Source organism: Glycine max, chromosome 20 (assembly GCF_000004515.6).
Source record: "Glycine max cultivar Williams 82 chromosome 20, Glycine_max_v4.0, whole genome shotgun sequence".
Classification (NCBI taxonomy): domain Eukaryota; kingdom Viridiplantae; phylum Streptophyta; class Magnoliopsida; order Fabales; family Fabaceae; genus Glycine; species Glycine max.
The window spans coordinates 46,515,396-46,637,291 of NC_038256.2; the positions used below are offsets into that span (position 1 = coordinate 46,515,396).

Here is a 121,896-nt window from a genome sequence, read left to right on the forward strand (position 1 = left end):
GTTCTTGAAATTGAACGTACCTCAGGATTGGTATGCTAAATGCCAAAGCTCTCCAATTTAGATTGCACACGGTCGAGGGATCTAACACAGGGAATTGTAAAGAATAACATAACGTATACTATATAATGGAGGAGGGATACCTCTATCAATGTGCCATGTGTCTTTCCTCTCAATTGTCATTAATGGAGGTCTTTCATTATAATTATCATGCATTTTAGGCTGCCATTTGTGCCAACTCCCAGAGTTGATAGTTATATATTTATGTCACTTGGGTCAGTGGGTCGCTACTCGCTAGACCAATAAGGCAATAACTAGTACTATCAGAGTCATGCGGGTGATGAGTTAGCTGACAGTCAGGTATTTATTAGGTTGTTCTTATTTGTAGGTGTATGATCAATAATGCATCAAATTCTTAAATCAAATAGTTCTTTTTTGATTTTCAAAATAACAAAGATGTTATTCACTCATGAAAATATATTTTAAGTTCAATCATATGCGTGTTATTTAAGATATAGTAAAATCTACAACTTAAAGAAGAGTTTCTATGTGTCCATGTCAGTGGCAGCGCCCCTAATTAAAGGATCAATAGGCAAAATCTGAAGTGGAAAGCTTTTGTGTAGCGAATCTTCTATTCCTTTCATAATACAAGTTGGTCACAAGGTGTTCAATTCAACAATGGGAAGGAATTGTCCATTAGCTATTTGGCCACGAAAAGAACACAAAGTACAGTCCATATAAATATAATTGTACAGCACAACAGAAACAAAGATTGATTAGCATATGCATATACACTAGTTTTTTTAATTGATTTGTAGCATATATATTAGTTGAATAGTCAAGTAGTCGCAAAAAAAAAGGGGAAAAGAAAGAAAGGATAAACGGAAAGTGGTGGTGGAAATTATATAACTAAACCAACCCCACATCCTACAAAAATAAAAGCATTTTGATAAACTTTGGAGTTTTTTCTGAAGGTGTTTCCCATGGTGGTGGGGTTACAGAAATCTTTTACGGCAATTTTTAAAAATTTGAAAGGATAAAAGAAAAAAAAGTTGTTACGGGGACAGCAAATTTCCACCAGGTTGGACTTTTAATGAAGACAAACAATGATTTTGGTTGCAAAAGCAGGGTCCAAACTCGCAGAAGATCATTGTTCAGTGTTCTCCTACTTTAAAAAAATTGTGCATTATTTTAGAGTTTAGTCATTGGCTTTATTATATGTCAGTACCATCGGGATGGGTTTTGAGAGGTCCCTGTGTTCCTTGCTTTTACACACAAACCCAAATCTCGTCTTTAAATTTCGGAATGACTATTTAACCTTGACTGACAAGTCTTTGGTCCTTGCTGTCTTGCTTCCATTGTGAGTCTCCAAAGCATGTTCTTATTGCACAGTTTTATTTATATCGATAAACAACACACTACTAACTTGTATGAACAGCTATACGTTACAAAAAAGTAATAATTTAATAATCATTACAAGGTAAACAAACAAAAAGAGAAACAAAACATTTTTGAATAACATGCCAGACACCCCACAGCCATAATAACATGATCCAAGTTTCACATGAAAATTGAATGCAATTGTGTGACCTCATAAAGAATTTGATTCCACTTACAAATTATAACGTAATATACAGCCCAAATTGTCCCTTTGAAGAATTGAATTCCTCAAGTAGTCCATACATATTGACAATCTTTCTAAATGAGCCAGCCAGTGAAGTTGATTGGGACTTAAGAGTGTTCATTCTGCCTTCACGCAAGGTCACATGCACGCTACACAAGTTATTACAGCTCTATTTTTTAAGTCGTTTTCTTTTGATCAATTTTGTAATTATTTCATTAAACAATTGATTTGAAGGCATGAATAGCTTATGACTTATGAGCTTATTTTTTGAGAATTTAAATATTACTATTTTTTGAAAAAAAAATTACTTCATTTACTATATACATGAAGTTGTTTATAGGCCCAATGGAACAGGGCCGACCCCGAAGGTGATGGGCTGAATAAGTTAAAATATAGGGGTGTCAAAGTAAGTCATGCTGTCATTTTTAGAAAAAGAAAACAGATATTAAAAAAGATAGTTGCTCCTAATTATTTAGGTGCAACAATGGCAGTATTAAGCTGTCAGTGAGACCACTTTGAAAGCTTCACGAGTTTCTTTTATATATATAAACCATAAAACATAAAGCCAACTCTAAGTGTCATAGAGAAGAAGCTATCCTAGTTCCAAGCTGTTTATTACCTTGCATCTTCCGCAATCACCTTCTCTCTTCACTCTTATCTCTTTCTCTCTAAAAATGTGACTTTGTTGTACGTGTGAGACTGAGCCTAAAACAGTACGGATACTTGAGCAAAGGAACAAATATTGAAGTGTCCAATGCGTACCAACAATACCCTTTAGTTTACTCTCTCTAAAAAAACAAACAATTCTCTATCCTCTACACTCTAGTCTCTCGCTGTTTGTTCTCTACTTAACTCACATCTCTAAGCTGTGTGCGTGAACCAGCGGATAGCAAGGATGAGTAAACAAGACATGATGAAAAGTCAGGTGCACACTTGTTACTGCTAATTTCAGTCTTGTGTTCATAAGTTAATTAAATTAGTTAATAAAGACAAATCTGGTTTCTACTTTTGCTACTCTGTTTATGGGGGCACTGTTCCGAACTTATGCTAACCGATCTGTGTTGTGTTTTTATTTTTCATGTAGAATTGCCTTCTCAAGGTCAATATCCACTGCGATGGCTGTGAACAGAAAGTAAAGAAAATCCTGCAGAAAATTGATGGTACGTACATCTCTACCCACCACCCTCCCTTTTGCTTTTTTTTTTTCTTTTTAAAAATTCCCATTTGATGTTAATTTGCTTCATATATCTCAACTTTACCATGTCACTTAAATTATCCCCATGGTTTTCATTTATTTTGATGTTTATTTGCATTATATATTGCAAGAATCTAACTTGACTGGTACAAAGCTTCCAACTTTACCTTGTTGTATGATATTTTAGTATTGTTTCTGTTTTTGTAAGCAAAGATCAGGAGAATTAGATTTAAGATTTGACAGATTAGTAGTTTTTTTGTGGTTAAGCATAATGGGAGTAATTGTTGTGCAGGGGTGTATTCTGTGAACATAGATGCGGAGCGAGGGAAGGTGATGGTGTCAGGGCATGTAGATCCAGCTAAACTGATAAAAAAGCTGAAGAGGTCAGGGAAGCATGCCGAACTTTGGGGTGGCCAGAGAGGCATGATGTACAACCAAAACTACCCCACCTACCCTCAGTTCAAGAACTTGCACATAGATAACACCAAAGGGGGTAGCAAGGACAATAAGTCTCAGAATCACAAGGGTGGTGCTCAGAAAGGTGGTGGTCAACTAGCACACTTCCAAAGTGCTAATGGAGGGTCAAAAGTACCCCCCAAGAATCAGAAATCTGTCGACTTCAACTTATCTGAAGATGAACTTGATGAGAGTGATTTTGATGAATTTGATGATGACTATGATGAGTTTGAAGATGATTTTGATGAAGAGGATGAAGAGGAAGAGTATGGTCATGGTCATGGTCATGGTCATGGTCATGGCCATGGGCAGCAGGGGCATCCTATGCAACATAACAAGATGATGGCTATGATGGCCCAGATGGGGAACGGGCGTGGGCCACATGGGCCTGGTGGAATGATGAATGGGCCTTCCATGAACGGCCATAAAGGGAATGGGGGTGTCAAGAAGGGTGAGGTCATTGATCTGCCTATACAAATGAAGGGCAAAGGTGGAAACTTCAGCTTCAGCGAGGGTAAAAATGAAATAAAGGGCAATGGAGATGGTGGTCAAAAGAACAAAGGTGGAAAGCAAAAGGGTGGAGATAATAATCATAACAATGGTAACAAGAAAAAGAACTCCAAAGGCAAAAATGGTGGTGGCTTCCTAGTTCGGTTCCTAGGCTTAGGAAAAAAGAACAAGAAGGGAGGCGGAGGTGGAGGTTCAGCCGACACAACAACAAGCAAGAATAAAAACAACAACAAAGGAAAGAAAGATGGAGGTAAATTCGACAAAATTGACTTTGACTTCCAAGATTTTGATATCCCTCCTACCAAAGGTAAAAATGGCAAGGGTGGCAGTAATGGTAAAAACAATAATGACAAGGGTCATGGTAGCAATAATGGTAATGTGGGTCACCACATGGGTCAGATGGGCCCAATGGGTCAGAGAGGTCCAATGAATCAGATGGGCCCAATGGACCATATGAGGAATATGAACATCAATATGCCGGCGGTGCAAGGATTACCGGCAGCCACGGCCGCCGCGATGAACGGTGGTTACTACCAAGGCATGCAGATGCAAATGCAACAACCCAACCCTTACAACATGCAGCAGCAGCAACAACAGCAACTAATGGCCATGATGATGAAACAACAACAACAACAACAAATGCAAGCAAACATGAACGTGTACCCACCACACATGATGTATGGAAGGCCACACCCACACCAAGACCCATCTATGAACTACTTTCCACCCCCACCAATGCCTTCACACCCAATGGCGGATCCTATCACGCACGTTTTCAGTGATGAGAACACTGAGAGCTGCAGTATCATGTAAATTATTTATTAGTGGTGACTAGTTTGTTTTAATTAGGTTTTTCTACTATTTGTTTGTAGTCTTCTTTCTTTTATTTGGGGGGTTCATTAAATTTTGTCCTAGTGCTAGAAAAATGTGCAACATTTTAGGACTATTAGGGATATCATGTGCTGTTTGTTTTATTTTGGTCCGGTCCTGCTTGAAAACAACCCGATGAGTAGGACATGCTGCTGCCAGTGCAAGGCGATGACAGACTCTTTCACATGGCCTTTAATTTGCTCAAATTAAATGGAGCCATGCTCCCTGTAAAATTCAATGCTCTAGATTCTGTTGGCTTTACTATTGGCCAAATATGTTCTTTTCACACATGTTGGTCACAATATTCAATACTTAAGTTCAACTTCAATTGTGTGCTCTGTAAACTATTTTTTTTTTCTTCTAACTTCTAATTACTAGAATATAATACTCTAAATTACTAGGACTATGTTTTAGGCATCTCTATTCAAACAATTAGTTGTTGCCCAATATAGCTTTTTTGTTGCATTATGCTTCAGTCATTCACATTCCTCAATAAAATATAAGATGTTGCCAAATGCTTTGAGCAGGAAAAAAATCACACACTCCACTTAAAAGTTAGTTCCAACTTCCACACACGCTCCTTACTTACCTCTTTACCTGCTGTTTCTTCTTTTTTTTTCCTCCCCTCTTTTTTTGGGGGTTGGGAACAGAACTACAGAAGTGCCAACTACACCTCTTAAACTTTTATACCTCCATCGATCTATGGCAGAGCAAGGGATTTGTGGGACCACGGCCCACGAGGTGAAAACTTTTTTTGTTTATGCATTCTTTGAAATGTTTTATATTTTGTTTTTTAAATCAGCATTTGTGTTTTCAAACAAATGAAAATAAGAATAAATGTATTTTTAACAAACACTTTTAATTAACTTTTTGATTTTTTTTAAAACTGAAAATTGCATTTGGCTTTTTTTCTTTTTGATTAATAATTGTATTTTGGCTTTATCTGCGAGCTACTATATGCCAACGAATTAACAAATATTCTATAGTTGTCTTCGACGGCTTGTACTTGTACCATTAACTTTCAATCAAAGTTTAATTCAGGATATTGTGTACAGTATTAATGGTTTCTCAGATTGATAGCAAAGCATCTACTAGTGTGGGATATCAATGATACATAGTGCGTAAAGTATTAACTTTCTGGTTAAACCAAGAAAACAAAGTAAAAGAATGAAAGAGCTGAGGATCCATGAAAGGAGAGGAAAGAAAAATAATTATAATAAAAGGATGCAGATAGTGGTAGAGATTTTTTATATAAACCAGTAATCTGGTTAAAATAGTGTATGAGTAAATAAGAGATAATTTTTACCTCATAATTTAGTTTTTAGAATTAAGTTAAGCCTAAATTCAAAATTTTAAAACGATATTAATCTTAACAATTGTAATTAGACCTATTTAGCTATCTGTTTTTGGATGGAAAATGTTGTTAAGTGCGAATAGAAATTTGTACTAAACACACGAATTGACGTGGAGTACTCATTTCTCCTTTCATTTCAATTCTAAACGAAACTATTTGCTTTAGACCCTGCGTATCTGTACTCCTCCTCTCTTATTGCCCACTTCAAAAATCTCATCCTCAATTGTTAATAAGGAAACATTGAGGTGCCACCATCAAAATCGTTATGTTTAGTGATTGGTGAAGCCTTTTTGTTTAACACGTAAGTACCTGCAGCAACCCTCAAATTAATTATTGTTGATAACAAATCCCTGCGCAATAGCAACGTGTAAGCCTTTTGTTGAACTTAGAATTTTCCAGGAGCAATTGATATTCGGATTGTTTATTTCAGTTTTGGTGGGATGATTTCCGGGATCAGCAGGATTTGTTATAAACGATTAATCCGTTTCAGTTCTATTTACTTTTTAATTAACATTTTCATCAAAGGGAACTACTATTCCCAATACCAATCCTTGCTATTAGCAATATCAACCTTGGGAAATTTCTCTTTTGCCCACTCACCAAATCCTCACACCCCCTTGCCTTCTCCATAGATCCAAAACTATCTCCTCCATCCCAGTCCAGATATAGAACACAAGTGTTGGCACCCTCCCTCGCATCACCCCCAAACCGTGTCGCCACCCCTCCCCTGTGACCCCCACCCAACCCAAATCCAAAAACAAATATGAGTGTGTTGTGTGTCTGGTTCCAAATTTTTGTTCTAGGATAACAAGCTAGTTAGGTATCCTTTATTTTATTTCAACCTAATCGCTCTTTAGGGGTAGGGGAAAGGGAAGGGTGTGGGAATTTTCATGAAACAGAATTACATTTTTGTTTCATAAAAAAACAAAAAAAAATGGAATAACAAAAATACGATTCCATTTTGAAAAGTTTCAAGCATGCAACAAAAATGTGTTTCTATTACATATATGGGGTAAAAAAATCAAAAACATAACGGAAACACAATTTTGTTGTGCAAGTGTTTTCATCGTGTTTTGATTTTTTTCACCCCCATTTATGTAATGGAAACACATTTCTGTGATGTTTCCATCCAAGGGGCAATTTGGGAATATAGCTAAAAGACACCCACGTGGGTAGTGCTAACAGCAAAAGTGTAATGCTAATAGCAATTCCCTTCATCCAATACCTGGCCGAAACCACCCGACCTAGTGGGCTTTCTGATCCGATACAGGGAAAATATCAACCGGTTAGCCCATATATTAACAGCTGATGCTGAACATATTCTTCTATTCTGCTTTACAACTTTACAAGCCTAGCAATGTATTAACTATTAAAGTAATGCTGGAAATAATACACGTATATTAGATAAAAAAGTTTAACATAATATTTAAATAGCTTCAACATAGATTTTAAAATAAACGCTAATATTATTAATTATTTTGCTATATTTTAAACTTTTATACAAAAAATTACACATCTGAGGACTGTGTTCATGCAAAATTGTATACAAAAGAAGTCTATGTGTTATATTTAAAAAGCAAATTACCTTTTAAAAAATAATAAAATTAGGTTCCTACAATCATGCCTTTGTAATTAAGGACTTATCAAACATTGAATACATTTGGTTAAATATTTTTATTTACTTGAAAATAGGCATTAAGTATTTTTAATTTTATATATAACATACTATTTGGCTAAAAAAATGTTTTTAATTTTCTTAGTTAGTATTTTTATGTCCCTGATAGTATTAGCCAAGAAATTAAAGACACTACTTATAAGAATAATTTTAAGTCAAAACACTCTTTATTTTTTGTCAACCTAACATTGATATATAAATTTTATCCAACTGATGGTTCTTTTTTGTCAATATGACACACATATATTAAAAAAAAACTAAAAAAAACATGTCTATATATATATATATATATATATATATAAATTACTTTTTAGAATTTAAAATAAAATTTCCGAAATTATTATAATTTTCGTTTAGCATGACATTAGTATAAAATATTATGTTTAAAATAGGAACTTTGTTTGGAATCAACAATTGTTTTTATGATTTTCTTTTGATCCTTAGGAATCAAACAGGGATTAGAAGTCATGCGGTTGTATTAATTGAGTTAGACGGTTGAATTTTATAATTTAATGTGAATAAATAAGTTTTGTACAATTAATTTTTAATTTGTTAAAATTTAGCGAAGAAGAGTGGACGTGTGGGAGGGAGAGAGTACTAGAGTTGCTTCTGCTTCTGGATAGTAGCAGCCAGAGAGAGCTAATGCTTTGTTAACCTTCGCCATAACCCTTCTGGCCGCCATGGCTTCTCTCTCCGACAACCTCAATTCCCCCACTCCCTTTCTGCATGTTCAGATCTGTAATCCTCTCATTCCTTAACCTAACATCATTTCATCTTGTCTCTGTATTGGTTTCATAAACACCCCAACGGCGACGACGAGGTCTTTCTAATTATTTCTTTTTCTTTTTTTCTTTTTTCAAATTCTAATATTATTTGTTTTTTTTTTCTTTCTTTTCTGCTGCTTTTAATGCAATCTCTTTGGGATTCATGATTGGGCTCTGTCTGAGATAGAATAGAATGTGGGATAATTTTATTTTTTTAAGAAAATGCAGTATGACCATGGAATGGCATTATCGCAAAATCACATGGAAATGCTTGGTTTGATTGATAATCTCTTCTTTTCTTATAGGGGAAAAAAACTTTTATGATTTTTTTGTTGCAACAACACATGGTTAAAAGGGAAACTATTGGAAATGTATGTCATACACTGAAGATTCTGTTTGCGTATTTGGCATTTCTGTTTATGTGACTGTCAACTTTACTTGTAAACAGTCATTTGACAGATTCTGCTTGGGTTGTTTAGGGCATTTAAGGGATTATAATTTGAATGTGATGGCAGCTAAAGAATGGGTATATAGCATCTTCAAAGTTTGACATATTTGTAAATGGGTATTTTTTCACAAGATTTGCATTCATTGTCTTTCAGTAGTGGAATTGCTCATGAAAACAATGACACAAATAGAGTTTCAGTGTTGTTAATGTGTCATAGACCACCTGACTTTAATGCTTTAATTCATTAACTTTTTTAACCAAAATATCCATTCAAATTTAAAACTGGTAAAGAGCTTGCATTAAAGTCTCCAAAATCCCTTTTAGGTATTTTATTTGGATACCTGATGAATATCCATATTTTGCATACAATGTACAAGTGATTCTCTTGAATACTTGAACGGAAACTATTCAAGAACACTGCCAAGATAATTTTAAGCATTGGATGGTTCTGGCCATTGAAAATTAATTTTTCAGTGGCCAGGCATGACAAAATAATTAATCATTGATGTGCTATTTTCCATTGAAAAGATCTAGTGCTTACCATGTAACCTATACACATGTCTCATGCGTATATGTTTATCTGCATGTGCTACGAATTTCATACTGCGTATGATCTTTTATCATATTGTGCCATAGACCACCTGTTTTTTATGTCTTTCTGATATTCAAAACCATCTAAATTCCTATTTCAATCTATTAGGAAAAGCTTTTCTATTATTTCAGGTCAGCATGACAATGAATATATCAGCAAATTTGCAGTCTCTTTTCACATGGAACACAAAACAGGTTCTTGACTTGAATTTCCATGATTCATTGTGATCAATACTAGTTTTTTGTTTATATCCCTCTTTGCGTCCTGAAAGTGTGGATGCTGTAGGAACTAAATTGGGAAGATTGGATGCAGGATGAATGAGATTTAAAATATTTTACTAGAGTTATGAAGCATGTCTTAATGTACTGTTAATTTTGTGTTCTCTTCCTTTGATCTTCCCCATCTTAATAACTTCCTTCATTCTTTATGTTCATGGTACCTTGCCTACAGTTATATCTTGCTTCATATCCTAAAATTTATAACCTTGCTATTATTTTCATTTTTTCATTTTTTATGCTTTATACAGTAGTATACATTTCAATAAAACCACTGGAACTGCTTGATGTGATACTTGCATGTGACTTACAGGAATCCTGTTTTCAGATCACTTATTCTAAAAAATTATGAAGTTCAGGGCCGCCTTGGGACTTAGTTTAATATCTTTTTATATGCTTGCAGGTTTTTGTATTTTTAGCTGCTGAGTATGAAACCCCTAAGAAACCCTTGAATCAGGTTTGATTTGATCTGTTTGTTTGCATCTTAGCTTTGATATTTAAATAATTTGAGGTCCATTTCAAAAGGGGGAGAACAAAAGGAAGCCATGGTCCTTTGCGCTTCATTATTGCATGTTGTGTTGCATCTTTCTCCTACATTTCAAGCTTTGCTATATGGTATCTCGTAGCTGTTGCTTATGCTTTTAGGATGCCAATTTATAGATATCGCTGTGGGATGGTATAATTCCTTCAAAAGATCATGCTAAGTTTTGGATTCATACATCCAATAAGTACCGCTTCATTGATCAGGTACAAAACTCTTCAAGGATGCAATTGCTAGCATAAATGCTTCAGATTTCTTTATGCCTTAGTTTTCCCTTCTTTTTTTTTTTCCGTGTCTATGGAAGCAATTTGCGCGGTAAAGAATTTAATTTGACAATGCACTGGCATGTTATGCCCAAGACTGGCAAAATGTTCGCTGACAAAATAGTCATGCCAGGGTATCGATTGCCCGAGGAATACAGACGAAGCTTGCATTTGTTAATGTATTGATATTGATGTAACTTTAACCTTTTCTATGATTAGTTGGAGTATTATGTTGGGAAAAGGTTAGCCAAAAAATTGCAATTTGGGAAAAGTTTGGCAAAAGTTAAAATGAAAATAGTTGGAGTATTATGAAAAATTTCAGCGTGTTATTGTGTTCTCTTGCGTTGGACCGAACATTTTCTTTATTTTTTTTAAGGAATGTTAGTGATATTATCTTTCTATGATTAGTTGGAATTAATTGGAAACCACCAATCACAGGGAGATTATGCTTCTCATTTAATTATTTTCTTTCCAATTTTAGAAGTGAAACTCACATAAAATTAAAATTTTTCAATAAATTTTAACAATTCATATATAGAGTCATACAGTGTTAGAAAGAAAGTGTCCAGAGGAATGTCACTAACAGTCATTTTAATTCTTTTACCGTTATACACCTAAGTGATCCTTTAATAGTTGAAATTCTTTGGCTATTGCATATTTTTTTGGTGACAGGCTATTGAATATATTTTTTTATATATAGTCTATTGAATATTTTGATTCTATGAAAATATTTTTTATTTATGGCGTATTTTCTTGGCCGTAAACAAAGGCACCCCCTTCTTCGTAATCATTCGTAGAAAATTCAAAAATCATATTTGCCCATATAATTTTTTCACAAAACCAGTGCAAATCATTTACCTGTTCTAAAACGTTTAGATGATGAGAAATTTTTGAATGATGATATTGGTGCAAAATATTTATCGATTTTATCTATGACTAATTTTTATAGGGAATTAGGTTAATTACTTTTAGTAAGATTTTATTTTTAAGCCATGTTATTTTTATCATAAGGCTTGAACACAATATTTGTTTCATTTAGACAAATAACTTGTTGATATATTATCTTTTTACTTTTATATTTGTCGTTTAAAGCTGATATATAATAATTAAAATGGTCAAGAAATAATTAAAATTTAAGCAAATAATTACACTTGACTGAATATTTATTACTGGATACTTGAAAAAAAATATTATTTTTAACTACTTATGAAGTAAAATTAACTACAATTAAGTATGTAATCAATCACAAATTTAGGAGAACACTGAGTAGACAAACTCGACGAGAATCATTACTCATAGAAGTGAAAAGGAAAATTATGCATGATATTATTGACATTTTGGGAGAGAACAAGAAAAAAAAAAAGAGAAAGAAGTTTAAGATACATGATATAGTGTGACAGGAGGTAAAAGATATAGAAAAATTATATATGTTAACAAAATGTTTATAATGTTAAAGTGTACATATATAATTACATTAAAAATATAACTTTTTTTAAACCAAAAATATAAATTTTTTATAGGCTTAAATTTTTTAAAGTGTCCAAATTATTTTAAATGATTCAATTTGACCTCAAATTTTTAAAAAGTTCAATTTAATTTTCAAGTTTTTATAAACGAATCAATTTGATTTTTAATTTTTTTTAAAAAATTCAATTTGATCTTCAAATTTTTAAAAATGAATTAATTTAGTTCTTAAATTCTTAAAAATTTGAGAATCAAACTAATCCATTTTTAAGAATTTGAGAATCAAATTGAAATTTTTAAAAATTTAGAGATCAAGTTAATTTATTTTTAAGAATTTAAGATTAAATTGATAATTAAGTCTGAGAAAATTTTATATAACACAAAATGAGAAATATATTTGATTTAAGAAGAATGCTACTGACATTTTCTCTAATATTCTTTTTCTAACAAATTCTTTATAATTAGTTAAAATTTATTAAAAATTATTAACTTTTGTGGGTTTTACTTCTAAATTAAGAGAAATTGGAAAACAAATTGTTAACTAAGAAATGACACATAACAAAATTGATTGTTTTTAATATTTCTAGTCAATCATAGAAATAGAAAGAGTGTTAGGAAGAGAGAATATTAACGTGAGTGACACTAACATTTCTTTTATTAATTTAACTTAGTAATGAACCAAATCCGATTTCTTATATAGTATAAACGAAAAAAAATAACTGTTGGGGCAAATGAATAAAGAGTTAGTTATTGCAATAAAAGTCCAAACAGATCGCACTCATCTTTTTTGGTACTTGCCCGTTCGTTCCAAGAAAACATCATCAATCGTTACGAAAGCTCTGTTTTTTCATATATTCTTATGAAACCCTAATTTTTTTGTCCCCTATAAAAAGATTTGGATCTGTCACCGTACGGAAAAATTCCAAAATGTGTTTCTGGTGTACTAAAACTCGTGCATAATAAATAGATCTGTGAAACACTAATAGAGAATTTCTGATCATTTTGTCTTTCTCCTTTCCCTTTTATTTTCATTTTTCAATCCTTTACAGATTCTTAATATTTGCATAACAAAGCATCACCTCTTAGAGAAGGTAGCAACTCTAGCTATAGGAATAGGCATTTCTACGTAATTTTTTTTAATGCATCTAGGTGTAGTGAAACTGTGTCGTTATCTATCTTGTTACGATCAAAATCCAAACCCGGGAATTGGGATGAGTACTTGTGGCCATGAAATATATATAGCATTGTCCTGTGATGGATGTTATGCGCCCCGTAAACTTGTGAACAGATATACTTCTAAATATGTAGTTGAATTGTGTTAAGATCAAGATCTACTGATGAATTTGATATATAGTTGTTTACTTGTTGTGTTTAATGCATAAAGAGAAAAGGGTGTGCCTTCTTTTCTTACCTCCAGCTCTAGTATCCCCCTCCCTCCCTAAAGAATCTGGTTTTGTGTGTATTGTCATTTCACCTTTGATAGCATGTACATTGTTGCGCATGTTTGAAAAATCGCGCGTTCTGGACGTTCAATATACTCTTGGAGAATGATACTCTTTCAATCTCTTATTTTGAACGTAGTTTTAGAAGGTTGGAATGGTTATCCAAACATGCATTTTGTTTGCATGTGTATGTTATTGTTTTGGTGACATGTGAAGTGTAGGCATTGATTTGTTTGATTTTTTGACATGAAGCAGGGATGGATAATCAAGGGCATGGACATGGGCAGAATCCATCTATGGGGATTGTTGGAAATGGACCTCAACTTCCTTATGGTTCTAATCCATACCAGGCAAGCCATATAACAGGTTCACCTGGAATGGTTGTTGCATCACCTGGAACCATTCAATCCACTGGTCAACCAGCCGCAACTCAGCTAGGACAACATCAACTTGCTTATCAGCAACAACAGCAGCAGCTGCAGCAGCGGCTCCAAGCCTTTTGGGCAAACCAATATCAAGAAATTAAGAAGGTGACCGATTTCAAGAACCACAGCCTCCCCTTGGCGAGGATCAAGAAGATTATGAAGGCTGATGAGGATGTCAGAATGATATCAGCCGAGGCGCCGGTCATATTTGCGAGGGCATGTGAAATGTTCATACTGGAGTTAACCTTGCGGTCTTGGAATCACACTGAAGAGAACAAAAGGAGAACACTTCAAAAGAATGATATTGCAGCAGCCATCACAAGAACTGATATCTTTGATTTCTTGGTTGACATTGTGCCTAGGGAGGACTTGAAAGATGAAGTGCTTGCATCAATGCCAAGAGGAACTGTGCCTGTTACTGGGCCTGCTGAGGCACTTCCATATTGCTATATTCCACCTCAACATGCACAGCAAGTTGGAGCTGCTGGTGTCATGATGGGTAATAAGCCTGTGATGGACCCGTATGCTCAACAGTCTCATCCCTACAACATGGCACCACAAATGTGGCCACAACTACTACCACCACCACCACCAGAGCAACAACAGTCATCTCCAGATCAGTAGCTACTTACTATTTGAAGGATCTTTGGCACTATTTTAGTACATCATAGTAAAATTTAATTCTGCAGTTTTTGAAATTTTATTTCCATCATTTTCTTTATGGAATTTCGTATTTTCTGTTATAGAGATTCTTAATGTATCGCAAGTATACAAATTAATTACCAATAATGGTTTATGATTTATTAACTATTAGCTCTAGATGTTACAGTTGCGGCCGGTGCTGGTCTCATATTGCATTATAATTTTGCTTCAGTTATTCCAACCTCACTTTGCATTATTAGAGAGGGTAAATAATATTGGCACCGATCTATAAAAAAGTTAACAGTAAAAATTTACAATTTTACACTGAAAATACATAGGAATTAAACTCTATTAGAAATATGATATTTTTGTACGTTGGGCGGAAGCATCAGCATTTAGCTTTGTTATTAACAACTGTACTGTCTTGTGTTGAACACTTGAACACGAATAAGTGGAGTTATGATTGAACATTTTCTTTCTCCCTCGTGTCCTTTTGTGATAATGCAATGAAATGGACTTAATTAGTGTAGTGTTTTCCCCTTGGTCCTTTTTTTTATTATTATTGTGATTCTTACCCGTTAGTCGAGAATACTCGAGAATTATGCTTAAGCTTAGGCAGTCCTTTCATCATTTTCTGTCTTTTCTTTTATATATGAGCCGTGGTGACTTTTCCTCTACTGTCATTATAACTGCAGTTCTATGACTCCCCTTTTCTGTGTGAACTCGTATAAAAACTTACACTAGAAAGCACCCTAAAAAGCACGAACATGACATGAGACATAGTAAATGTTACAAGTTTTAATAGTTATGACATGATACAATTATAATATAAGGTATAAAACTAGGAAGAAAAAAAAACTTGATTGAAAGAGACAATTCATTTTAGTGTTTTTTCATACCCTGAAAGAGATTAATTTGATTGATGGTTAGAGAAGACCTTAACATGCATGCGCGACACACACACACACAAGGGCATAAAATTAACATAAAAGTAACAAAAAATAAAGGTTTAATTACTCATGTTCTCTATAGTTTCACAATTTGTATCTTTTTAGTTCTTATAATTTACATTTTAATTCTTTTTTAGTTCCTATAGTTTATATTTTAATTCTCTTTTAATTTCTCTAGTTTACATTTTAATTCTCTTCTATAAATTGAAAGTAATTTTTTTAGTTCTTATAATTTGTATTTTAATTTTCTTTTAATCCCTATAGAAAGTGATTTTTTTAGTTCATATACTTTATATTTTAATTTCCTTTTAGTCCTCACTATCAAAATATCAGTAATATTATCAATTACAATTAACTACAAAAAATATTAATAAGTAATTTGCAATTAATTTATCGCAAGATAATTTATAATAAAAAATAATTATAATTTATAACTAATTTGTAACTAATTATTTTTATATTTTTTTATAATAAGGACTAAAAGATAATTAAAATACAAATTATAGGGACTAAAAAATAATTAAAATACAAACTATAAAGACTATAAAGATCATTTTTAAAATATAAGGACTAGAGAATTAAAATATAAACTATAGAGACTAAAAAAATTACTTTCAAACTATAGAAACTAAAAAAGTATGAATCGTAAAACTAATGAGTAATTTAACTAAAAATAAATTTCAACTCAGATATTTGATGTCTAAAAAATGAATGAGTCAAAATTTTAAAACTCGTCTAACTATTCTGATTGTATTGATATTATAAAGTTTAAAAATAAAAGTAAAAAAACATGACTTCTATTTTAACCTGTCCATTAAAAACATCATGGTATTAGATATGGAGAACAACTTACAAGTTCTCTTCCATCTTCAACCGCAAATCAATCTTATGTATATGAACAGATTTAAAACATCCATCTAGGGATCATATGGAAAAAAAAACACTATGTATAGGTTCAAATAAAAAATGAATGTCACACATAACGACAAAAATGAAAATTTAACCATATAAGTCTATCATTTCAGCTTCCATTATACATGTATAACAAGTACATCAAGTTGGCATCATGTTTGCAACCAATTTGAAAACTTTTTATGTAAGGATCAGAATGGAAATGAGCGTTAGGAATAAAGACTAAAAAGTTCACTTAAAAAAATCTGAAGATATTATAACTTATAAGTAGCTCATGGTATGTTATACTGATTAAAATTTTAAATAAATACGTATCCACTCCTTTTTCTATGGTAAATAGGGACAGGGGACCCAAAGAAAGCAAGACAGAACTACAAAAGGAGTATTGGATGGTCATTGATGACCCAAAGAGAGCAACACACTCGAGTTTTACCATTACCCAATTCATCTTAGGAGTCACACACACCTACCCAAAATGCTTTACAAGGATCGTTGGATGGTCGTTAATGACCCATCTCAATGGAGACTTCTAAATTGAACAAAAGAGAAGTAGAAAGACTCCTACATGAATAGGTAAATAGACAACGATAATTGCGGATGAAAGGATTGTGCATGTATGTGGGGCATACAAGCCACCTGCAACAATGTATAACACATTTAAAGTTGGATGAAAATGATGACAAAAATAAATGGAGAAAAGTTGTGTTAAAGTAGCAGGGTCAGTCAGCCCAAGGTTAAAATCATCCTACTGATTTTTCAAAAGAATTGAATATATTCATCTGCGAAGCACTCCCACATATGTCCATAAAATGGATTAATTAATACTGGCATGATCACTTTAACACGAAGAGAATGTCAGAGTCATCTGAGCATGTGCATCACTAAATTTCAAAATAAATAAGAAAAAGGTAGACACTATACAGGATATTATCACTCAAAACAAAACCACATCCATTTGACATTTTGCATCAATTTATAGTAACCTTCGTCGGTGCCTGGTGTGGTGGAATAAATGGAAGGACTCTAATTGGACAGAACTTTGCCATCATGTACATTTCCCTTTCATGACAATTCCTTCAAGAATCCCATCAGTGCCAAAATTACCTGAAAATTGATGTGGATCAACAGGGCCAGGCAGCTGGAATGAGATGGAGAATCGGCCCGGTGGACAAAGGTTCTGAGTTTGCATTTCAAATACCTGAGAGTACCGGGATACAGTATTCTCTCCGGTTGTAGTTACTCCAGATATCAACACTTTACCATCAGTGCCAACCTCACAGCTGAATTCCCCTGCAGTCATAAATTCAAGCAGTACTTTAGTAATCACTCAGTAGTGAGATCTCTGAGGCACCATGTGCAGAAACAATTAAAAGAGTTGTTACTCCCAGTCCTCCCCCCCCAAACAACAGTAGGATTAGCAACAAAAAATATATTTTTAGGGCCAAGTTGGCATACATAAGCATTGGTTACCACATTTAAAAGTGTCATTGACCATAGCCAAAAACATACAATTACAAAAAATGAATATAATAAGCTTCCAAAAGTGTAGATTCCTTCTAAAGAAAAAAACAAGTGGACCCCTTTATATATATAGATTCCTTTTCAGCCGGCATGGAACTTTGAATAACTTTATTTCATCAATCATAATCTTTTAGCAGAAAAATTTACAACATAAACACCAATGAGACATTCCTAAAACGCAGGCAGCAGGTACATATGGCATAAAACCTCAGAATCTGAGTTAAATGAATGGCAATTATATTATAGATGAATCCTTTGCAATTGACACTGATTCACTGAACAAGAAACTTACTTTCATCCCTCTTCACTCCTGGAAGAGACAAGCGAAACAGGTACGCATCTTCACACTCTCCAATGTCCACAAGCCCCATGGTTGGCCCAATCCCCCCCATAGCCACAGTTCCGGTCAATGCAAAACCATTCTTGGTAGCAGCCACAATATCAGACCATTCCTTCTTAGAAGGCCGCGAAGGAAGGAACAACATAGCCGGCCCAACCTTATCAGGATCACTCTCATCATCTTCAGTATCCATGAAATCATACATCACATTAGTACCGCCACCACGACACGTGGTGCCGTCACTCGTGGATGCAACAACATTCACACGATCCTGAAGCTCAGAAGAACCAGCACCACCACAGGACTCAACATTACCATCAGGCTCAACCTTCCCCTCTGAAATGGTACTGTTACTCGGAACACGATTGTTGTTATCAAAACAAGTACCCAATTGCAACCTGGCAACATCTCTGTCCACATGCAACTCCTGCACACCACTCAGCCTCTTGAACCTCTCAACATCCTCAGACCTAATATAGAAGCTATCAGGGTTATTAATAAACACAACATTATCAATAACTTTGTGCTTGTTTTTTAAGCGGTACTGAGGATGAAACCCAGGAGGGAACAACTCAGGAAATTGAGGGTAATTGTTGTTTCCATTTCCATCTCCACCCTGTGCTTGGCCATGGAAGAAACGGCGCAAAGAGGTTAAGTTGAGGATGAGTGATTTATCAGTGTTCCTGAGAATGTAATAGTAGACACGCTCCAATTCCACCACTTCGATGCAAGAATGAGTTAGTTGCTCCAATGTGTAAGGAGGAAGCCCCTCCGCAACTCTTTGCAAGATTGATTTTTTGGTGGCTTCGCCTTTGATGTCGGGGCCCAAGTAGGTTCCCATGATGAAGTACAGTAAAAAACATCGATCGTCGTTTTCTAGGTCAGCCTCAGAAACCATCGAACAAAATACAACAACACTCGGTTTTTCTCTCTCTCTCTCTCTCTCTCTCTCTTTTGTTTTTTTACAATGGCAGCAACCAACGAAGCTCGAACCTAGGAGCTCACGATTTTTAAGTGATTTGGTTGATGTCACCAAAAATGGAGCTGCAATTTGTAATGCAACAAAATTTGAGTCGTGCACGATTATTTAGAGTATTTATACATTGACCCTGACCGGGGTCATTGCGTAAATAACGTAAAAATGGACCTGCAATTTGTTTTGAAGAGTGAAATTGTAATGCAACAAAAATTTTGAAGATTAAAATAGAAAGGGAAGGAGAGTTAAGAGACACTCAGATTCACCTGAAGACGCAATCCAATGGCGCTGGTAGTGACACTCAGATTCACAGAGTGACATGGATAGGCATAGCATAGAGAAGGAACGAAGGAGTTAAGAGACACAGAGCGTGCAACGTTGCTGCTATTGCAATTGGGGCTGCCTCAACTCAATTTGGGCTTGGGCACGGTGCAACTTGCATGCACCCCACTCTTGGAGGGTTACTCACCCTTTTCATTAATTAATACAAACTACTAATTTTTTTGTTTTTTGTTTTTAACAAAATAATAATTTTTACAAATTTCTCTCAAATTATATTTATACTGCTGAGTAATAGTTATCCATATAATTACTTTCACTTCAACCGATATAGGATAGGTTCTTATATTTGATTGAGTTTAGAGAGGATATTTTGTGAGATAAGTAACTTTTTCATATCAATAATATTAATCATTAGTATTCTTATTTTGTTAGTTGAGGACTCAAACTTGTAATATTTTTTTTTTTATCATTAGACCAACGTTATATCTTATGTGAGATAAGTAACTTATATGATAGTTTTACAAAGATTATACAGGAATATATTTTTTCAATTTGAATAAAAAAAGAATTATAATAAGTTATATCAACAATTTGTATGATAATTTTACATACTATTATATAAAAAAAATATTACATTGGGAGATCCTTGTATTATAAACTTTGCATTTCATTTGTGTTATCTAGCAGATGGATGGCAAATAAATTTGGAGTAAATAGATACAAAAATATCTTCGATAAATAAAAATTACGTAGTAAATACTACTAAATGAAGTAGGTTTAAATCTAAGTATAAACATTCACCTATAAGTTTTCATGGATAGCAGTTATAACTTCCAAATATATTAGTACAATTTACAACTCATCCCTTCCTCGACATGTTACTTTAGTATATTAAATTTGAAGTTAATGTAAATTGATATAAGCAATTAATGATATGAAGTTAACTCTCATCTTTTTTTTTTATGAATATGAATTTAATTTTCTTTTTCATCTTTGTTTAGTGGGTATCTTTTTTTAGAAAAATTTAATACGCTTAAAGGCAAGTTAGGTCTTTAATAATAATCTTAGGGTAAATAATCACTTTTATTTTTAAATGTGTAATTCGTTGATAAATGCATCCTTGAAGGATGAAAATACAAAAATCTAATCCTCGAAAGTGTAAAAAGTGCGACAAATATATGTAGTCGTTAACTTCGGTCCGTCACCGTTAATAAAACAGCCTACGAGGTACAGAGGAATAAATTTATCAGTAAAATGATTGTCAACGTGGTTATATCTAACTGTCAGCATAAAGACATATTTTTAATATAAATTTTTTTTATTTTTCGTCTTCACACTCCGCTGACAAATGTGTCCTGAAAAATGAAAATACAAAATTTAGTCCCTGAAAGTGTAAAAAGTACAACAAATATATCCAAACGTTAATAGTAGATTGTGACTAATTATTATAATTTGAAAAAATTTATAATAATTGCGACAATTTTTTTTCAACAAACTTGTAAATTAAATTGAGTATAAAAGAAAAAAGAATACTCATTTTATAAACTATAAATAATTTTTTTACACTTTCATGCTTGATGAAAGGTTCAAGTAAAAAATGTTTATTGTCTAACATTATAGTTAAATTAAATTCATGAATAATTTTTAGGGAAAATTATAATTGCAATGACACTTTTAATTTATAAAAAAACTCCCACCTCCTTTGAAATGATTTTTTAAATGATCAATTAATAAAAAATAATTGTGTATGATTTAAAAAAAATAAAAATCAACAAATTTTTATTATAATTTGTATTTTGATATCATTGCATATACTAACCAACATTCATATTTTATTATGAAAATTTATAAATAAATAAATAAATAGTGTTTGACTAAACAAAAACAATGGTTTTCTTATCGTTTTACAGTAAAATTTCTTTTTTTTTTGTGTTGATAGCATTTATTCAAGAGTTAACAACCAAATGATTATTTTTTTTATAGTTGAAGAAAAGTAAGAAGAATTCACCACAACAATAAAAATTCACTTCCATTGATAATATTTTATGTATGTTTCAACCGTTGATGAAACTTAAAAATTACATTACAGAAACATACACTTACTGGTGTGGTATAGCTCTCTCAACTTTTTTTCACAATAATTATAATTTTTTAAAAATTATAATAATTAGTCACAATCTATTATTAACGTCCGAATATATTTGTCACACTTTTTACATTTTCGGAGACTAAATTTTGTATTTTAATCTTTTAGGGACGCATTTGTCAACGGAGTGAAAAGACGAAAAGTAAAAAAATATTATATGACAAATATGTCCTTATGCTGACAATTAGAGATGACCACGTTGACAATTATTTCAGTAGTGACAAATTCGTCCCTCTGTGTCACGCAACCTATTTTATTAATGGTGGCGGACGAGTTTTAACGATTGGATATATTTGTCGCACTTTTTACACTTTTGAAGACTAAATTTTATATTTTCATCTTTCAAAAACGTATTTATCAGCGAATTACACATCTAGAGACAAAAATATTATTTAACCATAATCTTAATATCATGTCTTACTCGATAGTACTAAGAATACTTTCCCGTTTTATCATTATTTAATATAAAAAAGTATGTTTTTTTACTGCACTATAAAAAGTATGTTTAATTTAAAATAAAAAAAAAAAAGTTACGGTCTATCATTCATACTTTGCAAGTAATCACAACTCACAATTCCTATTAGTATATTCTCATGTCAAAATTTAACACCCTAAGTACTAATTATCTTGTCTGGCATCTTTTGATTTTTCAAGGCTATCTACGTATATTATTGTGGCTTCATCTGTGTCTAGTCGAGGAGCAATTATTCACCAAGGGTTTATATAATTTTATTATATCATATTTTAATTTAGTTAAATTAGTGCGTGTTTGTAATGAATTCCTCACACATCAAACAATCAAAACATGTGAAAACCATTTTTTTTTTTCAAAAATACATGGTATGGGTATGATTTTTTTTTGTCAAATGTCTTTTTTAAATTAGTGCTTGTTTCTACACAAATGAAATTTATTTTGTAATAATTTAACATTAACATAAAAGTTAAAATATGTTAGACTTTATAAGAATTGAATTTAACTTGTTTATACAATAAAAATATATTTTTAAGATTTAATATAACATTCATAACTAAATTAAAATATATTTTGTAATAAGACTTTTAAACAAGACATAATTTTATTTGTCAATAAAGTTAATTATAGGCATAGTTATTAAAACTAAACTGATCCGACCAATTAGATTGGAACTTGGTGTCTAGGATGGTTTGGTTAAGACCGAAAAGGCAAGGCAAGTAACATGGTTTGACTTGGTCAGGTAGTCCGGACCGAGTTGACTTAGTTTGACTTGGTCAATAAGTTTTTCTTTCCCATTCTTATAACATGTTAAATTGTTAATAATTAATTATTGAATGACATGTAATATGCTCCTATAATATTATTATTATTATTTCTTTTGATAACAATATATAATAGCTAATTATTATCATATAAATTATGATATAATGTAATATTTATACGCTTTATACATCTTTACCGGGTTTATTTATGGTTATCTAATAACTTTTATATTTAGTCATGGATAATAAGAATTTTTTTAGTTATTTAATGATAATACCCATAAAATAATTTATAATAATGATTATATAATATTTATAGTTTGATTATGATAATGAATTTAGTTTTGAAGTATAAAAATATGAATTGATCATGTTTTGTTAGATATATTATATTTTTTTAATTAACATATATACTAGGTCAGTAAATGACCCACTGAACCTCTGATCTAGTATTTTCGATTAAATCGACTTTCATAACACTGATCATAAGTTTTCGCCTTTTAGGTTGACTTTTTATGTAGATCAACAAATTTTAAATTTAAAAAGATAATAGATGCAAGGTTTAATGAAATATAACAAATTTATAATAATAATAATATAATAAATATTTATTTATCTTTTTAAATAAGTTAACCTGTTCGGTAAAAAAAAAAACCTTTTTAAACTAAATAGATTTTAATAAAAATCTTAGATTAATTTATTTTCTGAAAAATCTTGATCTGATCTATGTCTGATGTAAGTTAAATGATCTAACTTTATTTTTACTCCTAACCATGTCATATTGCCATATTAGATAAGAAGAGGACCGTCTAAGGCCAACTTTAGCGGCACTTCACTTTCTGTCCTGATTGTTTAAAAAAACAATGTATCCATGTAGCATTCACCGATGATAGAAGCAACTCAAAGGCATTCTGTTGAACGCAAGGGTGTGGTGGCAGACAATTTGGTGCGTGGTTCTGTTTTCGGTCAAGAAGTTGCGCAACGCTATATTTCCTTTTTAATGATACAGTGTTGGATTGGTTCATGAATCATGATGTTGTCTTTATATCTTGGTCGTGGCTGTCCCAAAAAGATCCAGCTTTTCATGTCAGTTTTGTGCAGTGGGTGAGCAATATAAGAGCTTGCTTGAATGGTCGAAGCCTTTGACTCGGTTGGTGCTTGGTGGGGGACATGATTCACGTGTGCCCATGCAGCTTTGGAGAACTGGAATTTACACTTCGTTGACTAGTATTGGGATGGGTATTTTGTGCTAGTTTTACTCTCCTCAGAATTAGGGTTGATTAGTATTTATATTATTTGTGATATATAAATATCACTTAACCCTGTTCTTTGATCATCTTCTATGTATTCCGTTTTTAATATATAAATGGACAGATTATATTATATAAGTGTAATTTTAATAATTATATTATTATTTTACAACTTTTAATTAAATAATATTTTCTTAAAAATCACTTATGAATTAAAAGCTTCTTTTACATAAATTATGTAGGTAAAATTTTATATTAATTTAAAATAATTTATTATCTCATTCTTATAGATTAAAATTAATATAATATAAATGTTTTAAAATATACTTAAAATATAAATTATTTGATTATATTATTGTTGTTATTCAATTTTAATAAAATTTGATGGACAATCTTAATAATAAGCAAATATAATTTAACAATTAAATCAATAAAAATTATAAGTTATATAAATAATCAAAATTATACCGATTTTGATATATATAAAATATGTTAGAACGCAACTATAGAAGTGCTCTCAGGCTATGACTCACCTGGCAATGGCATGATAGATGTTGACATAATAAAGGGATCGCAACATAGATTTCCTACTGCTTTTTATATCTCCACTTCCAGCATAGCAGTGGAAACAAACATTCAGCACTATAAGTTGATTGGGCTCATTGCCTCTACTCCCCAATGGTTATCAAATTAAGATACATATGCCTGAGCCAGACCATTATTTACATACCCAACAATCCAAGGAAGATTCAATTTTAAACAGCATCATGATAAGTACTACAATTAGTTTGGTTCAACTTCTTGAGAGCAGCAGTTAGCATTGTTACATTAAGTTCAAGCATCATTTAGTAATTCAGAGTATGGTGTAATCAGTGAGCAAACAACAGAATGAAGAAACAACACGGCATGTCATTAAAATATTCTACTACTTCTATTTCTATTTCTATTTATTTTGGTCGTTACAATCTGCGTAACCGGAGAAGATGCGAGTTTTTGAACCCAAAATTTGACGTCCTCTTTCCCCAACCTGGAACTCAAAATCAAAACAATCCCAAAGAAAAACCCTAAAAGCCATTCCCTGACGGCTTTCTTCCCCAACCACAACCGAAGCAACGAAATCCCCGCGAGACAAAACGACAAGGCCCTCAGAAACAGGTCAAACTCTCGAATCCTCCACGACCACAAGCCACCCGCAACGCAGACCAACACGAATGCAAACCACGCCGATTTCTTCTTCGTCAGCCTCCTGTTGGCGGTTATTTTCCCTCTCCGGCCACCGACGAGAAGGCTCAGAGTCTGGCAATCGCCGCGCGCGATTTCGCCGGCGAGGGAGTTGAAGGGCTCCGGCAGGATCTTGAGATTGAACGCGACGGTGGAAGCCAGTTGAAGAATTTTCCGATTGGATGGTTGGGACCAGCCGCCGCGCCTCTTAGCGCAGAGGATTGTGGGAGTTGGATGAGATTGCGAAAGGCGAAGAGAAATAGGATTGAGGAAGCGAGAATAGATGTGGATTACGGAGATTGGGAATGGAAGGGGGTGATCTGAAATTGAGAAGGGGTATTGGGTTGTGCAAATGTAGGGTTTCACTTTCAACATTGTGGGGAGTGGTGAGTGGTGACCGTTACAACAGAAGCAAGTTATATTTGGAATGCATTTGAGCGGATGGGCCTGCTTCTTCAATCACACCACCCTCAATTACTATTCTAATTTACTCCTTCCTACCCCATAAACGGATTCTCTTCAAAAAAATTTATTATTTAAAAGACTTAACTATATTTTTTTTACTATATTTTCAAACTTTTATTTTTGATATATGTCGTTAGTTTGTTATATCATCTTTTATCTGAAAAGTTATAAAAATGTCATATAGTAAAATCAAAAAACTATTTCTTAGATAATAAATTGAAAAAAATATAGTACAGATATTAAAATCAAAAAAATATTTCTTAGATAATAAATTGAAAAAAAAATATATTACAGATATTAAAAAATATATTTAAGTTTATTTAAAATATTAAATATGTACTTTTTAGTTTTAAAGTTGTAAAAGTAAAAGTCATTTTTTTCATCAAGTGCTTGCAATTTTTTTTAACAATAACGTTATAATAAGTGAATAGTGATCGTTGTTTCTAGGATGCTCCCTCCTCTTGATTGAGCTTGGTTGAGTTTTTTTGCGTTTGATCTCATTATTTTTTTTTGAATAATTTTAAATATTCCTAATAATCTTTGTATTTGTTAAATAAAAATCAAATGCTTTATATGATTTTAAAATTTTAAATACAAGTAGTATTTTTATTTAAAATTTTCTGTATTTAAAATAAATATTAGGAAAACTTGTAAAACAAATATAACATTTTTCTGTCTTTCTCACAAACCTACAACACATAGAGCATTAAAAAAGGTGACAAGCTAGAACAAGTATCCTGACCGCACAATCTTGAGGCTAGAATGAGTTTGAGTTTTGTAGGTTGGGAATTGGGATGCGTTATTAATTTGATACAAGCCGCAGGAAACACCTTCTTAATTGATGATGAAGAAGTGTGGTTTTGTATTTCTCAATAAGTGGATGAGATACAATGTTGACTATCTGCTAACCACATTCCCTCCTTATCTGTCGTCTACTCTCAAACTCCCCAATATTCCAATTGTTAAATGATCTAAAGTGACACCAGATTGCAAGAGGCCAACAAATTCACTTCAATGTCATAAACACTGCAATTACAAATGCACAAACAGCATTGATCACATTATTAATTAAGGAACGATGACACCTTCTACTCTTAATCTAATACAGTAAGTAATAAATGAAAAGCAGGACATGTATGTACACTTTTTGTCTATATATTCTCCACAATCCATACTGAACCTCTTCATATAATTTCCACCACTAGTACTGAATCTCTTTAAGCTAGCTAGGAAATATGAAGAAGGGGTTTCAGTTTGCAGGGTATGATAAAGCCACCATAGGAACTATAACTCTTGACTGTCAAAGTCCCTATGGAGAGAAGCGTAACCGATGTGCCCTTCTACCACCTAATGTTCCTATTCTTGCTCATTCCTTAGAACGTACACAACGAAACTGGTAAATATATGGCTCCTTATTTTTTTCTTGCATCAGGATTTTCGATCTTTTTGTCTTGGGAAAGCCTACGGGATTTTTAGATTAATAGATTTGGTTCCATCAAGTGATAGATTTATACTACTGTTCTGAAAGTTAAAGTATACTACTTATAATAATCATTCATCAGAAAATTAATTATTAAAATTATACACACTTGCTTTTGTTCATATTATACACTTACTTTTGTTCATATTATTATTATAAGATTCAATTAACTAAAGAAATTGATTAATTTTATTAAGAGCATTTAATTTGTTCTAAATTAGTATTTTTTTTAAATTATCCTTGTAAACAAAATTAATAAGAGTAAATTACACCTATATCTATCTTTCTGTATTTTTTTAATTACACTCTAACACTCTTCATTTTTTTACACCGTACATAAAATTTCTTAATTGTTTATCTTACATTACATTAGAACTCCTCTCTTCTAAATATCATTTAATAATTGAATAGAAAGTAGACACGTACTAGTCACGTGACTTACTTTTAGTAAAAATTTGTCTAAAATATTATCATTTTCTTTCTAAAATGCTGGTTGACTTTCTCAATTATGCATGTGAGTTGACTCGTTTATTTGATGCAGGATTGCTAGGTCAAATTCCCCTACTGATATAATTATACAAGTTGGTGATTCTAGCTTTCACTTGCACAAGGTGGGCCAATCACTCCTTTAATTCTATGGGAAAATTGTATATTTACTCTTGATCCTCTTGTTCCTATAGCTGCAAATCATGCTACTATTCTAAAGTAAAAAATGTTTCATTAAATATTCTTAAAATTCTAACTGCGTAAGATGTGGTTGATTTCCAGCTTGCAATTGCCTCAAGAAGCGAATATTTGAACCGGCTTGTATTTCAGAGGGGAAGCAACAGAGAAAAAGCTGGTGACAGCCTCATCATCCAAATGAAAAATCTTCCAGGTGGTAAAAAAACTTTTGAATTAGTAGTCAAATTCTGTTATGGAAGAAAAATTGATATTACCGCAGCCAACATTGTTCCATTGTATTGTGCTGCACATTTCTTGGAAATGAGTGAAGATGTTGAAGAAGGAAATCTCATATCCAAAACAGAATCATTTCTAACCTTTCTAATACTATCTTCATGGAAAGACACATTTCGAATACTTAAAAGCAGTGAATCCATTTCCCCTTGGGCCAAGGACTTACATATAGTGAAACGCTGCTCAGAAGCAATAGCCTGGAAACTGTGCACAAATCCAAATGCATCTAGTTTCACTTGTGAAAGTGAAACACCCTTAAGTAATAATAGTGTTGATAATTGGTGGTTCGAAGATGTATCATGTCTACGTATAGATCATTTTATTGAAGTGATTCAATCAATTAGAAAACGAGGAACCAAACCTGAGCTTGTAGGTTCTTGCATAGAACATTGGACAAGAAAATGGTTTTCCCAAGTCACATTTGGACTTGATAAGGAGACTCCTATACCCATAACTCTCCAGTTGCATAGAATTTCAACTGAGTGCTTGATTAGCATACTTCCTAGTGAAGAAAATTCAGTTACTTGCAATTTTTTGCTTCACCTAATAAAGGCAGGGGTGATGCTGAAGATAAATTCTGAGTTGTTGTGTGTGCTAGAAAGAAGGGTTGCTTTAATGTTGGAGAAATGTCGTGTTCCTGATCTCTTGGTTAAAAATCAAGGAGATAAAGATTCTTTGTATGATGTTAGTGTGGTACTTAGGGTGTTACGGTTTTATGTCTGTGGCATGTCAAGTAATCAATCAGCAAAACCCCACAGTGTTGGAAGGTTAGTTGATGGGTATCTCACACAAGTTGCACGGGATGAGAATCTCACAATGGAGAGTTTCAAATCACTTGTTGAAGCATTGCCTCAAAAAGCCAGACACTGTGATGACAACCTCTATAGAGCCATTGACATGTACCTTAAGGTAATAGTGATGTTATATCATTTCTAATTCTAAATCTAACTCTAAATATTAACTTTAATAGATTGGTCATCTTGTTTTGCATAACTCTTAGACTTAATCCAATTTTGCAGGCACATCCAAATTTGGCAGAAGAAGATAGAACAGATGCTTGTAGAGTCCTAGAATACCATAGATTGTCGCACGAAGCACGTCAGCATGTGATGCAAAACGATAGGTTGCCATTGAAATTAACTACAGAGTTTGTCCTTTTAGAGCAAGTGAACATGGCAACCTCAATGACAAGTAATGGATCAAACTACCGAAGGACAAATGCTCAGACAATCATCAGAGTGAACAAGGATATGGAAAAAAGACAAATAACAAATGCCCAGGAGATAAGCATGATGAAAAAAGACGTTGAAATGATAAAGTCACAACTATTGGAAGTATATAGCTGCAAAATGAAGCTCCAAAACCAACTGAAGAGATGTATTCGTTGAAAGAGAGTTAGTTCATTATGTAAAAACTCTTGTGTAGTAGGATCTTCCCTCCTTACTGTGATAGTAATGTAAGAAATTTGAACGAAATAGCTATCTGCCTCCTATCCTATTGAAACAGAATTGTTTAAAATATGTCATATGTCTCATTTAACTAGTCCTCCTCCGGTTAAACTACTTACCACTGCATTTCAACCCCATCCCTTTATCATGTACCGGGTAATAAGTCTCAACTCTTAAGTCAAACTAATGAAACTATGGACATTTAAATGGCAATATTTAAATTTGAGGAAACGATTTACATTTATAGTTGTAAATGAGTTTTCATTCAATATAACCTTTTTAATTAAATGAATGGGTAAAATTATTTTATATTACCAATACAAATATATTATACTAACATGAACTGAATATTATTCAACATAAGTAAAACAACTGAGTATGTTGTAAGTATGCTAAAAGTTTTAACTTCTAATTAAGTGTTTCATTTTAATTTTTCATAAGGATAATTAGATGGAATAACATAAATGAAAAATAAAAAATCATATACAAGTTTTAAAATAATGATTAAAAATCAATTATCATTAGATAATACTCCAATAATTAAGTATTCGTACCTGTTATAAAACCTGAAGTGCATGTATATATATAAATCTGAAGGGTGACGCAGCAGAGGGAAAATAAGCCTGGAAACGATGGAAGATGATGACGCAGCGATTGAGGTGAGGAACCATGTTTCCCCAGAGCCAGAGGTGGAGGATTCCAGTTGCTGTTGCCCAATTTGCTTGGGACCATTCCTTCAACTTTCCTACCTCGACAAATGTTTTCGTATGCCCTCACCCTATTTTCTGTGTTTCTTAATCGTAAAGTTTATAAGTTTGTTGCATATGCTATAGACCCTTTATTGGGTTTCATTCATGATTTGGGTTGGATGCTCTAAGTTGTAGTCTTGGGAAACCTTTTAGTTTGAAAGTAACTTTCGGTAATTATATATCAAGACAAGATTTGTTTTATTAGGATCATTACTTGAGAGTTCAGATTTAAGCAGCAACTAGAGGTAGGTAAATGTACCATATCATTCATGCTGCTATATGTTTTTCCTAGTAACCGTTAAGCTTGTTCTTCTGTTGCAGATAAGTTTTGCTTCAATTGCATTTTACGCTGGACCAAGGTGGTTGCTAGCAAGCACCGTTCTCCACCTTCTTCTGTAAAATGCCCCCTCTGTAAGGTTTGGTTAACACCATGACTTTTTCTTTTTTTTCGCATTGTTAATTTTTTAATTGTTATTATTATTGTTGTTGTTGTTTTGCCACATGGACTTTGTTGAAATATAAAATTTCCCCTCAATGATACACCCCTTTAAAACAATTTCAATTATGACTCTCTTAAGTTCTCTCAATTTACTGCTCCCATCTGAATGTTTCTTATGGATGTCAATATTTGCAAAACAGTAAGGGTGATGATGATTTATGATAAATCAACTGGGGGAATGGCAGTAGAAATTAGTATCAAGCTGGATAAATGAGCTACTGACTTCGTAGTTTATGTCTAATTTGCAGACCGAAAATTTTTCTATCATATATGTAGTTGATGGGAGTTGTTTTCAACGTCATTATGTAAATCAAGATTTTGAGAATAGGTTTGTCTCAGTTTTATTTAAGTTAAAATTTTCAGTAGAATTATCTTTTTATACTTTGCTCTTTTGTTTGTGTGTGCAGTTTTATCTTATCAAGAGCTCACAGATATAGAGTACAATGCTATTACACTGAACAAGGTGTTCTACTGCCTTCCGTTTAACAAATTTCTTGCTTTATAGTGGCGTCTGCCTGTCCTGTCCTTTGCTTTGTGTCAAATATTTGTTATTGGTATTTTATTTACTTTACTTTTTTCTTTTAACTTTGTGTGAGCAGGTTTTGTAGATGACATATTCAATATATCACAATATTGGAGATCTCAAAAGTACTATCAGCCAAACTGCTGGCTTCAAAGTTGGTTAAGAAGAGAAATTCAAGCTCTTATCCAGGTTAGTGAATTTATCAGGTTAGTTGCTGTTTGGTGCATTATCTCTCAGGTTTTGCAACTGGAAAAATATCCAATAACATAATGTGCTTTATCTGTTACTGTATATTGATTCACATTTTCTTTAGTGCTACTGTATGTATGTATGTGTGTGCCTAATTATAGGTGGAATTTCTGATTATTCCATCTCCTGCTCTCTCTCTCTCTTAATTAGTATATCTTTTGCTGAATCTGTAGGAGGAGGATGTTGACATCATTGTGCACCATATCCTTGCTGTGGTCAAAGCAGCATTATGGACTAGGTAAGTTTCTTCATGCATTTCAAGTTGCCTTAACATAATGAGTATGAAAAGGATGGTTACTATTAACTCTCAAACTTGCAGGAGAGAGCAGAAGTCACACATGAATGCACCTGAAAAGAAACAGGAGGAGTTCAAGATGCCAGTCTCTGAAGCCGCAAGGCCTTTTCTGGCAGCAAGAACGGACAGATTTATATATGAGATTCAACTATTTCTTGCTTCAGGAATGAATATTGAAGCTTATGATGCTGTTTACATACAACGGTTAGGTTGGAGCTCACCTGGGGTAAACACTGAGGTTTCTCAAAGTGAATTAGTTGATCGTGCAACTGTGATTCCATACCTGTACCTATTTGATGGTGACTTTGATGAAAATGAGTAAATTCTTTGTGCTGGTTTTCTCATGTATTTGCTTTAATTGCTACCCGAGTAGCATTGGAGAAATTTCTTCACACATCAATGAGTGCTATTGATCCTTTCCGGTTACTGCAGAAGGTGCAAATTCTCCACCCAAGGGTGTAAAGTTGTTTAACATATGTTTGTTTGTTTTTAAAATAATTTCATGGTCTAGATTTTATGCAATTGTGACAACACGGCAGAGGATCCTTTTCAACGTTAATAGCCTGATTATTTAAGCTCTTATACATTTGCCCACTTTCAAAAATAAATAAATAAACAAAGCATTTTCTCATTTTTTTTTTTAATTTGATTTAATGTATCACATATTGTGTGATCCAATAGAGTTTCAAACTTGTAATCGTATTTGTCTCCACGACACAGCATAAATAAATAAAACAAAAAAGAAGAAAAGCTGACTGCTGGAAACACCGGAAAACAACAGCAAATGATACTCCGGATAGGAGTAAATAAATTAATAAATGACGAATGAAGGATGCGAGAAATTTAAAATGAAGTGAATAAAATCCGTTGGTTGGAGAGAAAACTCACTGTTGGAAAAACTAAGAAAAAGGGTGGACGATAGAAGAGAAGTAAAACATGCGAAAAATGAAAAATAAAATAAAATGGTTGAAGATAAGACAATAAGATTGTCGGACAAGCTTAAAAGCAGCAAAAGTAGAAAAGGAGTAAAAAAAAAAAATGAATGAAAGAATGTTATGAAAATTGAAAAATAAAATATAATATATAGTTGGTTCGTAGAAGTGTAGAACACAAATTTGACAGGGTGTTGTGTGAGTGATATTTGGATTGGCCAATCAAAGTTTGAAGTTAGCCTTATCTTTTTCTTTTAAGTATCTTATGGGTAAAATAAATTACTGTGAAATTTATACTGAAATGAGTTACTCTTCAATCATTGATATTTCTATTAGCATCATCATCCATTAGTGGTTTGAAAACGTTAGACAGGAGCTTTACAACAGGCATGGAGACAGCCTCAGACTATGGAGCATTCATGGAGAAATTCACTTTACCACCAAATTCTGCACCCTCTCTTCCTCTTAATTCACTCACCTTTGCAGTCAAAGAGATGTATGTACTTTTCTTTTTGCACCACAATATTCTGATTGTTTCAAAATTCTCCTTTGCTGACCTCAAAGTCAGTTAGACTTTGAATCCATGCTTATGCACCTTGAACTTGAAGGAAGTGTTTGTGTCAAACAGTTTTGACGTGGAAGGATATGTGACCGGTTTCGGTAATCCTGACTGGGCAAGGACTCATACAGTGGCTACCTCTACTGCTCCAACAGTTTTGGCTCTCCTCAGAGCAGGTGCCACTTGTGTTGGTAAAACTGTCATGGATGAAATGGCTTACAGGTTTGGTTTTCTTTGCTCATTTTTTTCACTCATTTAAAGAACCATGAAGTTTTTTCTATAGTCCTAACTCCTAAGCATTATTTTTAAGTTTCTAGGGACCATCTTTATGACTAAATGAAATTTAATGTGAAAACGGAAAAAGAGTGATAATATATTACTATGATCATTGTCATGTAAATTGTGGCTTGTTAGGCTAAATCTTATAGTTGGAAGTAATATAACTTTCGTAACTTTCAGTCAGTCAGTAGATTATATGGAAATGACAAGGCTCCTCAATGATTATTTTGTCTCTATAAAGTATTTGCGTAAGGGTGTATCTACCCTTAAAATTTAGTGTGTTAAGACCACGATGCAGTTTAATAATTAAATGGATACTTGCTCAGTTTAGCTCACTTTGGTGGAGCTCTCTCTACGGAAAATGTGACTATGAGCATTAGTATTTATTTGTAGTCAGACATGTGCATATTTTGAATACCTTATTTCTATTCCTCACATAACGAAGTATTATAATCTGGCAGTATAAATGGAGAGAATATACATTATGGAACACCTAGAAATCCTTGTGCACCTGACCGGGTTCCTGGAGGATCTTCTAGTGGCTCTGCTGTTGCAGTTGGTGCTGAGCTTGTGGACTTCTCATTAGGTGATCTATTGTTCCATTCCATTAGTTATTTTTGGCACCACTTTGTTAATAATTTCGAGTCATGTTATGTTTTTCCTTAATATTGAGCTATTTTCCCATTCCAATGAGTTTAATTTTGGCATCACTTTGTTAATAATTTGAACTGTTTTTTCAATCTTAGGAACCGATACTGGAGGAAGTGTAAGAGTGCCTGCATCATACTGTGGGATTTTTGGTTTTCGCCCTTCTCATGGTGCTATCTCAGAATCAGGAGTTATCCCTATGTCGCAAAGTTTTGACACCGTGGGTAAATAATCCATTACCTTGACGACTATGTTAACTCTTCATTTTTGGGTGAATGCATCACTACAAAGGATAGTGCATAACACAAACACATCAATATGTAAATATTTATCTTCACGGTTCTAATGTGCTTCCATTTCATGTTTTTCTCTAGTTATCTGGTTAAAAAGGTATTTATGATCTTTAGCAAGATACGGTTTGCTATGAATTTTTCTCCAAATTTTAGGTCTGAATTTTCCCTTTGTAGATTTCATCTCCTAGTGGTATGTTGTACAAGTAGTGGTCTTAAAATTATAGCTCCACAAGCTGTTGAGAGCCCTTCTTCTCTAGACTTATTTTCTTGTTTCCATTTTTATATCTAGGATGGTTTGCCAGGGATCCAATGATTTTGAGCAGAGTAGGAGGTGTAATTCTACAATTGCCAGATGTAGCACCACCAATTAGACCTACTTGCATTATCATTGCAGAGGACTGTTTCCAGCTTTCGAGCACTCCATTTGATGTAGTTACAGGAACTGTCATCCAAGCGGTAGAGAAGTTATATGGAGGTGAACAGTTGATGTTGCTACCAATTCAATGTTCTTGTTTGTTAATTATAAAAACAAAAGATTTCAAGATTTAAGTTCTAAATTGTGAAGAATTCTTGTTCATCCTAATAATGATGTATGATATGTATTTTGGAACAATTTGATTTTACCAAGTGAGAAGGTCTTATTGTTGCATCCACCATTGTAGGGGATGTATTGAAGCATGAAATCCTTGGAGACTATGTGAAGACCAATGTTCCAAGTTTGAAACATTTCATGAGTAAAGAGAATACAGACCAAATATATAGCATTCCATCACTGGCTGCACTTTCAAGTGCCATGCGGTTGCTTCAAAGGTGTAGCTCACCATTTAATCCCTAGCTTTCAGGAAAGATAATTGTAATTTTCTAGCAGGTCGTGTATTGCCTTCAATTAAAATGTGATTCTTGCTTTATTTATCATTTGTAATGTAGGTATGAATTCAAGAATAATCATGGTGAATGGATCAGTGCAGTTAAACCAGATTTAGGTCCTGGAATATCAGAACGTGTATCAGATGCCTTAAGGACAACAGGGGAGAACATTGATATCTGTTATTCTATAAAAAAGGAACTACACGATGCTCTTGCGGCTCTTCTTGGGGTATTCTTTCTCTCTCACGTATAAGGCATGCACACAGACCATAGTACAATCTTTGAAATCCCCATAACCTACTGATAAACAACATATTTCAACAGACAAACATATTATTATAGTGATATGTTCATCAGACCATGTATATGTGCGTATATGCACAAATCATTCCTCCTGACTTAGATTCTCTCCTTGGTCTTCATAAAAGGAAACCTCCTATATTTCTGGCCATGGAGAAATAATGTGCAGACATGCTTGTTACTTATCATATATCAATCTTACTTTTGAAGAAACTATTTGAGACCCTTCTGGTTTGTATCAACAAGAATCACACACGAGTAGATTTGATACAATCAAAACCTCTAGTAAAATACCCATCCATAACCCAGCAGGCAGATAAAGTACATTAAATAATCCGTTTTAGGGGATCTTTCCAAACTGGCACCAGACTTTCCAAACTGGAATGTCTATTATTGATATAGGGGATCTTTCAACTTACATTTCAGCAAGCCTTTTCATTTGTCAAAAGTAACAACTACACTGTACTTTTATTTTTCATCATCTAGCTTGACTATGCTTGTTTTCGAAACAATCTAATTCCACAAATGAAGATTATAGATTCTCCCTATGAATCTCCTTTGTAAAGATAAAAGTAGTATCATCACTAAGCAACCAATTTATGTTTATAAGCTTGCCTTTTGTTTAAGTTAGCGTGACAGTTCTGTGTTTGAAAAATTTCAGGATTTTGGAGCTCTCATGATCCCCACAGTTCCAGGGCCTCCCCCAAAACTACAAACAAATACATCTGACTTGGAAATTTTTCGTGCAAGGGCTTTTAGCCTGCTGTCCATTGCTGGAGTTTCTGGATTTTGTCAGGTTGTCCCTTTCTTTGTGTTTTTATGAAGCACTTAGATTCCTCTATTTTCCTTAATTTAGTAAACTTCAGTTTAAAATTGTCATATACCAATGTAGTTTCCCTGACATTCTGTAGGTAAGCATACCACTAGGGATGTATAATAACCTTCCCCTATCAATTTCTCTGGTGGCCAGACATGGTGCAGATAGATTTTTACTTCACCTTGTTGAGAGTCTTTATGACAGCATTAAAGATAGAAAGCAGCATATCACAGAGCACAAACTTTAATCTGACTGCAAGGATGTAGATGTAAGTTCTATATTTCTAACAAAATCAGGGCAAAGAAATTTATGGAAGCTTTGAGATCCTATGAGAAACAATACAAATATTTTAGTCCCTCCTTTTATGTGCTTGGTCGATTACTTTTGTGACTAGTGAGCAAAATTTCTGTTTCTTTCTGTCTACTCATTCATTTTCTATCTACCCATCTTTTACAGATGCTTTGAGTATATATGCCAAAGGTGGGAGAGAAGCACAACCTGAATTATATGGACACAAATCAAAGGAGGGATATAGTATGAAGGAAATTCTTGCTTATCTGAATCCTGTTTCTCTCAGATATTATAGAGTTCAATTATTCATTAGGTCATATCATTCTGATTATGCTAGCTTGGCTATGAAATCAAAAAGTCACATTGAAATTTATACTATAGTACTTCAATATTACCTTTGTACTATCGAAGATTGTACAGCTGCTTTCAAAATATTTATAGATAGTTTCAAAATACTAACAGAGGACCCTTTTTTTTGTTTCATGCGTTAGATTTTTTTTTTATCAATGAAAAAAAATATTAAAGAAATTTATTAAATAAAAAATGTAATATTAACTAGATTAAATAACGGATGAAAAATGAACTGCGATGGTAAAAGCAGCGGATTGCAACAATGGTTGTGTCTTGTGGAATCAATGTCTGCTGCAAAGGGATCATGCTACGATTTAAACTATTCTTCGAACAACATTGAAGTACAAGTTTGCTTCCAAATTAACAATATATTCTAACTATATACTTAACAATGCTTCCAACTTCTATCCTTATCGATTACTATCTTGTTTTTCTTGTGTTTTGAAGGCTTTCAATTCTATCCCTGATTTCTTCTTATCACTCAGGATCTTAAAGATTATGCGTGCCGTTTAACTATGGAGCCTTTGATATCTTTGCGTAGATATTGGTTTCATTCGATTTAGTAGAAGGTAACACGCACCTCCATTCTATACCAAGAGATATTTAAAGTTTAAACCTTATACATACCGATCTTTATTATATACTTTTACTTGTTTACATATATTTGGCTACAAAAGACACATTTTCTTAGGCTAATAACTCGTACATTCAAAAGTGGATAATCCTCCAAGCCCCACCTCTAACAGTGCAGAGAGGACCTGAGTGAGTTAGCCATGCATTAAAACACATCGTAAAACATTCACACAAAACGTAACACTGGCCTACTACTCTCGCCACATATATTCATCCCGAATATCATCATCACCAACGGTTTAACCATTCACAACGGTTCCACCTGAAAAAAAAAATGTCCATGCTAATTAGTAAATTAACTAGAGTACTAATGTGCATATTAGATATGGTTGCGGTGAAAAACATTATGATATCAATTAGTCTTACCATTGGGGTGAAGGACTTGTCCAGTTATGTAAGAGGAGCATTGGTTGGAAGCAAGAAAAACATAGGAAGGAGCAACCTCAATAGGTTGACCAGCTCTCTTCATTGGGACCTGCGCTCCAAATTGGGCCGTTTCTTCCTCCTTGAAAGAGGCTGGTATCAAAGGGGTCCAAATGGGCCCTGGAGCCACCCCATTAACCCGAATTCCCTTACTCACCAGCTGAAGGGCAAGACCCCTTGTATAGGCCACAATTGCCCCCTTGGTGGACGTGTAGTCCAATAGTTTCGCATGTCCCTTGTATGCATTCACTGATGTCGTGTTGATAATGCTGCTTCCTTCCTTCATGTGCTTCAAGGCATGCCTACACAATTTATAACATTTCATTTCTCCTTAGACATACATATACATCATATATATCTCTCTTCAAAAGACTCTTTCGAAAAACTCTTTTATGATGGATTAAAATTTATGATTTTTGTGGCTTCTATGTCTAAATCAGGGGATATAATTATTATTTGTATGGATTTCATAAAAAGTGGCGCTAGCATCTCTCTTATATGATTTTACCTCGCCATGAAGAAATAGGAGAAGATATTTGTACGAAAGACCCTCTCAAGCCTAGGCTCGTCTATGTCCTCCACGGTTCCACACTCGTACTGCTCAGCTGCATTGTTGACCAGAATGTCAATACGACCATAAGCACTCACGACCTCATCAACCACCCTCTTGCAGTTCTCATCGTAACCCAAATCAGATGGTATTGCCATTGGATCCTTGGCATCCGAAGTCTTTGCTCTCTTGATCATTTCCAATGTGTCCCTCGCGTCCTTGTCCTCATGCCCCTTCACATACGTGAAGGCCACGGTAGCACCTTCTAAGGCAAACAAGTTACACACCGCTCGTCCAATCCCAGAATCACCCCCAGTGACTAATGCAATCTTCCCCTGAAAATTAACACACAACACAAGAAAATAAAAATTAAAATTGTGAAGGCTTAATTGGCACGAATTAATCAAAATGCAACTTGGACCAATGTCTTCTAAAGAACTACCAACTTAACAGAAACTAAAAATATAAGGTAAGTTTTAATGGATGTAATAGTATATATATATATACTTGAAGTTTATTTGAAGGCTTGTAGTCAGGGCTAGTGAATTGGGGTACTGGAGTCATAGCATGCTCCTTCCCAGGCTGTGTTTGTTGTTGTTGAGGAGGGAATTTCTGTTCACCGGAAGCCATTCTTACAAACAAGCTTTTGGGAACAGATATGGAGATCTTGTCTAGAACAAATGTTGTTGGAAAGTAATGTGTGGAAATGCTGCTTATTATAGATCTCGGTGTGCGGTTAACATGTGGTACGTAGAGGAACTACTTGAACTTGGCAGCACGTGGGGGTGATGTGTTTGATTATAAAGGATTTGAATTTGAATATGCCACGCGGTGAGGGGTGGCAGAAGGAGCTGTTGACGTGTCCTGCTATTCGCATGCACTGGATCCGTCTTTGGAAACGGACATTCTCGACCAACACAAGCTTTTGCTTTTGCCTGCATCTTCCCTAATCCCTTCTATATTTTTAATCAGACACTTTCATTTTTATATTATTAGTTATAAATTATATTTGTGATAAATGCTTTAAAAATAGTATTTAAGGTTGTCGTTAACAAATTCATTAGCCGAAATAATTCGATCTTCTCCTTCATCTAGTGTTATATGATCTCCGATTTCCTTTTTCAGTACACAGTGAAAGTACCTATCAAAAAACTTTAAATCAAATCAATTAAGTTAGAGATGTTTATGTGTATGAGAATGAATAAGATGTACATTTTCTTTTCTCTATCTGAGTATATGAGTTAAGGGAGGAGGTTACAACTCAGTAACTGCTCCTCATCAGTATGTGCTATACTCCTTTAGTGGGGATCATGGGTTTGGTCTTGCTCGAGTATATGACATGTGTGTTGAGTACCTATCGAGTTTATGACCTGTAGGTTATAGGTGTTTCTTTTTTAATTAGATAGTATTTGATTCAATTTTTTATGTTTATTTTATTTTTTAAAAAAAAGAAATGTCGAATCAAACAATTTTTATATAACAATTCTTAACTAAAAATAAATAGCTTATGTTTAGAAGAAATTATGAGAGTAATGAAGTTTTAGAAAAGTTAATTGGATAAACTATCTAAACTTTTGGAGAGTTTATGAGGAGCTTTTTTTTTTTTTTTACGTTTAAATCGTATGTAACTAGGCATCTATATTTTGTTACTTTTTTTTATTATCGTATATTTATATTTTTTTTATTATATTGCGTTCCATTTCTCATCTTATTAAATGCTCATTTTTTTTTTAATTTGATCGTAGTTTGTTCACCACTCCTACATGCAGTATAAGCAAAGATGAAATCTTCTACAAATCATTGCATGTTTAAAGCTACCTCTGGATAGAGCTCATGCTCATTTCTTCTTTCTCTTCTTTAAATGTCCATTTAATTTGTTTTGCACCAATATTTAATTTTAAAAACTGCTGGCTGTGGGACCCACGCGCACTTATGTGCAGAAAGATCCCCTTAACCTCTCGGGCAAACCAGCTGGATTATCCGAAAACTACCTTAATTAAAGATGACTGATGTATTTTTTTTTTAAAGAGAAATGATATACAGATAATTGTGTTCTTCGGATTTATTACTTATAAAAATAATTATTCATGCTAAGAAAGTTACTTAATATTATTTAATTTTATTAATCCTTATTAAAAATGAACCTAACTAAAACATGAAAGACTATTTTGATTTTTTTTTTAAATATAAAAGACCATTCTGAACAAAATTAAAGATAGGAATGACCATTGTAAACCTTGTTTGATCCCACGAAGTTCACGTTATGTCACGTTTAGTAATTGACGATAAAGATTAGTTTGAAGTTATTCCTAAACGTTAAGGAACTAAAATAAAACTTCTAAATTGTAAAAGATTAAACTGAACAGAAATAAAACATAAAATATTAAATATATGTATTTTAGCCTTTTATTTATATATATTAATTGATTCTCCAATGAAAATTGACCAGTACAGGGAAAAAAATTAAGTATATTATAATGTGCATTGATATGATTTAAATATTCTAAGTATATTATATATTTTTCTTCATTGTCCAAGTAATAAAATGAAAATTTTAAAATCATTATAACGATGTTTTCTAAATACTTGCTATTAAAGTTAATGGTATCTTTTTTTTTTTTTTTTTTGCTGACAAAGTTAATGGTATCATCACACTAGCTTAAATACTTGTTGATTGTCCAAGTAAAGGGAAAAAAATGAAAATTTTAAAATCATTATAATGATGTTTTGTAAAATATTTGCGATTAAAGTTGATGGTATATATCGGCATACTAACTGAAATGTGCAAATGTAAGAAGTGCGAAAAATAAAATTAAAGCAAAAATTAGCCAATTTTTAGACAAAAAAAAAGAAACAGAAAATATGTCTATTCTGAATTCTGATGAAATTAAACTAACTTTTTCAAATCATCGATTCTTTTCTTGCTCATTCTACTTTTCCCAGAAGCAAACAGAATAATGGTGCAGAAGTCCCCCTCTTTACAAGCAAGGTACAAAAAAAGTGAGGAGGATCTCCCTCTAATGAGAAAGCATAAGGAATGATCCAAGAAGGACACACTCCTTTACTCATTGTTTTTGTCTTAAATGTCTCTATACAGATATTATATATTTTGAAAATAGGTTTTAAAAAAATAATAACTAAAGTTCTACAGTTTAAATGAAATCTTTACTAATATTGAAAGAGAAATCTTTTAATTTCTCTATTATTTTTTTCAAATGTTTTTGAAAATATTCAATGTTTTTCGCACAAGAAATGACTGAATCGTATTGTCATTTTTGCTATTCTTTTTTATTCTTATTCAATTCTCCTAATAAAAGTCTTTTTTTTTTTCTCTTTTCAATCATACAGTTACAGATATTTTCTCCCCTCTGTCTTCTCGTGGGGACTTATATAAGTGGTGACGTATATCATAATCACATGAACATATTGTTACTTAAACCCTCTCGCTCCGGTGCAATCCAACAAGAAGTTCTGTTTTTTCCTCTTGTTACACTCCATTAACGTAACCATGCTCTCTTTCAAACTTAGTCTCTACCTTCTTATTGCCTCTGTCTTTTTCTTCCACCTGCTTCCTAGTCCAGTGCTCTGCAACGGTATAGTTTCTCTAATCTCTTTGCCTCTCTCCCAAGCACTCCTCTCCCTAGCTACATACATGAACATGTGCATGCTTGTTTAATGTTTACATGATTTAATTTAAATTGCAATGACACTTTTTGCTAGTGACTCAACCAAGTAATCTATAAACATAGTAAAACACCAACATGTTAAGCAAGTAGCTACATTTTTAACATAGAGTTTAAATTTTATACACCTAAAGTGTCAACCTTTTAGAAATCATGGTATGTATGATTTGCAAGATAATTATTGCAAAAATCAACAGACTTATCATACATGATAATTTGTGATAGTGTAAAATTGTACATAGACTATGTTTCTATTTTCTAATATATTCTCCTTTAATTTGCATGCTTGTGTGGTTTCCCTAGACGAGGAGGATCTACTTCATGACATCAACGTATACAGAAAAGTTTTGAACCTTCCTGTTCTGGATGAAAGTGGCAAAGCTTCTTGCTTAGCTGAAGAGATAGCAGAAAATCTAGAGCACACGAAATGTGAAGACTTTCGTGACTACTACCCTCTGCCTAGTTACACCTCCAAAATTCCTAAGTTCCAAAAGAGCATAAACAAATGCAAGATCAACATCAACACCACAAAAGATGGGGTCATCATGCCTCTCTGTGTGCCCAAGTTGGACCCCGATGCTTTGTTTTCCAATTATACCAAATCTAATCGCTTCTCAAAGTATCTGAATAATTCCAAGTATAAGATAGCAGGGCTTGGTTCTGAGGACGATTGGATGGTTCTTATTATCAGCACCAACACTTCTTCTGGAGATTTTTCCTCTGCAACTTCTCTGCTTGCTGGGGCTTTGAAGGGTCACTACCTCATGCTGCCATTCTTCTTGAGCACGCTTATTGTTTTCTTCAACTAAATTGATTGTTCTCTTTTCACCTATGCTTCATTCATTTGGTGGAATTTTCTTTTCCCTTTTATTCTTTTTCTTTTTCTTTGCTATTTGGAACAATTCTTTTTTCTGTAATTTTGTGTATATGGGAGTGTACTTTGTCAAGTTCTTGATTCACGATTTGCATGTGATAAGATCACGATGCACCTACTTGTAATTGATCGTGTATATTGTGATTTGATTGTTAATATGTTTGAAAAATTCAAGTCTGTGGGTGGTATGTATTTATTTATCCTGGATTTTTTTAATATATAATATCAATTTACATATTTAATTTTACACACTTTGTAATGTTGACCCTTAATCCTCTTATGATCTAAATTAGTAAAGGAGTCCTCGTGCCTGATCAAGTCTCGTTTTCTTCTGTAACATAACACTTGTCTGAATTGAGGCTATATAATTGTTTGGCTGCTTGTTTTTTCACAGGGACCTATGGCTTGAGTAAGAAGGAATTCTTTGGTGAAAATATATTTTCTTGTACATTCGATAGGTGTTAAAATGATTTTCCACAGAATAAAAAAAAGGTGTTAAAGATGTGAATTGTGATAGTAAGATAAAAGGAATAAAAAGAAAAGTAAACAGAGTGATATACAATGTTATGTCGTATAAGTAGAGAAATATTAAGAGGTGAAAGAGGGAGGAAGGTACTATGTATAAATATATGAAAATTATTATTATTATTATTACAAGTTTTATTTTATAGGTACTAATATTAATATTTAGTGTCTGTAATTTTCTAAGGTTAAAATATATTTTAATCTCCAGAAAAATAAGTAAGTTTTGATTTATGGTTTTTGTAAAAAGGATTTTTTTTATCCCTCTAAAATTTAAAATCATTGTTTTCGACTCCAGTAAAACGAGTGAATTTTTGTTTTGGTCCTGTGAAATATTTTTTTCCTCAAAATTTGAAATGATTGTTTTTAATCTCCAATATCCATTTTAAGATAGATAAATGATATTTATTTTAGGGATATAAATTTTGTTAGAAATATCACATAATACCATAAATACTAGTGAGTGTTACTTAGAGTTAGGATGATCATTTGATCTCCCATTAAACACATAAGTAGTTAATGAGTGTCATGTAACACAAATAAAAAAATGATAATTTCATATTTTTTAGCAATGAAAAAGAAACAAGGTTAATCATATAAAGATTAAAATAAGAACTCGTTAATTTTATAGAAATTAAAAACATATTCAAACTTTTATTAAATATTTTTTTTAAATAACTAAAACAACTTTATGTATGAATTATATATATAATACAAACTTTCTATACGAGAACTTGTGTTGAAGAGAGAAGTAGATCATTGCCATCTAAATCATTTTGATTTGCATGAAAAATGGGTATGAAAGGTGGACTAAAAGTAAGCCAAGTGTTCATGTTTTTTAACTTTTAAGTTTAACATTTGAGAGATTTTAAATTGTTAAACCAAGTATGCCAATTATAATAGATATTTGTATCTTTTAGGTTTAATACGAGATACACAAAATAAAGATTGAGTCTTTGTAAATAATTGAATTTATAATGATTTAGCTCGTAAAGACAATCGAGCTTACAAAGATAATGGATAAAAACTATACTAATATATTGAAAGAAAAAAGATATAAGATTGACTTGATGATTAAGAAAGAATGCAAAAAGTCATGAAGAAAAGAAAAGTCATGAATTTAAATTTCTCAATTAATATTTTTAATAAAATTAATAAACTAAAATTTACCGATAAATAAAAAAACATGGGGAAAGAAACACTAAAATAGTTAAGATGCCACTAAAACCCACTTAACTCAAGGGACATAGCTCCTAGCCAATTGAATTCTAAAGCTTTCTGATAGGTGAGTAAGGTTAAATAAGTACTGTTACACCTACATATACACGTAGGAGCAATGCAACAGGCACCACCCTCTAACATACAGCCAAAAGCTTTACCAAGACTTAGACACAACATAAATAGGCATGCTATCCCCATTATCATGCTTAGGTAACACATAATAGGATTTGTTAAGGTCTATTGAGTCTATCTTTGACTTCAAGATGTTTCAAAAGTTGTATTCTATAACATGGAAAAAAAGAGAGTAACAAATAACTCTTTTAACCAATCACAATACATTACCATACTGTTGGAGTCTAGTTTAAAAATTTATTTCCCATTAAACTTCTTCAACTTGATTCATGTAATTTTAGAGTTCATTTTTCCATACCATTTATCATTTCTCTTTCTATTCATTTCATTTCCACTTTAAAAGTTCAAACTTCATATATCACTAAATGTAGTATAAGATATGAATAAAAGTAAATAACTAATCATAAGTGAAAAAAGTAATGGTTAAAGGTGAGAGATCAAATGTCGAGAAACGCTAAAATACCTGTTAAGATGCCAAAACCTTCGGATGATGAGATGAATATGAAGACTATGGGAGAGTTGAAACTATTAATTAGGGTTGCTTCTATTGAGGTCAAGAAAGATGATAATACTATATATTTTTTCATGGACATTCTCATATAATCTTATTTAGGACAATATTAGATACTAACAATGCGTTGAAATTCATGTAAGAGACATGAATAAATTTTTATTTTCACATCAATTCGACTAAAGACATAAAAACTATGAACATCAATTTGTTTTTAATGTGGGTCTATTGCGTTAGAAAATTTGAACTAAACGTGCACTAAATACGAGTAACTTTGCAAGTAGGGATTCGTTAGTAAGAAGGTAAATACTTTTGAAAGTGTATAAGAATTCAAGTTTGCATAACAAAGCAGTCAAGTGTGGTTCTAATCTTGAAAACATTGTGAATTTGTGGAGGTTGTGTGAGATAAATATTGTTGCAAATTTTTTTTTATTAGTATGAAAGTAAAGACAACAAGCAAAAACTAAATGCGAGGGTACAAAGTTCCTGCTGCATCCGCTAGCAACAATAGTCAAACACAGAATATAGGTAGTGCAAGATTTAGCTTCTAATTTAGCTAAGACATCAGCGACAAAGTTGCCTTATTGGAAAGACAGACCAATTAAGTTGTGGAAGCTCACGAATGGCATAAAAAATGTATTTATTTTAAAAAAAATGTAAAACAAATTAATAAAATGATATTTTATTGTTTTTAATTTATATCTACAATTTTCTCAAAATAGAAACACATTAACTGAAGTTACATTTGAAATAAAAACTAAACAAAACATACCTGGTTAAAGTTTTATTTAAAATTAAAAAGAGAAAATCATTCAATACTTCTTAATCCTCAAAACGTTTTATAAGTTTCCAGAAATAGTCCACTACGTAGTGACATAAATCCCAATTGTTTAACTGGGTGTAATTCTCACATGAATTATACAATATACACACAGTGATGATAAGTTAATTAGTTCATTTGATCAGGTCAAACAATAATTTTGTAATAAAGTAAAAAGTTTGAGACTTTGAGTTTTTGAACAAACTATTTAGGCATTGAATTTTTCTTCATTCTATGATTAGCATTAAACAATCATCCACACGTGTACAGAACCACAAATCCACATCACACGATAGATAAATGTAGTAGTGTCACTCCCATTACATTGCATAATAATTAACACTTGACGATACCAGTTTTTTGCTAACTCAAAAGGCATATAATACGTTATTGACACCGAACGAAAGAAACGCAGCAGCGTCTGTGAGCTATGGCGGAGGAGGAGGAAGACGACGAGAGCTTCGGCGAGTTCACGTTCGCGTCGTTTCCGAGTCAACCAACCTCAAACGACACCAATCCCCTCGACGACGACGATTGGGGCGACTTCATGAACCATTCCAACCGGATCAACGGACCCTTCGACTCGTTCGGGCTTCCCACGGATCCCACGAACAAACACGTGAACGACGACAAAGGCGTTGCCGTTCAGGCCGAGGCAGCGAAAAATCCCAAGGGAGCTATTCCGCTTTCGATCTTCGGCGAGGAAGAGGGAGAAGAAGAGGAGAAACCCGCTTCTGCCAATGTTTTCTCCAACGGCGGCGGTGGTGCGGTGAAAAGGGGATCCGGTTCGAACGGGTCTGTTGGAATCAGTGATTTGATTTCCAGTTTGTATAATCAGCAGCGCCCTCAGGTGGATTCTCACAACAACGGATCGGTTTCGGTATCCAATGTTGCTGCTCCCAATCCGACGTACTCGAACGGAAGCAAATTAAATTCGGATGAGGATGAGGATGGATGGGAATTCAAGTCTGCGGAATGGGAAACTGGAACCAAGAGCCAGGATGTTAAGGTAATAGAGCGAATTTGTTTAAGGTTGGGGATTATAGAACTTAGAGCTGAAGAGAATGCTGGAAATGATAATCATGCTTGATCTTACTTTCCTGAGTTTTGGAATTGTCGGTGGATCTTTTTCTGTAGCTTGTTCAATGGAAACGAGGTTTAGGAAAGCTATGTACTATATGAATTATGTGATTTTTTTTTAATAGCTTCCACTTGAGAAGCAAGAGCTAGTTGATTTAATTGTATTGAAATGACAACAAAAAAGGGTAGGAAAATAATGCCAGTGGTATCGATCAATTGTTATAAATTTTGTGCTGATGTAGTAACTTTGTGTCTTGAAGTCATTTTTGGCAATGTCTGTCAGGAAGATCTATGATTTGAAATTGAAGTACATTAAGGGGTTATTCACTTGGGCGAGAGATTGATAAGCACGTGGTTGTCTGTGAAATTACTTTTGTAATGAATTTCGTTTGCCTGATGATATGTATTCTATTTTAAAGGCTGAAACACCAAAGCATGATAATGGTGCTCTTGATGTTGGTACTGTGTTGGATTCATCCAATGGGATTTTAGACAAAGCTGGCAGATGGCACGTGGAGTTTGAGTTCAGTCCACATTCTGCATCGCAAGATCATGTTAACCCACAACCAAGTCCAGAAAGTGAATCAAATGACATTGGAACTGGGTTTGCCATGTTCAGTCAAAATTTTGGGGAGTTTAGTTCAGGGTCAGGGCCAAATCAAAATTTGGTGAGTTGTTTTTACATAATTTCCTCATTTTGTGTTACATTGTTCATTCAGATTATTGAGGAATGTCCATTAACACAATCTGATTGTGGATTTGTGGTATTAGGAAGTACTGAAGAAGGCTGACATTTATCCCACTAATATGGAATTACTGAAATTTGAAGGTGCAACTCCCCATGGTACTATTGATTCATCTCTCACATCAGAATCTAATCAACCTGATGGATGGAACTTTGGATTTAATTTCAATTCTAGTTCTGTGGGTGAAGACAATCATAGTTCAGATTCATATTTCAAAACCAAAAACAATCAGGATGATAACAACAGAAACAATGCTTCCCCAACTAATATAAATGTTGATTCACATGTCAATTTCTTTGAATCAGAGAGTGATGTTACAAAACATGAGGTACTGAATCAATTTGATATTATACTTCATATATCATGTGGAATTGTATAGGTTTAATTTCTTAAAAAAGGATATTCAATCTTGAGTTCTTACTTTGGTTTTAGTGACCCATGAAAAAATTTCATGAGTTTGTCATATGACACATTGTTTTGTTTACCACTCAACTAAGTCTTCATACTTTTTAAACATGTTGTTACTATTCTTTCTATTTCCAGAAGCCCCTAACAAGCTCAGAGAATCGTAGGGAAGCCATGCCTCTGTCAATTTTTGGTGATGAGACACCAGATACTGATAAACATCCTGTGACTCAAGATTTATCTCCCTATACACCAACATCCCCAATAAGGAACAGCTTCAACAGCCCTGGTTCCAACTTTTCTATCAATGACATATGGAATTTATATAATCAAGCTGAAAACCAAAGTTCTCCTAATATGACACCAAAAGCAAGTGAAAATCAGATTCATGCCTCCCCTGAAGTATTGGGCTCCAGTTTGGTTACCAGTAATGATAATTTAGATGATGACTTCTGGGACTATAAGGATGCTGCAACTGAAACAAGATTTACCAATGAATCTGCACAGAAAACTTCTTCACCACAAGTCAATGAGAATGTGTTGCAGTCTTCCCCAACATTTTTAAATTCTGATTTGACCAACGGTGATGATGATTTTGTGGATGATTCATGGGTGTTTAAGGATGCTATCTCTGGAACAATAAGTCAAGATCACACACCTTCTCTCGATCACAGAGATTTACCACAGTTATCAACAAAACTAGAGCAGGTTGATTATGCAGAGTTTTATAGCAAAGTGAAGGATGAATTGTGCAATTATGTTCTGTTCCATCTTCAGAATCTCAAGGTAGCTAACCTTTGTTGGTGTTTCTTCGTTAGATAATGCTAATACTTACTGGCACTGAAATTATTCATAAATTTATATTCTTAGAAAACTCAAAATGTTGCTGCTCTTTCGGGTGAAGATGCCAAAGCAAAAGCTCTTCTGGAGGAAATTCAGGTCAGTATATAAACTATTTTTTTGTCTATTTGCTATCTAATATTGTTGTTTTGTGCTTTTGGATACTTATTATTTCCTTACAATAGTAAATGTAAAACCCTGGGAAGGGGATTCTCTCCATGGGGGTAATGGGAGAATCTGGCGGTAGGTCTTTCAGGATTTGGCACAAAGTTAGCAGAACCCCAGATCTAATGGCCTGCTTGTGACTTGTGTTCATTGGGTCAAAGGCCCCCCATCAAACATGATTGAGTTGAGCTATTAGCAGTATGTTATTGTGAATTTGGTTTTCCTCTGCTTGTGTATTTGTTTTTTTTTTTTTTTGCTCAGCAAAAATAGGTAATTAGATTATATGCAAAGTACCAGAGGTACTGAAAATACAAACAATAGAGATATACACAGCTGGTATCAATACTATCCTAGAGGTTAATATTAGATACCATCTGAACCCAAGGCCAGGATTACAGCAGAGAATCCTAGCCAGTACCCTTCTTTCCTATTTACCCATATACATCCCCCATCTGAGAGGACCACTGGTTGTAATGCATAGTGAAGTCTTTCCTATTTGTGTATGGCTATTATTTCCTTGTTATTAATCAAATGCACAAGCTATTAATAGTTTCAGTATTGTTTCTACTCTTCTTTTCTTTTACAGGAATTCTCCAAGATACTGCATCAGGATAATATGAGCATCCCCAATGAATATCTCTCTGAGGATTATTGCCCAAGAAATGTCTGCTTTAATGAACTTCTTGAAGTTTTGAAGGAACCTAAGTTCCAACCTTTTGAGTCAGAATACCAACTAGCATCAAGGTTGTTGATGGTATGCATTTCTTGAAAATATTGAGTGTTGTATTTTTCAAGTTTTATTCTTTTGCATGTGCAAATAGTACTTTAACTACTGGAGGATTTTGATTGTTTCAAACAGAATATATGATTGCATAACTGATTTAGGAATTTTTTGTCAGTAGTGATGTATTGATATTTGTCCTAATTTTCCTTGAGATTAATCTGATGGATAATAGTTATGTTTTCTTGTTTTATTTATTGATATCCTTCTTTTTTTACCTGACCATTCAGCTTGACAACACATGTACATTTGTTTTTCAATAGGCCGAGAAGGATATTAAATGTGTTATGGAACTTTTGAAAGATACAGTATCAACATTAAGAATTCTCAAGCTGGGATCAACAGAAGAACAATCTAATTATCTTACCATATGGTCCAAAATAGCCTTTGTTTGTTCTCAAGAGCTGAAACATGGTGCTTATGTTTGGAAGCAAGCTGTACTACAGAATACCCATGACCAGATATTATCTAGCCCGAAAGGTAAGCTACATGATTATGTCATGCCTAATGTATATGCTGCTGATGTGGATGAACTTAAGCAGTCTGAAATAACCTCTTCCTTTTCTGGCATAGGTGTTCAGTTTATCCTTGCACTCGGAGAAATTTATAGAGTGGCAGAAATTATTGGAACTTCAGCCAAACTTCACAAACCTTGGATGTTATCAGGTGCCACAGATCACAAAAGTTTGTGTGCCCTTTTGAACGAATGTTATGGCATATGGTTGGCTTCAGGACTTGAAGAAGCTATTTTGAGTATATCAAATTGGAATAATTTTGAGCCAGATGGCATTTCAAGGGAATTAGTTGAATCCATCAAGTATATTCACGAGCTTGATGAACATGCACTTCAGAGCTTTGTCATCTCTGGAGAACAAACTACTTGCCAGTTGTCAGCCTTGCCAGCTGGTTTCATACCAGGTATGTGCACTATAATCTTGACTGTCTTCAAATGTAAGCGATAAAATTTGATTTAAAATTAATTTTTGATAGAATTTTTTCCTTACTATTTGTCACTAATAAAGGTGTCCAAAATAAATACCCTTCATTAGTGATTAGGAAAAAGAAAATCTTTTGAAATGTGAAAATTTCTTAGCTCCTTCATTTCATGTTAGCTAAACAGATATAATAGTAGTTGAGCAGTTGAACTCTCACTCTCTGATGATGTTATCTTGGAGTGGACGTGCAGCACTAAACTACTGAAAACACCTCACATAACCAAAAAGAAGTGAAACAAAATAGGAGCAGGTGCTGCAGGATCTATGTTGGAAAGAGTCTTTCTGCATTATGTTATAGTAGTTGATATCTTTTTAACTCAAATTTACATTTGCATTAGTATTTGTTTGGATCAATAGCTATAAGCTATGCTTTGATTGATTTCGTTAAATGATGTGGGAATAGGTATGGTGTTTTGCATTTAAAAATGAAAAGTGCAAATCTCAACTACATACCAGTTTGGCCTTGTAATTTATTTTCCACGTGTTTTTTGTGGATCAGGATTAAATTTGGTTGCATGGAATGGGAAGCATTACATCGTCAAGCTAGCAAACTTGTGGGTCAATCTAATAAGCTCAGATCCACCCAAGTGAAACCTGCCAATTCAATTATGTCTCTTACAACGAGTAGACTCTTCCTTTCGCTTTGTCATGGTGTGTTGTTGAGTTCTTTTCTCTTTAAGAAAAATCAGCGTGAGATTGTGGCGGGATCCATTGTTTTGTTAGTGGGGTGAGGCCTTTGGCTCACTGGCGGCAGTTGTAGTGAAAGGAGATTGTGTATCGGGCAAAGTCACCAATTAAGTTCATTCTTTCTTCAATAGGTTACAATTCTTTCGGCGGAAGCTTTAGAGCAATAGCCGCATGTTACAGGTGTAAGATGTATTACTAGTGTTAACGAAGAACTATAGTACTACAGAGAGTATAATTCTGGATACGATCCAGTTCTGCAGAGGGAACGATATTGCGTAGTAATCAAATGATTCTGGTGTTGTAAAGTAACTGGGATTCTTCCCTTAACAATTTTACACAATAGTTTTTTTTTGGGCATGATTTAAATTATGAATACTATTATTTTAAATTTGAAAACGTATTTCCCAAGTCAGCTCAATTGGAAAGGCAACCGTAGCAAAATATAAAGTTGCATTATTGCTCCTCAGCAAGGGCCACAATACTTGTAGGTAAGGTTATCAAAATTATCAAAATTGAGAGTTTACTTAAACTCATGAAAATTTCATAAAAATGATTCATATATTCAATTCGGAGACGCGCAAGAATTTATTTCATATAAAAATAATAATAAAATATTTATAAATAACATATCCATTAAATATTTCAATAATATAATAAAGTAAAATAGATAATAATAAATTTCACAATACTTAAATAATCAAGTCTAGTAATGCATCACTATTAGATAATAACTTGTAGATGTTATAGTAGTGATAAATCATTTCCATCAAGGGTTTGATGTTATTAAAGGTGAATTTTTTTTATTTGAAAATAACACATTAAATGAAGGTATGTTGAACATTAAATAAATAAAAAATAATTCAAAATGACTTATATTTTGATTTAATTTTTTTAACTTGCTGATTCGTTGATTCGGCAATAAATTCGAGAGTCTACCAAATTTATTTAGAGTTTATAGAGTCTAACTAGAGTTTATTAAAAAGAAAGTTTACAAGAATAATGAACTCGTAAGAGTTAACGAATTAACAAATATATCCAAAATAATTTCTTTGAGACTAAGAAATTTAAATAAAAAAGTCTGACCCTTGCCATAGAACTTGTCAAAAACCATCAATAAGATGGCGGTTATAGTGAAGAAAGCGACAGAACTAACTAAACAATGTTACCCAAATAAGTAGGAATTCTATTTTTAGTGAGCATTCATACCAAGTGAATTTGATATTGTCGTGTATACGTTCCTTCATAGACACTTGAAGGAAGGATTAAAAACTAAAAAGTGAACCTACATATTAGAAGCATGTGAACTGTTCACTACATTTGGTCTCTCGAAGATGTAATGAAAACAAAAACGATGAAATGAAAATGAAAAATGACAGGACAGAAATGTTAACAATTGATTGTGACTATTTTTTTTAGAAACAAACGACGAAAATAAGAATAAAAATATATAGATAGGTATTCATAGTTGAGTTGATTAGATAACTTTTTGTTTCACAAAATTTCAAATTATGTAAGATTTTTTAATTTGAATTATTATAAATTTGTATTATTAATTTAAATTTTCAAATCATGAATATCATATCTGTCATGATTATTCTAATCAATATAATTATGCATTTTTATAAATTAGAAATGAAAAATATTTACATTTTAGTGAGGCAAAATTATATTTATATTATGAAATCAAAATATATAATTGTATTATTAATTAGAACATTCAAATTATAAAATATATACCCGTCATAATTTTCTTAATGAAAATAATTACACATTTATGAATTAAGAAAAACTATTTACATTACATCTTTGACTAAAAAAGAATAATATTTTATATGAATCAAAGGATCTTAGCCAAAAGTTAAGGATTGAGATTCATTAAATGGATTAACCTCTTTTTTATACGTATGAACCAAAATCGAATCTTAATCATATTATTTATCAAATCATGTCACATTATGTTAAATTTTTTTTAAAAAAAATAGTTTAATCATAAAATTCTTTTTGATTTTTATTTTCTGGGCAGGTGAAGAAAACAAATAAAAACCCTCTTCCGACTTCCCTCATTCTTAGATTCAGTCGTTGCACAAGTGAGGGAGGTTGAAGGCGGCGTGAGAAGCATGTTGGACATCAACCTATTCAGAGAGGAGAAGGGCCACAACCCTGAATTCATCCGCGAATCCCAGCGCCGTCGTTTCGCCAGCGTCGAAGTCGTCGACGAGGTCATCAATCTCGACAAAGAATGGCGAAAGCGTACTCTCTCTCTCTCTCTCTCTCTCTAACAATGTCACCAATCCAATCTCGCACCAATGCTATCTATTATTATGCATGCCTTTTCAGGTCAATTCGAGTTGGAGAATCTCCGCAAAGAATTTAACAAGATCAACAAGGAAGTCTCCAAACTCAAGCGTGTGAGTATCTTCATTTCCGTTATTCTATTTTTTTTTCTCGTCTAATACAGATGCTAATTCTGAATGAATTCATTTGAACTTTGTTCTGCGCGTTAGGCTGGCGAGGATGCAACTAAGTTCATCAGTGAATCAGAGGAAACCAAGAAATCGATAGGGGAGAAAGAGGTTGAAGTTCGGGAAACTCTGAATCTCTTGAATTCCAAGTTGGAAACTATTGGAAACCTCGTCCACGATTCCGTTCCAATTAGCCAGGATGAGGTTTGTTTCGTTTTTTCTTTTTATGTGTGTTGTTTTATTTCTGCTAATTCTCAATGCTTGTCTGGAAATTCATGGGGTCTTCCATGCTTTAGGCCAACAATGTTGTCGTTAGATCGTGGGGAGAGAAGAGAGTGGAGCCTAAGCTGAAGAATCATGTGGATCTAGTTGAGCTTCTCGGGATAGCAGATACAAAGAAAGGTTTGAATTTGTTCATCTAGCGTTCGAGTGATGATTTATTTATTAATTTTCGTGGGGTGAAGAGCCTTTGGATGACTTTTAATTTTGGAATCTTGTGTTGTGATGCCATTTTCTGCCGATTTTTCACCTTAGTTTACTTCCTGAACCATTTCATTTTGTATGGTTGGCTTAGCTATTGCACTAGTTCATGTTTTGCATAGTGTCTCTCTGACACAATATTGATTGCAAAATGTATTGAGTATTTTGATTTGTAATGTCATTTCACTTGTGGTAAAAAAAGCTAATATCACAGAATTCAATTGAGCACTGCTGTATTTCTATCGTGCCAGCCAATGCTTTCCATAGTTTATGCATTTTTGCTCCTATCTTCTCTACATGTACATCCTAATCTTTTGTCAAGTTGCTTGATACATAATAGGAGCTGATGTAGCTGGAGGTAGAGGTTTCTATCTCAAAGGAGATGGTGTTCGTCTTAATCAAGCTCTAATAAACTTTGGGCTTGATTTTTTGGAAAAAAGGGAGTATACTTTATTGCATACTCCTTTCTTCATGAGAAAAGATATAATGTCAAAGTGTGCTCAACTAGCCCAATTTGATGAAGAACTTTATAAGGTAAAATTGTGAAGTAGATTCCATTATCTGCCTGTCCTCATATACAATTTGCGATTTTTAAGACCTTGATGATGCTTTTGTATGTATTTGTATTTAAATTTATATTCTTATGACAAATAAATATATGCATATGTGTTTTTGCTGACTAATATCCATAATCTTTTAGTGCATAACTAGCAACAGCCTTTTTGTGTTGGTATCATTTAAAGTTATTAGTGCATTGGTTGGTGTTTGGTTTGTTTTCTTCTTTCCATTTCAGTTGAAATGTTTTAATTTATAACAACAAAAATGCCACCTTGTTTTTATTCTATTTTCATATTAATAGTTTTTTTGAAGAAAAATGGAGAAAACAAGACCATTTTCTCCATAAAACATTGAAAACAAAGCTCAGTAAAAAGTATGCAGTGTTTTTGTAATTGTTATTATGATAGGTAAATAATAATAGACGACAAAACCAATACCACCTTAACCATTTTCTGGTTTATCTAAGAAGTTATTATGCTAGGTAACTGGTGAAGGAGATGACAAATATCTGATTGCAACAGCTGAGCAGCCACTCTGTGCATATCATTTAGATGATTGGATCCACCCTACCCAGCTACCATTAAGGTAATATGATTTTTTTTTGTCACCTGTTAACATTGGAGCTTGGAAGACTATGTTGCCATTAACTTTGGAAATATGTTTTCTGCAGATATGCTGGATATTCATCATGCTTTCGTAAAGAAGCTGGATCTCATGGTCGAGACACTCTAGGAATATTCCGAGTCCACCAATTTGAGAAAGTGGAGCAGTTTTGCCTCACTAGCCCAAATGACAATGATTCATGGGACATGCATGAGGAAATGCTGAAGAACTCTGAAGATTTCTACAAAGCGGTATGATACAGCCACAGTGCCCCTCATTAAGCGACTAATGTTTAAGGCCACTCTGGATGAGTTTAAATTTCAAATAAATAATAAATATAAATAAATAATATACAATTTAGAAACAGTTACTGAATCCCAGGGTACTAATAATTATTGGGGATAATCATGTGTTCTTTGACATGCCGAACATATCTAACTATGGGAAAGTTTAGTGCTTCCCTTTTTTTTCTTTATAAATTTTTTATATCTACACTTCATTGTACTTGTGATGTCTTAAAGATACCACATTCTATTTTTGGTGGATATCATTGCGTTTAGATTGATGTATTGGTTGGTCTAACCTAAATTGACATCTTTCTTTTCCCAAGTTTATTTGTTTCTCGTGTGATTAAATTTTATTTACTGCAGTTAAACCTTCCCTATCAAGTTGTTTCCATTGTATCTGGTGCTTTGAATGATGCTGCAGCAAAGAAGTATGATCTAGAAGCATGGTTTCCAGCCTCTCAAGCTTACAGAGAGCTAGTGTCCTGTTCAAACTGTACAGACTATCAGGCCAGAAGATTAGAAATTCGATATGGTCAGAAAAAGGTTAGTAATGCCTAATTTCATCATGTTGATGGCTTCAATAAGCATTATTCTTAACTTAATGAAAATTTTTATTTCCATCTTTAAAAATGAAACCTTGCCTCATGTAAAAATCTCTTAATCTGCATTTATGAAATCCATTCTGTTTTGAAATTTCTAATTTTTTACCTTTTTCACGAGTTTAGTCTTTCATTGAAATTTTAGTAGGAAGACAAGTAAATTTATGTTTTGAGAATAATCACAAGTGATGGTGGGGCTTACTTGTGTTAAGAGCCTAAGATGTTCCATAATTAAACTTTTAATAGCTCAAAGTGTGTTGTTGGGATTTTGCCGTGAGTAATATTTTATTCTGGCTTCAACTAACTTTGCATGTTTTTTAACTTTCACAGAGCAATGAGCAAATGAAGCAATATGTTCACTTGTTGAACTCTACTCTAACGGCTACTGAGAGGACCATTTGCTGCATACTAGAGAACAACCAGAAGGAAGATGGGGTAGAGATACCAGAAGCCCTCAGGCCATTCATGGGTGGAAAGACTTTCCTACCTTTCAAGAACCAACCATCTAATGAAGCCAAAGGGAAGAAATCGAAGGCCTAATTGCATTTTAAGTCAGTGATATTTATGAAGAGTTTGTTCAGAGTTGTAGGTTATGATGACCCCGATATTATCCACCACACACTGTTTCCCTTTCTCACTAAATAGTAAAATGATTTTTAGGAGCACGCACCATTTTTGGTCAAAGTACACAGCATGACATTTTCTGTAATTCATTACTCTAAAAAATTTGTGCTTTTTTAATTGCATTTTGGTGCTTTTATCCATTGCGAAATGATTAACAATATAGATCAGATGTCCTAGTTTTGCTTGAAAGGATGAAACACGTCAAGATGTTTTATTTTTGTTGCTTACTAAAGTCTGGTTATTTTGAATAGAGCTTATTTGGTTGGATATAAATATTTTTTTTCCTTCCTAGGGGTTACGGGAATAATTTGATCACCATAGCAGAATCCCGTGAAATATGAATTGCTTGTTCAATTTGAGAGCAATACAAGTGCAAGGAAATTCTGGGATATGGGATTAGAATTCTGAAGTCTGTATTGGTTTGTCTTGCAGGGCATTGAAACACGTTCAATTTAATCGAGCTGCTCATATGCTAAATTCAATTACGAATTTCATTGGAAAGGGGAATGCGTTCTGGAAAATAGGAACTAGAGTATTCAACCAAGTTTTGTAGTGGCTGTGGGGGTTTCTATTGCAAGCCAATCTTCTGGCTGATTCCTTACAGGGCCCCTTACAGTGTTAGGTTTTACGCTGTGGGTTGACTTGCATGTTTCTGAATCTCTATTATTATCATTGTTCGACGGTCATAGCAAATATTTTAAGAATTTTTTTTTTCAGAACTTCCTATGGTTCTTTTTTTAATTCATGTGTACCCTTTCGCTCTGATCTTTGATATCCACGGCATTTCGAACTTCCAATCACTAATGAGCTTTTTTCTCTAATCAACTGAATTCTATTTTTTAAAAAGCGTTCAATTGTTAAGGTCATGTTATGTAAATCTAACAGCGCACACAGTCTTCTGAAGAAGTGGGGAGCCTGAGGAGTGAGGAGGACCAATATTTCAATTTTTTTTGGGAGAATCGTAAGGAAAGTGATGGTTTCAAATGACTATATGGAAGACGATTAATCATCCATCACTACTAGACTAGGAAACAGCATATGGTATTGTAATTTTCGAGCAGCAATGTTTCAGCGTATTGCAAAGCCTAATTAGTAACAATATAAAATGCATGCCATTGTAGTTAATTTCCATCAACACACAGAATTTGAACACTTCCACTTTCCAAAGGTTCTCCAGGCAGGTAACTTGAGTAACCTTGTTTTCAGCTTCATTAGGTTAAGAATCTGAAAATTGCTGTACATGCCGTACTTGGGGAGTGTTCTTTTTTGGAGGCTTTAGGAGTGTTCGATAATGAAATACAAAGTAATTGTATATATGCAGAAAACTCTATACACAAGAAAAATAAAAATAGGATAACAACTTAGTAAACAATGGCATAGTTCTTCTAAAACTTGAATTGTGATCGAGAAAACTTGTCACTCATCCCACGAGAAGCTCTGTAAGGAGAGAGGATACAGTCAATTGAAATAACTACCTACCTGTTGTGTAAGGGGTCAGGAGAGGAAGGTACTTCTCTATTAACTGTCTTATAAGAGCCTCGAGCTGTTTCATGGCTAAAGCTTTTCCACCATACTCTAAACTTGTGTGTATGCTCCACTTTTTTCCCATATCTAGCACCTAATGCTCCATGGTTTAAACAAGAACTGCTTAATAATACTAGTATGAGCACCAAGAGACACCCCATTTGAGTTCTTGAAATTGACATGATTTTTCCCACTATCTTCAACGAACATACTATTCCTCTTTAGAAGCTTCTCTGAGCGAAGGATGGATGATAAAGATCAAGATTTGAGACACCCCTTGATGTTAACACACCAGAAAGTTGAGAAGGGAGAACCGAGTTTAAAATAGAGATAGGTGTTTCTCATTCTTACATGTGTAAAACATAGGTTTGTTCATCACAAAGAAGAAAGATCAAGGAAATTTAGTGAACCAATGGTCAAGCTCATGTCCCAATCAGTTAGTAATGTCATACAGTACACCTCTGAGGTTTAAATCAATAATTAACTCGTGTAAGATTGTGTAAGCCATATTAAAAATGTACCGATTTTTAAAATAATATCTTTACACATGCTCACTGTTGATTTAAGTGCTTAAAATAAACCTACTTAATAATTACTCTGAATCACGGTTCATGTTAGACAATCTTTAAATGTCCCACAGCTAATTTTCATGTAACTATACAGACATACAAGGACGATTCATAAATCAGAGCTTTGAATTTGCGCATTATGAAATGTGTACATTATTGGATACCAACCAACTCTTTATCTTAATGGCAATTCTTGCCGGTGGTATTCTATTGGTCAATTTAACTCTAAAAAAATACAGAATTAACCTAACCTTGTCCATATGTGGAATCCTCAATTTCAGGATTCCTTTAGTTGATTTTAGTTTGCCCTTTTCACACACTTAAAAAACACTAAAGTGTTAATGTCTTCATTATTTGTCAAAGCATATTCCTAGGGCTACTAGGATTTCCTTTTACCTTTTCTCCGGTATCTTCTTTTTTTACGATGCAAGTGTCTCTCAAAACCAACATATTTGGCTGTTGAAGAAGCAAGAGATTCAATAAGAAGTATCTTTTAGTTTATGTTTTGCTAGGTTTAAGGTTTCAAGCAATGTATTTTATTAATAAGGGCTATTTCTTCTTTTGGACTAGCATGTGGCATCTTTCCATCCTTAGCCTCCTTTCTTTTGCTCGAGCAGTTGCATGAGATCTTTGTTATTACTTTTAAGTTGATCTTGTGACTTGTGAACTGTTAACTTGCTATGATGAACCTCATGTCCAATTAATTTATTACCACGTTTTGGTGGGTTCCAGAGAGTATCTTACCAAAGTAGTGGTATTCTGCCAAAATAAAAAAAAAGCTCGGAGATAGGGGCATTGCATACATATCTTCTTTAGGTATGGTTACATAGCAGGAGTCCCTTCAAATTATAAATATTACTTTCAATCATCTTTTCACTGTTTAATGTTAAGTTATAAAAATCTATAGCATTATATTATTTAACTTTTCTATATAATAAAGATAAACTCTGTCAATTTTATGCATTTATTCGCTACAACTGATGCACTTATGACTTAATGAACATTTCTGTAAAATTTAGAGTTAAATAACCCTCCTTTAATATAAAAAAAAAGAGTTAAATAATTTAATGTGTCATATTATTTACATTTTCTGTTCCTTTCTCGTTTTTCCTTTTTGTCCGATCACTATCATTTCATCTCATGTACACTTCTTCTAAAATCTATCAATATAATAAATCCTTCTTTAACCGCAAAAGGAAAAAAAATAGTTGATGAATTTTTTTTTGAAAAAAAAATTGATATAAATGATCTCTCAAAATTTCATTTGTAATTATTTTATAGAGAAAAATTCGGATTATGCTATTTGATTTAATTTAATTCTGATCCCAGGTGATTCAAATGACAAGCTCACGGCCGAAGGTCCAAACTTTTGTATCCATCTATGTCATGGATTTATATTTACAAGGTTATTCAGTTTCATTGATTGTGGAATGTGAATATATGAAATTAAGTAATATATTTTGGCAATAAGTTTGAGGTGGGAATTAGTGCAAATATTTCCAATATTGAAGAGGCTGTGATGCAGATTTCTTTTGGTCAATCTTGCATATTTCACCGCCAACTAGTTTGACCATTGCTTAAACCGATGATTCAATCAAAATATTGCTCATGTTATTTGGCAGCATCACTACTACAATAACAGTTTTTTAAGTCGGTTATTTAGGTCTTTTTACGACGGCAGTTCATTGAGAGAGGCTAAAAATAATAAGTTAAATTCACAAGGCAGTTCATTGTAGAATACTTTGCTAGACTTTCATACACAAAATTTTCTCATGTATTTTAGCACAATATTGGTGAGCTTGTATCCATATGTCAAGTCTAAATGGACATGTTAGAGATACAATATAACAAATGACTGAAACAATTGCTTGTAGTTATCCAACGTACAAACTATTTTTATTTGCCTCTATTTATTGCCATGAATGAACTAAATGACAGTTCAATCTGGTAACCGCATTTCAGCTACAAATTATATTACTGAAAATTTAAAGCAACAAAAAATTCTCACTTCATTATCTACAATTCATTGATGCTGAATGATGATAATACCACTTTCCTCTCATACTGTTACTGTGAAGAGGTAGACCTTTAGTGCTACAGCTAGAGCCAACTGCAATAGAAAAATGCCAGCAACAATCAAAACCCATCTTTCACCTGCTGACATAATATGTGCCCGGAGGTTAAGTGCCACAAAAGTTGCTGACATGAACCCAGCCACACCAGCAACCACCCATCTGAATATCTCCAATGGCACAACAGACATACACTGCACCAAACAAAGGAAAATGTCAAATTCCATACTTTCTTAAGGAGATATAAGATTGGTTCAGTGGTTGGAGAAGAGTGAAGGAAGAAGGGTGTTCAAATCCCTTCTCATATGACATTTCTAACAAAATTAACAAACTAACATTTGCTGATAAAAAAAAAAATCATACTTTCTTGGAATAGAGAAAATTTGAAAAGCAGTAACTCACCAGTGCTGGAATAAAGACAAACAGGGAATATCCATAGAGACATAGTAGTTGGACAAAGCCCGATGGTACAGAGAAGTACTTGAGGATTACATACAAACAAAGAGGAACAACGGTGACATAACCATAAAACAAGCCGGCAGACCAAGTCACCAGATTTATGTCATAGTTCCATTCCTGGTCCTTCAGTTTGTGAGCTATGTATGTCACAAATGTGCCAATAGATGCTGCTACAAATATTAAGGTAGTGCAAATCCAGAACGGTCCATACCTGTACACATTTATAGTGAAATCCAAATCATGTGTTGCCACACAGATAAATACTTTATATGGCAAAATAATAATTATTTGTTCTCCAAAGTTCAAATACATCATACCTTGGTACTTATAATGTGTTTGGTTTGGCAGTAGAAAATCACGATGAGTGCAAAATTATGGTGAGTTTATCATAAAAGCAACTATTTGTTGCTTCTAAAAATTATACCAATCCAAACACACACTTAGATAATAAAGCAACTCAAGCCACAGAAGATACTACAGTGAAATAACATGAGAAATGAAACAAAATCAACACACGATTAAGTGTAGCACTGCTAATGTTAGCCATTAACTTCACTCTTCCCGTTAATAAATAACAACTAAAACATAAGAATTACCAAAGATGATGCAACTATCAAGTTGGTAGTATAATATTAATAACCACTATCCTACCAGTTAAATAACAACAATTAGAAGGAATCAAGTGAGCTTACAAATCAGGGTGGGAAGCAGTTTTTTCATTGAATGTTCCACTGAATGGACAAAGTGAGTCTTTAATCCTGTCTAGAACATCTATAGTGTCAACATCAAAGTATGGTTTGTAAGAAGCAAGTGAGAAAGCCTGAAACCAACCACTCTGTCGCTGGGGTTCATCAGAACCAGACCCTGATTTTGAAAATGTATCTACATAACACAAATAAAAACAATACACAACTCTTGTGGCAATAACAAAGTAATCAATTACAACATAACTATATAGAAACATAAACAAACAAGATCATCAAATACCATCAACATCACGTGGAGGTCTCGAGCCACCACTAATCTTGCCTTGTGCTCCAGACGGAGGAAATGTCTGAAGATTTGAATCTACAGAAATCAATACAAAAATATTTGACAAACCAAAAAAAAATGATAAAAAAAATCAGTGCTTAACACAGAAAAACAAAGAAATACGAATTATAATTTATAAATAATACACTCTCACTTTGTTTAAGAACCACGTAACATAGTTTAATGATTTTGTTTGCCCTATGACAAAGACAACATAAACATTATAAATTACTATGACAGTATGACCTGAGAATTTGAATGGTGGGGGCTCAACAGCCTGCATGAAATTGAGAATGAAAAAATGTGATGATAATAGAAATGATGACAATGGAGGATGAATTGAATTGCAAGAAGGATTAATGATGAAGACTCACAGGTACAGATCCTGAAACCTTTTGGTTATCGATGGATGTGTAATGTCCTGACATCATTTTCGTTGATTTTCAATACCTCCCTTTCACTTCAGCGTTGCTTTTTCTTTAACTCAATGCTCTCTACGTTGATTATTTCTCATGTACGTGTAGACGTGATTGTGTAATTGTGTGTGCCCGCCTAATATTTGGACTAGACCATGATAACTGATACGTTAGGCCCAGTATTTTTTCTTATTAAAAGCTTGGGATTTTCTTGCCACGTAGAATTTTCTACCCCCATAATTAAAGTGAATTGGCCAAATTGTCCATCACTTAAAATTGAAAACACCCATCCCCTCTCTCTTGTGTTTCTGTAATCGTGCTTCCTTGGTTGCGCCGTGAGTCTCCCCTCCTTCATCCCTTTGTTCATCTTCATCATTTTTGTTGATGGTGTCTTCTCCCGCTTTCGTCGTCATCATTGCCCTCACCGTGAGTACTCGTATCTCCTTGTAAAGTTTAATTTTTATTGTGTTAGAGAATATGTATGACCATAAAGATTGATAATCTGTATGGTTCTTATGGATTGGTAATCCGAAATTATTAATTTAATTTATTTATTTATCTAAAAAACAATTTTTAATTTTTTTTATTTAATTAATTTGTAAATAACTATTGTTGTTTATATTAAATATTTATTTATTTAATTAACTATATTTTTTATTTAAGTTCTTTTTTAATAATTGTTTTATTTAATAAGTAATTTTTTTACAAATTTTGTTATTTAAAAATCAATGTATAAATTTTTTTATTTAATTATTTTAAAAATAACTATTTTAATTCATTTTTATATTTTAAATAGTTGTTTATAAAAAAAATTAAATGACAAAAATTCCAATTTTTTATAATGTATATATTTTAGAATTTAGTTAAACAAGAAAAGGTAATATTCTATATGAAAAATGTTATTTTTTAATATACTTGTATAAATATTATTACATTAATAGTATTAAATATTTGCATAAATAGTGTTTGGAAGTAAAAAAAAATAAAAATGAATTTCTTCATTTATTTATAAATATTTAAAAGTATTAAAATAGTTATTTATAAAATAATCAAGTAGTCATTTATTAGAAATAAAAAAGAAAATTGTATTTCGATTTTGATCATATATTTTAGCTTGCTAGAATTAGTGATGTGAAGTATAAAAATTTAAAAAAATAATTTCTACATTGATTTATGAATATATAAAAGTATTAAAATAATTTTTTTATAAAATATTTTAAATTAAATTAGAGTTTGATTTTGATGATATATTTTAGTTTGCTAGATTAATCATTTAATGGCAATTCAAATGTTTTTATTACCTTTGTTAAAATATATTACATTTTATAATACAACAGGATCTTAGAAGATTTATTAGTGAGTTTGTTAGTTAGTTTTTGATTAATATAATGATAAAAAATTTGTTATGAAATATGGAACTTAATTATTATTTGAACGATGACATTAATTGTTATTACTATTTAAATTTTATAGAGTATGGTTAGAATCAGAGGATTGCGTCGGACTTTAGACAGAATTTTAGGAAGAGTCTTAGGGAGACAAGTTAGTTGTGATGCAGAAGAAGCCCTTAGTGTCGAAGGCCTACAACTTCTGCACGTAGACAACGAGCAGCTGCAACTATTGCTGAGGATGTTGATCACGGGGATCATGCTACTGACAAGGTTCATGAGCAGCCTCAAGAGCCAATTACGAATCATGTCGGTGTTGATACAGAGGGTTTTCCAGGCAGACCCCATGATACATCAATGTTGACGCATTATGTTGATCATGTGGCAGCCAGAGTTTAACCAGGAGAGGTAGTTATTTGTTCAATTATATAATATTTGAATGACTATTTATCATTTTACTTGAACCAATTAATTTTAATTTTTCAGGAACATACTAAGTTAAAATTGACTTCTCATAGGAGGAAGGTAGAGAAATTTGAAAGGTTTGCACCTGAGATTGAAGGCATAATGGTTGCTAGAGGGTTAAGTTCTCTGATTACATGTTCAGTTGACACTAGTGACATGAGACTTTTATATGCTTTTGCGGAAGGGTGACATAAGGAAATTAGTAGTTTCCATCTACCGGTAGGAGATGTTACTATAACCCTCAATGATGTGGCATCCTTGTTACATCTGTCCATTACAAGTGTCTTCCATACCTTTAATGCTCTTGATTATGACTCTCACAAATTAACTTCATCATTCATCTTTCATCTGCCCATTACAAGTGTCTTCCATACCTTTCTTGCATGTTTTATATTTTTCATTCCTCTCACAACCAATTAAAACATATGAAGTTCATCCTCTATCCCCAGTATTTGTGTCTCACTTCATTATCACTTCCACAAGACCAATATATCATACGAAACAGAGCAATCCCAATGCAAAATGACATCAGGAGTAACAAACACCTACAAAAGGGATAATACATGTTTAGTCTTCAAGGGACATTCATTTACTTACTTTAACAAAATACAAAATCATATTAATACCTGAGAATTATTGAAGACATCAGAACAATCAATATTTTCAAACACATCAGGTTCTTCTCCATTGTCTTCATTCATATTAACTTTTTCATATATTATGCTGTCATATATCCACTAATTTTCGTCTATTTTAACAAAACATAAAAAAAATCAATGACACCATACATAATTCTAATTATTTATAAATTAATCCATTTATTTTAAACAACTCTCATATTGAAATTTATTTTAAAATTTTCTACACTACATAAGTATGTCGATATATCATAATAGAGTGTTAATTAAGTTAGTGTTAACATAATTTATATATAGTTTAACGCATAAAATTAATAATAAATATGTGTTAAATTCACAATTTATTAGACAATTGTGTATAAAAAATTAACTCCCCTTTAATAGTTTAATAGTTTTCTGGATCCATCTTTGTCTATATATAAACATATAAACATCAATGTAGCATCTAAATAACTTTCCATACAACCCAAATCCTAGTTCACATTGTATTTCATGTTGCAACACCATGAAAATAAAAATATTTGTGATAGGATAGGTGAAATAAGGCCAAAAATAGAAATTTACTTAATGTAATAATATTTACACAAATATTATAAAAAATTATAACTAAATTTATTAAAAGAATATAATTTTTTTAGGTTATATGGATTGGCAATTCGTATAATTCATACGGATTGTCAATCCGTGGTTATACGAATTGATAATCCGTAAAGTTCATACAAATTTATAATTTATACGAATTGTCAATTCATATGATTCTTACATATTGCAAATCCATATGTTTATCAATATAGACAAATTGAAGTTGCAGAAAAAAAAATATACCTCCACCGTTACACCGCAACACCAACCATGTCAACAACTTCGAATGGCCAATGAACCACCGCAACAATGCACTTCCACCAAATCACCCACGAGGACCTCGGGCCAAAAAAAAAAGAAAATGAAATGAATGATGTATGAAGAAAATAATGAATAAAGGAAGAAGAAATAAACAGGAATAATTTTGAAATATTTCAAAAAGTGGGTGTAGAAGATTTTGTTTGGGTTAGAAAAAAAAATCCCTAAAAGCTTTCCTATTAATTGGATCTTTTTTTTTTTTATTACAAAACAACTAGAGGATGAGAAGTATCTAGGAAAAGAAATGAGTTATATCAGCTCTTAACCTATGAATAATACACTGAGGAGGAAACTCAAACACTTGCACCTTAGACAAAGCTGAAACAGCTTGCTTGCGTAGCTAGAGCGTCTACAAATTGATTAGTTTCCCGAAGAATATGTCTCCAAATAACGTGGTCTTGATAATCATGAATAGCATGAATTTTTTTAATCAAATTTTAAAACTGGTACTGCATGCTGAAACCTTGAGAAACCAGTTTAATCGGATCTATTCGTTTTGATGTTGCTTTAATTTGACATCTTTTTTTTACCGTTGGTTACACTATACCTCAATTGATAGGTGAAGACTACTTTTAAGTAAAAATTATCAAAGAAATTTTTTTCTTTATCCAAAAAATATTTTTTCTATTAATTGAAACTAATTAATATATTTAAAAGACTTAACTAATATGATCTGACGTGATTAATTGATAACTATCCCTTAAATATATGATTATAAGTTTGATTCCTAATTCTTGTGTATAAAAAAACTTCTTTTAGAAGAGATCAAAGAGATGACTTTCGGTAAGTAAAATATCTCATTCACCTGAAAAAAAAAATATTTGAAAGAATGAATTATCCACTACCTACATTAAATTAGTACATATAATAAATAATATTTGGTGCCCAATTACAAAATATCACAAGTAAACTCATTGTAGATTGTAGATAAGATAAAAAAACTCACAAGATATATATAAAAAATATGTGAAACCAATTACTGTTAAATGATAAAATTCGGTATAAAAATAAGTTTATAAGATTTTTATATATCATCACTCATTTTTCATTAGATAAAAGAAACCATGCCTTTTTTTTATTTTGTGTAGTTTGTGTATATATAATAATAACTTGTGTTGATGGAAAAGAGGGAGGGCACACACACACACACAAAGTTAGCGTAGAAACGACTAAAATGTAATGGTACTAATTAGACGACAGTCGTTTATTGAAAAGGGCAATTTCGTGCTAGTGTGGTAGTGTGGTACCCTTACCCTGAGGTGCAAGACAAAGTAACCTAACGGTGCTTACAAATATTAACAGCGGAAGAAGTGAAGGGCCCAGACGGCCACCGTCTAGGGTAGGGTTAGGGTTTTAATTTTCGCCACACAACAACACACGCTACCTCACTGCAAAGCAATCTCGCTGCTTCCGTTTTCGGATTTCAATCGCTTCCACTCGCAGCTCCCATGGCAAAAGCTACTTCCGGAACCGTCAATCCTCACAGCCGTACCGGAGTTCGTATCGTCGTCGCCGGAGACCAGGGCACCGGAAAATCTAGCCTCATTATAACCGCCGCCGCCGATAACTTTCCGGTGAATGTGCTGCCGGTCTTGCCTCCCACGCGGTTGCCTGAAGATCTGTATCCGGATCGCGTGCCTATCACCATCATCGACACTTCTTCCCGGTACCGAACTTTAACTTTCTGATTTTTTTTTATATTCCTGAGATATTCATAAGCAACGGGCGTGCGATTCGTTCGACCGCGCCACTGCTTTTTCCTTTTCAAGTTAGGATTCGACTGGAACGTTTTGAATAGCGGTACTAGGTTTTGTTATTGTTGTGATTCGAGTAGATTTATTTTTTATTGGAGTTTCGCAGTTGATGTTTCACTTTGGAGCTAGCCTTTGTTCCCGAATGTTTTTCCTTGGAAGTTGAAACTAATTTGGCTCTTTGGTTTTTGAGCTGTTTACTGATCAGTTATTGCCAAATTAAAGTACAAGTACATTTTATATGCATTGTAATATCTTAGAAATGCAATTTTATGGTTATATATTTGTCTTTGGTTCAGTTTATTTCGAAATATTTATCACTTTGGCCAGAGATTTTTTTAGAAAAAAAAAAGCAATCGATTCTCAAAATTAATCTTGAGCTAAGCATGCACAAGTTATCTATTGCTATGTAAATGTTTTCCCTGGAATATGAATGTCTTCATCTGTCCATTCTATTATGTCTATTATTATTATTATTATTATTTATTATTATAATAATAATTATTATTATTAATGCAGTGCTGAGGATAGCGATAAAGTTGCTGAAGAATTGCAGCGGGCTGACACAGTTGTCCTTACTTATGCATGTGATCGGCCTGAGACACTTGAAAATCTTAGTATATTTTGGCTTCCACATCTTCGCAAACTAGAGGTTCTGCTCTTTTTTATTTTTGCCTCTCCAATGGCTATATGTTCAGTTGAAGCTCCTTTTTTATTTTTTAGAATTGAAGAGGGAAAAAAGGATACAAAAAATAAATATTCATATTTCATAATGAATGGTAGGGGAAAGACCCAAATAAATTATTGCAAATTATTAAAACCAGTCATGCTCTTTTAATCTTGTAAAAAAAATCTATTCTTGTGCACATGCTTCATACATCTCTTCATCTCACAGCTTAATCAAATTCACATAATATATTTGCCCTTTTCTTTTTATTGTTTAAATGCATGATGCAGATTTTTGGATTTAATGAACAGGTGAAAGTTCCAGTTATAGTAGTTGGTTGTAAGCTTGATTTGAGAGATGAGAATCAGCAGGTGAGCCTAGAACAGGTTATGTCACCAATTATGCAACAGTTCCGCGAGATTGAAACTTGCATTGAGTGTTCAGCATCTAGGCATATTCAGGTATCTTTTGTACTAACCGTTGCTATCAAACTACTTGTTTTGACATCTTATTTTAAAGCTTCTGGTCAATTATATTTTGATTTTGTTTTATACAATTTGCTATTATATTTTCTTGTTGAAGGTCCCTGAAGTTTTCTACTATGCACAAAAGGCTGTTCTTCATCCAACAGCTCCATTATTTGATCAAGAGTCACAAACTCTAAAGCCTCGATGCGTGCGAGCCTTGAAGCGGATTTTTATCCTTTGTGATCATGACAGAGATGGTGCCCTCAGTGATGCTGAGCTGAATGATTTTCAGGTTGCATTTCCCCTTTTAAGATGACACTATTAAGCATCAAAATTGAAGCTTATTTATTCTCATTGTATTATAGTCTTTCACCTTAGAGTTTGATCATAAACATTATGTTATGGTAAGGTAGTTTGTTTATATGATTTGTGAAAAAGCTAACAAAATGTTTAACAGGTTAAATGTTTCAATGCTCCTTTGCAACCATCTGAAATTGTGGGTGTAAAGAAGGTTGTACAAGAAAAATTGTCTGAAGGGGTGAATGAACGTGGACTTACTTTGACTGGATTCCTATTTCTTCATGCCCTTTTCATAGAAAAAGGGCGTCTTGAGACAACATGGACTGTGCTCAGGAAGTTTGGATATAATGATGATATCAAGCTTGCTGATGATCTAATTCCACCTATAAAATGTGCTCCTGATCAGGTATTTCTTTGGAGATGAATTGATTTGACATGTTATGTGCATTGTGTGTGATATATTTTTTTATACCTGTCTGAAAATAATTGTGGATGATAGGGAACTTTGTCTTGTTCTGATCAAGATTGACTTTGATGTATGCAGAGTGTGGAGCTGACAAATGAAGCAGTTGAGTTTTTGAGGGCAATTTTTGATGCGTTTGATGGTGATGGGGTATGTCAATTCTTATTTTCAGATATTTTCTCAGATGATTTTATTATGATGCAAGTTACAAATGGTAACTTGCCAAATTCTTCTTATAATTGGGCTATACTTTTTGTTCCTTCAGGATGGGATGTTGCGACCTCGTGAACTTGAAGAATTATTTTCTACTGCCCCGGAAAGGTAGATTGCTTTCTGTCTTATTATTATGCACCATTCTATGGTAGATTGCTTTGCATGAGTTTCTTCTTGAATTGGTAATGGATGCATTGTGGTGTGGAATTTATCATATTTTGTTATTTTTCAAATCCACATATGCTATGAGGATCTGTTATTTACTGAAGATGCAGAACCAATGACAAAAGGGGTTAAATTGTAACCCTAGGTAAATTCAACAACATGAAACTTATGCTTCTGGGCTAGTTCTCAAGTATAGCTAGAACATCATAAGAGCACCAAAGAAGATTACAAGTACTGAGAAGATTGAGTCTTCTCAGGTTTGGATTAACAGGATATTTTTAATATTTATAATATTCTGAACCTTAGGATATCTTTATACAAGTTAATCAAGAAACAAAGTTTTTGAATCATTTAACATTTCACTTGAACCAATGTTTTACAACTACAAGATCTTTCAATTATTTTCATTATTTCAGATATAAGCACAACTCGGATCAGCATATCTTTTCAATCAACAAAGAGTAAAGGTTGGGAGGTAAATAATCGGAAGATTTTAATACCGATTCACCCTTGTCCACCTGGGCTATGTCTAATCCCCACCTACCTGGCAGGAATTTTCCTATGTTCAAGTGTCTTTTACCATGTAGGAAGTCTCTACATGGTTACAAGAGTACTCTTTGTTCATAATAGCCTCTTCAGGGCTCAGGCTAAAAGCATAGTGTTCTTTTATCACTAGGCCTCTTCTAGGTTATTGCACCAAGTATTGATTGCTATTTAAAAGCCTCTTTAGGCTAACAACTTTCACACAATTCTAATACTCACAGCACTTACAATGGGTTAAAGAAGAGAAAAAGTGTTCACTTTAAGAATCACTCAGAGTGGATGAACTTTGAAGAATTTGGCATGTCAACGAGAAGATGTTAAAAGAGATTATTTTGTTGTTGTATTTGTTTATGACTCCTCCGGCTTGAATCTTGGTTTACTTCAGAAGTTTTGGAGTCTTCTGAATTGTTCATAGTTTATTTTGTTTTAAATTTCTTATCTTAACACTCAATCCTGTTTGGAGTTTATCTGATGCATTGCTTTTTTTTGTTGGCCTAATGGTTAGAGTAATAGAATCTGATCTAACATTTTCTCCATTAAATGTTCTTCATGTGAATTTTGATCTTGAAACCTGCTATTTGCTTACAATACAGTCGAACACTCAACAGTCAGGTTAGATAACTTAACGGTGAAAAATAATTTGGCTCATATTGGCTTTGTTAATCAGTGAAACCAGTCCACAAGTCATGAGAGAGTTTGGACTTAGCATATACTTCTAATTTTGGCTCGTCAATGTTTTTACAAACTCTAGCTATGGCATTTTTCTATGTATGTGTTTCCTGAGTCTGAATGTCCATAAGAAATCTTGCCAGTGTTATTTGATATTTTATTGTTTTGAATTGCAGTCCTTGGACTGGAATTCCATATGAGGATGCTGCAGAAAAAAATGCCTTTGGAGGACTATCACTAGAAGCATTTTTGTCAGAGGTGTGCAAGTCTTTTATCTTTATCTCTCTTCCCTGCATTTTGTTGAATGTTAGTTTTAGAAGAACTGTGGGCTTTGCTTGGGACTTTTATCACTCAATTAAATTGTATGCATTGAGAATCAAGGTTGCTTAAGTTTTATGTGCTCCATTAATGTTATCTATTCCTGTAATTGCATATAGCATTTTATTTGCATTGAATTGTCATTGTTGTAACAAATATTTTACTTTCTCTGGACAGTGGGCACTTATGACACTTCTAAACCCAACTTTTAGTGTGGAGAATCTGATATACATTGGTTATCCTGGTGATTCATCATCTGCTATTCGTGTGACTAGGAGGCGACGTTTGGATCGTAAGAAGCAGCATTCAGACAGAAATGTTTTGCAGTGCTTTGTTTTTGGGCCTAGGAAGGCTGGAAAATCTGCATTATTGAATTCTTTTATTGGAAGGTATTTTTATAATTTATTTTGTGTTACCTTGAAGCTTCTTGGTAATATAACTTCCAACACCATATACCTTATTGTTGTTGAATCAATAATGCAGGCCATATTCTGAAAGTTACAATCCAACCACTGAAGATCGTTATGCTGTAAATGTAGTTGATATTTCTATGGTAACTTGATTGACATTTGACAAAAGCTACTACTTATTGTGCAAAAGCAGTTAGCCTCTCCCATGTGTTCCAGTGCCAGCCTTGGCTTCTATTGTATTCATTTTATATGTCTTGGCTTTTGTTTCTTCTCTAAGTACGGTTTATTGTATCATTTGCAGGAAAACAGAAAATATCTAGTACTGAGAGAGATTCCTGAAGATGGAGTTAGGAAGCTCCTATCCAATAAGGAGTCTTTGGCCTCATGTGACATTGCAGTTTTTGTTCATGACAGGTGACCACTGGTATTAAAATCATTATACGATAAAAGTTGTAGATTATCTTTGTTACAGAACTACTATGAAAAATACTTTGGTCGCATTTGAAGTTTCCAATGATCCACATATCTATTTTCTGTTTTCTTTTAATATATGCATCAGTAGAGGATAAATTTCACTGTTAAATAACTTATTTAAAATATTTAGCTTATATACTTACTATATTTCAGCATCATAATTCATAAGCACATGGAATAAATCTGTTGTGCATTTGGATCTAAAACAGCTGAAAGAAGCAATTTCTGGGTTCTTTATAAATTAACATTTGTGACTTGCAAACATAAGTTGTAAACAACACAAGTAGGATGCTCAAGATTTGCATGGTATGTATTAAATAATCACTGGTTAAAGTGGTGACTTGTCAATTGTATTTTAAATTAACTCATTACATGCTTGGAAAAATTTGTTTGTATAATAGCTGACAAGATGTTCATTTCAGGTCTGATGAATCCTCATGGAGAACATCGTCCGAACTCTTGGTTGAAATTGCTAGCCATGGAGAAGATACCGGCTTTGAGGTGCCTTGCCTGATAGTTGCAGCTAAAGATGATCTGGATTCATTTCCAATGGCTATACAAGAGTCAACTAGGGTATTTTTATTGAATTTTCATTTGCATTATTGTGTGCATAATTGAGGGTGCATGGTACTGTACATAATTATTGGATGGTTAAATGAAACTATTAAAGTGAATATGACACGTTTTGAATTGTGATTTTATTCAAACTCTGAAAAGCAAACATATAGCAAATTCGAAATAGTCTTGTGTATATGTATCCTTTGATCATCACACTGAATTATTGAAAAGCATACTGTTGGCTTTATGAGTAACATATGTATGATTAATTGATGGATGAACATAGTCACGAGTATTTGAACATTGAACAGATTATCAAGTAAATATCGCATTCTGTTATCTTAGTATATGAATTGTAACAAGTGTGGTTGATGCTGAGAAATTTTCAAGCAACTAATTTATTATGGATAAATTGCAATGTCACTTGGCATGTCAATGTGTTTTGTAGGTTAGTCAAGATATGGGAGTTGAGGCTCCTATACCTATCAGTGTGAAATTAGGAGATTTCAACAGTCTGTTCCGTAAAATTGTAACGGCTGCTGAGCATCCTCATTTAAGCATTCCAGAAACTGAAGCTGGAAGAAGCCGCAAGCAGTACCACAGGCTTATTAATCGATCTCTTATGGCTGTTTCAGGTATGTCATTTTTCCATTACACTTGTATCTACAGTGTTTATTATTATTTTCCTTTTTCCATTTTTCACCTGAGCTGTTCAGTTTCATGTTATAGTGATTTCTTGTTGGCTAGATGTTACTTGGAACTTAGGGATTAGTAAGCCAATGAAATCATCAAAAAGCAAATTGTAATAAATGAGTAAATAAATGGGAGTTACTGAAGCTATACATTTCAAGCCTGCCTTCAGAGCCGCTTTTTATGTTCTTGTGATTCTTGTTTCAACTTTGAGTTTTGACCAATTTTGCTTTGGAGTTCTGAGGACGTTTTTCATTGAGTATTGTATTAGACTTGTCAAAAAGTAGAATAGGCTTTTTATTCAGAGCTTTGATTTAATAAACAAACACTCATCTTTCTATTTTATGCTTCCTCCATTTTGTTTCAACGTGTAATGATTTTTTCATTACTTCATATTACAGTTGGAGCTGCAGTGGTCGTAGTTGGGCTGGCAGCTTATAGGGTATATGCTGCAAGGAAGAATGCGTCTGGTTAAAAGACAGGTTTTGTCAATGGATCAATGTCCATTAGTTTGATATGAATGCAGCTTGCTCCTGGCTAGATATGTCAAGTTCAACATTCAGTTGGTTTTTTTATGCCATCTGTTGTAGAGTTTGATTTTTTTTTTTTAATAGAATCACAGTATTTAATTTTTCTTTGTCAAGGTTGAATTGAATTAGCATAATTTTTCCCCTCAAATTACCGTTTGTTTCATCTCGTTTGTCAGGGGCTTCGTGGTATAATATACACAATAATGAGATATACTATCAGGTCCAGTTAATTACTGGAATCTTTGAAAGAATGATAGCATGCTCTCTGTATTGAAGATTGCAATAAAATGAGAAAAAGGGATATATATTGATGTAGAAAGTTTTATATTGTCATTTAATCATGATTTAACACAGTTTATTATGTATGATAAATTTATTAATTTTTATGATAATTATTTTTAAAGTCATAGAAGAAGAAAAATTTATGATCATTGATTTTTATCATATATTTAGTGTAATGATCGTACACAAACATTTGTATTGCAAATATATTTGTAGTACTTATAGTATGTTTTCATCATTTTTTTTTTCTTTTTTTACTATTCTGCCATATCTGTTGAGAAAAATTGCTTTTGTTCACACGTTTCGCATCATTTTTTCACTATACAAATATATAAATTTAGTCTAATAATAATTTGATTATAATAAAGTGTAGGGGAAAAGGTTAATATATATTATAAACTAACTATGAATTTGATTATAAATTTATCAATTGAATGAATTTCGGAGGTTAATTAAATTAAATTTCTTAGTAGTTAAAATTAATTAAATTAAATTATGTAAAATTAAGTGTGTGCGTGTGGTGTGGGGCACCTTTATATATAAATTAGGAGTTTTTAAAAATCAATATATATCTTCTAATATATATATATATAATATAATATAAATTATTTCATTATATTTTTAAGTTACTTTAAGAGTAATTCTTAATAGAGTTATTTTATTCAGAATATCTTTTGTACATAAGAAAATTTACTAATTTAATTGATAAATGAAAATTTCTTTTTTATATAAATTAAGTCTACATTTTTACTAGAATATTAAAACTGTTTAATACTTGATTACATAAAAATGTAGACTTAATTTATATATAATTTTATTATTATCAACAAATATTAAATATTAATTTATTAATTTTTATTAACATGAAATTAAACCGTAACCTTTCTCACTTAAACATCTAATAAACCTTATATCTCCAATTGAGAAGCTTATTTAAATGACCGCATAACCCTTAATTAGTTCATATCAATCATATGTCATCTTACTGTGTCAATATTTTGCAGTTGGACTTCTAACCCGAGATTGGATTGTTGGTGTTGACAACATGCACTGCTGCAGGCCCAGGAGGGAATCAGCAATTTTCTGGCGGGTATCACGTAGATATCTTGCTCGTCCGCATTACATCACGAGACTAGTCGCCCTAAGAATAGTTACTCTTAATCAAACAATTGCCGTCACTTGTTGTATGCACTGTAATTTTCAGCCTCTATATTTACATGTATTACCAAATCATACAAATTTATGTGTATTATGGGACCATTCCTAAAAATAGAAGTGTTTAGGGGTCCGATTTAGTTAAATATATTACAAAACCTCATCTAAATTTTATGGATTGAATTGGATATTGTGTAATTTTTTTTTACAAATCCAACCCCTATCATAAATGAGTCAATTGAGTTAATTGAATCTGAATATTTTAAAAATATTTTTTATTTTATAAAATATAATTTTTTAAGAACAATAATTTATTTTTATTTGAAGCTTTATAAATATATAATTACTAAATATACTTAAAAGAGATTAAATTATAATAATATTTAACTAATATAATTAATGATTTTAATGTTAATATGATATTTTTATTTTGATGAAAATAAAGTATTGTATTGACATGAGAAAATATAAATAAAATCAAGATAGAGATAAAAAATAATTTAAAAAAGAAAAAAATAATAGATGGTTTAATTTAATAAATTATATAAGTTAAAATTTAATGTATATTGTATTTAATAATTAATTTACATATAATAATAAATTTAGTTATATGATATGGATTGGTCGGATTAGATTAAAAATCAATCTATGATCAAATCTTAAATTTGATCGGATTTGACTCGAATACTTATCAAATTCAATTAAATATAATTGAGTTGAATTGGATCATAAATACATCTAAATTGATGAATATTTTACCTAAAAATAGAATAAATTTTTAGATGACTACTGGCTAAATTGACTCAAATTCATAGCATATGGATCTAATTCATCACTCACTCCACACATGGAACAATTTTGAATTATTTCCTATCAGAAATAAATTGGGAGACACTTCAGGATATCCTATCCATGATTTGTTAGATGGGAAAGATCAGTCACTTAACGTTATCACAATAATATATTGCTGTGGATGCCTATAAATTTGATCTCTCTTTCATTATCAAAAAACAATGGATGCCAAGTTATATATATATATATATATATATATATATTATTTTAAATAAAATTTCATGTTTAAGTCGAAACAAATTTTTACCGTGTTATGAATATCCCTGAATCAAACAAAAATGGTCTCTTGTAAAAGATAAATTTCATCTGAACAAAAAAAAAAGACTCTTACCTTAATCAAAAGAAAAAGAAAATATTGACAATGTTGGTGACTTTTTTTTTAAAAAAAAAATGGTCTGTTGTTGATAAAGATGTTTTATCGTTAGCAATTGTGGCTACTTAGAATGTAGCGCAAAAGAAAATATATTATCAATGGCTCATGATTCTGTCATAGCACATGATGAGAGATGAGTGAAGAAAAAAAGGGAGATAGAAAGGGAAGAAAGAAAAGAAAAAAATAAAAGAGAAAAATAAAAGAGAAAATGTGATATTTGATGAGTAACGTGATAGAAAAAGGGAGGGGATAAAGAAAAAAAGAAAGACTCATTGGAATACGGATATAAAAGAAAAAATAACAGTCTAACACACAACACACTGTAACTGTTAGTACTTATATCACATTTTCTATTTTACCAACAATATATACATCAATAATTTTAATTATTGAAAATAGGCTATGCAAACTAAACTCTTTTAATTATGTCAAAGAATCTATCCATAGCCCTATAACAAAAATAGAATCATTGGCCAAGGATTTTTTTTGTCCAATAATTAATAAAATACTGTCGTACAAAAGTTGGATTTAGATTTTGTCAAAAAAAAGTTGGATTTAGATTTTTTTTTCAGGTATCAGCCGAACGAGAGGCTAATTTCTTAAAATAACGAGATTCATTTAAATGATAAAGTTTCTTTTAATAAACATTCTTTTATATCCACATGAAAATTAAATCCATAATCATATAATCTCTTAGTTGTTAAATATAAGATTATTTCAATTAATTCATGTGTCTTAAAAAATAATTAATTAAATTAATCAAATTAAATTAATCAATTATTTATATTATTATTTTAAAGTTATTTTTTTCTTATCTCTCTATTTACTTAATTAATTCTTATTAATGTTTAGAGAGAATAATTAAATAAGAATATATATATAAATAATTAATATATCTAAAAATAAAAAAATAAAAACTTATAATAAAAGAAAAATAATTTTTAAAAAAATCTTAATTAGAAACAAAAGTATTACATAATTGTTTGACAAGCATGTCACACACTTTATTTGGATTTAGAATCTGAAGGGTATAAATATCTATATATCTTTATTATAGAACTTCCACAAATGCAAAACTTGGAACGAAATGGCTTCCAAGTCTTTTTCCTCTTCTCGTTTGTCTAAGCAAAAAACGGTTCTCATTCTCTCGCCCTTCTCCATAGGCCTTACGCTCTCTCTACTTTCAATGAAGCCAAAAAGAGTCTACAATGTAACCAGCACATTTGAGGTAGATAAAAGAAAGCCTTCTTGGTTTGATGTCATAGAGAAAAGCATTGATAACAAGAGGATCAAAGTGGGTCTAGTTAATGTTGATACAAGAGTGGATGGATATTTTCAAGTGTGATGACCTTTTGTTGCATCAATCATGTGAGTATTGGGTGTACAAGCCTGATTTGGTTAGCCTCAACACAACAACAACAACTACACCAAAGACCTACTCCTCCTTGCTGATGAATCCATTGGTTCCAAATCCATAAAGGGTGTAAAAGCTGCAGGGTGGAAGATCAAAAGCATAGAACGTATCTTAAATCCCTATGCCCAAAAGGGTTCATACAACGAGTGGAACCGTAGCAAGTTACGAATATGGCAACTCACCATGTACGACAAAATCATTTTCCTAGATGCTGATCTTCTAGTTTTGGTCGAAGAGCATTGATGGTCTCTTTGCTTACCCTCAATCATCTGCTTCACCTAATGACTTTTCCTTGTTCAACTCTGGGTTGATGGTCATAGAGCCATCCACGTGCATGTTTGAGGATTTGATGAAGAAAACTTTGGAGGATGAAATCATATAATGGTGGTGACCAAGCTTTGGTCAACGAGGTGTTCACGTGGTGGCACCGTTTGCCAACAAAACTAAACTACTTGAAGAGTTTTGAAAAGAGGGAAGGGAATGAGAATTTGGAGGTGGTTCCTGAGGACTTGTATGTGATGCATTACTTGGTTTTGAAGCCGTGGATGTGTAATAGTCTTATAGAGATTATGACTGTAATTGGGACATGAAGGAACTTCATATTTTTGCTTGTGACTTGGCTCACCACATGTGGTGGCAGGTTTATGATATGCCATGCCCATAGAGGTTCAATCCTATTGTGGACTACTAAGAAGAGCAAGAAGTGCCAATTTGTCTGATGGGATTGGAAGATTGAGGTTAAGGATCCTAGAAGGACACGTTATGAGGATTTCAATTATAATAGGGAGTGACTATACGAGCATGCATGTGTGTGTGGTCATTTGGGACTAAACTTGAGGTTTCAGGTAAGAGCTTTAGCAATAGCATCTGGCTTATCATGTTAGAATTAAGTAAATTTAATTAATATACATAATTAAAATTGTGTGAAATATAACAATTTTCTTACATTTCATTTGTTGTACATGCTTCTATATTCAAAATAGTCCTAAAAAAATTCACTGAATAATATTTAATGTAATTGTATACTTATGTTAATTGATTTACATATTTAATTAATTAATTTAGTTATTATTACAATATTTAATTAATAATATAAAATATTTATTATTATATAACTACATTGTCAATTAAAAATGAAAAAAATACCAAGAAAAATAATCAAAAAAAGTGTAAGAAAATTAAAAATAAGTAAAAAGTAAAAAAATGATAAAAAAAAACTCGTATTCAATTATGATCATTATGCATGTAAACATATAATAAATAATCTCTAATAATTTTCATATAAACAATTTATTTTACGTTATTTCATTCTTAAACAATTCAATCAATTTTTCGTTTCTATTTTTGATGATTGTATCTTATTTCTTATGATTTTTTTTCTATTATTAAGTTGCATAACTAAATAATATCCACTCTCTCTTCAAGATTTCATATTTTCTATTATTAAGTAAATCAAAATCACATGTAACATATTAAAATAATATTTTTTAATAAGCAACCTATTAAACATATTCCATAATAGATGTTCTAAAGTGAATATCTTGTTTTAATTTGGTAGTCATTGAATACTAAATTGTTAGATGGCTTTTAACATCTACCCTTGTAATTATAAATTTGGTTAAAATAATATAAAAAAATATGATGAAAAAAGTAATTTACTATTGTATAAAATATTTTATCGAGTATCGTTAACTTCGTTAAAAAATTTACAATTTTTTATTTAAATTGTCAGAAATATTTAAAAGATGTATTTCCTTTTAAATACTCCAACCCAAGAAGGATAATCTGAAACGCACAAGTTAACCCGATCCATTTTACAGCGAGAATTGAGACGGATCCGCCTTTGGTTGGTGTGGACCCGGCTCGACCCGTTACTTATATCTTTCTCTTCTTAGAATTTACAATATTTATTTAAAACTAGAAAAAATAGATTGAGAGCTTTAGAATAACCAGTTTACCCTAAACCCTAAACCTCACAGCACACAGAGCTTCGCTCTCGCTCAGTTTCTCCGCCGTCGCACTCGCACTCGCACTCATAGCTTCGCTAGTTCAGTTTTCTTTCCTCGATTCCTCTTTCGCGGAACACACACCTCGTTTTTTCTTTCCATGTTCCGTGTTGGATTGGATTTCTTTTATATATATTTTGAAGTTATTTCTTTTTTCCTGATTGTTACTAAACAGTTTTCCCCAACCCTAATGTATGCTTTTCTGGTTAATCATCGAAAACCAATTCTATTTGCATCTACTATTCTAAACAAAGGGTTAAGGTTGTCCTTGTTTAATTCTGTTTGCTTTTGTCATTGTCTTTTGCGCGAGTCTAGATGAAGTGAAAGCAGCTAAGCAAGTTTAGGGTTTGGGGGGCAAAAGTTAAGTAGTACTCTTCTTCCCTTTCTCTCTCGTTGAGGGGGGAGGAGTTGAGGTTACTGGATTTAATTTTTAATTGGGACTTTGAAGGAAGCTCATCAGTTTTTCATCTCACTATGTTCGGCATTTAATTAATTTTTGCCCTCAATGCTTGATTGAATTTTCATAGTTGAAAATCATGCGCTTTACTCCATTTGAACTCTAAACTAAAATTCAAGTCATTGCTTTTCCCCCCATCTGTGAAATTGGTACACTGTGACAAGTGCCAAGTGTTTCTCTCTCGTGCTCTTGTACCTTGTTGTGCTGCTGACTTTCTTATCTTTCTCATGTAAAAAGAAGTTGCAATGTATTTTATTTCTTATTTGTTGTGTTATGTGAGCCAGGTGAAAGCAAATTAGTGTTAATTCAACGGGAATTTGGTTTGTAGGTGCTAGGTTCCAATACTATGTTCTTTTGCGACCTATTTTTTTATTGAAACTTTGGGTTTTTTTGTATTAAAAGAAAATGAATTTTGATTTACGCATTGTTGATATGATATTATGCCAGTTATTATTTATTTGTTGTTATGCATATAATAAATAAGTCAATTTTTTTAATTGAAAGAAGAAAATTTTGATTTTCTCTTTGTTGATCTGATATTATGTCAGTTATTATTTATTTGTTATTACTTTATTGTGATGCTGCCTAAGCTATGATGCTACCTTGAATGTATCACCTCCTCTCCACCTTTTGGCTGAGAAATCTTTGTCCGTTGATGTTCTTTAATGAAGTCCTTTTTAGCACATGATAGAAATAAAGAAATTGATGCTTATAAATGCTAGACTCCATTGTGTTGGTGTAAATTGATTTTTTTTTTCCTTTTAAATATTTGTATAGGTTAAATGGCAATGCCTGTGAATGATGATACAATGATTGAGGATGAAACAGAAGATCAGAGTGAAAAAATGTCGTCATCTGAATCAGAACAGGAAGAAGATGTGAGATTAGCTGAACCATCTAAAAATGCAGTATATAACAGAGATGCTCTATTAGATAAACTTGGAGACATCAGTTGGCCAGCGAATGTGGAATGGATACACAAACTCTCTATTGATGTTGATCAAGAGCAAGAAGTAGATGTCAATGATGACTTGGCACGAGAACTTGCGTTTTACACACAGGCATTGGAGGGAACTAAGGAAGCATTTGAGAAACTTCAGTCAATGGGTCTCCCTTTCCTGAGACCTGCAGACTATTATGCAGAAATGGTAAAGACAGATGGCCACATGGAAAAGGTGAAAGGTCGGCTATTATCAGAGAAGCGAAAGATGGAAGAGGCTGATGAGAGAAGAAAGGCTAGGGAGGCCAAGAGATTGGCCAAAGAGATTCAGGCTCAGAAATTAAAAGAAAGGGCTAAGCAGAAAAAGGAGGACATTGAATCTGTTAAGAAATGGAGGAAGCAGAGGCAACAAAGTGGGTATGCTGACAATGGGAAAGATGCAGATATGGGTTTTGACTTTGAGGATGGAAAAGTATTTGAGAGGTCAAATAAGAAAAGGCCAGGGGTGTCTCCAGGGGATCGTTCAGGAGGGAAGGCAAAGCAAGCCTTTGGTAAAGGAAAGAAACAGAAGATAAGAGATGGTAAGAATTCCAAATTTGGTTTTGGAGGCAAGAAGGGAATGAAAAAGCAGAATACTGCTGACACCACCAATGATTTTGGTAAATTTAATAAGGGTGCTGTTGCTGGAAATAAGAGAAAGAGGTAAAATGCAATCTTCTTTTATCTGTTTTGAGGAAGTGATGTCATGGATGAGCCCATGGCTGTATGTTAGGAATTTTCATGTACCTTTTTAATTTTATTATTTGTATGAATTTATATGGTAACTTTATAGGCTTTATTGACAATTATAAATTCTTAAATATCTACTCCAATTTTCGACGTTTTGCTAAATTATGAGTTGCTTTATGTTGTCCATTGCCATAAGGTATCCGTGGTAGTTATTGAGTAGCGTAGACATATTTGGAGTTTATCAACATTTATTTATTTTTTCAATTTCATATGCTTGTTTATTTGAATAGACTAATATAGGCGTGTGTCCATCTTGGTATCTCGTCCATATACTGTCTATGTTTGGGTTAAAGTTTGAAAAGTACTTTTGCAAATTTCAATGCACGGTAATGAATTGTAATGTTACTTCCAAATTTGGGCTCTCTCAACGTTAATTCAAACATACAAAATTCTCATTCTTGTGGTGCCAGAATTTGTTTTGGCTATCACGAAAGTTTAAACTTGTGAATTTTTAACGGTAGGTATTCAAAACAACCTTACTGATTTGATAAATTGGGCCATAAATGGCTTATTTTCACCCTCGTGCTTATCTGACCATTAGTGTATGGAATTTCAATTAACTGAACAATATGTGAGACTAAGTGACCTGCACACAGGCATCTCTTCGTGTAAATGTCTCTAAATGTCACCAAATTCTTCTATCTTGGTATGGTCAATGTGGACATTTTTTTTTATTAAGGGGCGTTGCGGGAAAAAAGGCTAGGCCACAAGAAAAGAAAGTAATAATAATCAATGTAATTTAACGGAGATGTAATTGCTATGGACCAGGATTGCAAAAATAGTGGTGGAAAATGACTGTATAATGAAGTACACTTCTTAGAGCTTGAATCCCTTGTTTTTATCGGCAAAATGTTAGTTTTTTTAAGTGGGAGAATTCAAAGTTACGATTTTTTCCCCTCTTTTCTCCTTTCATCACCAATTTAACATTATAACTTGTAACATAGATTGTCCTTAATTCCTTATAAATATGGTTGAAATAATATAAAGAAAATCATTAAAAAAAAGTAATTTAGTGTGTAAAATTATGTTTCTAAACTAGAGTGATCATTAAAACTTATCAATGTCGAGTTTTAGGTATAATGATACGATTTGATATATGTCTTTTCATATATATATATATATATATATATATATATATAATATAATATAATATAATATGTAATTGTTACAAAACTAGACACACCTGTGTATTTGATCATTAAATTATATTATTTATCATAATTTTTAAATATATTATACAATTAATATTAATAATGTAATATACACGATGTATGTATTTATACAATGTATTTAATGTAGTAACGAAAGAAATGAAACAAATATTTATACAATGTAGTATTTAATGTGTGTATTTAACACACAATATATAATTAATAGGAGTTTGTTAATATACTCATAAAAATTTTAGTTGGAGTATGTTAGTACCTACATCAAAATTTAGGACAAATATACTCACAATCTCTTTTAAAAATATTCTTTTAAAGGTTATTATAGTCATTTAAAATATATTTATTGAAAACTAAATTAAGAAATATTTCTCTTTCCTCCCCTCTCCATCATCTCACCTTACATTTTAGACATTTATTTAAAATGGTGAACAAGAATTCCTTCTCCTATGACTACTTTGTTAGAATATCTAAATTTCTTAAGTTATTTTTTGTGATTCCCACGGTATCATGTATTGTAAGAAATTCATATATAATTTTGCTCCAATGGTAAGAAACATTAGGAAACTTCACCGAAACTCACTTTTATATTTTTTATTTTCACTTAATTATAGTTTAATTATGATGTTGTTATGCGTCAGGTAAATATTATTTTTTTTATTGCTAACAAACAATTTCTTGCAGAAGATACAAATCTTATTTTTAAGAAACTCTCTCAGCCACATAGATTTGTTCCAATGGAGAAGAAACGGTAAGAAATAATGTTTTCACTTAAGAAGCCCTTCAATAAATCCTCATTGATATGCTCTTGGTTGCTCTAGCTCTCTCTCTTTGCATTCCACCGTTCTTGCTTCATTGTTGTTTTTGGTGCTTCAATCTGCACTTTAGATTGATCTCTCATATCATCAAGCAAGCAAGGTAAGCCTATTCCTTATTTTTTGGGTTTTGGGTGTTTGTTGTGCACCTTTTACCTTCTTCATAGTAAGCAAGTGCATAAATGATCATTAAATTGCTTTAGATAAATAATTTAAAATCCACTATCCCAACAAAGCTCCCCTCCTAATTAGGGATGAACAAAAACTAATTCGGTAAAAAAATCGAATCGAATTGGTTCTAAACTATTTTAACCGGTTCAATTTTATATCCAAATAGTCGAATTGGTTTGGAAATCAATTCTAAATCGAACTAGTTTCAAAAAACTGGTTCTAATCCGAATTGATTTTTAATCAGTTTTAAATTGATTCTAAGAGCCGTACCAATTTCAAACTAGTTTTCGAACTATTTTTCTTTTTTAAAAAATATTCAAGTGAAAATTGATTAACCAAATTGGTTTTGTAAAAACAACTCGATTAACTGAATTGATTTTTAAAAAAACATTCAAGTGAAAATCGGTTAACCAAACTGGTTTCAAAAAACTATTTTTCTTTTTCTTGAACTAGTTCGAGTAAAAATCAATTTGGTTTAGGTTTGATTACAATCCGATTCGATCTGAACCAATTTTTTTGCACACCTCTACTCTTAATTACCTTCCCATTTCAGCTCAAAGAAATTAATATCAGACATTATCCATACAAGATTTGTAGGCACGAGATGTTCATCAAAATTGTAATTCCCTAAATACCTTTATGCTTCTTTGTAAATTGTAATTGACACAGAGAAATTGATATCAAAATTAATGGAAGGCACAATGTGTATATGTTAACATCCCATGATGATGACAAACCCAACATTGTATTAATTTTGAGTATTCCTGATAACTGCAAAATTTGATAGTCAATTTTGGTTAAGAATGATTACAATTTTTTCACTTTACTATTGTTTTTAATTAAATAATGAAGAAATTAATATCTTTGCAATTTTTTTATCAGCAAAAGTTAAAAGAAGAAGATTTCAGGTACTTTGAAGGAAAATTGATGCAAAAACTGGAAGAAAAAGTCTTGAAGAAAAGTTGAAGATTGAGACCGCTCGCTTAGCGCACAAGATAGGCCCAGAGCGTCTTCTCGCTTAGTGGCTAGTTCACACTTAGCGCAAAGAAGACCCACAAAGAAGTCCAAAGGCATGCTTAGCGTGAGGTCGCGTGGAAATTAAGCTACCTTAGGCCTATAAAAGAAGTAAGAAGCAAATGAGAAAAGATACACCTACACATCGGGACACATACTCATATCTCTCTAATAGCCTCAACATTTCAAATAGGGGAAATCATTTTTCTATGTCCATTATCTCATTCTCTTTTTTTATCCATCCCTTCCCTTCTTCTATCCACATCAGCCCCTAAAGTGTAAAGCCTCTCATGGTAATGAGAGACTAAACTCTCATTGTCCAGAGAAAAGAATAGATAAATTAGGCTCTTCACGTAGGAAACCAAAGATAAAGTATCTTAGTAGATGTGGATGGAAATGGAGATATCGTTAGATAGAGAAAATCATTAACATTACATCACAAATAGTTTTGGCATGTTAGGCCTCAACATATTTGCATTCTGAATTATCTTTTTATCATCACCTTTATCTTCTACTTTTCTTATCTTTAAATCTTTTATCTTTTTTATCTTCTATTTTTTATCTTTAAATCTTTTATCTTTTCTTTTAAATTTTTATCTTATCTCCTAATTTTCTATTTTAAATTTCTTATCTCTTACTTTATTTAAATTTTACATTTAAATTCCTTATCTCTTACTGTAAATTGAGTTTACATCAATCTAAGTACAGACAAAGTCTCTATGGATTCGACACCCGGACTTCCGAGTATTTTACTACTTGAGACAATTTGATACACTTGCCAGTGACTTAACACTTCCTAACATTCCCATTGTTTCGTGGCTTTAGTTCACTATTATAATAAGGGTAGGTATATGAATATAGATTTGCAGACCGTGTAAATAACGGACCTAAATTTTTTGAACCCGCATAGTAATCCCTGATTTAGGCTCAGCCCGTTTAGTTCACAAACTTCACGAGCTTAATTCGCAAAGTCCTGCGAACTTATCCCTATCAGCTTCAATTGAAGGTGAGGTGAGTGAAGCTGTGCGTTTTGCTTTGCCAATAGCCAACTTAAGCCAAGGAGACCATTCCCATCAAGCAATCACTCACATACACAAAAAATCTAATTTGGAGTTTTGTTTTCTTCTCCTTTGAGAACACATAGCCGCCACCCCTCCTCCTCCTCCTCCTCCTCCTCCTCCCCCACAAGTCATGACTACAAGTCCAATGACCTTGTCCGGTGACCTTACTCCCCCGCGAGTTGTGCCTCCCTACGCCGCACCTCCTCCCCTGCGAGCCATGCCTCCCCGTGTCGTGCCTTCATGGCCACATCAACACCACCTCGAGTCCTCGACCTTGCAAGCCCGCACGATCGCGCCACCCTACATTTTTTTCTCTCTTCATTCACTGGTATGGTCACTCTCTTCACCACCCTTTGTCTCTATTTTTAAATTAAAAAAATTAATTCTAAATTTAGGATACTAAGGATGTTTAGTTGGTTTGTATTTCAACTATTTTGACTATTGTTAAGACTTTAAGAATATTTAATTTTTGTATTTATCTAATGCTTGGACTTTTGCATTTATTGGATAAGTTGTAACCTTCATGATATTTTACATTATGTTTAAGACTATTTGAACTTATGTTAAGATTACTTGTATCCTCATTTTTAATATATTCTTTTATCTAATAAAAAAATCTTATATTTTAGCCTAAAAAATAAAAGAAAAAAAACTGCTTTAATTTTACATTTTTTCTAAAAAAATAATTTAGGCCCGCAGACCAATCTATTTATCTGCAAGATTTGTTGACTCAATACGAACTTAAATAAAAATCCATTTATTTTGCAGACCGGATTTATCTAGCCCGTATAAAATATGGGCTGGACCAATCCGTATACCCATCCCTAATTATAGTCCATCAATATGGAGAAAGGAGAAGGTAGGAGTGAGGAGAGAGAAAAAGTTTTTTAAATAAATATATCTTAAATGATTATAATAACCTTTAAAAAAATTATTTTAACAAAGGAGATTGTGGGTATATTTTTCTTAAAAATTTTGATTTAGGGTTCTATTAACAAACTCCTAATTAATATTACACATAGATGTAAATAATACTACTATTATTTTGTTTTGACAGCATACAACTATTAATTAATGCAGTATATACTATTATTATTTAATGTATGCATTTATTATTATTTTTAAAACATACCTCAATTGTTGTCTTATTACGTTTTGTTTTACATAAGAGTAGTGATACTTTATATACACGTGAACATATCTCATTTTTTTCTATTCTTCTCTTGCTATCATATCATAAATTCTATTATACTTATATTTTTTTTTTACTCTCTCTCTTTAAGTGTTGGATAACACACTAGATGTCTACCAAACATTTCCCTTTACACAAATCAAGAAAAACTAATAAAAAAATGAAAAAAATATCAATATTACAAAATTAATTCTATCATCATTACTTTCTCCATCCAATTATAATTGTTGTGTAAGAGAAAAATAATTGTCATTTTAATTTTTTAATATAACATTAATTACTTTTTTTTACTTATATCTTTTATAATACTAATGGTGAACAATAATATTTATGAATGAATTAATGATTATATAAGGTTTATATTTATTAAATATAATTAATATTACACACAAACGTATGTATTTAGTGTATGTACTAAGAGCGCATTAACATCTCTAGCCATACAATGCAGTTATTTTGGAATTCACGGTGATTCTACCGAGAGTCACTGAATAGTGAATATGTGGATACTATCGAGGGCAACAGTGTGAGACAGTTGTATAGACACATAAGACGTGTCTCTTGTGCTCAATTACTAATCTGACTAACTGTGAGTCTGTCATGGCTCACTAGAAAGAAAGTGAAAAACACAGTAACAAGAGAAGATAGAGGTCAAGTCAATGAATTGAAGTTTGAAGTCATTGTGATTGGTGTTGGTGTTGGAGTTTGCTTTTCCAAGGCCAAGCAATGGCCAAGACCACGCTGGATTCGGGATGGCTTGCAGCTAGGTCCACCGAGGTTCATTTCACAGGCACTCAACTCACCACCACGCACCCTCCCTCTGCCTCCACCCAACCATGGATGGAAGCTATCGTCCCTGGAACGTAATCTCTCTCTTTCTATGTAGATGCAATGCAATGCATGCACATTCTGCTTTCTTTTTTCTTTTATTGCTTGAGGCTTCAACTCATGTTTAATGATTGACAGTGTTCTGGCTACCTTGGTGAAGAACAAAGCGGTGCCTGATCCGTTTCGTGGACTAGGAAATGAGGCGATCCTGGATATTGCTGACTCTGGAAGAGACTATTACACCTTCTGGTTCTTTACAACCTTTCAGTGTAAGCTGGTACGGTTTTTGCTCTCTCTTATTTATGCAATTTTAGAGTTGAGATTTTATTTTGATTGAGCTTAATTCAAATATGATGCTTTGAAGTTCATGGTTTCTGGTTTGATGGACTTTGCTAACTACTCAGTCAGGCAATCAGCACTGTGATCTGAATTTCCGAGGAATCAATTACCGTGCTGATGTCTATTTAAATGGGCACCAGATGGTCCTCCCAAAAGGAATGTTTCGGAGACATTCTCTTGATGTCACCAATATTATTCATTCTGATGGTAGTAACCTGCTTGCTGTTCTTGTTCACCCTCCCGATCATCCTGGGAGCATTCCTCCTCAGGGGGGACAAGGTGGTGATCACGAGGTCAGAAATTATATTAATAAATCCGATATGTTAACTTTGTCCTTCTTGATTGTTTAAAATTATCAATTTAAGTGGTTTATAATTTCTAAAATTTATTGAATTTTAAGAGAGTAAGACACTAGGAAAGAGTGAATGTTACGTGCAGAATATATACATGGTTGGTTTTTTTTTTTTTTGTTCTTTTGTGTAGATTGGAAAGGATGTGGCCACACAATATGTTCAAGGTTGGGATTGGATGGCTCCTATAAGGTGAAATTGTTATTACTTGTGTGGTAATTCATTTTCTGTTTTCCTTGGATAGTAAATTTACAGTTCTTTTATGGTTAGTCAGAGTCTAGGTTATGGTAACAAACTAGCAATATCCTTATCATTCTAATATCAATTAATAACCAATGAATTTGATATTTTTATGTGATTGAATTATCAAAATGTTTATTCCTTTGACAACATGGAGACAATTTTACTTTGACGTTGAGTTCTATTCACAATTGAAGTTGACATAAATGAGGATTTACACTGAAAAGGCAAAATAAGGCATCAAAGTAGAAAGATACATTATATTATGAGACTGAAATTTCCTTTAGATATGCTTTTTTAAATTTCCTATGATGACTTTATGATGTCCTTTGAAGAGTTTCTGAACTATGAAGAAGCAATATAAAGCAAACTGCATCAATAACTAATGCAAGTGTTAAATTTTATTGCAGAGATAGGAATACTGGAATATGGGATGAGGTTTCCATTTCTATTACTGGGGTGAGTTGTATCATAAAAAATGCTTTAATCCTTTTAAAGCCTCTATTTTTTTTTTCATGCACATAAATTTACCAATTACCATTGAGACCAATTAGCAAAGCCTTTCTTTCCTCTTCATTTTTCTCTTTTCAATATACTGTCTTTTCCCTTTGCTCTTAATCACAAGAGAAAAAGAGTTTTAGCCTTTTCATGAATTCTTCAATTCATAGTTCAATATTACTTAACTCCTAGATCCAGCCATATATTGCAATGATGAGATACAATTTAAATATTATTTGCACTCACGCCATTGCATGCAATTCCATTACCCTTTTCTAATTCCTAAGCTTGACATATACATAATTATTAAAATAACCTGTATTTAATATTACTTATTAAATCTAACTTTTGCGGGATGTTACATTTGGTGCAGCCAGTAAAAATAATCGATCCCCACTTGGTGTCATCATTTTTTGACAATTATAAGAGAGTATATCTACATGCCTCAACTGAGTTGGAAAACAGGAGCTCCTCGACTGCTGAGTGCTCATTGAGTATCCATGCGACAACAGAACTTGAGGGGAGTATTCACTTAGTAGAGCAGCTTCAAACTCAAAATCTTTCAATTCCTGCAAGATCACGGGTGCAATATACATTTCCTGAGGTCAGTCTGGAGATTTAATCCACTATCCTTAGTGCCTGTATAAAGTTTTAAAACAAGTGAAGAACTTAATCATTAAGTCAAGATATCTTAATAGAAATATTTTTTTACTTTTGAGTAATTTTTTCTTATTCCATACCTTATAATCTTCGTGTATTGTGCAAACGTTTTTGTATGGCTTATGTCACATTTCTTTTTTTCTAAGTTGAGAAAATTTGCAATCCTGGATTATTAATCTTTTGCGGCCTTGTTTTACTATTGATCCAGTTAACTTGAATAATTTGGGGTTTAAGTTTTATCTCTTCTTTCCAAGTGCTAATGATCTGCATTGGCAGCTCTTTTTCTACAAGCCAAATTTATGGTGGCCAAACGGAATGGGGAAGCAATCTTTGTACAATGTTATTATTAACATTGATATCAAAGGATATGGTGAGTCTGATTCATGGAACCATCACTTTGGATTCCGCAAAATTGAAAGCCATATTGATGGTGCAACAGGTGGAAGGTATTATGGTTTCTAGTACTCCTTCAATGTTATGATATTTTTCTTTTTCCTTGGTTTATGTTTTGCTTCATGTTTTCATAGGTTGTTCAAAGTCAATGGAGAACCAATTTTTATACGAGGGGGTAACTGGATACTGTCTGATGGGCTACTGCGACTTTCAAAGAAGCGATACGAAACAGATATCAAGTTTCATGCAGATATGAATTTTAACATGATTCGATGCTGGGGTGGTGGACTCACTGAAAGGCCAGAGTTTTATCATTATTGTGATTATTATGGTCTTTTGGTAAGATTTACTACGCCCTCATTCTTTTTTATATGCGCTGCTCAATATTCTTTCTTGGTTATATTTTTTATGCATTTACTGCGTTAGTACTGTTGTGCAGTGTGGCTGTATAGTTTGTTTGTGTTCTTTTCTTTTTTGAGTGCTTTTTATGGATGTAGCAGTTTGTATTAGCTTGTATGACTCCATCATTATTAAACCTGGTTAGATTTGTGAGACTTGATGATTACAATATTGAGATATCTAGAGCCTGAGTACAAATTTTATCATGTTTATTTTCCAAAAAAGAAAATGATCACTGTATAATTTACTGGTTTAGAACTTATACATATTCACCAGATCACCACTGGTCCCACCCACTAGTTTAAGTTCTATATGTCTTGTGTTACATTAGTGGTAATTTTAGTTTTGATAATTGATCATATTGCTGGTAAATCTTGTAGGTATGGCAAGAGTTCTGGATTACTGGGGATGTTGATGGACGCGGTATCCCAGTATCAAATCCAAATGGACCATTGGACCATGACCTTTTCTTGTTTTGTGCTAGAGACACGGTCAAGCTTCTTAGAAATCATCCTAGTCTTGCCCTCTGGGTGGGTGGAAATGAACAAACTCCACCAGATGATATAAATGTTGCCCTGAAAAATGATCTGAAACTTCATCCTTATTTTGAACATGGAGAAGAAAAAGAAAAACCTGTAGGTGATTTGTCCCCAAGGTTGGGGGATCCTAGCCAATATCTTGATGGCACACGAATTTACATACAAGGATCATTATGGGATGGGTTTGCAGATGGGAAGGGGGACTTCACTGATGGACCTTATGAAATTCAAAATCCCGAAGATTTCTTTACAGATAGTTTTTATAATTATGGATTCAATCCCGAGGTTGGTTCTGTGGGAATGCCAGTTGCTGCCACCATAAGAGCAACAATGCCTTCAGAAGGATGGCAAATACCACTGTTTAACAAACTTTCCCATGGTTATGTAGAAGAAGTTCCAAACCCCATATGGAAATACCATAAATACATTCCATATTCAAATCCAACCAAGAAGGTTCATGATCAAATTCAGCTTTATGGTGATGTAAAAGATCTTGATGATTTTTGTTTGAAGGTAAGAAACCTTTATCCACATGATGCATTTCCAATCCTCCTATCTTTGCTATTCTGTTGTTAACTTTTATTTTTTTTATACTATAATCTTCTCAGGCTCAACTAGTTAACTACATACAATATAGAGCTCTTCTGGAGGGATGGACTTCGCACATGTGGAAAAAATATACAGGAGTATTGATTTGGAAGACACAAAATCCTTGGACTGGTCTGAGAGGTCAATTTTATGATCATCTTCTTGACCAAACAGCAGGTTTCTATGGCTGTCGATGCGCAGCAGAGCCAATTCATGTACAGCTTAATCTGGCTACATATTTTATAGAGGTAAACATCTAATTTAAACTTCTACTTTTATGAGTTGGGAATGAAAATATAAATACCATTTAACAATGAGAAATACTTTTGTGGCTCTATAAATTGAAAATTGAGTAGGAGGCCAAAAGTAGCAAGTTAAAAGGATTACAAGAATACTGAACCGGCGAAAATTGGAATAATCACAATTTCCTTTGCAAATTATTTGATGGTCCAGTGCTGAATAGTTTCTTAAAGGTTCTATATCATTTTATATTTCCTCTTAAAACAGGTTGTCAATACTACATCAGAAGAATTGTCTAGTGTAGCTATGGAAGTTTCAGTGTGGGACCTCGAAGGCACACGTCCACACTACAAAGTTCATGAAAATCTCACTGCACTGCCAAAAAAAGTAACACCTATTGTTGAGATGAAGTATTCGAAGTCAAAAAATCCTAGGCCAGTTTACTTTCTTCTTCTCAAACTCTACAACATGTCAGATAATACAATTTTATCTAGAAATTTTTATTGGTTGCATCTTGCTGGCGGAGATTACATGCTATTAGAGCCATATAGGAAGAAGAAAGTACCTCTCAAGATAACATCCGAGGTTTTCATTGAAGGATCCACTTATATACTTCGAATGCATGTGCAAAATACATCTAAAAAACCAGACTCTAAAAGTTTAACATTGGTACACGGTTCAACAGCTAGACTAAGCAATAACTGCTTTGTTACAGACTCACCAGAAACCATAGATAGTGGGACTGGAAAAGAGCATGAAGTTGGTTGGTTTAAGAGGATACACAAATGCTTTGCTGGGAAAAGTGATGGTTTGAAGGTTTCTGAAATTAATGGACAAGATATAGGTGTCGCTTTCTTTCTTCATTTTTCAGTTCATGCTTCAAATAAGGACCACAAGGAAGGGGAAGACACGAGAATTCTCCCTGTTCATTACTCAGATAACTATTTTTCAGTTGTGCCAGGAGAGACCATGACTATTAAAATATCTTTTGAGGTCCCTCCTGGTGTCTCTCCTCGAGTTACTCTGCATGGCTGGAATTACCAGGGACAAACCATCCATGAAGCTCTTTACTGATGTCACAAGCAACCTTGTGAACTGATCAATTAGTGTACTTAAAATGCATTAGAGAAAACTTCATGAGTTTTTCTTTCCCCTATAACCTGTGAAACTTAGCATCCCCAGACAACATCTGAGAATTAATATTTCCCTCTGTATGTCACAGATAAGACCAATATTTCTGGTGCTTTGTTTTTCAACCCCTGCAATAAAAAAGGAAAGGTAAAATTTTTAAACCACTGCGGAAAGATGGAAAATTTTTCAATATACCATATAATTCTAATGGTTTGATAATTGCTTTTAAAATAACTATTTTTGCTCAAAAGTCTCACTTATGTGGCCTCCTTCGTTTATGCTCCCCTTCAAGTTTGGCTACTTTCCTAGTAGGTTTTGTATAGAGATCCTTGCTTTACAAGTTTTCAACTTAATGCTCAATTTGGATTAAGGTAACTTTTTCTAATCTTGAACTGCACCCAATAAAAGAAAAATGCAAACTGTCTCAATGAGACTGATTTTGAGAGCTAAGGCTCTTGGGAACGGAGTGAAGGTTATGTGGCGCCTCAATCATTTTTTGACTTGTAGTTAGATAATGATTCAATTTTATCTGTGATTGAAAATCCCTTATTCTTCTAGCCAATTGTTTTAAGGTATTTGGCAAAACAAAAACATTTCTTCTATAGAAAGTACGGATCAACACTTGACTAACAAAAGTGACAATCTGGCACATATTCAAACACATCATAATATGTATACTTGAATTGTAGTATATGATAAAAGCCGTAACTGAAAGGTTTCTAAAATTAATTTTGAAGGAGCAAACATATAATTGACATGAATGGGAGCATGATGCACTAACGATGAGAACAAATATGAAAGATCATCATCAATAATTATATAGACTTCATCATCCGGCTAATTGAAGAGAATATGCCTGCTGCTTTGTCAAGCAAACCTTGCCCTTGCTCAGACTTCTGTTCTTCATCGGCAAATAGAAGCTGCACCATATAGGAAAGGATACCCAAGAGATTAAAAATAGTCATATCGATTTTAATGATGTAAGCTTATCAAGGACAGTGACTCTTTTCCTTTTCTTAGGTTGGGTTCAGGGTCTTTTCACTATGGGTTATTCACCAACAAATTTGCTGTCTTCCTTGCTCTAATGATAATTTTCCTACTATTCAAATTCTCTCTCAGAAAAATTTACCTACAGGAATTAATAGGTATCTTAACCATGTACATAGAAAATGGTTGTATCCTGCAATGTAGTTTAAAATTGAAGCTATTAACCTCGATGTCTTCAGCATCAGGACGGATTTCGAATTCCTTGGCAAGCAAATATCTATCTGGCCTTTCCTTGTCGTCACTGAACACTTTCCACAATCTGAGTAGATCAGCAGAACAGGAAGTAAACAACAAATCATAAATAAATTCAGCTTTGCAATTAATATTTGGAGAAGCCAAATACAATAAAACCAAAATCATATTTACATACGGCTAAAAGTGTGTAGCTTTATCTCCATGGAAAAAGAATATACATATTGAATCATCAATCATGAATAGTCCACTTTTAAACTCAAGTGATTTTTTATTTATTTTTTTATAAATGGAAATAGGATACTGGATACTTATGGGAGGGAACAAAAGACCTTACCCAGGATAACACCTAAAGATTGCTCCAAATGGCATAGGTCGCATGAAATAGACAGTTGTAAAAGTGCTGTACAACAAAAGATCAGAATTCAGTAGTCTGGTGTGATCAGAATAAACCAATTTTACAAAATAAACTGCATTAAGAATGCAAGCACTCAAGGAAGGTAGGAACTTAATACAGATAGTAGTAGTAGAAAAAAACAAGCACACAAAATCCAAGTCCAGTTTATATAAATACTATTTACGGTCAGTTGAAGCTTAAGAAGTAACCATGCAATGGCTCAGAAATCATACCTTAGAAAGACACGTCTTAACTTTCGGACATTAAATCCAACTCCAACATCCTCACTAATTAGGCGTGGATTCCACATGATGAGGGGCGTAGGCTGCCAATATATGGATAGTTTGAAAGAAAGTTATAAATATTAAAATACAGGCATACATGGAAATTTCTAAACTAGATGCAAGGTGCTGAAATGGCATAATAAGGTGACTATCTCGTAGTCTATGGCGGTTTTCTAGAATGACAAATATGAGAGGTATCATTAATTCTCAACTCAACCCCTTGCCATTAAAAGCAGCCTTCACATATTGATTTCCCTCTTGATGAGGAAAACTTATCACATTGTTCAGTAGATGGATGTTTAAATTTCAAAGGATAACATTAGAGTTAGAACAGGAGTTCAGGGATTTACTTCTGGAATATTTGAGAGATTGGATGCAATTCTCTCTACATACTCTAACATCTGATAATCAGGAACAATCATAACCACAACCTCATCGTCACTTTCTACAGGCTTCCGGTCACTTAAGCTGGATAAACATCAAAAGAAACTGTACATGATATAAACATAGCATGACTATAAATAAGGAACAAAAAAAAAGTTATAGACGGAACTGCAACAGCATAGCCATCAAGGACTCAAGTGCAATGCAAAAGTCAGAATCAAATATATGACAGTAAACCCACGGATCAACATATATATATATATAGTATACCTACGAATATATTGCCTAACAGAATAAAACATAGCATTAATCTAAGTGCTGGAAGTTACCTTGCAAATCTAAATAGAGCATCTTTCCACCGATATTTCAGAAGGGCTGCTGCACCAGCATCTGGAAATATGGCTTTAACTCTCTAACAATCAAATTCATGAAACTTAGCAACAAAGTTTACAACTTGCAAAATAAATGCATCCATACACATTTCGTCAATCCTTATGGAATTCATCATGAAGCGCCATAGTCTATGAAGATAATACTCAGGAAACTAAGTATTCATAACATGAACTATTGAGCATCTATTTTTTGGGTACTTGTATCTCGTGCAGAAAAGTAAATAATCACAACTATCTATTTTGTGGATCCTCATGTCAAATGAATTTCAGAGGCTGTAGTATTTTGACATTTTCATTTAAAATTTGCATGTTAAATTTTACCACTTGATAACAATGACCTAAACAATTAATGATACCAAGTAAAGAGACATACTAGCTGCCTCCCGTGTTATAAAGGAGACCATATATGCACTTGGTCGGAGTGCAAGTAAGACACCATAGATGCCATAAATGTTTGTACATCCGACGGTAGAGAAACCACATGGGTGGGTTATGATCATGACTCTCTGGTGTCTCTAATGTACATTACATGCAAAAGAAACCAATTCTATTTAAATGAAATGAACATAACGACACATGCAATCACGTCATGGAGAATATATTACAGCGTCTAAGATAGGGAATAGAAAAATCGTTTTGAATTCAGAAATTCCTTCATACATTTCATGTGCTATAAGTTTATAACTACCGGAATACATCCCACTAACCTGGAATTTAGTTTTTTCAATGAGTGTATCCAAAAAAATCCTTGACAATTCCCAGAGTTCCACCTGCGCGCCTTCGTCATCCAAAAATTGCAGTTGGGGGATTAAAAGTTCAACCTGTAAGACAGTTAAAATGTTTTGTTGCAAGAAGCATGTGGCAGCAGTGGCGCTAAGCAGCGGAAAGAAAACAGTTATTTAACTTTGAGAAACCAACCCATGCACCCATTAAACTGCATTCTACATAGCAACATTTTCTAACACTAAACTGCCTTGGCTTAAGCATTTAGTTACATCAGATGTAAAATAATGAAAAGTTAATTTTGGTCACCTTTAGCATGCTAAATTTAGAAAGTTATTGATCTTAACCAGGTTAAGATGTCTAAGCTCTTTAGAAGGACTGCAATACCAAAGATGTTTAGCACGACATATTTAAGCCAAAAATCCAGAAAAAGGAAAGGAAATCTATTTTTAATTTGGAATTGTTTCACCTAATAGCAACCAACAGCGCAGAAATTGTTAATAAATGACATTTGGAATGTGTGAAAAAGAAAATGAAATTTTGGCACATACTATGGCTCTTATCCCTCCTGAAGATACAAATATGGCCGCGGCCTCACTTGATTGCCGCACTGCACCCTCCAAGTCTGAAGGCAAGCAACTGAAACAGAAAGCAAAAAGAAAACAACTTTTTGATACCCATTGGAATGTATATCTAACTTCATCAATCTACCAACTTCCGGTTCCCATATGACTTCAAAATAAAATATGGTGAGACGCAAAATTGATGAACATACTCCAACGGCACAAGCATGCTGATTTATGATGTTTTGAGTTTCTAGTACACAGTTCTTATAATCCCGAAGATAAGAGTCCTATCCTATGAATGGAAAATATAACAGTATATATCCACTGTTGTCTGAGACTTGCAATACACATAAATTGAAAGGGAAAAAAGAACATAACTTACAAAGTTCAAATTGTAAAGTAGTAATACCTGTCATCCTCCTCCCCATCCTCAACAGAAGTTTCTGTATTTTCTACTGGTGAGAGTGAAGGGTCAGGCTCTTGGAATTGGGAAGGTTGGCTTTGGAATTTCTCAAACTTGGCAAAAACTCTGAAGCTGGAGCTTGAAGGGTGAAGGGAAAGGCCATTGTAGGTGCAAAGTAGAGGGTGCGAAAAAGATATGGAAAAACGAGTGGCTGAGATTGGAAAGGATATTGAAGGATGGAAGTTGCAGGTTATGCTTGAAGAAGCCATTTATGTTGTTGCCTGTTAAGTGTTAATCTGTTCCTTTTCCAGAGGCCATGGATTATTCATGAATTTTGGAAATTCTTGTAACTTGGTATGATCAAATGCAACGTATAAACTGCCTTTGCTCCATGGCTTTTAATTTAATTTAATTTCTTTCTTATGGGATCCCTTCCCGGACAGCCTCATCCTTACTCCAAATATAAATCCTTATATTTGGTTGGTCACTTTACATTTGAACCCGATTGTCTCTATAATGGGTAACTCGAAATTTGGTTTAATTAAAATATATAAATTTAGACATTATATGTATCGAATTAATTTACAAAATTTTAAAATCAAATGTTATTTTATAAACCATTTTTAAAATAAAATTTATTCATAAATTTATATCATCTCATGTTATAAAAAAACTATAATATCATTACGTGCAAAATATATATATATATGCAAAAGGTGTGGCTTGAATTCAACTTACTCTTGATATCATATTAACAATACAAATATAAAGAGAGGAAAAAGAAGAGAAAACAAAGGAGATATGAAGAGTTATAGTTCTATTCCAACAATGAAACATAAATATACAATAATAAAAAAGAAAAATATAATGACAACAAGTAAAAAGATTAAGCCTTCAAAAATAAGTAAAAATATTAAACTATTATATGAGAGAGTAAAAACAAAAAATAATAAGTATAAAAGAACTTGTAATCTAACAAAATTGACAAGCTTAAAGGAGATTTTGTAATCCTAAATTTAAAAGGCAAAAATTGTTTGGAAACTAGGGTTAATGTCCATTAAAAACTATGCTACTTCCTAGATTTTAATATTGGTCACTTGATTTAAAAAATTGCTATTTATGACTTCTACTTTTAAAATATTTATAAGTTATTTTTTATTTATTTACGAGCTATACAAATTTTAGTTAAGACTTATTACTTAAATTATATTTTTAAAGATATATTTTAGTTTATGCATGTCAGATTCATATTTAAGGCATTTGTATCATGCACCTTTCAATATAAATTCTATACCTCCCAAAAAGTTTCCATTGTCAAAAATACCCTTAACCTTAAAACCTCCTCTCCTTCTTTCATGTGTCGCACAAGCTGAATGTGACACCTCCCTCTTGCATCCTCGTCCTCTGCCTTCACCAAATCCCTACTCCTCCTTCTTCTTTGAATGAGAAGACAATGACAATGTTAGTGGGTTAGAGCTTGCACGTGACGACACTAATGAGACTCGTTGTGTTGTTGATGAAAAAGGCAATGACGATTCCAGTGCCAGACAACAACAATGTGTCCTCAACGATGAGAGCTTTGTTCTTCGCTTCTCTATTGGACCATTTGAGTGTGTGCTACCAGAGAGGTCCCTCCACAACTAACAACTAGTGTGAATACGGTGTATGCATCGAGGAGTGCATGGACCGACGGGTTTGAGAGGATCACACCCTAGAAATTGTTAGGATGGTGATGGTGGTGACTAGGGTTGGTGATGGTGGTGCACAATGGCACAACGACTTGGAGGTATGGGTTCAAGTTTGAAGAAGGGAAGGAGGTCCTGTAGCCTATTCCAGAACGACTATTCTGGAATAGGATACTTTTCTAGAATAGTTATCTCGTAATACGATTTTTTGTATTCTGAAATTCCTATACCGGAGTAGGTTTCTAGAATAGGACACTCTTTTGAAATAGCTATTTCGGAAGAGCATCATATTCTGGAATAGTCATTCCAGATAGGGGTGCCTGGTAAAGGGGTATTTTTGTCCGCTTGAGTCTTTTGGGAGGTGCAGGATGAGAATGGGAGGTGCAGGATATAAATGCCGAATAAAACAGCCTAGCCCATTCTAACGAGAAGGTCGGGCTTTTGAAATTTGGGCCCAATATAAAGGTCGGTTTCGTGGACGCTCCGGCGAATTTGATATAAGCATATAGCCGTTGTAATTTCAAACTTTGAAATTCTTACAAAGTGAAGAACCCTACGTCTAATTCACCACTATTCTCTCTCTCACGCTCTCCCTTTCGATCTTTGAATCGTGCGTCACTCTTCTCAGAGAAACCATGAACGGTACTCTCTCTCTCTCTCTTTTCACCGATTAACTCAATTCCCTAATTCTTTAACGCAACTCACCGATTCTTGCAGATCAATCCATGCAAATCCAAATGCTCGCTGAAAAATTCCACCGATTTGTTCTTGACTGCGAACTCAAGCAACCGTCAATCGCTCAGTGCTCTGGTAGGGTTCCCTTCCAATTCTCGATTCATTTTTTCATTTCGATTTGGAATGACAATAAATGAAATTAAATATTATTTGGATGATTTCGCTAAATAATCTTAATCTCATCCAATATTACGTTGTTAGTCGTGTTGTTGGATGGTTATTTTATTGAATTTTGGAATTTCGTCAGATATTGTGTCAAAGCAAGTGAACGAGAACTCTGACTCCATGGATGAACATAGTTTGTCCAATGGAACCCATGAAGTTTCTCCGGATAAGGGTCACACACTTCCCATATTGAAGAAAATACTTGATCTCGGTGCTAAAATTCAGGTAAATCCTTAACGTTAGTTTAAAACCACGTTTTCGCATTTGCGTAATTTGTTTATCTTTCTCACAGTTTAGTTTACCTGACTTTTATTGTTCATGCATTAGGATTTGAAGAAGCAGCATATAACCTTGTGTGATGAAGTGAAACTCACTTCTGAGTCTTTTCCTGGCAATGATATTTTGAAGTCTGTACAGCTTCTGGGTATGCCTCTAGTAGAAAACTACAAAAATAAATGGAAAATTGAATATTCTCTCTCTCTCTCTCTCTCTCTCTCTCTCTCTCTTTATGGTTAGTTTAGTTATAATACTAAGGTTTTGCGATTTTCTACTGGTATTAGGTGCTGAATACGAACTCTTAAAAAGAAAGTACTCAGAGGAGTCCTCTGAACGGAGGCGGCTTTACAATGAAGTAATTGAACTCAAGGGAAATATCAGGGTTTTCTGCAGATGCAGGCCATTAAATGAGAATGAAATTGCTAATGGGTCTGTATCTGTTGTCAATTTTGAGTCGTCTTCAGATAATGAGCTACAAGTCATTTGCGCAGATTCTTCTAAAAAGCAATTTAAATTTGATCATGTGTTTGGGCCAGAAGATAACCAAGGTACAAGAGAAGTTACATCTTTTGTTGGTATTGCATTGAAGTTTTTTTTTATGGAAAATTATTGAACCTGAATGCATTTTTTGTTATGCAGAGACTGTTTTTCAACAGACCAAACCCATTGTTACATCAGTATTGGATGGGTACAATGTCTGCATATTTGCCTATGGGCAAACTGGAACTGGGAAAACATTTACAATGGAAGGGACACCAGAACACAGGGGAGTTAACTACAGAACCCTGGAAGAATTATTCCGGATAACTGAAGAGAGACATGGTACAATGAAGTATGAATTGTCTGTTAGCATGCTGGAGGTTTACAATGAGAAGATAAGAGATCTCTTGGTGGAAAATTCTACCCAACCCACTAAGAAGTGAGTTCTCAGATCTCTTGGAGAAATTAGCATTGTAGGTTTTAGCTCTTTTATTTTAGAATTTAACAGCCATTTGCATATGATGTAATAAAAACAAGATCTGAGAATTCTTGTGACAATATTGCTTTGCTGGATAGAGTCTGAAAAAAGTAAAATAGAAACATGACATTATAATTTCATGGTTCTAAACAAGGCATTCGCCAGAGCTGCATAGTTTTTTAACCATCTCTACATTTCAACTAGATTAGCAACTAGCCATTAAACTAATTAAAATGTAGTGTCCTGTTTTTCTTTCCCTCTCTACTCAATTGCGTGAAGGAAATTTTGGTGTATGGAATGTTTCTCAGGCAGAATCACTAATGAAGAGAACATTTTTTTTATATATATAAAAAAAAAAACTTTAGATTGGAGATAAAGCAAGCTGCCGAAGGAACCCAAGAGGTCCCAGGACTTGTTGAAGCTCGTGTTTATGGAACAGAAGATGTGTGGGAAATGCTTAAGACTGGAAACCGAGTCAGATCAGTTGGATCCACCTGTGCTAATGAACTTAGCAGCCGTTCTCATTGGTACGTCTTGACTTTTACAGATTAACTAATTATTGCTTGTACTTTGTATTTGGTCAAAACTTATTTATATTATATAGTTTTTGGAGATCTTAATTCTTAAATGCAATAATCATATTAAATAAGTTATTTTCCTTGAATATGTCATTCTTTAAGCTGAGCCAGTTGCTTTCTTTGAATCAGTAGATGTAATAAAATTATCTCTATGAAACTATTGATCTTGGTAGAAGTTATTGCACATTATAGATAGTGACCAAGAGGTGGTCTTACACGCAGCTTGTTAAGAGTAACTGTAATGGGGGAAAATTTAATCAATGGCCAGAGAACAAAGAGCCACCTTTGGCTAGTAGACTTAGCTGGCAGTGAGCGTGTGGGGAAAACTGAAGCTGAAGGAGAAAGGCTGAAGGAATCTCAATTCATAAATAAGTCACTTTCAGCACTTGGTGATGTTATTTCCGCCCTTGCTTCCAAATCATCCCACATCCCTTACAGGCAATTCCCTTTTCCTCTCTTAAACATGTTCTTACAGAATTATCCTTTTTTCTCATTATATTTGTATCCTCTGTTTGAGACAGGAACTCAAAACTCACTCATATTCTGCAAAGCTCTTTAGGTGAGATTCCATTGCAGCATTATGAATTAAATATTACTCTGGAAATAACTCCTTTTTTATTTGATTTCACTAATATGCCTGAAATTTTATAACTAATAATGTTTGATATGGGGTCAAATGCAGGAGGAGACTGCAAAACTTTAATGTTTGTGCAAGTGAGTCCAAGTTCAGCAGACTTGGGAGAGACACTTTGCTCACTGAATTTCGCCACCCGTGTCCGTGGGATCGAGAGTGGCCCAGCTCGCAAGCAAGTAGACCACACTGAGCTGTTTAAGTACAAGCAAATGGTAAGCTTATGTAAAATTATTCTTCTGATAGGAATAACCATGGTTTTTTCATTTCCTGAAACTAAGAAAATTTGTCATAATTAAAGGCTGAAAAGCTCAAACAAGATGAGAAGGAAACAAAGAAATTACAGGATAGCTTGCAAATCATGCAACTCAGGCTTGCAGCAAGAGAACATCATTGTAGAAGCCTTCAGGAAAAGGTATAAATATAATCTTCTGCAACTCAAGTAACTTTAGACAAGATAGATTTTTTCTTTGCAAAGTGATTCACAATTTTCTTATATTCCACGACAGGTTCGGGACCTCGAGAACCAGATTGCAGAAGAAAGGAAAACCAGACTAAAGCAAGAAAGTAGATCTCTTGCTGCCGTTACAGTTCAACCCTCATCATCAACAGCTCATAAAACCATGACAGACAAGAAGCCTCCACTGAATCCTTCAAAACTGAGATTGCCACTGAGAAGAATAACCAATTCCTTGCCTCCACGGTCTCCTCTTAGATCAAAGAGTTACACTGCCTTCATGAGTGGAAAGGAAAACTCTGTCAGAAGGAACTCAATGGCGACAAATGCTGTTAGGCCAGCTTCACCATCAACAACAGCACAGTTCCTTCAGGCAAGGAGGCGGGTGTCCGTTGCTGTGAGACCCCCTGCACCATCAACAACGCAGGTCTTTCAGCCAAGAAGGAGGGTCTCCATTGCCACACTACCTTCTCACACAATTTCTGACATTACTACTCCACTCCGTACCTCAGCATTACGTGTTACCGGTGGAAGCAGCCAACAATCACGGATAAGAAGCCAAAGGAAAGATCGGTATTCAAGTTTGTTCGCCCCATTGCCAGAGTTGAGAACATCAGTTGAGACAACTCCAATGACTGTAAGGAGGAGCAGCAAGTTTATGATGAGCAGTCCGGTAAGGGCAGATTCCAGGGAGGGATCCGCTAGGCATCCAACTCTTCTTGCACTTCAACGCAAGCCTGTAGTCTGGAGTCCTCTTAGAGGTTTGAAAAGTAACAGAAAGTCATCACTGTTGCCATATCGCCCAACCTAAATGCAATAATTTCCCCATACTATGTGACAAACAGTGGAGTTTTCCAACTAATGCCAAACGTGTATAAATTAGTATTATGTTTGGTTTATGACTCAACTTAGATTCAATTAATTTTTTCTCAAACATTTAATGACAAATATTGTGTTTGTTGTTCTATCAAATTTCTGATCTCGCATTTAAATGTCAAATTCTTTACTTTTACTCATTTATTTTTTAATTAATCAATTAAAACTACCAATAATCCAAAGTGTAAACCTTGTGTAGAATTAAAGATGCAAGAATAGTAATAGTGGGCGAGTATATATTGAAAAATAATCTCATGACATTAATCACTTGTGAGACATATTTAGCTATTAGAACTACAAGTACATATAGATACATTTATAGACACATTTATTTACTTTTTAATTGTGTAATGGTTTGAGAAACACAAAATTCTGAAACTAAACTAGCTTGAATAGAGGCAATTGCTTTGACCGTCCAACATTCTTTTTTCTAATCTAATACTTTTTGTTATTTTCAAAATTATCCCGGACAAATTTACGGATTGCAAATCCGTAATGGCTTCATATGATTTTTTTAAAAAAAAATGTTTTACAACTTAATTTAAAATTAATGATTCAGGATTCAAACATGTGACTTTCAAATTATTAGCATGATGTGACTTTTAGATTATTAACGCTCTAACCAACTAAGCTAGTAGGCTAATTATGTTATAAAATAATTAATGTCGCAAAATTTATTATGTAAATTTGCATGCGCATTAAGTATACATTAGAAATTTTAGTGTTATATATAACGACATTAATTATTTTATAACATAATTGAACTATTAGCTTAAGTTAAAACATTATATTAATAACATGATTGTCAATCCGTAAGCTTGCGAACTATGAATTCACAAGTTTACATATTACAAATCCATAAATTTGTTAGAAATAATTTTGAGAAAAATGAAAAAGTGTTGGATGCACAAAACAATTCCCTTGAATAGATGGCTGTCACAACTCAAAAAAGAAGAAAAATGTTGAAAAGCCCACATAAGTTTAAAGGAAAATGCCCTATGATGTAGGCCTTCAATTGCACAGAAAATCAGTTGGCTAAAGGTCAAACACCCTTCAATTTTAACTTCGAATTTAATTGAAATAAACTAATTTCTAGCTTCGAATTTATTTAAAATACACTTAGAGTCATATTCAAAATTTAAAGTTTTTTATATTATATTTCAATCATAAATTATTATATAGTTATATTTTAATTATTACTTTTTGAAATAATTAGTTTATAAGTCATTTAAAAAAAATTGAAATTATTTTTAATTAATTGACAATGTAATTAATTTTCCACTAGCAGCATATCAAAATTAAAAATCTTTGGACGGCAGGGGGCCTTGATCTATCAATGAATAGAGGGAGAAAAATGGGCTTTGCTCCCCTTTACAATATGAAGAAAGAAAGAAGGGTTGAAGTTTAGACCACTTACAGTAGTTCTACCTATAGAAAAGATCATGAAAGAGGCGATCAGAATGGTACTCGAATCCATTAATGATCCTGAGTTTCTATCGCACTTCCTCTTGGGTCGAGGCCGACATTTTAAGTAAATGAAAAACTCATCCAACTTTGGTACATTTTAAAGTTTATTTATTAACACTAATAGTTGAGATAGCCTTGTATACTTTTTTCTAAAAAATGTATATATTACTTAAATTTTATCGAAAGGAAAGCAACTTTTAAACTATAGTCAGCTTTATAACATAACATTTTGTTCGAAAACTTTATTGACTAATGGAAACATTCCCACGTAATCAACCCGGGGCCCAAGCAAAATGGGGAAAAAAAAAGGCTGGCATATAGCCGTTGGCGTTGAATTAGCTTCCTTAGGATAGAGTGAAAGACATGGATAGACTTAGTCGACCGTTGGAAAAAACAAACCGTTACACAGAGTTCGTGTTTGTTCAACATCAACACTTAGGAGCTAAACTCTGCAACAAAAAGCAAAAGGTTAAGGGACCAGACCGTGTCTTCGTCGTAGAGAGAGAGAGAGTTCATATCCAATCTTTGGTTGGGTGGGTGGGCACTAGGTACAAGTTATAGAGATCGTTAGAGTGAGTGATTGAAATTCTTGAGACCCACATCGTGTGTGTTTGTTTTCATTCCTCGGAGGATATTCTAAAGATGGTTGCGAGAACCCCACCAAAGCAGAAGAAGCTGTTGGCTGCTCTCAACCCTGTTCTGATTAAAGAAACACTCAACAAGGTAATCCACGTTTAATGCCAGTTTACCTTCCCTGATGAAACATTTAAATTTTGAATCTTTGTGAGTGAATTGTTGTGGGTGTTTGAAGGTGGATCAGTGCGTGGCTCGGCTGCAGGAACTTCAGTACACTGTGACTGGTGGAACCAAGGTGGTGTCAGGGGTGACTCTCAGCCCTCGCAGCACCAGAGGCTATCTCAGAACCAGTCTCAGGTGCAAGCAAGAATCACTCAGGTCTGCTTCTGCTTTAGATTCTATTTCAATTTCAGTTCATGATCATCATATTTTTGCTTTAAAGTTTGAGTTTAATTTCCATAAACTGTGGGTTCAACTTTTTTTTTTTAATATTTTCAACTGATCAGAAATAATATTTGATGTGACTTTTAATTTCTATGCACTGTTTGCGTAAAGATTATATACTCAACTGATTAGAAGTAATTTTTTATGTAACTTTTAAAGTAGTAATTACAAATGCAAACAAACTTGTTATACATGACAGATAGTGTAATTGAATGATAGTGCATGCATTGTTTATTCGTAAACTTTTTGCTATTTGTTGTTGCAAATTGTAAACTCTAATTGTTTGTGTATTCTTGCCATTATGAAGGATCAAGAATGGTGCCTCAAGGAGATCTCCTGTGGGGAAGTTTCCAGCAAACACAGGTTTTGTTTGTTTCTCTCTATTCACTTTGCAAAGAAATTTTTACTAGGACATGGTCATGGACAACATGGGTAATAATTAATTGGCATTCCTTTGACTTAATCTGATCCTTGTGAACACTTATGCAGGTGAATGGAAGAGAATGTCATTGCCTGCAATGCTTGTAGGCGAAACTGTTGGAGAAATTTTGCAGGCAAGTCAGTTTGCCAGAGAAATAGTCTCAGCAGTTGGTAAGAAAACTGACCCAGAGGATCCAAAAACTCCAATGTCTCAACGCAGCAACAAAAAAGTAGAACTTGAAAACACACAACTCAGGGCCAGAAGGAAGAAAGAGAAGCAAACCAAAGCACAGAACGATGGTTCCCCATCACTTCAAAGGGCTCGTTCCAGAATCAACTTCAAGGTTTCTCCTCCTAAGGTTAGAGAATTTGATAAAGAAAGGAACAGGTATATGGCAAATAGGGTGTCTCCAAGAAATAGGCCATGGACTAGAAAAACAGTACTATTCCCCAACCCTTTGTTCCTCTCCACTCATTCCTCTTCACAGCAACAGTTTTGCAAGACAAGGTCACCTATCATAACAAGAAATAGAGGAACAACATCACACAAGTTTTTGATCAAGTCTCCATCTTCGCCATCAGGGCCACAACAGTTTAGCAAGACCAGGTCTCCTGTCATAACAAGAAATAGGGGTGGAACACCACACAAGTTTTTGATCAAGTCTCCATCTTCAGCTTCCAAATTTCAAGTCCAGATCAAAAAAAGTCCACCAACTGTGTCTATTTCACCAACAAAACCTGCAAGGTTGAGCAGAAGTCCTCCCAAGAGATCCACTTCCACTGCATCCAAATTCCGTCGATCTTTCTCTCCTTCAAGAATAGCATCCAGATTAGTATCACTCTCACCATTAAGGACCAGGAAAACTGTACAGAAAAATGATGGGTTTGTAAGTGGACTCAAACAGCGCCCGCTATCATCAGTGCAATACCCTGCTTGAGGAATTTAATAACACATTAATAGTGCTATGCTCTCTGGCTACTTTGTCACTTTGTTGTATTTTTTAGTCACCATGTCCATTCTTGATGTCCATAACTGTGCTGTGCTCTTGTGGTTTTTCCTTTTTGGTGGTTTCAGGTTGTGTGAGGATTTCTCTTTAATGTCCATAGCATTTTTTTTCCCATTCATTTCATTCAAGGAAAATCACAATTCAATGCCAACTCTTTTTTTAGAGGAAATTCAATGCCAACTATTCTTTGTTCATTGCAAAAAACTCTCTTATTTTCAGTGTTTGTGAAACATTTCCAGGATGTTTGCGGTCCATAATCATCACCTATTCTATAATACCGTCACACCCTCCTTTTTCTGAGTAAACTTTCGTATTATAAAGAGATCTGTCATTTTAGCCGCTGCTTTTATAAAATTTGAATAAACTGTTGTTCATGAATGCCATCCTCTCTCCTAAATATTCTTTAAACTAATGAAATTGTTCAAGTAGTTTGAGAGTGTCCTTTAAAGGAGATGCCATGTAGGCATACAATTATTGCCACATCTTTTAAAGGAGATAACGCTAAGATTACAAGTATGGATTTTTTTTAAGATCTACAAGTATTAATGTTACTCAAGGCAGACTTATGAGTTGTGTTATAGCTATGGCATTAGTCTAATTAATGTACAAGACATGTGACCTTTTGTAGAATATGAATAATGCTCCCAATCCAATATAAAAGAAAACTTAGATGGAGTTTGATTTTGAGTGTTTTTGTTTTTATTTATAAAAAAAAAAACATGAGCGAAAATATATTTGTTTAAAATTTAAAAATATTTTTATAAATATATCCAAAATTAAAAATAACACATCAACATTTTTATTTTAAAAAAATAAATAAAAATGCGTTAGCACATGGAGTACTTTTTTCTTGATATATATTTTATAAATCTTAAAAATTTAAAATTAAAATTATTTTCAGAAAATAAACACTGCCTATGCCTAGGAAGAAAAAAAAACAATAAGAATAAGAAAGGTGAACGAGGATCTAATTCTAAAAAAAATTAATAATTCATAAAGGTGTATTGAATGACCAAAACGGATGCAAAATAAGGTTGCAAAAGTCGAACTATCAATCCAACTACTTGAGCTCATAAAGTAATTTATTCCCTGTTATGTTATGCTTTGATATACTATTTTGTTTACAATTGTATTCATGTTAATGTTATGATATGAAATACTGTGAGAATTATACAATAAATGTTTATATGTATTTTTAGAGAAAGCCAAAGAAAGTACTCAACCAACTGGTGCTGGTAGCACAAAGGGATTCAAAAGTGTATTTGGTCGAATTTTTTTTTACACAACTGTTTAAATATCTAACTTTTAATAATTTTATGTGTAAAATTAGATATATGATATACTACTAGAAGAAAATTAAGCATATATCAACTTAAAAAATATATTTTTCTTATTATATCAAGTAGGTATTTGACTAAGGGAGAACAATAAATTTAAGACCTTGATTGCTTACCGCATATTAGGAAGTATTTGGCCATTAAGAGAATGATCCCGATCCTACAATTCACTCGATGGAATACCCTTCTAAACCTCGTCTCGTCATTATCACGAGATTAACAAACGATTAGATTAAGTCCGAAAGTTTAGATTGTTTAAACTCTTAGAAAAAGATTACCTAAATGATAATTTGCCTGCCAAGACCCAAAAATATTTGTATAAATAAGATAAAATCCCAAGTAAAAATCATTGTTCATTTTTACACATCTTTATTATAATATTTGTTCAAAGCTGAAATTTTATTTAAGTATTTGAGTGTTTTTTTACCTGTATTCTATTTCAAGCAAATCTTATTCAAGATAATAGAGGATGAATAAAAACAAAGAATCCCTCCATAAGAAGAAGTATTCGACCATTATTCTACATGAACACTTATATATTTTTCATTATTAGTATTTTTTTCTTGTTTCTTTTATTTTCTTATATATAGATAAAGGATCCAAGGGAGAGGAGACCAAGGCCCCCCTTGCTCCGCTTTGGATCCGTCCACTGGCTGGTAGTACACTAGTATCAAAAGTAGGAAATGAACCAGTGCCATTTCAAGTTAGTCAAGCAAGACTAGTAGACCAAGGCCTTCAAGCATTACTAGGATGAACTAATCAAACTGGACCAAAAGGAGTGTTTGTCAAAAACTCCCCATACTAAATCTCGGAGGACACTCAAGGGAGTAAAGAAGGGAACATTAAGCCTTGTGTAATTAAATACCTCTAATTATATATAAATAAGTTGTTATAATTTTTTTTAGTATAAATATATAGCATTTCAAAAATATTTATTTTAGTTTTAATATTTTAATAAATATTCATAGATATATGTGAATATTCATAAATTTCATGAATACTCCCTTAATAAGTATTAAATAGATATTAGGTATATTATCTTGTCTTATTGCCATCCTTGTATACGTGTTATTGATGGTACCACGTGTCTTACGCTCTGTTTGATATTGACGAGGGAAACGCGAGAATAGAGACGACAATGTGATTTGTGGGTTTGGTACAAGAGAGTTAAGTTTCAAAGCTGTGGGACCCATAAAATAAATTTCTATCTTCAGTGTGGTTGACGGGGGTAGATAGGTAAGGAAATTTTGGGTGAAATGCCATGTTTAACCTTGCCTTTACTTTTTGCATTTGGGTTAGCCTCTCTCCCATACAAATTCATATTTTGTGTATGTGTATTGTATTTGAACCTCGCTTATTGCCCCACGCAAAAATCAATTTGAATGACAAAAATTGATTGTTTCAAACAAAAAATTACCACCATTAACAAATAAATTCGACATCACACTTTAACTCAACATCTTAAAACTTAGATTTATGAATCTTTTTTTTACTTATATGATACTAAACTTTTTTATTTCTACTAGATGTGGAACTTCAACTCAACTTGTATTCCAACATCAATAATACTATAATAAAGACACAATGATATTTTTGTGTGTATATTTAATTCTTTCATCCTTATTTTATTGATACCAAACAATTTTATTATTTCTACTATATTTCTTAAACCAAACAACATAACACATAAATTTATTTTTTTATTTTTTCAAATTATTTCTCTTCTCTAAAATAGACACAATGTTAATATCTCACCTAAAAAGTTTGTATTTTGAAGCCATATAAATATTTTTTATATTAATAATATTTAATAATTTAATTAAAGCATGAAACAAGATTTAATTTGTATACAGTGTTCTTTATACCATTTTCCAATCATAAATTGTCATATAAAGTTAAAATTACTCACTTTTATAATAATATTTTTTATCATTGGGAAATAAAACACAACAACAGACAAATAGAAGCAATACTCAAATTATTAACTAATAGCAGTGCTGAAGTTGAGTAGGACAAAATGACAAGAGTTGAAGTTGCTCAGAATTAGAAGAACCTTCTCTAGCTAGCCAATCGGCACATTGGTTTCCCTCCCCGAAAACATGCTTGAGAACCAGGTACCATTGTCTATGCATAAAGACTCTAATTTGATCAAACAACACTATCAAAGGATGAAATTGGACATCAATCTACGATAATAAATGGAGAGCAGTGACAGAATCAGTTTCACACTCTTTTATAACCATTAGACCAAACAAAGTTGAGGTTGTGGAGAATAGCTTGTAATTCTGCAATGTTAGATGTTTAACCACATGATCCCGAGTATCCAAGAATCAAATGCCCAAGAGAATCATGTAAGAGACCACCAAAACCAGAAGGTCCTAGATTTTCTCTATTGTTGCCATCTACATTGATCTTGATGACACTATCTTCTAGAGATATCCAAGAAACGAAGGTTCTTGTGGAATGGAGAAATAAAATTATGGTGTAAACAATAATTTTTTAAGTATTTAATTTATCTACATATTTAAAATATGAACTAAGACCATCAAGTAAGTTCAAATAATTTAGTACCAATTAATCCCGTTGGTATGATTTCTAAGATTGTGATTTTGGTAGAGTTGATTTAAGTGAAAAATTGATTAATCATTATGGATGAAAATAAAGATATCAATTTATTAATAGCATAAAAAATAGAATATAATTTAAATTCTAGAAAAAATAATCATTAAAAAAGCTAAATATTCATTTTCATTTTTTTTCATATACTTATAGTTATTATTTTAAATTCTTTTATTTTTAAGATTTCTAAAATTTCTGCAATAAATTATACCTATTTGAATCCCGCTCATTAATATGTAAAGTCCAACAAATATATCTTGAATTGGTAGGAAATAGAATCCCAATAGCCAGACAGGTTAGTATGCGGTGATAAATTAATTTTTAAAGGATAAAAAATTTAAATTTAATTCTGAAATATATAAAAATATATTAATCTTATAAATAATTTAATTTCTAAATTTTACTATTTAATATTAAATTAATTCTAAAAAGTACAACTTATATCAGATTGATTCTTTTAACATTATAAAAATTCTCATATACTTATCAACTTTTCACAGTTTTTTACATATTTGAAAACTAAAGTTAAAATTTTCATTGCCTCACGTTCTGTAAGACCAAAATGAAAGTTTATCCTCTAAAAGATCTACTTTTCTCCCGTAACTTAACTCCACTTCCAATGGGTTGTTGTTGCGACGAAGACGACGGTGACATTTTCAGGCACCTCATGAATTCCAATTTCCCCTCTTCTTCCTCCTCCACCTCTTCTTCCTGCACTGTAATCTCACCGATGAATTCTCATTTCTCTGCGCTATCCTCCACCGACATCCTCCGCCTCATCTTCGAGAACCTTCCAATCATCGATCTCGCACGTGCGAGCTGCGTGTGCCGTCTCTGGTGCTCCGTGGCCTCCCAGAGGGACATGGTAACTAGAGCCTTCGTGGCACCTTGGAAACTGAACGACGTCGTCGGCAACCCACTCTCTGGAAGCTTCTGGAGAGACAACTCCCTCGCCAAATTCGCCATCTCCCATCGCATTACGCGCGGCGACACCGTCGCCAGCCTCGCCGTCAAGTACTCCGTTCAGGTAAGGGTTTATCGTTTTCGTTATTAATTAAAGTCTGTACGTGCTGTTGTCCAATTAAAAATTTAAAATTAGAGTTTCGGAATATACATAATCCCTTATTGCAAGCCTTTTTTGATTGGAGAACAACACATACAACACTTATAGAACTGTATGTAAGTTTTGTTCTTTCTTTTGTCCCTAATTAGCTTCCACACAGTGAAATGCACCCATCCTTTCTTGTAATCCTAGGCTGCTAGGTTTTCACTTGTTAATTGAGAAACGGCAATGCACGGTTACTGTGTGTGACTTGTGAGGGTAGTGTATTTTCAAGAATTTTGCTATTCTCAAGTGACACGAGCATTTTTCGGAACGCAATTTACTGAATTATAACCAATGATTCCATTAATTTTTCAATCAATACTTGTATGAATCTCTTGAAAGTTGAAAGCCAAATCCTATTTCAAAGACCTTTTTTGCTGTGAAATCTTTTCAAAATTGTCTATGTACTAACGGTGCAAAAAGTTAACTCTCATCCTTCCCATGGATGTGGGTTCGATTCCCTTGACACCACTAAAATCTCGCTTGGTGGACTACCGGGAAATCCCTTGATATCGAGTAGCTGCAACTAGGTAAATCTACATTTGTACAGGAATTCTCTAGGTGGGTCTTTGCTGGGAGACTTGAATGCCATTGACACCCTAACTAGTAGTAGTATTGGGGCTACCTCCCCATTCTACCACATTTTATTCACCCAAAATCAGTTAAAAGTTTTTACATGATCATCCAATTACAAGTTGAAATTTGTTATAATTAATAAGTTTGTTGAATTTTATAATTACTACCTTAAAAATATACGCATCAATATTTCAGATTGGTGGAGAGTGTAAAATCTGTTGGGGCAAAGAAATAAAGGAAGGTGTATTCAATCAGGATTTTAAAAGATTTTTAAAAACTGTTTATTTTGTAAATAATTTTTTAGGTATTTAATTAAGATTTTTGAATAATACAAATAAGTCATGTGATATTCAATCAGGACTATTAGGTTTTTTTAAGAAATTCAATAAAGTCTGTTGGTATTCAATTAAAATTTTTTACCACTTAAAAAAAGTCTTTTGGTGTTCAAAAGTATGCGAACTTCGATGGATTCTTTCCTAAGATGGATTTTAATGGATTTCATGAGACTTTTTATGAGAAAATACACATCAAATAATCTCATCCAAATCCTTTAGATTTCATGAGACTTTTCTTTCTTTCTTTCTTTTCCTGCAAATTGACATGTTTTTCTTTTCTTGTCACACATAATTCTCGGTCTCTTTGTTAAAAGCTGTAGACATTCATAATTTTTTTACTCTTTCGACCAATGGTCCACATGCCCTAGAACGTGTCATATGAGAGATTTTTCCGATTCTTTGAATTTGGGGGCATCTTGACTAGGTGCTTATAGATATAATTGATCGTATATGATATATTCACATGAGAAATATATAGTTTTAATGCACGTGAAAATTTGCCTTGTGTATAAATGCACAAATATATAAATGAAGTTTGAAACAATTGTTGTGCATGTTTTTTGTTTGATGGGATCGTTATTGTGGGAATGTAATTTTTATACAATTAACATGATTGATGATTGAAGGGGAATGAACCTATTGTGCTTGTGAATATACTAGGGAAAATTGGTTTTTATGTAACATGTTTATGGTTCTTTGTATAAGATGGTTTTATTTAAAATTTTAGGTGGACAAAATTCATGGATTTTTATCAATAATTTTAAATGTTTTTTAAAAATTCACAGAGTCCTTTAAAATCTTAAAAACCCATAATGTCCTTTTGAATCTTATGAATCCATATTTTGTAAATCCATTTAAATCTGAACTATAAAATTTTAATCATAAAAGTCTTTTAAAAAAATATTTAAAAGTCATTACGTTCTTACAAATTCTTTTAAAATTCACAGGATTTTTTTATGTCACAATAGTCGTTTAAAATCTTAATTCAATACATCCCCTAAACTTAATATTTTCCATATTTTTCTCATGGCTTTTGCTGGTTAACAGCATTGGATGATATTTTTTATGTTTTGGCAGGTAATGGACATAAAGCGCCTGAACAACATGATGAGCGACCATGGCATATACTCAAGGGAAAGGTTATTGATCCCTATTAGTAATCCTGATATTCTTATTAACAGAAGATGCTTTATTGAGCTTGATGTCTATGCAAAACGAGAAGTAGCAGTCTTGTATCCCAATGATGTACCAGACAGGAGGACTACCTATGTTTCAAACAGAATTTCCTCAGAAGAAAGCAACAAAAAAGTGCTTGAATCCTTGAAGAGAAGCATGCATGTTGATAATGAAACTGCTCAATACTACTGGTCTGTTGCAAATGGTGATCCGAGAGCTGCTTTTGCCGAATTTTCTGCAGACCTTAAGTGGGACTGGCAAGCAGGGCATTCCTAGCCTTTCTGAAAGTTCTACCTTGTTTGGAATGTTTGAGAGGTTGGTGGCAAGTGGATAACAGATGATTAAGAGGTTGGTTGGCAGGCTAATGGATAATAAATAATTAAGAGGCTGTGTTGCAGGCGAGTGTATGCTTCAATAGGTTTCCTCTTAAAAAATCTGTTCATTCTCCTCTGATTGAATACTGCTTGAGTTGTTAATAGACTATCATATTTGCTCTTCTCCATCGGAGATATATGAAACCAAAGTCATACAATAGTGGTGTGTGAAAGATTTCAGCCGCTCATGTGCAGTGTGTTCGGAATCTGTGTAACCTGTAATTTGTTATAAATTTATTTATAAAAGTTGATGCATTATTTCAATCTGGTCATTCTATTATGCTTAGCACAGAAAGGTTTGATTTTATTCACACTTGTAAGTATCTTCACATTTACCACTCCGGATCAGAATTTATGCCAAGAATAGGCTGTTCAAACAAAATAATGGATACGAGGATGCACTATATTGTCCTTGGATGGACTTTTTTTCTCCTTTTTCCTTTGGGTACTTTGTTATGAAATAGGATATTTGTGCGGGAAGAGACTAGGCAGACTTTGAGCCTTTCAGAAGCTTCATTAAGATTATCCAGTAACTTCATAGATAAGAGTGTGTGAGGAATCGGAATCTATTTGTGAAACGAATGCTTGATATTCTATTCTCATCTTGTCTTTTTGCAACAGTTTATGTCTTTGTGAAATTACTGTCTTTTGCAAGTCTTGTGCTGTCTTTTACTTCTATTTAGGATTAACCTAAATATTATTATCAACTTTTTTTTAACATAATAATAATTTACATCACTTAATATTTAATATTATTCTTTGACAATATTAGTATATTCTTTTTAACATAAAAGTAAAATATATATTATAAAGCAAAAGAAAAATATTAAGTTATTTAATATTTATTATTAGTTATCATAATAAAAATCAATATAAATATGATGAGTCATTTGTTTGGATTGATTCGATTTTTTACAGATAAATTCAAATTGAATCAAATCACACAAAATATGTAATTTTTTTTTTGCAGTTTTTGGTTTAAGTGATTTTTTATTTTCTTAGATTGATTTGATGGTTTATAAATTATTTGATTTAATTTTGAAAAAATAGATCAGACTGAGGCAACAAAATCTAACGATTAAAGAGTAAAAACAAAAGATTAAAGAGTTCCAGAAAAAGTAACATGAGAATATTGTAAAGGAGAGCCAACCCTGGGATATCGCGAAGTGGGAACATCAAAAGGCGGAATAGAAATACAAAATATAGTTCATAAAAAAAATGTAGATAATATTACTATAGAACGGACCTGGATTCAGTAACTTTGGATGGGGTGACTTTGGTGAATTTTTTTCATTTTGGACCATTAGATTAATTGAATGGTTTAGATTTTCTTATTTGTTTTAAAAAATATTTTTAATTTAATTATTCATTTGTTTTTTATATCTGGATGGGTAGATTAACGGGTATAAAATTATTTTATTTTAACCAGTAATCTCAAGTATTGTTCAGAATGTCATATGTTGGTAAAAAAAAATAGCAATGTAAAATTGTTAAAAAAAATTGACATATATTGAACTATTATATTTTTTTACTGTGAAAAAAATTTCTAGAAATTTAAGAACTACTACAAGTTAAAATAAATTCTATAGATCATGTAATATTTCAACTTGTCTAGTTTAAATAAGTATAACCAGAATAACTTGGATGGTATCATATTAATATAAGTGAGAGGATTTTTGTTGTTGATCAGTTGTTGTATCTTTGCTTCTTTCGGAGGAGTGGCTGTTGAGGACTCAACTTCCCCGTATGGCCTTCGACTATTGATTGAGGATTACCCTTTTGCGGTCGATGGGCTAGAGATCTGGTTTGCTATCAAGACATGGGTTAAGGACTACTGCTCCTTTTACTACAAGGAGGATGACACTATCAAGAAAGATACTGAACTTCAATCTTGGTGGAAGGAAATAAGAGAGGTGGGTCATGGTGACAAGAAAGATGAACCTTGGTGGCCAAAGATGCAGACATGTGAAGAGCTGATTCAGACTTGCACTATTATTATATGGATTGCCTCAGCTCTCCATGCTGCAATCAACTTTGGACAATATCCATATGGAGGCTTCCCACCAAGTCGTCCCCAGAAAAAGGAACTCCAGAGTACGATGAACTCATGGCAAATCCTGATAAGGCTTATCTGAAAACAGTTACTTCACAGTTTCTGGCTGTTCTTGGCATTTCACTTGTAGAAATCTTGTCCAAACATTCTAGTGATGAGGTCTACCTTGGGCAGAGAGACACTCCAGATTGGACATCTGATGCTGAGCCATTGCAAGCCTTTGAGAAGTTTGGCAAAAAGCTTGCTGATATTGAGGAAAGGATCTTGAGAATGAACAGTGATGAGAAATTCAGAAACCGGTATGGTCCAGTTAAGATGCCATACACCTTGCTTTATCCTACAAGTAAAGGTGGACTAACTGGCATGGGGTTCCCAACAGTATCTCAATTTAATTTAAAGGGGCTGTAACCAGGGTCTTGTCTTAATAAATAATAATGTCCTTAAAGGACCTTGGTTACTTTGAATTATGATTTTATGATGGCCAACAGACTTTTGACTTTTCTTTTTCATTTTAGTATGCAAATTTGTTGTAGATTATTTTGCCTTTTGCTTTGCCTTAATGAACTTTTGAGTTATTTTGGACTAAGGCAAACTGCTTTCAAAAGAAAAAAACTAGATAACGTACTTCATCCTCGTTCAATCCACCCATCCTAATTGAGATATGAACCTTTTAACTTTTCCTTTTCCTTTTTATAAACAAAATGCTAGTCAGGTAGTAAGTATTACTAGCCTCGCTCTAATACACACCTGATATATCCCAAAAGATAGGCAGAAACTATATTCAGAAGATTACCTTCACAATATTCACTTGAAAAAGATTTGTCTACACTGAATCTGCTTATTCCTTGGAGTTTGAACCTTTCAAAGTTCGATTTTCAAATCCCAATTTTGATATGTCCCGTGAGGGCAAATACGAGTTTAAACTAAGGGAAAACATTATGGCATTTATGAGAGTTTATCTTTCATGATGTTATTAAGAGATGAAAACTTGCTTCTATCACAAAAAGTTTAACAGACTTAACTAATGCAAGCTGCAATGTAACAAATATAACTACGTCAATAGATTAATATGAACAGAAATATTGTTTTCATCTTTACAACTTAATTAAGGTCTTTTGCTTTTATGTTTCACAATTAATCCGGTCATATTGTCAAAATCTTCATTGGATTTCCATGTTTCCTTTTCTATTTTCACTTTTTGGCTCTTTTTTTATACTTATTTAATAAGTTTAAATGAATTAATTATAAAAAAAATTATTTATCATCAAAGATAACATTATTTACATTTAACATATCTCAATCAATTTTGATCTAAGCCAAAATTTTGAAGTGATGATTGCAATGGTCTCACTTCTGATAACCAAGTACTAGTTATTGTCCTGCTGGAGATTGTCTAGCTCGAGATGATAACAGGAGTTACTTTTGATCTAAGCTAAAATTTTGATCGATTGAAGGAGCAAAGTGGAATATCTACAAGGCTCAAGTAAGGCTTAGAGTATGGGGTTATGAGAGCGATTACTCAATTTTGCATACTTGTGATTCTTGGCCTATCTTCTATAGAGGAGCATAATTTTTTGTTGGGAATCTTTCTCCTTCAGTAGATAAAGCTAATAGGTAACTGTAATTAGATAAGGTCAATAGATAATTGTAGTTTTCCTTTCCAAGATGGAGTCTCCTTACAAGGAAAAAAAGGTCCTAGAATAGAAGTTATTGAGGATTTTGTTCTCAAATTAATAAAGGGAAACAAAATCTCTTCAATTAATTGAGTAATAACTATGTTGAACTTTGAGCTTAAGGTAATGTTTGATAAATTTAGCTTATAAATTATTAGAGTGATTTATCAAACACATTCATGAATCAATCGAGAGATCACATTCCAATTAAACTACTAGTTTGCAAGCTTATAGACAACTCAAAGACTAATTTTTTTTTTGGGTATAAACTGAAAGAGTAGTTAAGCATTGTTGAAATATATGTGTTTGTACAAATATAAGAGTTTTGTTACCTGGTATTTTTAATTTAGGAATTAAT

The 121,896-nt window shown here is 33.0% G+C and overlaps 20 protein-coding genes and 1 pseudogene across 32 annotated transcripts; 17 read left to right on the forward strand and 4 right to left on the reverse strand.

Annotated features, from left to right (window-relative positions):
- The first annotated feature begins 2,044 nt into the window (after positions 1-2,044).
- On the forward strand, positions 2,045-4,980 carry LOC100779743 (heavy metal-associated isoprenylated plant protein 34). 2 transcript variants are annotated; one of them, XM_003556453.5, is made up of 3 exons: positions 2,045-2,546; positions 2,706-2,781; positions 3,109-4,980. In XM_003556453.5, the coding sequence occupies exons 1-3, from the start codon at positions 2,517-2,519 to the stop codon at positions 4,593-4,595; spliced, it is 1,593 nt and encodes a 530-aa protein (XP_003556501.1). In that variant the 5' UTR covers positions 2,045-2,516; the 3' UTR covers positions 4,596-4,980. The 2 variants fall into 2 exon arrangements, with proteins under 2 accessions (XP_003556501.1, XP_006606505.1); XM_006606442.4 differs by having other exon boundaries at positions 2,410-2,541.
- A 3,245-nt stretch (positions 4,981-8,225) lies between these two features.
- Positions 8,226-10,880, forward strand: LOC100784753 (signal peptidase complex subunit 3A). Of its 3 annotated transcripts, none has more exons than XM_006606443.4 (5): positions 8,226-8,419; positions 9,617-9,679; positions 10,164-10,217; positions 10,421-10,507; positions 10,606-10,880. In XM_006606443.4, the coding sequence occupies exons 1-5, from the start codon at positions 8,408-8,410 to the stop codon at positions 10,618-10,620; spliced, it is 231 nt and encodes a 76-aa protein (XP_006606506.1). In that variant the 5' UTR covers positions 8,226-8,407; the 3' UTR covers positions 10,621-10,880. The 3 variants fall into 3 exon arrangements, with proteins under 3 accessions (XP_006606506.1, XP_014627773.1, XP_014627774.1); XM_014772287.3 differs by having other exon boundaries at positions 8,227-8,419; positions 10,601-10,880; XM_014772288.3 differs by having other exon boundaries at positions 8,228-8,501; positions 10,601-10,880.
- A 2,847-nt stretch (positions 10,881-13,727) lies between these two features.
- NF-YC15 (nuclear factor Y transcription factor) lies at positions 13,728-14,519 on the forward strand. The gene has a single exon (XM_014772617.3). The coding sequence runs from the start codon at positions 13,728-13,730 to the stop codon at positions 14,517-14,519; it is 792 nt and encodes a 263-aa protein (XP_014628103.1).
- Positions 14,520-17,036: 2,517 nt separating this feature from the next.
- LOC100785823 (increased DNA methylation 2) lies at positions 17,037-19,960 on the reverse strand. 3 transcript variants are annotated; one of them, XM_006606445.4, is made up of 4 exons: positions 19,503-19,960; positions 18,213-19,304; positions 17,598-17,689; positions 17,037-17,503 (listed from the first exon to the last, which is right to left on the reverse strand). In XM_006606445.4, the coding sequence occupies exons 1-4, from the start codon at positions 19,570-19,572 to the stop codon at positions 17,462-17,464; spliced, it is 1,296 nt and encodes a 431-aa protein (XP_006606508.1). In that variant the 5' UTR covers positions 19,573-19,960; the 3' UTR covers positions 17,037-17,461. The 3 variants fall into 3 exon arrangements, with proteins under 3 accessions (XP_006606508.1, XP_003555597.2, XP_006606509.1); XM_003555549.5 differs by having other exon boundaries at positions 17,041-17,689; positions 19,503-19,957; XM_006606446.4 differs by having other exon boundaries at positions 17,044-17,689; positions 18,213-19,407; positions 19,503-19,953.
- Positions 19,961-27,063: 7,103 nt separating this feature from the next.
- LOC100786341 (root phototropism protein 3) lies at positions 27,064-29,791 on the forward strand. The gene is made up of 4 exons (XM_003555550.5): positions 27,064-27,232; positions 27,858-27,927; positions 28,085-29,182; positions 29,293-29,791. The coding sequence occupies exons 1-4, from the start codon at positions 27,072-27,074 to the stop codon at positions 29,659-29,661; spliced, it is 1,698 nt and encodes a 565-aa protein (XP_003555598.1). The 5' UTR covers positions 27,064-27,071; the 3' UTR covers positions 29,662-29,791.
- Positions 29,792-30,307: 516 nt separating this feature from the next.
- Positions 30,308-32,618, forward strand: LOC100306017 (RING zinc finger-containing protein). Of its 2 annotated transcripts, none has more exons than XM_041013019.1 (7): positions 30,308-30,486; positions 30,792-30,881; positions 31,246-31,297; positions 31,377-31,432; positions 31,569-31,681; positions 31,915-31,979; positions 32,061-32,618. In XM_041013019.1, exons 1-7 carry the CDS (start codon positions 30,354-30,356, stop codon positions 32,356-32,358), a joined length of 807 nt encoding a protein of 268 aa, XP_040868953.1. In that variant the 5' UTR covers positions 30,308-30,353; the 3' UTR covers positions 32,359-32,618. The 2 variants fall into 2 exon arrangements, with proteins under 2 accessions (XP_040868953.1, NP_001236333.2); NM_001249404.2 differs by having other exon boundaries at positions 30,317-30,486; positions 30,792-30,886; positions 31,218-31,297; positions 32,061-32,558.
- Positions 32,619-33,167: 549 nt separating this feature from the next.
- On the forward strand, positions 33,168-38,183 carry LOC100780821 (amidase 1). Of its 2 annotated transcripts, none has more exons than XR_001387000.3 (10): positions 33,168-33,464; positions 33,597-33,749; positions 34,268-34,392; positions 34,553-34,678; positions 35,037-35,222; positions 35,410-35,557; positions 35,675-35,843; positions 36,576-36,710; positions 36,885-36,999; positions 37,188-38,183. XR_001387000.3 is itself a non-coding variant. In XM_003556455.5 (10 exons), the coding sequence occupies exons 1-9, from the start codon at positions 33,358-33,360 to the stop codon at positions 36,976-36,978; spliced, it is 1,302 nt and encodes a 433-aa protein (XP_003556503.1). In that variant the 5' UTR covers positions 33,173-33,357; the 3' UTR covers positions 36,979-36,999; positions 37,188-38,183. The 2 variants fall into 2 exon arrangements, 1 of the variants encoding a protein (XP_003556503.1); XM_003556455.5 differs by having other exon boundaries at positions 33,173-33,464; positions 36,826-36,999.
- On the reverse strand, positions 37,974-39,707 carry PM34 (seed maturation protein PM34). The gene is made up of 4 exons (NM_001251356.2): positions 39,487-39,707; positions 38,938-39,314; positions 38,373-38,731; positions 37,974-38,268 (listed from the first exon to the last, which is right to left on the reverse strand). Exons 1-4 carry the CDS (start codon positions 39,607-39,609, stop codon positions 38,246-38,248), a joined length of 882 nt encoding a protein of 293 aa, NP_001238285.2. The 5' UTR covers positions 39,610-39,707; the 3' UTR covers positions 37,974-38,245.
- Positions 39,708-42,367: 2,660 nt separating this feature from the next.
- Positions 42,368-43,787, forward strand: LOC100527063 (uncharacterized). The gene is made up of 2 exons (NM_001251189.2): positions 42,368-42,572; positions 42,966-43,787. The coding sequence occupies exons 1-2, from the start codon at positions 42,488-42,490 to the stop codon at positions 43,469-43,471; spliced, it is 591 nt and encodes a 196-aa protein (NP_001238118.1). The 5' UTR covers positions 42,368-42,487; the 3' UTR covers positions 43,472-43,787.
- Positions 43,788-47,025: 3,238 nt separating this feature from the next.
- On the forward strand, positions 47,026-52,750 carry LOC100786874 (uncharacterized). Of its 2 annotated transcripts, XM_003555551.5 has the most exons (9): positions 47,033-47,751; positions 48,242-48,490; positions 48,594-48,896; positions 49,112-49,759; positions 49,844-49,912; positions 50,565-50,732; positions 51,023-51,239; positions 51,333-51,677; positions 52,254-52,750. In XM_003555551.5, exons 1-9 carry the CDS (start codon positions 47,173-47,175, stop codon positions 52,343-52,345), a joined length of 2,670 nt encoding a protein of 889 aa, XP_003555599.1. In that variant the 5' UTR covers positions 47,033-47,172; the 3' UTR covers positions 52,346-52,750. The 2 variants fall into 2 exon arrangements, with proteins under 2 accessions (XP_040869338.1, XP_003555599.1); XM_041013404.1 differs by having other exon boundaries at positions 47,026-47,751; positions 51,023-51,677.
- Positions 52,751-54,468: 1,718 nt separating this feature from the next.
- LOC100781350 (serine--tRNA ligase) lies at positions 54,469-58,773 on the forward strand. Of its 2 annotated transcripts, XM_041013471.1 has the most exons (10): positions 54,469-54,691; positions 54,779-54,849; positions 54,946-55,107; positions 55,200-55,305; positions 55,724-55,917; positions 56,423-56,526; positions 56,612-56,795; positions 57,195-57,374; positions 57,761-57,951; positions 58,487-58,773. In XM_041013471.1, the coding sequence occupies exons 1-10, from the start codon at positions 54,559-54,561 to the stop codon at positions 58,605-58,607; spliced, it is 1,446 nt and encodes a 481-aa protein (XP_040869405.1). In that variant the 5' UTR covers positions 54,469-54,558; the 3' UTR covers positions 58,608-58,773. The 2 variants fall into 2 exon arrangements, with proteins under 2 accessions (XP_040869405.1, XP_003556504.1); XM_003556456.5 differs by lacking the exon at positions 58,487-58,773 and having other exon boundaries at positions 57,761-58,171.
- Positions 58,774-61,903: 3,130 nt separating this feature from the next.
- Positions 61,904-64,141, reverse strand: LOC100787415 (protein YIPF1 homolog). Its single transcript, XM_041013578.1, has 6 exons — positions 64,085-64,141; positions 63,957-63,987; positions 63,666-63,755; positions 63,371-63,560; positions 62,622-62,889; positions 61,904-62,413 (listed from the first exon to the last, which is right to left on the reverse strand). The coding sequence occupies exons 1-6, from the start codon at positions 64,139-64,141 to the stop codon at positions 62,207-62,209; spliced, it is 843 nt and encodes a 280-aa protein (XP_040869512.1). The 3' UTR covers positions 61,904-62,206.
- Positions 64,142-68,643: 4,502 nt separating this feature from the next.
- On the forward strand, positions 68,644-76,054 carry LOC100781897 (mitochondrial Rho GTPase 1). The gene is made up of 14 exons (XM_003556457.5): positions 68,644-69,183; positions 69,788-69,920; positions 70,247-70,396; positions 70,518-70,694; positions 70,860-71,108; positions 71,247-71,315; positions 71,431-71,486; positions 72,932-73,013; positions 73,251-73,462; positions 73,557-73,626; positions 73,785-73,897; positions 74,380-74,530; positions 74,964-75,150; positions 75,607-76,054. The coding sequence occupies exons 1-14, from the start codon at positions 68,966-68,968 to the stop codon at positions 75,678-75,680; spliced, it is 1,941 nt and encodes a 646-aa protein (XP_003556505.1). The 5' UTR covers positions 68,644-68,965; the 3' UTR covers positions 75,681-76,054.
- A 3,430-nt stretch (positions 76,055-79,484) lies between these two features.
- On the forward strand, positions 79,485-80,602 carry LOC102669870 (putative UDP-glucuronate:xylan alpha-glucuronosyltransferase 4; annotated as a pseudogene).
- Positions 80,603-81,710: 1,108 nt separating this feature from the next.
- LOC100782432 (probable rRNA-processing protein EBP2 homolog) lies at positions 81,711-84,074 on the forward strand. The gene is made up of 2 exons (XM_003556458.4): positions 81,711-81,858; positions 83,052-84,074. Exon 2 carries the CDS (start codon positions 83,057-83,059, stop codon positions 83,918-83,920), a length of 864 nt encoding a protein of 287 aa, XP_003556506.1. The 5' UTR covers positions 81,711-81,858; positions 83,052-83,056; the 3' UTR covers positions 83,921-84,074.
- A 5,922-nt stretch (positions 84,075-89,996) lies between these two features.
- On the forward strand, positions 89,997-95,788 carry LOC100787941 (mannosylglycoprotein endo-beta-mannosidase). 3 transcript variants are annotated; one of them, XM_003555553.5, is made up of 11 exons: positions 89,997-90,285; positions 90,389-90,527; positions 90,655-90,882; positions 91,073-91,131; positions 91,590-91,638; positions 92,051-92,281; positions 92,614-92,783; positions 92,865-93,069; positions 93,510-94,181; positions 94,277-94,504; positions 94,764-95,788. In XM_003555553.5, the coding sequence occupies exons 1-11, from the start codon at positions 90,149-90,151 to the stop codon at positions 95,568-95,570; spliced, it is 2,925 nt and encodes a 974-aa protein (XP_003555601.1). In that variant the 5' UTR covers positions 89,997-90,148; the 3' UTR covers positions 95,571-95,788. The 3 variants fall into 3 exon arrangements, with proteins under 3 accessions (XP_003555601.1, XP_014628283.1, XP_014628282.1); XM_014772797.3 differs by lacking the exon at positions 89,997-90,285 and having other exon boundaries at positions 90,388-90,527; positions 90,659-90,882; XM_014772796.3 differs by lacking the exon at positions 89,997-90,285 and having other exon boundaries at positions 90,395-90,527; positions 90,615-90,882.
- On the reverse strand, positions 95,083-100,501 carry LOC100782973 (uncharacterized). Of its 2 annotated transcripts, none has more exons than XM_014772798.2 (9): positions 100,022-100,501; positions 99,598-99,685; positions 99,031-99,144; positions 98,261-98,343; positions 97,898-98,015; positions 97,497-97,588; positions 97,204-97,269; positions 96,840-96,933; positions 95,083-95,755 (listed from the first exon to the last, which is right to left on the reverse strand). In XM_014772798.2, exons 1-9 carry the CDS (start codon positions 100,282-100,284, stop codon positions 95,693-95,695), a joined length of 981 nt encoding a protein of 326 aa, XP_014628284.1. In that variant the 5' UTR covers positions 100,285-100,501; the 3' UTR covers positions 95,083-95,692. The 2 variants fall into 2 exon arrangements, with proteins under 2 accessions (XP_014628284.1, XP_003556507.1); XM_003556459.4 differs by lacking the exon at positions 95,083-95,755 and adding an exon at positions 96,255-96,547.
- A 1,720-nt stretch (positions 100,502-102,221) lies between these two features.
- LOC100788477 (kinesin-like protein KIN-14S) lies at positions 102,222-106,472 on the forward strand. The gene is made up of 12 exons (XM_006606451.4): positions 102,222-102,342; positions 102,418-102,510; positions 102,683-102,825; positions 102,928-103,024; positions 103,161-103,424; positions 103,516-103,795; positions 104,200-104,361; positions 104,635-104,850; positions 104,934-104,971; positions 105,095-105,258; positions 105,345-105,458; positions 105,553-106,472. Exons 1-12 carry the CDS (start codon positions 102,336-102,338, stop codon positions 106,309-106,311), a joined length of 2,337 nt encoding a protein of 778 aa, XP_006606514.1. The 5' UTR covers positions 102,222-102,335; the 3' UTR covers positions 106,312-106,472.
- Positions 106,473-108,189: 1,717 nt separating this feature from the next.
- LOC100789005 (microtubule-binding protein TANGLED) lies at positions 108,190-110,523 on the forward strand. Its single transcript, XM_006606452.3, has 4 exons — positions 108,190-108,566; positions 108,655-108,797; positions 109,171-109,226; positions 109,353-110,523. The coding sequence occupies exons 1-4, from the start codon at positions 108,486-108,488 to the stop codon at positions 110,219-110,221; spliced, it is 1,149 nt and encodes a 382-aa protein (XP_006606515.1). The 5' UTR covers positions 108,190-108,485; the 3' UTR covers positions 110,222-110,523.
- A 4,237-nt stretch (positions 110,524-114,760) lies between these two features.
- On the forward strand, positions 114,761-118,076 carry LOC100783874 (F-box protein At1g55000). The gene is made up of 2 exons (XM_003556461.5): positions 114,761-115,273; positions 117,340-118,076. Exons 1-2 carry the CDS (start codon positions 114,809-114,811, stop codon positions 117,712-117,714), a joined length of 840 nt encoding a protein of 279 aa, XP_003556509.2. The 5' UTR covers positions 114,761-114,808; the 3' UTR covers positions 117,715-118,076.
- Positions 117,776-120,399, forward strand: LOC102669992 (linoleate 9S-lipoxygenase 6). The gene is made up of 2 exons (XM_041013579.1): positions 117,776-117,786; positions 119,503-120,399. The coding sequence occupies exons 1-2, from the start codon at positions 117,776-117,778 to the stop codon at positions 119,945-119,947; spliced, it is 456 nt and encodes a 151-aa protein (XP_040869513.1). The 3' UTR covers positions 119,948-120,399.
- The last annotated feature ends 1,497 nt before the right edge of the window (positions 120,400-121,896 follow it).

Excerpts from the sequence above, each read along its gene's own strand:
- LOC100789005 (XM_006606452.3), top strand. The coding sequence starts at position 108,486 with ATGGTTGCGAGAACCCCACCAAAGCAGAAGAAGCTGTTGGCTGCTCTC. Across the intron at positions 108,567-108,654 it reads TTAAAGAAACACTCAACAAG|GTGGATCAGTGCGTGGCTCG; the intron begins GTAATCCACGTT and ends GGGTGTTTGAAG. Across the intron at positions 108,798-109,170 it reads TGCAAGCAAGAATCACTCAG|GATCAAGAATGGTGCCTCAA; the intron begins GTCTGCTTCTGC and ends GCCATTATGAAG.
- LOC100787415 (XM_041013578.1), bottom strand. The coding sequence starts at position 64,141 with ATGATGTCAGGACATTACACATCCATCGATAACCAAAAGGTTTCAGGA. Across the intron at positions 63,988-64,084 it reads AGGTTTCAGGATCTGTACCT|GCTGTTGAGCCCCCACCATT; the intron begins GTGAGTCTTCAT and ends AATTTCATGCAG. Across the intron at positions 62,414-62,621 it reads TTGTCTTTATTCCAGCACTG|TGTATGTCTGTTGTGCCATT; the intron begins GTGAGTTACTGC and ends TGTTTGGTGCAG.
- LOC100779743 (XM_003556453.5), top strand. The coding sequence starts at position 2,517 with ATGAGTAAACAAGACATGATGAAAAGTCAG. Across the intron at positions 2,547-2,705 it reads AAGACATGATGAAAAGTCAG|AATTGCCTTCTCAAGGTCAA; the intron begins GTGCACACTTGT and ends TTTTTCATGTAG. Across the intron at positions 2,782-3,108 it reads AATCCTGCAGAAAATTGATG|GGGTGTATTCTGTGAACATA; the intron begins GTACGTACATCT and ends ATTGTTGTGCAG.
- LOC100786341 (XM_003555550.5), top strand. The coding sequence starts at position 27,072 with ATGAAGAAGGGGTTTCAGTTTGCAGGGTATGATAAAGCCACCATAGGA. Across the intron at positions 27,233-27,857 it reads GAACGTACACAACGAAACTG|GATTGCTAGGTCAAATTCCC; the intron begins GTAAATATATGG and ends TATTTGATGCAG. Across the intron at positions 29,183-29,292 it reads CCATTGACATGTACCTTAAG|GCACATCCAAATTTGGCAGA; the intron begins GTAATAGTGATG and ends CCAATTTTGCAG.
- LOC100780821 (XM_003556455.5), top strand. The coding sequence starts at position 33,358 with ATGGAGACAGCCTCAGACTATGGAGCATTCATGGAGAAATTCACTTTA. Across the intron at positions 34,393-34,552 it reads GCTTGTGGACTTCTCATTAG|GAACCGATACTGGAGGAAGT; the intron begins GTGATCTATTGT and ends TTTCAATCTTAG. Across the intron at positions 34,679-35,036 it reads GCAAAGTTTTGACACCGTGG|GATGGTTTGCCAGGGATCCA; the intron begins GTAAATAATCCA and ends TTTTATATCTAG.
- LOC100782973 (XM_003556459.4), bottom strand. The coding sequence starts at position 100,284 with ATGGCTTCTTCAAGCATAACCTGCAACTTCCATCCTTCAATATCCTTT. Across the intron at positions 99,145-99,597 it reads CAGGAGGGATAAGAGCCATA|GTTGAACTTTTAATCCCCCA; the intron begins GTATGTGCCAAA and ends ACTGTCTTACAG. Across the intron at positions 96,548-96,839 it reads CTGATGCTGAAGACATCGAG|CTTCTATTTGCCGATGAAGA; the intron begins GTTAATAGCTTC and ends TATATGGTGCAG.
- PM34 (NM_001251356.2), bottom strand. The coding sequence starts at position 39,609 with ATGGCTTCCGGTGAACAGAAATTCCCTCCTCAACAACAACAAACACAG. Across the intron at positions 38,732-38,937 it reads TCCTATTTCTTCATGGCGAG|GCATGCCTTGAAGCACATGA; the intron begins GTAAAATCATAT and ends TAAATTGTGTAG. Across the intron at positions 38,269-38,372 it reads ACAAGTCCTTCACCCCAATG|GTGGAACCGTTGTGAATGGT; the intron begins GTAAGACTAATT and ends TTTTTTTTTCAG.
- LOC100788477 (XM_006606451.4), top strand. Across the intron at positions 102,511-102,682 it reads GTCAATCGCTCAGTGCTCTG|ATATTGTGTCAAAGCAAGTG; the intron begins GTAGGGTTCCCT and ends GAATTTCGTCAG. Across the intron at positions 102,826-102,927 it reads ATCTCGGTGCTAAAATTCAG|GATTTGAAGAAGCAGCATAT; the intron begins GTAAATCCTTAA and ends TTCATGCATTAG.
- LOC100781350 (XM_041013471.1), top strand. The coding sequence starts at position 54,559 with ATGTTGGACATCAACCTATTCAGAGAGGAGAAGGGCCACAACCCTGAA. Across the intron at positions 54,692-54,778 it reads CGACAAAGAATGGCGAAAGC|GTCAATTCGAGTTGGAGAAT; the intron begins GTACTCTCTCTC and ends ATGCCTTTTCAG. Across the intron at positions 54,850-54,945 it reads AAGTCTCCAAACTCAAGCGT|GCTGGCGAGGATGCAACTAA; the intron begins GTGAGTATCTTC and ends TCTGCGCGTTAG.
- LOC100786874 (XM_041013404.1), top strand. The coding sequence starts at position 47,173 with ATGGCGGAGGAGGAGGAAGACGACGAGAGCTTCGGCGAGTTCACGTTC. Across the intron at positions 48,897-49,111 it reads GTGATGTTACAAAACATGAG|AAGCCCCTAACAAGCTCAGA; the intron begins GTACTGAATCAA and ends TTCTATTTCCAG. Across the intron at positions 49,913-50,564 it reads CTCTTCTGGAGGAAATTCAG|GAATTCTCCAAGATACTGCA; the intron begins GTCAGTATATAA and ends TTTCTTTTACAG.
- LOC100785823 (XM_003555549.5), bottom strand. The coding sequence starts at position 19,572 with ATGCTATGCCTATCCATGTCACTCTGTGAATCTGAGTGTCACTACCAG. Across the intron at positions 19,305-19,502 it reads CCATTGGATTGCGTCTTCAG|CTCCATTTTTGGTGACATCA; the intron begins GTGAATCTGAGT and ends TACAAATTGCAG. Across the intron at positions 17,690-18,212 it reads AGGAGTGAAGAGGGATGAAA|GGGAATTCAGCTGTGAGGTT; the intron begins GTAAGTTTCTTG and ends TTATGACTGCAG.
- LOC100527063 (NM_001251189.2), top strand. The coding sequence starts at position 42,488 with ATGCTCTCTTTCAAACTTAGTCTCTACCTTCTTATTGCCTCTGTCTTT. Across the intron at positions 42,573-42,965 it reads TAGTCCAGTGCTCTGCAACG|ACGAGGAGGATCTACTTCAT; the intron begins GTATAGTTTCTC and ends TGGTTTCCCTAG.
- LOC100306017 (NM_001249404.2), top strand. The coding sequence starts at position 30,354 with ATGGAAGATGATGACGCAGCGATTGAGGTGAGGAACCATGTTTCCCCA. Across the intron at positions 31,433-31,568 it reads ATGCTATTACACTGAACAAG|GTTTTGTAGATGACATATTC; the intron begins GTGTTCTACTGC and ends TTGTGTGAGCAG. Across the intron at positions 31,980-32,060 it reads AAAGCAGCATTATGGACTAG|GAGAGAGCAGAAGTCACACA; the intron begins GTAAGTTTCTTC and ends TCAAACTTGCAG.
- LOC100787941 (XM_003555553.5), top strand. The coding sequence starts at position 90,149 with ATGGCCAAGACCACGCTGGATTCGGGATGGCTTGCAGCTAGGTCCACC. Across the intron at positions 90,286-90,388 it reads GAAGCTATCGTCCCTGGAAC|TGTTCTGGCTACCTTGGTGA; the intron begins GTAATCTCTCTC and ends AATGATTGACAG. Across the intron at positions 90,883-91,072 it reads GACAAGGTGGTGATCACGAG|ATTGGAAAGGATGTGGCCAC; the intron begins GTCAGAAATTAT and ends TCTTTTGTGTAG.
- LOC100782432 (XM_003556458.4), top strand. The coding sequence starts at position 83,057 with ATGGCAATGCCTGTGAATGATGATACAATGATTGAGGATGAAACAGAA.
- LOC100781897 (XM_003556457.5), top strand. The coding sequence starts at position 68,966 with ATGGCAAAAGCTACTTCCGGAACCGTCAATCCTCACAGCCGTACCGGA. Across the intron at positions 69,921-70,246 it reads CACATCTTCGCAAACTAGAG|GTGAAAGTTCCAGTTATAGT; the intron begins GTTCTGCTCTTT and ends TTTAATGAACAG. Across the intron at positions 71,109-71,246 it reads TAAAATGTGCTCCTGATCAG|AGTGTGGAGCTGACAAATGA; the intron begins GTATTTCTTTGG and ends TGATGTATGCAG.
- NF-YC15 (XM_014772617.3), top strand. The coding sequence starts at position 13,728 with ATGGATAATCAAGGGCATGGACATGGGCAGAATCCATCTATGGGGATT.
- LOC100784753 (XM_014772287.3), top strand. Across the intron at positions 9,680-10,163 it reads TCACATGGAACACAAAACAG|GTTTTTGTATTTTTAGCTGC; the intron begins GTTCTTGACTTG and ends ATATGCTTGCAG. Across the intron at positions 10,218-10,420 it reads CTAAGAAACCCTTGAATCAG|ATATCGCTGTGGGATGGTAT; the intron begins GTTTGATTTGAT and ends GCCAATTTATAG.
- LOC100783874 (XM_003556461.5), top strand. The coding sequence starts at position 114,809 with ATGAAAGTTTATCCTCTAAAAGATCTACTTTTCTCCCGTAACTTAACT. Across the intron at positions 115,274-117,339 it reads CCGTCAAGTACTCCGTTCAG|GTAATGGACATAAAGCGCCT; the intron begins GTAAGGGTTTAT and ends ATGTTTTGGCAG.